Here is a 122,350-nt window from a genome sequence, read left to right on the forward strand (position 1 = left end):
GACCAGCATACATAAACTCCCATATCCACACACAGTGCTCAGCATAGACACAACTGCCACACCCACACAGTGCTCAGCATACACACAAACAATCCCCAAACCAAAGCAGTGCCCAGCATACGCACACACCCCATACTCAGACAGTGCCCAGCATACGCACACACCTCGTGTTATAGCGGTAGGGCTTCAACAAGGACACAGAGAAGCTGATCTTAAAAGTTGACGGGGAGCAGGAAGCACCGAATCCTGGGTACTGATGCCTCCCTACCCCTAACACTGCCTACAGCACTACCTGCACTTAACCCTCTATTTTCCCCCCAATACTGCCATAACTGCTATCTACCATGTGGGGTGGTCTAATGCTATGTGGGGAGGCATAAGGGGAGCTCAAAAGCATACGTTGCTATGGGACCCAGAAACTGAAGTAGGACCCACATTTTTAAAACTGAGGGGTCCCTGGGACCCACTTTTTTTTTGGCTCAGTGCGATCACTGTGTCTCCCTGCATGAGAGACAGAGACCTCCGCGTCCCGCCCGCCTCGTCCTGCCCATCCTTAGCTGTCAGCCGTCGCAGCTCCCCTCCTCTGTGAGCAGACTATAGGTCTGCTCATGATCTGATGAGACAGGAGGGCAGGGTTTGCCTCTCCCGCCGAGACAAACCCAGCCCTCCCTCATCTGTGTACATGGATCAGTGTGGTGGCCATTTTCAACCAGCTCCGCGGTGTGTGAGGGGGGACCCGCAGCATCAGCCCCCAGTATGTAAGATTGGCACAAAAAAAGCGGAGATCAAAAATGTGCCCTACCTGGGGCAGTGTGTCTTGTGCTCTTTACCTGGTGCAATGTTTCTCAGTGCTCTCTACCTGGTGCAATGTTTCTCAGTGCTCTCTACCTGGTGCAGTGTTTCTCAGTGCTCTCTATCTGGTGCAGTGTTTCTCAGTGCTCTCTACCTGGTGCAGTGTGTCTTGTGCTCTCTACCTGGTGCAATGTTTCTCAGTGCTCTCTACCTGGTGCAATGTTTCTCAGTGCTCTCTACCTGGTGCAATGTTTCTCAGTGCTCTCTATCTGGTGCAGTGTTTCTCAGTGCTCTCTACCTGGTGCAGTGTGTCTTGTGCTCTCTACCTGGTGCAATGTTTCTCAGTGCTCTCTACCTGGTGCAATGTTTCTGAGTGCTCTCTACCTGGTGCAGTGTTTCTCGGTGCTCTCTACCTGGTGCAGTGTTTCTCAGTGCTCTCTACCTGGTGCAATGTTTCTCGGTGCTCTCTACCTGGTGCAGTGTTTCTCGGTGCTCTCTACCTGGTGCAGTGTTTCTCAGTGCTCTCTACCTGGTGCAATGTTTCTCGGTGCTCTCTACCTGGTGCAGTGTTTCTCGGTGCTCTCTACCTGGTGCAATGTTTCTCAGTGCTCTCTACCTGGTGCATTGTGTAGAATGTGCTCTATCTGGCGCAATATGTATAACGTGCTCTGCCTGGTGCAGTGTGTATAGGAGGTTCTACCTGGTGCAGTGTGTATAGGAGGTTCTACCTGGTGCAGTGTGTATTAGCTGCACTACTGTGTGGTGTAATGTGAATTGCCACTATTATGTGGCCGTGCCCCTTCCCCACGAAAAACAACGCCCCGAAATTTTAGCTGCGCCCCACTGCCCATTCTTTACCATGTGGGAATGGGAGGACCAAGCATTATAGTATGTACCTAATTTTGCCCTTCTAACTGAAAAATGTGCCCTCCCGAACGAAAAATGTGCCCTCCCGAATGAAAAATGTGCCCTCCCGAATGAAAAATGTGCCCTACCCGTGATCAGCACCCTGCCCTAAAAAAATCCTAGAGTGAACACTAATATATATATATTAAAAATCCATGGAAGCCGCACACACATATCAATCTTCAATGTTGCAGGTGCAAGGTGACAACATTGCATATCAATGTCCACTACAAGAATTTACCCATAGGGCTCCGGCAGAGACAGAACCAGCACACTGCTAATTAATTGAGCACCTGTTTAATTCCAATACAAACGTTCCAGGTAGCACAGGAGCACGGCAGCACAAGTATTTACAAAATCCCAACAGCTGTTTCGAACCTTCATCAGGGGTCAGCCATCTAAAGTGACATAGGGGGTCATTCCGAGTTGATCGCTCGCTAGCAGTTTTTAGCAGCCGTGCAAACGCATTGTCGCTGCCCACTAGGGAGTGTATTTTAGCTTTGCAGAAGTGCGAACGCTTGTGCAGCAGAGCGCCTACAAAATGGTTTTGTGCAAAACAAGACCAGCCCTGTAGTTACTCTTCGTGTGCATTAACGATGGAGGGACGGCTTTTGATGTCACACACCCGCCCAACGAACGCCCAGCCACGCCTGCGTTTTTTCTGCCACGGCTGCATTTTCCTAAGCACTCCCTAAAAACGGTCAGTTGACACCCAGAAATACCCACTTTCTGTCAACCTATTTGCGGCCAGCTGTGCGATTGGAATCGTCGCTACAACCAGTGCAAAACCACAATGGACTTTGTACCCGTACTACACGCGTGCGCATTGCGGAGCATACGCATGCGCAGATTAGCCGTTTTTTTTCACTGATCGCTATGCAGCGAACAATGGCAGCTCGCGATCAACTCGGAATGACCCCATAAAACCTAGTGCTGACCTGCAGCTGTTTATGTATGTCTCCTATCCCACACTGGTGCCCAGGGCTGGATTAAGGTCTGTGGGGGCACCTGGGCAACAAATATGTGGAGCCCCCACACACTGTCCTCACAACTGCAAAAAAAATATTGGAGTACGAGTAGAGCATTTACCTGTCTCCTCTCCGTCCTACTAGGCAGCTGAGCTGTTCCTTCGCTGCATCGGCCGCCGAGGAGCTTCACTCACAGCAGTCTCGCGAGATAATGCCAAATCTCGCGAGACTTCACACTGCAGTGAGTGAAGCTCCTCGGCGGCCGCAGCTGTAATGGAACGTCTCAGCTGCCGAGGAGGACGGAGAGGAGACAGGTAAATGCTGTACTCCTACTCTAATGGTTTTTTTGCAGTTGTGAGGACAGTGTGTGGGGGCCCCGGGACGACCGCCCCGTCCGCCCCGTCGTTAATCCGGCTCTGCTGGTGCCATTGCCGCCCCCTGGTGTAATGAGTCATAATTGGCAGTGTCATGCGGGAAACGGCGCTTGTGACATCATCCTGGAAGTGATGCCAAGTGGTGAAGACTACTGATGACGCCGGACTGGAAGTTGCACTGGTCGGCGGAACCCTATAGCGGCTCCACGTTCCCAGGGAGACAAGCAAAGATCCCCAGTGCAGTCTACCAAAAATGGTGCACATAAAAACATTAAACTACAAATCAATACACAACAGTATATGCAGCATGCAGCAGGGCTCACCAGTTAAACACAAATTAATATACTATGGCGGGCTAAAACAGTAACCAACTGGGTCTATAAATGAGTGGTTGCCCTTAGCTACTGCACAATACAATTAAAAAATATATATGCAACTGATATACAACAATTAATGAGAACCATTAATGAGAATACATAAAAAACCCAACCATTATAGTGTGACCAATATGAGCACTGCTGCAACTGTTAGTACCACAACAACAAACAACTAATAAAGGTACTAAATATTTATAAATACATATTAATAAAAAACTGCTGGAAAGAGATGCCACACACAAAAAATATACATTAAACAAAAAAATAGTTATATAACCAAAGTCCACAAAAATAAATCAAAGAGATGGAGAGAAAGAAAAGTCTTCATTCAGTCCCTGGGGAACAAGCAAATTAAATCGATATATCCATCGACATTCCTGCAGCAAAAGAATTTTACATCTGTCACCCCCTCTTCTCAACGGAGGTGTTTAATCAATAGGCATAAACAAGAAGTCTTAATGCTGTGTCCAGGGCCGGTTCTACACCTTGTGGCGCCCAGTGCGAAGGTTTCCACTGGTGCCCCCCCCCCCCAGTGGTAAAACAGTTAGTACAAAAACTAGGGGCATGGCTTCATAGGGGAGGTGCGTGGCCACAGTTATGCCCCCAGTAGTTGTGTCACCAGTAGCTGTGCTCCCAGTAGATTTGCCCCAAGTAGTTGTACCCCTAGTAAATTTGTCCCCTGTAGCTATGACCTCAGTAGATTTGCCCCCTGTAGCTATGCCCCAGTAGATTTGTCCCCAGTAGTTGGGCCCTCTATAGCTATGCCCCCAGTAGATTTGCCCCTTTAGTTATGCCCCGTCGCTGTGCCCCCAGTAGTTGTGCCCCCTGTTGCTGTGCCCCTTACAAACACACAAAAAAAACCCAATACTTACCAGCCCCACTCCTGCTTCCCAACCGCTGCTGCTGCTCCGTCTGTCCGCCCGTGGCTACTCTCAATGGGAGAGATGCCATGACGTCTCTCCCATAGCAGCGCTGCACAGACACTAGAGGTCAATAATGACCTCTAGTGTCTGACAGGTGCGCCGGCTGCAGCGGACGCCCACACAGCCCACGGCGTCTGCTGCAGCCGGGGACCAGGTTGCGGGAAGGCGGTGGGCACCTATGGGGTGACTGCTTACCCGCACCAAGAACCGCTCCTGGCTGTTACCCTGGGTGGGGGAAATGGTTCTAAATTGCACACCCTCCAGTAATGAAAGGTGCTATGCTGCTGAGAATAAAGTAGTACACACAGACAAAAGGGGGTGCAGATGCACTAAGCGATCATTACAGTATAATTTGGTATATCATAAGAGGTTGTTAGTATATCGTTGGCCAATGATATTGGCCTACCCACCAATAGTCCAGGTCACCTCTTGTCGGGCAGGTTCCTAACACTATGGGGCCAACATCCGGAACGCAGGAAACCCCCAAACATGATCCAGCAAAGGACCCCCCCAGGGCATCACACTAAAAAATAGTGATAATAAAGGGATATAAAGTGTGAGTATATGGAGGTCCCTACTAGGAGTTTAAAGGTAGAGAGTATGTTTTTTTCACATACTTTGTTTTCTAACCATTAAAATTAACCACATTTTATTATGTGTGTCTGATTATTAGACCATACAGATTGGAAGTGATTCCTTTTAGAAGTTATGAACATACTACACTAGTTTGTGTTTCTGATTTCTTTTTTTCATGTATCATTCTTGATATTATACATCATTTTGTCATTGACAGTATATTTGGGTGTGAAGACTTTGGAAAATTGAAAGAAGCTCCGGGTCTGAGATAAGTGGAAATTTCCTTCTGTTTTAAACTAGAGAGAGCGCAGGAGAGAGGACACTCAGAAAATTTAGTGGTTGAGAGTGTTGTTATCATATAAGTCCTGGCAACCACATCACATCTGTTTTCACTACCAGATCTTGAGATGTAAAAAATGACTGCAACTAGAGTCCAGGTGAATGTTTGGCCTGGATTCCCTGGCCCCTAAAGGCTTAAATGTATAATTTGGCCTCAATAATTTTATTTAAATCAGGGCCAGGCTATATAATAAAGTATTTTTGAATTTAATAGGATTTTGCTGGCTGTATATGGCAGGGTTCAGATGTATACTGTAGTTTTAATTTCTAGCCACAAGATGGCAGCATTTACAGTACATTGGTATTAGTAATTGACAGTCTATTTCTTTTTATTTTCTACATACATTATATCTCTCTATATATTATTGTATATTGTTTCACTTGTGTATGTGCACATACATATTAGAATCAGGTTTGTAGATGTACACACACACACACACACACACACACACACACACACACACACACACACACATTTTACTCACACATTAGGCTATTAACCATACTACACCAATGTACATCTCTTCGCACATCTCAAAATAGCTCTCAACCAGACCTCTCCGCTCTTCACAAGATCTGCGTCTCTCATCCACACTCATTACTTGCTCTCATGCACGATTACAGGACTTTCTTCGGGCTGCACCCACTCTGTGGAATGCCCTCCCACGCACAATAAGACTCTCCCCTAGGGGCAAATTTACTAAGATGGGAGTTCTATTTAAGATGGGATGTTGCCCATAGCAACCAATCAGATTCCAGGTATTATCTTCTAGAAGGTGCTAGATAAATGAGAAGCAGAATCTGATTGGTTGCTATGGGCAACATCCCATCTTAAATAGAACTCCCATCTTAGTAAATTTACTCCCTAGTCTCCAAACATTCAAACGTTACCTGAAAACTCACCTCTTCAGGCTAGCTTATCACATTCCAGAACCGCTTACTCAACCTTCATAAGCTTTCCTATACAGTTATATCCCCACTGTACAGTCCGCACATATCCTCCACATATTTTCTCTTTCTTCACTTTCTTTTCTTTCTGACCATGGTTCATCATTGCTGTGATGTGATATCAGGCAGCTCACCTAGAACCTTTGCAATCCAGTGGACAAATATGCAATAGATACTGTAGTGCCTTTCCTTGTGTATCAATGCCTATTTCCCTATAGATTGTAAGCTTGCGAGCAGGGCCCTCCAACTCCTATGACTGTTTGTTTGTTAATTACTCAGTTTTGTTTTATCATTGTGTCCAATTGTAAAACGAAATGGAATTTGCTGCGCTATAACAGAAACTGTTAATAAATAAATTAATTAAAATGCCCTCCAGTTCATTTTATACCAGACTACAATGAGCAGATCCAGAGGCATACCTAGATATATTGCAGGCCCCAAGAAAAAAGTTTGAAAAGACCCCTATGTACCACTCAAAAATGTATATAACATATGTAACTGTGACAGGGAAAGTGGCCCCTCTCAGCTCTGGGCCCCATAGCAGCTGCCTGCGCCTATGATAGCTACGCCCTTGTGTGTATGTATGAGTATATATATATATATATATATATATATATACACACAGTACTGTAACTAGACATTTTAGCACTGTGTGCAAGAAATAGCATCGGTACCCCCCCACCCCCAAGCATATATAAAACAGGGTCAATGTGCGCTGCAGGCGCACACCAAAAATGAAGGGGTGTGGCTTCATGGAGAAGGGGCGTGGCTACAGAGCTCCCTTTTACGCAGTACGGCAGACAGTCCCCTTTTTACACAGTGCGGCAGGCAGAGTCCCATTTTACACAGTACGGAGGGCAGAATCCCCCTTTTTTACACATTACGGCAGCAGAGTCCCACTTTTTACACATCACGGCAGCAGAGTCCCCCTTGTTACACATCACGGCAGGCAGAGTCCCCCTTTTTTTACACATCAGGCAGGCAGTCCCCCTCTTTACACATTAGGCAGGCAGAGTCCCTATTTTTACACATTAGACAGGCAGAGTCCCTGTTTTTACACATTAGGCAGGCAGAGACCCCGTGTTTACACATTAGGCATGGTCCCCGTTCTTACACATTAGGCAGAGTCTCCGATTTTACACATTAGGCAGGCACAGTCCCCGTTTTATTACACACGTTAGGGGGGGGGAGGTCTCTCTCTCTCTCACCTTGGGGAAGGGGGGGTGATCCGGCATCCAGGGCCTCCACAAGGACAAACACTGTGAACTGCTGCCTGCAGCACCGCTCCCTGTCCCTTGCAGCGGCGGCAGCTGGAGACAGGCGGTGGGGGCAATGTGGCATCCAGGACTTCACACACAGACACTCATGTCCGGGAGCTGCCACCTGAGGTAGCGCTCCCACTTCCTGCTCAGGCGGCGGGTCTTAGTGATGGAATAACGGGACTGGGGGAGTGTGGGGGGGTGCTGCCACATACAGCCTGCAGCACCGCTCCCCATCCCTTGCAGAGGTGGCGGCTGGAGACAGGTGGTGGGAGCGATCTGGCATCCAGGGCTTCACACTCATAGACACTCATGTCCGGGATCTCCAGCTCCCACTCCCTTGCAGAGGTGGCCGCGGCGGCGGGTCTCAGTGATGGATAACGGGATGGGGGTGTGCTGCCACATAGCGCCTGCGGCACCACTCCCAGTCCCTTGCAACGGCAGCAGCGGGGATTTCAGTACTGACTCACTGGACATGACGGCCATACGGAGGGGTGTGCTGCCAGATGATGCGCCCTCAGTGCATTTGCGCTGTGGGCAAGACACCATCAGCACACACCTAGTTACGGTATATATATATATATATATATATATATATATATATATAGGTGAGAGAGGCGCCCTCTGGTGTAGTATGTCAGGAATAGTAAAAAAAGGTGTCCTCCACCATAAATTCACACCCCAAATAGTAGACGTGTACCATATTAAGTGGTTCTAAACCACTTGTCAGATTGCGTCCACTGCTTAAACATAATAGCAGTCTCCTGGATCAGGCCACATCACTCATTTCTCCGCTGACAGTTTCTCTTATACTGTAGATCCTTATGGTGCGATACATATAAAGAGGAAAGAGAGCACCCAATTGTGTAATACGATTTAAACAGTATTTATTTCACATAAACAATAAATTGCCTGTACATCAAATAATAAGAATAAAAAGCTTATCTGGTGATAGGAAGATTACTGGATACCTTTAACGCGTTTCGTCCTTTGTGCTTCTTGGCTGGACTTCCTCAGGAATGTAAGATCAGATCATTTAAATTTGGCGGAAACATCCGTCTCTTTGGAGAGAAGCTGCCGCCCAGGATTTTAAGGGAGTGAATTGGTGATTAGAAGTATCACTGGGTCACGTTTATTGATATATTGAATATCTCTCATTGGAAGGACATTGACAAACCTTACATATATTTCTGACAACCTTTACTGTGTGGGTGTAGCGCTAGATACCATCATCATATGCGCACTCAAGGGTGGTTTCTGAGTACCTAGAACCGCTCCCCCCCCCCCCCCCCCCCCCGATTCATCGTGTAGCAGCTGACGATCTAAATAAAGAAAAAAAAATACATTACATCTGCCGGAGTGTGACTTCCTGTGTGCTGCAGCAGCTGTCTCCAGTAACGTACTGCACAGTGAGAGTCTGATAGGCTGGCTGCTGACAAGTACGCCTTGGTGCGGCTTGAGAGATGAGAAGCGCATGGCAGTGGCGCTGTGTTGTGTTCACTCCCCGCCAGGGAACTGACTCAATATGCGTCCGGGGCTGGCAGACGCAATATTCCAGGGACAGAAGGGTGGGCTGTCCTTTACCAGCAGGAGTGCGTGGAGAGGGGGGAGAGGTTGGTGTGGAGAGGAGGAGGTGAGGAATAATCATGGTGACAGTGCTGTCCGTCAATGGTGCCTGAGCTGTACATGGAAGGGTGGAGTGATGCTGGGGGGTAGGGGGTGATCATGGTGCATGCGCTGTCTATGGAGGGGTGGGGGTGCTGCGTGTGACCATGGTGTTGAGAGGTGGGGGTGCTGCTGGGGGGTTGTGATCATGGTGTGTAGGGGTGGGGGTGCTGCGTGTGTGATCATGGCGTGGAGGGGTGAGGGTTCTGCGTGCGGGGGGTATGATCATGGTGCCTGAGCTGTCTATGTAGGGGTGGGGGTGCTGCGGGGGGGGTGATTATGGTGTGGAGGGGTGGGGGTGCTGCGTGTAAGGGAGGATGATCATGGTGCCTTAGCTGTCTATGTAGGGGTGGGGTGCTGTGTGTGATTATGGTGTGGGTGCTGCTTGGGAGGGGGTGTGATCATGGTGTGGAGGGGTGGCGGTGCTGCGTGTGAGGGGATGATCACGGTGCCTGAGCTGTCTATGGAGAGATGGGGGTGCTGCGTGTAATTATGGTGTGGCGGGGGTGCTGCGTGTGAGGTGTGTGTGATCATTGTGTGGAGGTTCTGCGTGTGTGGGGAAGGGAGATGATCATGGTGCCTGCGCTGTCCATGGAGGGGTGGGGGTGCTGCGTGTGGGGTGTGTGTGACCATGGTGTGGAGAAGTGGGGGTTCTGCGTGTGTGTGTGTGTGGGCGGGGGGTGATAATGGTGTGGAGGGGTGGGGTGTTGCGTGTGGGGGGGATGATTATGGTGCCTGAGCTGTCTATGGAGGGGTGGGGGTGCTGCTGGGGGTGTGTGTGTGATCATGGTGTGGAGGGGTGGGGGTGCTGCTGGGGGTGTGTGTGTGATAATGGTGTGGAGGGGTGGGGGTGCTGCATGTGGGGGGGGATGATTATGGTGCCTGAGCTGTCTATGGAGAGGTGGGGGTGCTGCTGGGGGGTGTGTGTGATCATGGTGTGGAGAGGTGGGGGTTCTGTGTGTGGGGGGGTGGGTAATCATGGTGCCTGCGTGGTTTATGGAGGGGTGGGAGTGCTGCTGGGGAATGCTCTGTGATCATGGTGTGGAGGGGTGGAGGTGCTGCGTGTGGGGAATGATCATAGTGCCTGAACTGTCTATGGAGGGGTGGGGGTGCTGCGTGGGGTGTGTATGTGATCATGGAGTGGAGGAGTGGGGGTTCTGCGTGTGGGGGAATGATCATGGTGCCTGAGCTGTCTATGGAGGGGTGGGGGTGCTGCGTGGGGTGTGTATGTGATCATGGAGTGGAGGAGTGGGGGTTCTGCGTGTGGGGGAATGATCATGGTGCCTGCGCTGTCTACGAAGGGATGGGGGTGCTGCGTGAGATCATGGTGTGGGGGGATGATCACGGTGCCTGCGCTGTCCATGGAGGGGTGGGGGTGCTGCTGGGGGGTGCTGCGTGTGATCATGGTGTGGAAGGGTGGGGGTGCTGCATGTGATCATGGCGTGGAGGGGTGGGGGTGCTGCGTGCGGGGGGTATGATCATGGTGCCTGAACTGTATATGGAGGAGTCGGGTGCTTCTGGGGGGTGCTGTGTGATCGTGGTGTGGGTGCTGCTTGGGAGGGAGTGTGATCATGGTGTGGAGGGATGGGAATGCTGCGTGTGGGGGATGATTATGGTGCCTGAGCTATCTATGGAGAGGTGGGGGTGCTGCGTGTGGGGTGTGTGTGTGATCATGGTGTGGAGAGGTGGGGGTTCTGCGTGTGGGGGGGTGGATAATCATGGTGCCTGCGCTGTTTATGGAGGGGTGGGAATGCTGCTGTGGAATGCTCTTTGATCATGGTGTGGAGGGGTGGGGGTGCTGCTGGGGGTGCTGCGTGTGATCATGGTATGTAGGGGTGGGGGTGCTGAGTGTGGGGGGATGATCACAGTGCCTGCGCTGTCCATGGAGGGGTGGGGGTGCTGCATGTGATCATGATGTGGAGGGGTGGGGTGCTGCGTGTGTAAGTATGATCATGGTGCCTGCGCTTTCTATGGAGGGGTGGCGGTGCTGCTGGGGTGTGTGTGTGATCATGATGTAGAGGGGTGGGATGCTGCGTGTGGGGGGGGATTATCATGGTGCCTGAGCTGGCTATGGAGGGGTGGGGGTGCTGCTGGGGGTATGTGTGTGATCATGGTGTGGAGGGGTGGGAGTGCTGCGTGTGGGGGGATGATCATGGTGCTGAGCTGTCTATGGAGAGGTGGGGGTGCTGCTGGGGGGGGGGGTGCTGTGTGTGATCATGGTGTGGAGAGGTGGGGGTTCCGTGTGTGTGGGGGGGGATAATCATGGTGCCTGCGCTGTCTATGGAGGGGTGAGGTGCTGTGGGGTGCTGTGTGTGATCGTGGTGTGGGTGCTGCTTGGGAGGGGGTGTGATCATGGTGTGGAGGGGTGGGGGTGCTGCGTGTGAGGGGATGATCACGGTGCCTGAGCTGTCTATGGAGAGATGGGGGTGCTGAGTGTGATCATGGTGTGGCGGGGGTGCTGCGTGTGAGGTGTGTGTGATCATTGTGTGGAGGTTCTGCGTGTGTGGGGAAGGGAGATGATCATGGTGCCTGCGCTGTCCATGGAGGAGTGGGGGTGCTGCGTGTGGGGTGTTTGTGACCATGGTGTGGAGAAGTGGGGGTTCTGCGTGTGTGTGTGTGTGTGTGTGTGTGGGCGGGGTGATTGTGTGTGTGTGTGGGCGGGTGATCATGGTGTGGAGGGGTGGGGTGTTGCATGTGGGGGGGATGATCATGGTGCCGGAGCTGTCTATGGAGGGGTGGGGGTGCTGCTGGGGGGGGGGGGGGGTGTGATAATGGTGTGGAGGGGTGGGGGTGCTGCATGTGGGGGGGGATGATCATGGTGCCTGAGCTGTCTATGGAGAGGGGGGGTGCTGCTGGGGGGTGTGTGTGATCATGGTGTGGAGGGGTGGGGGTTCTGCGTGTTGGGGGGGTGGATAATCATGGTGCCTGCGCTGTTTATGGAGGGGTGGGGGTACTGCTGGGGGATTATCTGTGATCATGGTGTGGAGGGTGGAGGTGCTGCGTGTGATCATAGTGTGGAGGGGTGGGGTGCTGCGTGTGGGGGGATTGATCCACAGTGCCTGCGCTGTCCATGGAGGGGTGGGGGTGCTGCGTGTGATCATGGCGTGGAGGGATGGGGTGTTGCGTGCGGGGGATATGATCATGGTGCCTGAGCCGTCTATGGAGGGGTGGGGTGCTGCTGGGGGGTGCTGTGTGATCGTGGTGTGGGTGCTGCTTGGGAGGGGGGTGTGATCATGGTGTGGAGGGGTGGGGGTGCTGCGTGTGGGGGGGATGATCACGGTTGCCTGAGCTGTCTATGGAGAGATGGGGGGTGCTGCGTGTGATCATGGTGTGGCGGGGGTGCTGCGTGTGAGGTGTGTGTGATCATTGTGTAGAGGTTCTGCGTGTGCGGGGGGAGATGATCATGGTGCCTGCGCTGTCCATGGAAGGGTGGGGGTGCTGCGTGTGTGGTGTGTGTGATCATGGTGTGGAGAAGTGGGGATTCTGCGTGTGGGGGGTGGATAATCATGGTGCCTGCGCTGTCTATGGAGGGGTGGGGGTGCTGCTGGGGATGCTCTGTGACCATGGTGTGGAGAAGTGGGGGTTCTGCGTGTGGGGGGTGGATAATCCATGGTGCCTGAACTGTCTATGGAGGGGTGGAGGTGCTGCGTGTGCTGTGTGTGTGATCATGGTGTGGAGGGGTGGGGGTGCTGGCGTGTGATCATGGTGTGGCGGGGGGTGCTGCGTGTGAGGTTTGTGTGATCATTGTGTGGAGAAGGGAAGGATGATCATGGTGCCTGCGCTGTCCATGGAGGGGTGGTGCTGAGTGTGGGGTGTTTGTGACCATGGTGTGGAGAAGTGGGGGTTCTGCGTGTGTGTGTGTGTGTGTGTGGTGTGGGCGGGGGGGGGTGATCATGGCGTGGAGGGGTGGGGTGTTGCGTGTGGAGGGATGATCATGGTGCCTGAGCTGTCTATGGAGGGGTGGGGGTGCTGCGTGTGATCATGGTGTGGAGGGGTGGGGGTGCTGCGTGTGGGGTGTGTGTGACCATGGTGTGGAGAAGTGGGGGTTCTGCGTGTGTGTGTGTGTGTGTGTGTGTGGGCGGGTGATCATGGCGTGGAGGGGTGGGGTGTTGCGTGTGGAGGGATGATCATGGTGCCTGAGCTGTCTATGGAGGGGTGGGGGTTCTGCGTGTGATCATGGTGTGGAGGGGTGGGGGTGCTGCGTGTGGGGTGTGTGTGACCATGGTGTGGAGAAGTGGGGGTTCTGCGTGTGTGTGTGTGTGTGTGTGTGTGGGCGGTGATCATGGCGTGGAGGGGTGGGGTGTTGCGTGTGGAGGGATGATCATGGTGCCTGAGCTGTCTATGGAGGGGTGGGGGTGCTGCGTGTGATCATGGTGTGGAGGGGTGGGGGTGCTGCGTGTGGGGTGTGTGTGACCATGGTGTGGAGAAGTGGGGGTTCTGCGTGTGTGTGTGTGTGTGTGTGGGGCGGGTGATCATGGCGTGGAGGGGTGGGGTGTTGCGTGTGGAGGGATGATCATGGTGCCTGAGCTGTCTATGGAGGGGTGGGGGTGCTGCGTGTGATCATGGTGTGGAGGGGTGGGGGTGCTGCGTGTGGGGTGTGTGTGACCATGGTGTGGAGAAGTGGGGGTTCTGCGTGTGTGTGTGTGTGGGCGGGGGGGGGGGGTGTGATCATGGCATGGAGGGGTGGGGTGTTGCGTGTGGAGGGATGATCATGGTGCCTGAGCTGTCTATGGAGGGGTGAGGGTGCTGCGTGTGATCATGGTGTGGAGGTGCTGTGTGTGGGGGGATGATCATGGTGCCTGAGCTGCCCATGGAGGGGTGGGGGTGCTGCCGGGGAGTATGTGTGATCATGGTGTGGAGGGGTGGGGGTGCTGGGTGTGGGGGGATGATCATGGTGTCTGAGCTGCCCATGGAGGAGTGGGGGTGCTGCTGGGGGTGTGTGTGTGATCATGGTGTGGAGGGATGGGGGTGCTGGCGTGTGATCATGGTGTGGCGGGGGGTGCTGCGTGTGAGGTTTGTGTGATCATTGTGTGGAGAAGGGATGGGGGTGCTGCTGGTGGGGGGGGGGTGATCATGGTGTGGAGGGGTGGGGGTGCTGCATGTGGTGTGTCTGACCATGGTGTGGAGGGGTGTGGGTTCTGCGTGGGGGGGGGGGGGGCATCATGGTGCCTGCGCTGTCTATGGAGGGGTAGGGGTGCTATGTGATCGTGGTGGTGGAGGGGTGGGGGTACTGCTGGGGGGTGCTGTGTGATCATGATGTGATGGGCTGTGGGTGCTGCATGTGATCATGGTGTTGAGGGGTGGGGGTGCTGCGTGTGGGGGGATGATCATGGTGCCTGAGCTGTCTATGGAGGGGTGGGGGTGCTGCGTGTGGGGTGTTTGTGATCATGGTGTGGAGGGGTGGGAGTGCTTCTGGGGGGTGCAGTGTGATCATGATGTGATGGGGTGAGGATGCTGCGTGTCACCATGGTGTGGAGGGGTGTGCTGCGTGTGGAGGGATGATCATGGTGCCTGAGCTGTCTATGGAGGGGTGGGGGTGCTGCTGGGGTGTGTGATCATGGTAAGGAGGGGAGGGGGTGCTGCGTGTGGGGGGATGATCATGGAGCCTGAGCTGTCTATAGAGGGGTGGGGGTGCTGCTGGGGGGTATGTGTGATCATGGTGTGGAGGGGTGGGGGTGCTGCATGTGGAGTCTGTGTGATCATGGTGTGGAGGGGTGGGGATTCTGCGTGTGGGGGGGATGATCATGGTGCCTGCACCGTCCATGGAGGGGGGGGGGGGTGTTGCCGCATGTGGGGTCTGAGTGACCATGGTGTGGAGGGGTGGGGGTTCTGCATGTGTGTGTGTGTGTGTGTGTGTGTGTGTGTGTGGGGGGGGTGATCATGGTGTCTGTCCTCTCTTTGGAGAGGTGGGGGGGGGGGGGGGGTGCATGAGCAACTTTAAGTACACAATAAAGTGAATGTTGCAGCTTAATCTAGTTACAATTTTCAATTTTTTTCATTGGTCTGTAATTAATTATTTGGAAACCCTCCTTTCAAAATCCTGCGTTTGCCACTGACCACTATCTATATATATATATTAGCACTTCTCACAGACGCTATTTGTCCTCTTCACAGGAGAACGTACTATTTTAAAAATGTACATATGTGTATTGTATTGTATTGGTGCATAGTGCAATGTTTATTTTATGTATATAATGTACATGTGCGATTGAGCTATGACACACTGTGTTATGTGCATAGGACAATCCACACATATAGGATGGCAAAGCTAATCATCACAACTCTGTTTCTGAAAAATAAATCAGACAAGGGCGCCCCGTAGTGCAGTAACAAGTGAAAACACCAATTGTGCAAAATATATAAAAATAAACCTGTTACGAAAATATGAGAAAATTGAGCTTCACTGATATCCAATAGGACTTCATAAATATTTCCAATAACAGGAATTTCTGCCTTTTTAGTTAACTCACAGTGTGATCCTGCTTACAAATATATCACTAAAATCATACAATATTGCACGTGCACTGAATAAAAGTTAGATACTTGATCTGAACTGACGACAGCTAACCAGCGGATAACATCCAATGCGTTTCACCACGATGGAGCTATGTCCTATCACTCAGACACATTTTGTTATGATCTGGAAGAAGCGCAGTTCCGCAGCTCCTGGTGAGGATAGTTCTAGCGGCTGTAATCAGTCTCCTGGCCACGGCCACAGGATTGATAAGCCAGGCTGCAGATAAGAAATAATATGGAAATTATTACATTATCAATTGGGGCCTATGGATTAGTATGTTGCACACTGAAGAGTAATGATTTGGAATTGAGAAGAATTTACCATGAGACATACCAGCCCACTGTCACTATTACATCCAAAAGTCCCAATCTGTGACCGCACAGGGGGTGGTGCTTATAGGGTAGTGGGTGGGGCTTCAGTGGAAAGTTTGTAGAAATATTGTGTAAGCTAGTCAGCAGCAAAATTCATGATGATACAGATACTCCGTACCTGGTTTTCTCCATGCCAGTAAGGAATATGGCCGACTGACTGCAGTGAGTGATGCGGGCACGTCGGCCATTTTGTCTATGGACAGGTATAAGAGCCCAGTGCACAGCAGCATCAGTGGCAGTTGACAGTTGAAGCTCTGGTGGCTGATACTATAGTCTTGCCTTGGAAGAGCGAGCTAGTGTGCTTTGGCATCTAGTGCTATACTTCCAGCGATTATCTTGTTGTTCAGCGCACAATAGTATCTGTGCTTTTCCTGAACATTTTTTTATTTAATTTTTTCTATTTGGTGGATTTATTGAACATCTGGAGATGAGCCGGAGGGAATTGCGGCGGCTCCAGGAGGACCAGCGAACATGGAGCCGCCAAGGAGATCATGGTAAGTGAGATATTTGGGGCAGTGATTCCAATCTAAGGGGCAGATTTATCAAAGATTGGAGAGAGATGAAGTACCAAGTGATCAGCTTTCAAACGGTTATTTAAATGACAGGAGCTGTCTGGCTGATACTTTATCTCTCACCACATTACCTTTCTACAAGCTGTGATAAATCTCCATTATGTCCTCTCACCCTGTGTGGCATGTGGGCGGTAGTTAGAGATGTGGCCCCCATACATCAGTAATAAATTAGGGCAATTTGTCATTTTGCAGATCATTGTGTAAACAAAATCTACAATATATGGGGTTCACAGATCGCAGATTCTGAGCAGTGATTGGTAAATCAGGTTTTTATACATGTTGAATTTCACAGATCAATTAATGCTGTAGATCGCTAGTGTATGGTAACAATCAGCAGATTTGCAGACCGTTACTAGTAACATGATGAGCCTTTCCAGATTCAGCAGATCTGTATTTGCTGAAAATGATCTGCAATCACTAAACAATATCTGTAATGTATGGGGGAAGATTGGTGGATTGGGGAATCTTTAACCATAATCATAACATTGTTTTTTTTACTTTTTTTATTAATATAGTTTAAAAATAAGAATTTACTTACCGATAATTCTATTTCTCGGAGTCCGTAGTGGATGCTGGGGTTCCTGAAAGGACCATGGGGAATAGCGGCTCCGCAGGAGACAGGGCACAAAAAGTAAAGCTTTAGGATCAGGTGGTGTGCACTGGCTCCTCCCCCTATGACCCTCCTCCAAGCCAGTTAGGTACTGTGCCCGGACGAGCGTACACAATAAGGGAGGAATTTTGAATCCCGGGTAAGACTCATACCAGCCACACCAATCACACCGTACAACTTGTGATCTAAACCCAGTTAACAGTATGATAACAGCGGAGCCTCTGAAAAGATGGCTCACAACAAAAATAACCCGATTTTTGTAACTATGTACAAGTATTGCAGATAATCCGCACTTGGGATGGGCGCCCAGCATCCACTACGGACTCCGAGAAATAGAATTATCGGTAAGTAAATTCTTATTTTCTCTATCGTCCTAGTGGATGCTGGGGTTCCTGAAAGGACCATGGGGATTATACCAAAGCTCCCAAACGGGCGGGAGAGTGCGGATGACTCTGCAGCACCGAATGAGAGAACTCCAGGTCCTCTTTTGCCAGGATATCAAATTTGTAGAATTTTACAAACGTGTTCTCCCCTGACCACGTAGCTGCTCGGCAGAGTTGTAATGCCGAGACCTCTCGGGCAGCCGCCCAAGATGAGCCCACCTTCCTTGTGGAGTGGGCATTTAAAGATTTTTGGCTGTGGCAGGCCTGCCACAGAATGTGCAAGCTGAATTGTACTACAAATCCAACGAGCAATAGTCTGCTTAGTAGCAGGAGCACCCAACTTGTTGGGTGCATACAGGATAAACAGCGAGTCAGATTTTCTGACTCCAGCCGTCCTGGAAACATATATTTTCAGGGCCCTGACAACGTCTAGCAACTTGGAGTCCTCCAAGTCCCTAGTAGCCGCAGGCACCACAATAGGTTGGTTCAGGTGAAAACGCTGAAACCACCTTAGGGAGAGAACTGGGGACGAGTCCGCAGCTCTGCCCTGTCCGAATGGACAAACAGATATGGGCTTTTTTGAGAAAAAACCACCAATTTGACACTCGCCTGGTCCAGACCAGGGCCAAGAGCATGGTCACTTTTTATGTGAGATGCTGCAAATCCACATATTTGACTGGTTTTAAACCAATGTGATTTGAGAAATCCCAGAACTACGTTGAGATCCCACAGTGCCACTGGAGGCACAAAAAAGGGGTTTGTATATGCAATACTCCCTTGACAAACTTCTGGACTTCAGGAACTGAAGCCAATTCTTTCTGGAAGAAAATTTACAGGGCCGAATTTGAACCTTAATGGACCCCAATTTGAGACCCATAGACACTCCTGTTTGCAGGAAATGCAGGAAACGACCGAGTTGAAATTTCTTTGTGGGGCCTTCCTGGCCTCACACCACGCAACATATTTTCGCCACACGTGGTGATAATGTTGTGCGGTCACCTCCTTTCTGGCTTTGACCAGGGTAGGAATGACCTCTTCCGGAATGCCTTTTTTCCCTTAGGATCCGGCTTTCCATCTCCATGCCGACAAACGCAGCTGCGGTAAGTCTTGGAACAGACATGGTACTTGCTGAAGCAAGTCCCTTCTTAGCGGCAGAGGCCATAAGACCTCTGTAAGCATCTCTTGAAGTTCCGGGTACCAAGTCCTCCTTGGCCAATCCGGAGCCATGAGTATAGTTCTTACTCCTCTACGTCTTATAATTCTCAGCACCTTAGGTATGAGAAGCAGAGGAGGGAACACATACACCGACTGGTACACCCACGGTGTTACCAGAACGTCCACATCTATTGCCTGAGGGTCTCTTGACCTGGCGCAATACCTGTCCCGTTTTTTTGTTCAGACGGGACGCCATCATGTCCACCTTTGGTATTTTCCAACGGTTTACAATCATGTGGAAAAAACTTCTCAATGAAGTTTCCACTCTCCCGGGTGGAGGTCGTGCTGAGGAAGTCTGCTTCCCAGTTTCCATTCCCGGGATGAAAAACTGCTGACAGTGTTATCACATGATTTTCCGCCCAGCGAAAAGTCCTTGCAGTTTCTGCCATTGCCCTCCTGCTTCTTGTGTCGCCCTGTCTGTTTACGTGGGCGACTGCCGTGATGTTTTTCCCACTGGATCAATACCGGCTGACCTTGAAGCAGAGGTCTTGCTAAGCTTAGAGCATTATAAATTTACCCTTAGCTCCAGTATATTTATGTGGAGAAAAGTCTCCATACTTGATCACACTCCCTGGAAATTTTTCCCTTGTGTGACTGCTCCCCAGCCTCTCAGGCTGGGCTCCGTGGTTACCAGCATCCAATCCTGAATGCCGAATCTGCGGCCCTCTAGAAGATGAGCACTCTGTAACCACCACAGGAGAGACACCCTTGTCCTTGGATATTGGGTTATCCGCTGATGCATCTGAAGATGCGATCCGGACCATTTGTCCAGCAGATCCCACTGAAAAGTTCTTACGTGAAATCTGCCGAATGGAATTGCTTCGTAGGAAGCCACCATTTTTACCAGGACCCTTGTGCAATGATGCACTGTTTTTAGGAGGTTCCTGACTTGCTCGGATAACTCCCTGGCTTTCTCTTCCGGGAGAAACACCTTTTTCTGGACTGTGTCCAGAATCATCCCTAGGCACAGCAGACGTGTCGTCGGGATCAGCTGCGATTTTGGAATATTTAGAATCCACCCGTGCTGATTGTAGCAGTATCCGAGATAGTGCTACTCCGACCTCCAACTGTTCCCTGGACTATGCCCCTATCAGGAGATCGTCCAAGTAAGGGATAATTTAGACGCCTTTTCTTCGAAGAAGAATCATCAATTCGGCCATTACCTTGGTAAAGACCCCGGGGTGCCGTGGACAATCCAAACGGCAGCGTCTGAAACTGATAGTGACAGTTCTGCACCACGAACCTGAGGTACCCTTAGTGAGAAGGGCAAATTTGGGACATAGAGGTAAGCATCCCTGATGTCCCGGGACACTATATAGTCCCCTTCTTCCTGGTTCGTTATCACTGCTCTGAGTGACTTCATCTTAATTTGAACCTTTGTAAGTGTTCAAAAAAAAATTTTTTAGAATAAGTCTCACCTAGCCTTCTGGCTTCAGTACCACAATATAGTGTGGAATAATACCCCTTTTCTGTAGTAGGAGGGGTAATTTAATTGTCACCTGCTGGGAATACAGCTTGTGAATTTTTTCCCATACTACCTCCTTGTCGGAGGGAGACTTGGTAAAGCAGACTTCAGGAGCCTGCGAAGGGGAAACGTCTCGACATTCCCATCTGTACCCCCGGGATACTACTTGTAGGATCCAGGGGTCCTGTACGGTCTCAGCGCCATGCTGAGAACTTGTCAGACGCGGTGAAACGCTTCTGTTCCTGGGAATAGGCTGCCTGCTGCAGTCTTCTTCCCTTTCCTCTATCCCTGGGCAGATATGATCTTATAGGGACGAGAGGACTGAGGCTGAAAAGACGGTGTCTTTTTCTGCAGAGATGTGACTTAGGGTAAAAAACGGTGGATTTTCCAGCAGTTGCCGTGACCACCAGGTCCGAAGGACCGACCCCAAACAAGTCCTCTTCCTTTATACGGCCATACTGTGCCGTTTGGAATCTGCATCACCTGACCACTGTCGTGTCCATAACATCTTCTGGCAGTTATGGACATCGTGTTTATTCATGATGCCAGAGTGCAAATATCCCTCTGTGCATCTCGCATATATAGAAATGCTCTATAGTCAATAAAATACTGTCCCTGTCAAGGGTATCAATATTTTTAGTCAGGGAATCCGACCAAGCCACCCTAGCTCTGCACATCCAGGCTGAGGCGATCGCTGGCCGCAGTATAACACCAGTATGTGTGTATATACTTTTTATTATATTTTCCAGCCTTGTCAGCTGGTCCTTGAGGACGGCCCTATCTATAGACGGTACCGCCACTTGTTTTGATAAGCGTGTGAGCGCCTTATCCACCTTAAGGGGTGTTTCCCAACGCGCCCTAACTTCTGGCGGGAAAGGGTATACCGCCCATAATTTTCTATCGGGGGGAACCCACGCATCATCACACACTTTATTTAATTTATCTGATTCAGGAAAAACTATGGTAGTTTTTTCACATCCCACATAATACCCTCTTTTGTGGTACTTGTAGTATCAGAAATACGTAACACCTCCTTCATTGCCTTTAACGTGTGGCCCTAATAAGGAATACGTTTGTTTATTCACCGTCGACACTGGATTCAGTGTCCCTGTCTGTGTCTGTGTCGACCGACTAAAGTAAACGGGCGTTTTAAAACCCTTGACGGTGTTTTTGAGACGTCTGGACCGTACTAATTGTTTGTCGGCCGTCTCATGTCGTCCACCGACCTTGCAGCGTGTTGACATTATCACGTAATTTCCTAAATAAGCCATCCATTCCGGTGTCGACTCCCTAGAGAGTGACATCACCATTACAGGCAATTGCTCCGCCTCCTCACCAACATCGTCCTCCTACCTGTCGACACACACGTACCGACACACAGCACACACACAGGGAATGCTCTGATAGAGGACAGGACCCACTAGCCCTTTGGAGAGACAGAGGGAGAGTTTGCCAGCACACACCAAAAACGCTATAATTATATAGGGACAACCTTATATAAGTGTTTTCCCTTATAGCATCTTAATATATATATAAGCATATCGCCAAATTAGTGCCCCCCCTCTCTGTTTTAACCCTGTTTCTGTAGTGCAGTGCAGGGGAGAGCCTGGGAGCCTTCCCTCCAGCCTTTCTGTGAGGGAAAATGGCGCTGTGTGCTGAGGAGATAGGCCCCGCCCCTTTTTCGGCGGCCTCGTCTCCCGCTCTTAACGGATTCTGGCAGGGGTTAAATATCTCCATATAGCCTCCGGAGGCTATATGTGAGGTATTTTTAGCCAAAATAGGTATTCATTTGCCTCCCAGGGCGCCCCCCTCCCAGCGCCCTGCACCCTCAGTGACTGCCGTGTGAAGTGTGCTGAGAGGAAAATGGCGCACAGCTGCAGTGCTGTGCGCTACCTTTAGAAGACTGAGGAGTCTTCTGCCGCCGATTCTGGACCTCTTCTTACTTCAGCATCTGCAAGGGGGCCGGCGGCAAGGCTCCGGTGACCATCCAGGCTGTACCTGTGATCGTCCCTCTGGAGCTGATGTCCAGTAGCCAAGAAGCCAATCCATCCTGCACGCAGGTGAGTTCACTTCTTCTCCCCTAAGTCCCTCGTTGCAGTGATCCTGTTGCCAGCAGGACTCACTGTAAAATAAAAAACCTAAGCTAAACTTTCCTAAGCAGCTCTTTAGGAGAGCCACCTAGATTGCACCCTTCTCGGCCGGGCACAAAATCTAACTGGCTTGGAGGAGGGTCATAGGGGGAGGAGCCAGTGCACACCACCTGATCCTAAAGCTTTACTTTTTGTGCCCTGTCTCCTGCGGAGCCGCTATTCCCCATGGTCCTTTCAGGAACCCCAGCATCCACTAGGACGATAGAGAAAAGTATTTCTGAAATATGATATTATGCTCATCTCCAGAACGGATCTCCTTGTCACAAACTGGGGGAGACAGTGGGGTGGTGCGGTCACATGTGATCTGACCATGCCAGTTAAGTGGTTAAATGGGGGGAACATTGAATCTGTGAATTATTTTTGTTAGTTTTGTGATTGCTGATGTACTGTATGGGGCCTTAGCTGCACATTATCTCTATGCCCTGCCTCACACTCTCTTATTCTCACATATACATATATATGCACTTATAGGTACTGCTCATAATAACACACTGGTGCTGAGGATCTGGGATCACACATAAAACAAGGCTAATGTAGGATCTATTGAGCTGACATCTCTCTTCAGTTGCTGGACCAATAGGGGGAGGTGACGCAGTCTGATGACAATGCAATGTGCTCCGAGTGCCAAAATGAACTGGCAATCTGGTGTGAGGGATTAAATAGATCATGGACGGGTGTGAGTGGTGCAGGATTAAACCCTATGGAGGCCCCTAGGCAGCTGAAATCTCTGAGTCCCCCTCGGAAATTATCTCAATACATTTTTAATTTTACCAACCAATTTTAACATCCAACAGTCTATGATCTGGAAACTGTAATGTGAATCTGAGGTCTATGGTTTATGTACTATACAGAGTATGGGAGATATGTGGGTCAGGTTGGAGGGATTACAAGCATGAGGTGGATGGAAAGTTTTGGGGTGGAAAGAGGAGTGTGAGTGGGGAGTGTACGGGGTCCAGGGTTGGGTGAGATGTCACCAGCAGCCATGAGAAGGTGCAGGGTGAGATAGAGGACATGCTCGGATGAATTGTGGGTGTGAGGTGTTTCTGCTTATGTAGGCCTGAGAGTGCGCTGGCGCAGTGAACAAAGCAGGTCATGGGTGCAGACTAGTGAGGAGGGACGCAGTGATGGGGAACTAATGCAGAGGGAGAAATAGGAGCTGACAGCTGAGCTCTGGGTCCAGCAGCTGAACAGAGATGGACACAGCCAGCTTGGCCTAAAGTAACATGGTGTCTCAGAGGTCACAAAATCACCAGGTCATTGTATGATGTAAGGGGTTTCTCATACTCAGCCCTCAGGACCGCTGACAGGTCACGTGCTGCAGACCCCCTAGCTGGGGCACAGGTGGGCTCATCACTCGCTGTATCTGTCACATTTCAAAAGTTGCAGCACATTCATTCCTGACTGACACAGTCTAGGGCAGGCATGTCCAAACTGCGGCCCTCCAGCTGTTGTGAAACTACATATCCCAGCATGCCCTGACACAGTTTTGCTGTCAGAGAATGCTAAAGCAGTGTCAGGGCATGCTGGGATGTGTAGTTTCTCAACAGCTGGAGGTCCGCAGTTTGGACATGCCTGGTCTAGGGAGACACAGGAGGTCTGGAAAACATGACCTGTTAGGGGTGCTGAGGATCAAGTATAAGAAACAAAGACCTGAAACCATTAAAGCTCAGTCCTCAGCATGTTTTAATTTAAAGACTAGTTCAGTTTTTAAAAAAGTGTTTTTCCTGTTCCGCTACCCACTTATATAGTTCCTTACAGGCTATTATTATTATTATTATTATTATTACATTTTATTTATAAGGCTCCACAAGTGTTTTGCAGCGCCGTACAAAGGACAGTACAGGGAAACAAAACTTAACATTACACTAAATAAATAACAAAAATAGAGTACAGGTAACAAAGAGCACCACAATTCTCATACATAATACAGCTCAGATGTAAGTAGTGAGTGAGTGATCAGCGCACTACTAGGAGCTGGTGGCCATAGATAGAGATGAGCCTTTACCAGCAGGAGAAAATGGGGGTAAAGATGGTCGTTGAGTAGGAGGGTTTTGACAACAAGAGGAAAGAGGGCCCTGCTCTGAGGAGCTAACAATCTAGTAGGAAGGGACGACAGACAGATGACATGAGGTGCAAACAAGCAGGAGGTAGACCACACTCTCCCACAGCCCTGACACCCTTATTCCCATCTCTTTATTACCCTCACACCTATTCTACCCCCACTAATGCACCCTCACATCTAGCCCAATCTCCACTCTGAGCCGCACTCGTTCCTCTGGTGCCTTCTCATTTATTCCCCCTCCGACCACTCATAGATATTATAGGAGCTCCTTGGGATACTTATGGTGGTTCTGCCTGAGAATCACAGGGTTCTGGTCAGCGACTGATCGTCTGAATGTTACAGTCACTGGTATTACCATACCCTACTCCGCAGCAGACACACACAGCAGTACTCACTCATGCAGCTAAATGCAGCTAATTGTACTGCTGCTGCTCATTAGAAACATCCAGCGCTGCCTCCCTTCTCTGCTCTACTCAACCTTATTTGGAAAATCTACACCTGGAATACATTTCTAGCGTCCTGCCTGAGCACCCCAGCCAGTTTGCATATATCTGGGCACCTTGGGTTTGTCACAACGAGGCCTCCTCCACTATATCCCATGCTTAGGTCTGATATTTTATCACTTTCTTAATGATTTGTGATGCCAGCTCTCCCCCTTCCTTCTCCCTTCCCACCTGTACCACTACCAACACTCTCTTCCAACTACAAAAAATTAAACAACTCTTATTCTGACAGCCTCTTACAGTGTAACACTACCAATGATATACCAAAATATTATTATATTTGTATTATTATTGTTGTAACTCAAGTTATTGATCAACAATTGATTGGTCCATGTTATCTATAGGTAATTATTATGGCTACTATATAAAGGTATATCTTTTCAGATGAGTCATCCCAGACAGTGTTTGAGGAGAGGCTGCGGTCTGAGCGACGCAGAGGTGCAACAAGAGCTGGTCAGAACACCCAGGAACATCCAACCAGCGGAGAAACATCTTCTCGGCTGCAGAGACCTCAGAGGGAGCACAGACACCGAAGCCGCTCTCCTCTTCCTACTCCTCCGGTAGCAACAACGGACAGACCAAGCTCAGATCCTCGCCCTGGTCCAAGCTCCCAGCAACCAGCTGAGAATGAGCAGAGTCTTCCAGACATGGTGATTGAGATCAACGTGCAGAATCTCCCGGCCATGATGATAGAGGTTGTCGAGGAGAATCTCCCGGCCATGATGATAGAGATTGACGAGGAGAATCTCCTGCCCATCTTGGAAGAGCTCTACGGAGTCCCAATGACCATTACTGCAGAGGAAGCAACACAATCGTGTGTTATCTGCCTGATGGAGTACGAAGAAGGGGAGCGAGTGATTGTCCTGCCCTGCAGCCACAGGTACCATCCAACCTGCATATCACAGTGGCTTGAAACAAATCTCAGCTGTCCTGTGTGCCGCAGAGAGTGCATCCCGAGGCCGATCGTGTTTTGGATCTCCTGAGTACGGCAGGAAGAGGAAGATCTAAATCACCATCTTCTCTCCACTCCATACCATCTCCTCCACTCTGTCCAGTTCCATCAGACAACTGCTATATCTCCTGTACTCCTACCACCCTCCTGCGGCCTAGGCTGGACATATCCACAGACTCCATCACCACACTGGGCCTGATTTAGGTCCCGACGCTGTAGCGGAGCATACAGTCAAGTACTGATGTTCGGTACCTTGCACATGTGCCGGACCCATGCATGTGCAGTACAGGTCTATGGCGTTGGTCATACTATGGTATTAGATTATCAGTGATTGACGGTCTGATGCCGCGTGAGGACGGGGAACGGGCGGTAACAGCCTCAGTTTCTCTAAATGGATTTGTGTCGCCGCCGTTGTTGGGGAGGGATGGGGTTAGGATCTCCGTCTGAGGTTGGAGATTTCCTGCCCCTTCGTAGTAGATAAGGTGGCTGACTTGCGTGACTCCTTGGGTCACACGGCCTGCTTCCATGTAAGCAGCGCGATAGCTCCGTCCACATATGAATCAGGCTCACTGTGCACCTACCGGCCAGTGGCCATCTTCTGTCTGGCACTGGGGGAATCCTATGCATAGCCCACAGCCATCCTGCTTTGGACAGGATAGTCCCACTTTTCGGGAACTGTCTGGCTGTCCCACCCACGGGGCACACTGTTCCGGGGTGGTGGGGAATTAGGGGGGGCACTCTCACCCCTGCTCTGCATAGCATAGATGCCATGCGCCCAGAATCCACCAGGGCCTGATTCAGAGATGGATGCAGATCATACAGTAGCTGCGTCTATGAAGGCAGCTGCTGAATGAAAATATATAATGGCCAAGGAGGCGTCTTGTACAATCAGACATCAGCTGATGTCTTCTCTGATCCGCTGCTGTTCTAAGCATTGTACCATCTGCATGAGCATCGGTCATCCGAGTAACCCTCAGGCCTCTTCACGCCAAAAAGATGGGTCCGACATCAGTGGCGGAACTTGAGAGTGGTGGGCCCAGGTGCAAAAATATGCTCTGGGCCCCCCTCCTCCACCTGACGGGAGATGCAGTGGGTGACAGCGGGGAGAGGCTGTGGGTGATGGGAAGATGTAGAGGGAGACATTGGAAATCAAAGGGTGACAGCGGAAGGCAGAGGGTGATGGGGAGCATACGGTGACAGAGGAAGGCAGAGGGAGACAAGGAGAGGTAGATGGTAACGGAGAGGCAGTGGGTTGGTTATAGCAGAAAGCAGAGGGTGACAGGGAGATATTGACATGGAGAGGGTGACAGGGAGATAGTGGGTGAGAAGAAGACAGTTGGTGACAGGGAGATAGTGAGAGACAGGGAAAGGGTGACAGTGAGTGGCAGGGAGAGGGTGACAGGGAGATAGTGGGTGAGAAGAAGACAGTTGGTGACAGGGAGATAGTGAGAGACAGGGAAAGGGTGACAGGGTGATAGTGAGTGGCAGGGAGAGGGTGACAGGGTGATAGTGACAGGGAAAAGGAGGCATTAAGATAATTGATGACAGGGAGAGGGTGGCATGGAGATAATTGGTGACAGAGAGAGGGTTACAGTGACAGGGTGATAGTGAGCGGCAGGGAGAGGGTGGCATTAAGATAGTGAGTGACAGTGACAGGGTGATAGTATCAGGAAGAGGGTACATGGTGATAGTGACAGGGAGAGGGTGGCATAGAGATAATTGGTGACAGGGAGAGGGTGATAAGATGACAGTGACAGGGTGATAGTGAGTGGCAGGGAGAGGGCAACAGGGTGATAATATCATGGAGAGGGTGACAGAGTGATAGTGACAGGGAGAGAATGGCATGGAGACAGTGGGTGACAGGGTGATAGTATCAGGGAGTGGGTGACAGGGTGATAGTGACAGGGAGAGAGAGGCATGGAGATAGTGGGTGACAGGATGAATGTGGGTAACAGGGTGATACTGAGTGGTAGGGGGTGGGTGGCATGGAGATAGTGGGTGTTTGGGGAGGCAACAGAGAAAAGCAATGAGGTGGCTGCAGACAACGTCATACACAAGTTTGCTTACATTACTTCTGTGTCCAGGTCCAGATAAGATCAGCATCACTTGGCTGTGAGATGGGCTGGGCTGTCTCTACATACAGTGGCAGGGATGGACTCCATCCAATCATCTTGGCCGCAATGCAGGGGTGGATCTAGACTTTACTTTTAGGAGGGGGAGGATTAATTTTCTATCCTGACTCCTCCCCTTTCTCATGCCAACTTCTCCCCTTAACAGTGTCTTTTACGGTGACCTGTGCCAAGCGCCCAGCATCACTCCTTATATGCGGCTCAGGCCTATGGGTCTGCCCACTTGTGGGCGCTAAAACTTATAGGGCCTAGCACCCCCTAACTGGCCGCAGGCCTAACTTTTAGCAATGGGCCTAGTGCCTGCCTACCATGGGGCAGGTTGGGTGACCTGGGCCTAATGCCCTGATTCGCCTTATACACCTACGGGGGCCACACTTAACTGATAGGGCCTAATGCCCTCTGTCATGCCCACAGGCTTAAGCCTGAACTGAGCCACAGGCCTAGTGCTCAATCTCTGTGCCCTGGGCCAAAGGGCCCGCATAGTGCGCCACATGCCTAGTGTCTGATTTGACCCCATGGGCCAAATGCCCGAAATCTGGTGGTCTAGTGGGGAAGGGGGTGACTTGTGTGCCTCACTGAGGGCCTACCTACCCCGTTGGAGAAGCACTTCCCGGTCCTCAACTTCTGTCTTTGGCCGCCGCCCCTTCTCTGCGTTCAGCCGGAGCTGGAAATCTTCTTTCTTGATGGCAGCGTATTCAGACCTCTTCTGCAGCCTCAGGAACTGCCAACTCCTCCCCTTTACAGTGTCTTTTACGGTGACCCGGGCCAAGCGCCCAGCGTCACTCCTTATACGCGTCTGAGGCATATGGGCCTGTCTACTTGTGGGCACTTAAACTAATCGGGCCTAGTATCCCCTAACTGGCCACAGGTCTATGGCCTGACTTTTAACTTTGGGCCTAGTGCCTGCCTATCATGGGGCAGGTTGGGTGACCTGGGTCTAATGCCCAGAGTCGCCTTATACACTTACGGGGGCCACACTTAACTGATAGGGCCTGGTGCCCTCTGACATGCCCACAGGCCTAAGCCTGAACTGAACCACAGGCCTAGTGCTCGATCTCTGTGCCCTGGGCCAAAGGGCCCGCCTAGTGCGCCACAGGCCTAGTGTCTGATTTGACCCCATGGGCCTAATGTTCAAAATCTGGTGGTCTAGCGAGGAAGGGGGTGACTTGCATGCTTCACAGAGGGCCTACCTACCCTGTTGGAGAAGCGCTTCCTGGTCCTCAACTTCTGTCTTTGGCTGCTGCCCCTTCTCTGCATTCAGCCGGAACTGGAGATCTTCTTTCTTGATGGCAGCATATTCAGGCCTCTTCTGTGGCCTCAGGAACTGCTCCCGCGGCTTCCTCTTTGCTCTCCGGCCACCGTGATCCCTTCTTCTTTCTTCTATGACGTCCGTCTTCTTCGGCTCCCAGCAGGGGCAGCCCAGCATCTCCAGAAATGCTGGGCACACCCCCAGAGTGTTGCCCCTACCCAAGCTCCTGCCAATCCTACAGGGGGTTTCTTAAAACAAACGTCTATCAGACATCAGTGCTTATAACACTGTTGTCATCTTGATAAAGACGCTACACAGCGTCGAAACTTGTAGAAACAGGGTTTGATATTGGCCTGACAAACAAAATCCATATTTCTGGACCCACTGTGTATTGATACCCAGGTTACATCCTCCAGTGGATTGTATATAACATCATTATGGTACAGTTGTCTTGTTCAATTGTATCTATTTATCACTTCTAATAAATACTTTTGGATTTTACGGTTGTTTCTGGTTCCATATATATGTTATGAGAGACATCAGTCCCTATCATTATCCAGCAATAGGGACTATAGAAGTCCAAAGAAACCTTTATGTGCTTTGCATCTATTTGTTGCAAGTAAGCATACATGTAAAAATCTGCTCAAGTTTGCATCTATCACCACTTTGGGTGTCGACGTAAAGGAATGCGAGACTTATAATTGGATTGGGACTATCCACACATTCTTCCCTTCCTTGTATCACCGACTGGTGGAGCTGTGTTTATTTACAGTGTTACACTATTGTGTGATTTTATTGTTTCTATGTGATTACCATCGAATATTACATAGTTTGACTTTCTATATGTTGTTATAGGTTGGTGACCTATTTTGTACTGTCTCGTGCTGCTTCATTGTGTAGCGCCTTAGGAGGAATTGTTTATTGTATTCTTCGGCTCCTGCCTGGCCTCTGACGTCAGATGGGGGCGGTGCCTAGGAAGCAAAGAGCGCCGATTGGCTACAGCAGAGTATACTAGGGCGCCTGCTGTGGTTTCTCCTCCCCTTTTGTCCGCCTCCTTGGCTTCAGCTTCGGGGGTGGCTTTAACTTCTTTATCAGAGAAGAGCTGAGAGGATGAAACTGTTTTCTCGGCGGAGGCGTCGGTGGCTGGTCAGCCTGAGACTACATGTTAGCCAGACTAAGGGAGGGCCCAAGGGATACGTTACCCTGGACCCCCTCGCCTCTCAGGGGCCTCCCTTGCTGGACCAATTTTGTTTTTCAGAGATGTAGTCTCCATCTCTGCAGCGGCCGAGGCCACCCCCAGGCACAATCAGAGTGCCTACCTAGCTGCTCCTTACAGAGAGATCTGATCGTCAGAGCTCTCTGCATTGGATACATTACACCCATACAGCTGAGGCTGGGAGCTACTGAGCATGTGCAGCAGCAGCTCAGCTCACATGGACTCCGGCAGTGACTCTCCTCCTCCTCCTCTTTTGGTTAATTTTGTAGTTTGTGTATGTGTCTTTGTAGGTGTGCGATGTATGTATGTATGTATGTATGTATGTATGTATGCTGTGTGTGTGTGTGTGTGTGTATGCTATGTATAGGTATGCTGTGTGTGTGTGTTTAGGTATGCTGTGTGTATGTGTGTGCATGCTATCTGTGTTTGTAGGTATGCTCTCTATGTATGTATGTATGTATGTATGTCTGTTGTGTGTATGTATGTATACATGAAACGTGTTTGTATGCTGTATGAGTATGTATGCTGTGTGTGTGTGTGTGTGTGTGTGTATGTATGTATGTATGTATGTATGTATGCTGTGTGTGTATGTATGTATGTATGTATGTATGTATGTATGTATGTATGTATGCTGTGTGTGTTTGGATGCATGCTATATATATATATATATATATATATATATATATATATATATATATGTGTGTGTGTGTGTGTGTGTAGGTATGCTGTGTGTATGTATGCCATGTGTGTGTGTATTCATGATATGTGTGTTTGCAGGTATGCTGTGCAAGTATGTATGTATGTATGTATGTATGCTGTGTGTGTTGTGTGTATGTATGTATGCTGTGTTTCTCACAGCAATTTCTGCTTGATTGCAAAAAATGGGGTAGCCTCCCGCTGGCAAGAGGCTCGCTGACATTTTTCTGATTGCAGCAGTTGTGAGTAACATGACGCAGCCGCCCTGATCACGCCCCCGTCACACACCCTATTTGCGCCACTGCATCCCTGCAACGCTCAATCTCCACCTAGGAAACATAGTGTTGCCGCCCAACGAACGCCTCTGTCTGATTGACAGGCAGCGGTGTTTACATTTTCTGCATTCTTGCCGTTGGATCGTGAATAGTGATCCAACCTGAATTAGGCCCATAGTCCTCAGGGCGCCCCCTTGACTTCCCCAGACCCCCGTAGCTTTAATCTGGCTCTGAGATGAGGCACCGGAGAAATCAGATGATGATGATAGATCTTCCTCCTCCTCTTCACTGTCACCTTCTGCTACTTGCGCGGTCAGGGCATAGAAGCGTTCTGCTAAGTATGCTAGACAAGAGGCGGTTAGGTGCGATTGGCTAAGCTCCGGCGGGTTTAGATAGTTTGCGCAGGGCTTAGCAGCGTTTAGGCGCATGCAGTACTTGTGTTGCGCTGTTGGTCTTGTACGTCTCCCCCTGTCCTCCCTACTCGGGGATTAGCTACTCGCCACTGTTGGCAGTGGGAGTTTAGAGGGATTTAACAATTTTTTACCTGGACTGACGGACTTAATTCGGCTTAATTATACTTGATTTGGCTAATTGGATTTTAATTATATGTCCCTCAGCAGGTTTTAAGTTTTACCTCTAGCCGAGTTTACTTGTGTGACCCCCCCCCACCCCACCCATTTATTTGTTTTACCTCCTATCCTATTGTATCTATATGTTGCTTCGATTGGCCTGAAGCTCGTTTACATGGAATTTCCATGCTATTTTTTTTCTTTTTGGCAGATCTTCATTTCATTATGTTTCCAACAGAACTGTTTCTATTTTCCATGTCAATCTGAGCTTTTTCTCTGGTTCTTTCCGTCCCTTATAGGTTTGCTGGGCGATAGGCGCAAGGATCGCGTAGCTGGCCGCTCATGTCTTCTGCTCGGCTAGGTTTATGGCTTTAAGTTTACGCCTTTAAAGCTCATTTAAATAAATAGATAACAGTTTCTGCCAAATTCATGTCTCCGTGTCGTTATTTTATGTAAGGTTTATGTTGGGTATCACTGATGCATACACGGGGCAATCCTCAGCCGTTAGGAGGGTGAGTATAACCCTTACTGCCCCCTGTGCTGTACCTGTGTGTATGTTATCAGGGGTAAGAGGGGATGTGTCTGAGGCCTGGGAGCCAGTAGGCAGCTTACTTATATAGCACGCCAGAGCTGCACAGCAATGTCCATAGGGGTTATACATGTAACATGGTTACAGACTAGCACATCTCGTTACTAATATACTAGATAATAGAAGGGGAGGAGAGAGCTCTACTACAGCAGCAACAGCTGACTTTCTGCGGGAGGAGAGGACACAAAGGGGGAGAAATCCTGAAGATGCCAGTGGCAAGAGCTGATCGGGGGAAGCAGTGGAGGGGTCATTGGCAGAGACAAGTGGGTGGGAGTGTAAGGTGAGCTGAGAAGGGATCTGTAGGGAGAAGAGTGGGTAAGGGCTTTGTAGGTGAGTATGAGGAGCTGCATTTTATTCTGTGGGGTATAGGGAGCCCATGGAGTACCTGACACAGGTGAGCAGCAGAGGCAGAGCGACGAGAGGAAAATGAGGTGGGCAGCACAGGTAAGGGTAGACTGAGTGGGTGAGATGGTAATTGGGAACACCAGAGAGGAAGAGATTACAGTAATCCAGGTGAGAGAGGAGGGGATGGTGAATGAGGGGTTATATTAGCATCAATGTAAGAAATGAGCTGATACTGGAGATAATACAGAGGTGGAAGCAGCAGGACTGGGCGAGGGATGAATGTGGGGGATAAGAGGGGATACAGATTATAGATTGCACCAATGGGTACCCTAAATGGCAGCATGAATGGGGGTCTCCTAACAACACCCCAGACTAGAGATCTGGAGATACAGAATATCTCCGGCGCTGTGTATGGTAATAATGAATGGGTTATGTCATACTCAGCTTACAGGGGATGTGTCTGACACACTTACTGAAGTCATGTACCAGGGTCCCTTCATTCAGCCCAATGCCCCCTTCTGCAGTTTAGTGTTCTCCCTCCCGCCCCATCTCACTAACCCCCCCCCCCCCCTTACCAAATCCATTCAGTAAAGGAGAAATTAGCAGAAATCAGGATTTTGGTACTTACCGATAAATCCCTTTCTCCGATTCCACAGGGGCCACTGGAGCGTAGTTACAATGGGGGAAATAGTAGGCAGTAATTGGGAGCTGGCACTTTAAAATTCTCACACTGAGGCTAGCTCCTCCCCTACTATCCCCCCTCCAAGCCAGTCTACGTAAGACTGTGCCCGAGGAGAGCTGTAATAAACAAACCTTAAGGTAGAGGAGGTTAACAACGCCTTGTAAACCAGGAGAACACAAACTAAACCTGGAACAGAACCTGACAAAAAACAGGCTAGCCCGAACTCAACAAAAAGTCATATAGTGATCTGCAAACCGTTAAGCAAAAAACAAGGAGGAACAGCGCTGGCGGGCATCCAGTGGCCCCTGTGGAATCGGAGAAAGGGATTTATCGGTAAGTACCAAAATCCTGATTTCTCCTTCATCCACTAGGGGCCACTGGAGCGTAGTTACAATGGGGACGTCCCAGAGCTCCCAAAAACGGGTGGGAAAGCGCTGAGAGTCCTGTAAAAACTGCTCGGCCAAACAGTGATGCAGAGGCCGCAAAAGTGTCAAACTTGTAGAATTTGACAAAACGAATGTCGGTTCGACCAAGTAGCCGCCCGACAAAATATTCATGGAGACCCCGCGGGCAGCCGCCCACGAAGGTCTTACAATGCGTGTAAAGTGCGCTGAAATGGAAAACGGAGGCTCCCTAGTAACCGCCAAGAAGACTGTCTGATGGTCAGATGTAACCAACAGCCCAGCGTATGCTGGGACCCCGGCTATTTAGTACGGGAGCATCGTACAGAACAAAGAAGAAAAACACTTCATCGAATAGCCTGAGACCTCTGTAGAGAGAGTTGGCGAGCCCTGACAACATTCAGAGAGGACTGAAAAACACTAGTGTCAGATTTATATGAAAAATGGACATCCCCTCTGGAAGAAACAACCGCTGAGGCCGAAGCACAGCCTGGGGAGTTGCCAATAGAGTACTCCCTGAAAAAGAGGCCGAACTTACGGCCGCTAGGCTAATTGATCCTAATGCGAAACATCCTGTAACCTAGAGGACAATTGTTCCCCAATCTACCTGCTCTGGACACGGAAGAACCGCGCTGCCGCATATGTCGATGGATCCCTGAGCAAGGTTGCCTCAGGAAAACGGCGGCTTGATGGACCGGCGATACACCGAGGTGTATACCCTAGAGAGGTTCTGATACCATCTCCTGCCTTCTGCGGGGAAAGGATAGGAAAACAAACATTGTTTGATACCTGATATTGTGTATTCGGGTGTCTGTCGGCCGCCTACCGGAGCCTGCCCAGCTCATCCGAAACCGGACCAGTCGGTCATTTCGTCATTGGCGTGGAACCCTGATGGACTTGACGTGTCCGCCTCCTTTACCTGCAGTATCAGATGAACTGCTGTATAATGCACCTGTATCTTCTGAGACACTGGTTCAGATCCACAGAAAACAGACATCATCAGTAATGTATGGAATGTTAGCAAGGTTCCTTTAGAAACCTGGAGAGGTGAAATGACGTACCAGGTCTCTGGTTAACAGTGACATTACCTGCATAATCTGAGCTGTTCAAACAGGGGTGTCCTGCAGGTGCGTGGAGGGCTAAGCAGATGGCTCCGCCGCATACTTCACACCTAAGAGGGAATTCTTTGACTATCCCAGGTGAGACAAACGAAAGGAGAAAAGGTGGGTTAAATAAACAGAGCCCTACGTAAGGTCTGCACTATAATGTGTGACCGACACGATTCAAATAAACTTTCTGGAGCAGCGGAGACCTGAACCAGTAGCGCTGCGCTGTGGGACAGGAGTCTTAGCCCTAGGCTATAGGAGCTCTCCTTAAAGTTTTGTTTGGATTCAAACCCCTGTTCAGATACCCGCTACTAGCGTACTGAGCCACAGCGCTATTTGTCTGATGCCTTACACACATTCCCCAATTACAAATAGCATTAGTAACTAGTGACACCCAGGAATAATAAAGGGAAGGCAACACCCCGCCCTGTATGTAGTGTACCGCTAATTAAGGTGCACCAGATGTTTCTCGGAGGTTCCGCTGGCTTTTCAAAATGGTGACCAGCCTGTGAGAAAAGATGGGGGAAAATGTTATATGGCAAGGTGGGGTATTCTGTTATTAGAAAACATTGCGGAAGTGTTTGTTTTATCCCCTATATCTAGTATTGTATGGATATATCTATATACATACCCACACACACTTAAAATAAGAATCTACTTACCGATAATTCTATTTCTCATAGTCCGTAGTGGATGCTGGGGACTCCGAAAGGACCATGGGGAATAGCGGCTCCGCAGGAGACTGGGCACAAAAGTAAAAAGCTTTAGGACTACCTGGTGTGCACTGGCTCCTCCCCCTATGACCCTCCTCCAAGCCTCAGTTAGGATACTGTGCCCGGACGAGCGTACACAATAAGGAAGGATTTTGAATCCCGGGTAAGACTCATACCAGCCACACCAATCACACCGTACAACTTGTGATCTGAACCCAGTTAACAGCATGATAACAGAAGGAGCCTCTGAAAAGATGGCTCACAACAACAATAACCCGATTTTTGTAACAATAACTATGTACAAGTAATGCAGACAATCCGCACTTGGGATGGGCGCCCAGCATCCACTACGGACTATGAGAAATAGAATTATCGGTAAGTAAATTCTTATTTTCTCTAACGTCCTAGTGGATGCTGGGGACTCCGAAAGGACCATGGGGATTATACCAAAGCTCCCAAACGGGCGGGAGAGTGCGGATGACTCTGCAGCACCGAATGAGAGAACTCCAGGTCCTCCTCAGCCAGGGTATCAAATTTGTAGAATTTAGCAAACGTGTTTGCCCCTGACCAAGTAGCTGCTCGGCAAAGTTGCAAAGCCGAGACCCCTCGGGCAGCCGCCCAAGATGAGCCCACTTTCCGTGTGGAATGGGCTTTTACAGATTTTGGCTGTGGCAGGCCTGCCACAGAATGTGCAAGCTGAATTGTACTACAAATCCAACGAGCAATCGTCTGCTTAGAAGCAGGAGCACCCAGCTTGTTGGGTGCATACAGGATAAACAGCGAGTCAGATTTTCTGACTCCAGCCGTCCTGGAAACATATATTTTCAGGGCCCTGACTACGTCCAGCAACTTGGAATCCTCCAAGTCCCTAGTAGCCGCAGGCACCACAATAGGCTGGTTTAAGTGAAAAGCTGAAACCACCTTAGGGAGAAATTGAGGACGAGTCCTCAATTCTGCCCTGTCCGTATGAAAAATTAGGTAAGGGCTTTTATAGGATAAAGCCGCCAATTCTGAAACACGCCTGGCTGAAGCCAGGGCTAACAGCATTACCACTTTCCATGTGAGATATTTTAAGTCCACAGTGGTGAGTGGTTCAAACCAATGTGATTTTAGGAATCCCAACACTACATTGAGATCCCAAGGTGCCACTGGAGGCACAAAAGGAGGCTGTATATGCAGTACTCCCTTGACAAACGTCTGAACTTCAGGAACAGAAGCTAGTTCTTTTTGGAAGAATATTGACAGGGCCGAAATTTTAACCTTAATGGACCCTAATTTGAGGCCCATAGACAGTCCTGTTTGCAGGAAATGCAGGAATCGACCCAGTTGAAATTCCTCTGTAGGGGCCTTCCTGGCCTCGCACCACGCAACATATTTTCGCCAAATACGGTGATAATGTTGTACGGTCACATCCTTCCTGGCTTTGATCAGGGTAGGGATGACTTCATCCGGAATGCCTTTTTCCTTCAGGATCCGGCGTTCAACCGCCATGCCGTCAAACGCAGCCGCGGTAAGTCTTGGAACAGACATGGTCCCTGCTGGAGCAGGTCCTTTCTTAGAGGTAGAGGCCACGGGTCTTCCGTGAGCATCTCTTGAATTTCCGGGTACCAAGTCCTTCTTGGCCAATCCGGAGCCACGAGTATAGTCTTTACTCCTCTCCTTCTTATGATTCTCAGTACTTTTGGTATGAGAGGAAGAGGAGGGAACACATACACTGTCTGGTACACCCACGGTGTTACCAGAGCGTCCACAGCTATTGCCTGAGGGTCCCTTGACCTGGCGCAATACCTGTCCAGTTTTTTGTTGAGGCGGGACGCCATCATGTCCACCTTTGGTTTTTCCCAACGGTTCACAATCATGTGGAAGACTTCTGGGTGAAGTCCCCACTCCCCCGGGTGAAGATCGTGTCTGCTGAGGAAGTCTGCTTCCCAGTTGTCCACTCCCGGAATGAACACTGCTGACAGTGCTATCACATGATTTTCCGCCCAGCGAAGAATCCTTGCCACTTCCGTCATTGCCCTCCTGCTTCTTGTGCCGCCCTGTCTGTTTACGTGGGCGACTGCCGTGATGTTGTCCGACTGGATCAACACCGGCTGACCCTGAAGCAGAGGTCTCGCCTGACTTAGGGCATTGTAAATGGCCCTTAGTTCCAGGATATTTATGTGAAGTGACGTTTCCATGCTTGACCACAAGCCCTGGAAATTTCTTCCCTGTGTGACTGCTCCCCAGCCTCTCAGGCTGGCATCCGTGGTCACCAGGACCCAATCCTGAATGCCGAATCTGCGGCCCTCTAGGAGATGAGCACTCTGTAACCACCACAGGAGAGACACCCTTGTCCTTGGAGACAGGGTTATCCGCTGATGCATTTGAAGATGCGATCCGGACCATTTGTCCAGCAGATCCCACTGAAAAGTTCTTGCGTGGAATCTGCCGAATGGAATCGCTTCGTAAGAAGCCACCATCTTTCCCAGGACCCTTGTGCATTGATGTACTGACACTTGGCCTGGTCTTAGGAGGTTCCTGACTAGGTCGGATAACTCCCTGGCTTTCTCTTCCGGGAGAAACACCTTTTTCTGTACTGTGTCCAGAATCATTCCTAGGAACAGCAGACGTGTCGTCGGAATCAGCTGCGATTTTGGAATATTTAGAATCCATCCGTGCTGTCGTAGTACTACTTGAGATAGTGCTACTCCGACCTCTAACTGTTCCCTGGACCTTGCCCTTATCAGGAGATCGTCCAAGTAAGGGATAATTAAGACGCCTTTTCTTCGAAGAAGAATCATCATTTCGGCCATTACCTTGGTAAAGACCCGGGGTGCCGTGGACAATCCAAACGGCAGCGTCTGAAACTGATAGTGACAGTTCTGTACCACAAACCTGAGGTACCCTTGGTGAGAAGGGCAAATTGGGACATGGAGGTAAGCATCCTTGATGTCCAGAGACACCATATAGTCCCCTTCTTCCAGGTTCGCTATCACTGCTCTGAGTGACTCCATCTTGAACTTGAACCTTTTTATGTAAGTGTTCAAGGATTTCAGATTTAAAATGGGTCTCACCGAGCCGTCCGGCTTCGGTACCACAAACAGCGTGGAATAATACCCCTTTCTCTGGTGAAGGAGGGGTACCTTGATTATCACTTGCTGGGAATACAGCTTGTGAATGGCTTCCAATACCGCCTCCCTGTCGGGGAGAGATGTTGGTAAAGCAGACTTCAGAAACCGGCGAGGGGGAGACGTCTCGAATTCCAATTTGTACCCCTGAGATACTACCTGCAGGATCCAGGGGTCCACTTGCGAGTGAGCCCACTGCGCGCTGAAATTCTTGAGACGGGCCCCCACCGTGCCTGAGTCCGCTTGTAAGGCCCCAGCGTCATGCTGAGGACTTGGCAGAAGCGGGGGAGGGCTTCTGTTCGTGGGAAGAGGCTGTCTGCTGCAGTCTTTTTCCCCTTCCTCTGCCCCGGGGCAGATATGAGTGGCCTTTTGCCCGCTTGCCCTTATGGGGACGAAAGGACTGAGCCTGAAAAGACGGTATCTTTTTCTGCTGCGAGGTGACTTGGGGTAAAAAGGTGGATTTCCCAGCCGTTGCCGTGGCCAGCAGGTCCGATAGACCGACCCCAAATAACTCCTCCCCTTTATACGGCAATACTTCCATATGCCGTTTGGAATCCGCATCACCTGACCACTGTCGCGTCCATAACCCTCTTCTGGCAGAAATGGACATCGCACTTACTCTTGATGCCAGAGTGCAAATATCCCTCTGTGCATCACGCATATATAGAAATGCATCCTTTAAATGCTCTATAGTCAATAATATATTGTCCCTGTCCAGGGTATCAATATTTTCAGTCAGGGAATCCGACCAAGCCACCCCAGCACTGCACATCCAGGCTGAGGCGATTGCTGGTCGCAGTATAATACCAGTATGTGTGTATATACTTTTTAGGATATTTTCCAGCTTCCTATCAGCTGGTTCCTTGAGGGCGGCCGTATCCGGAGACGGTAACGCCACTTGTTTTGATAAGCGTGTGAGCGCCTTATCCACTCTAGGGGGTGTTTCCCAACGCGCCCTAACCTCTGGCGGGAAAGGGTATAATGCCAATAATTTTTTAGAAATTAGCAGTTTTTTATCGGGGGAAACCCACGCTTCATCACACACCTCATTTAATTCATCTGATTCAGGAAAAACTACGGGTAGTTTTTTCACACCCCACATAATACCCTTTTTTGTGGTATTTGTAGTATCAGAAATGTTCAAAACCTCCTTCATTGCCGTGATCATGTAACATGTGGCCCTACTGGAAAATACGTTTGTTTCCTCACCGTCGACACTGGAGTCAGTGTCCGTGTCAGTGTCTGTATCGACCTGAGGTAACGGGCGTTTTATAGCCCCTGACGGTGTTTGAGACGCCTGTACAGGTATTAACTGATTTGCCGGCTGTCTCATGTCGTCAACAGTCTTTTGTAAAGTGCCGACACTATCACGTAATTCTTTCCATAAGACCATCCAGTCAGGAGTCGACTCCCTAGGGGGTGACATCACTAACACAGGCAATTGCTCCGCCTCCACATCATTTTCCTCCTCATACATGTCGACACAGCGTACCGACACACAGCACACACACAGGGAATGCTCTGATAGAGGACAGGACCCCACTAGCCCTTTGGGGAGACAGAGGGAGAGTTTGCCAGCACACACCAGAGCGCTATATATATACAGGGATAACCTTATATAAGTGTTTTTCCCTAATATAGCTGCTGTATATATTAATATGCCAATTTAGTGCCCCCCCTCTCTTGTTTTACCCTGTTTCTGTAGTGCAGGACTGCAGGGGAGAGTCAGGGAGCCTTCCTCCAACGGAGCTGTGAGGAAAAAATGGCGCCAGTGTGCTGAGGAGATAGGCTCCGCCCCCTTATCGGCGGCCTTTCTCCCGCTTTTTAATGGAAAAATTGGCAGGGGTTAAATGCATCCATATAGCCCAGGAGCTATATGTGATGTATTTTTTGCCAAACAAAGGTTTTTTATTGCGTCTCAGGGCGCCCCCCCCCAGCGCCCTGCACCCTCAGTGACCGGAGTGTGAAGTGTGCTGAGAGCAATGGCGCACAGCTGCGGTGCTGTGCGCTACCTTATTGAAGACAGGACGTCTTCTGCCGCCGATTTTCCGGACCTCTTCACTCTTCTGGCTCTGTAAGGGGGCCGGCGGCGCGGCTCCGGGACCCATCCATGGCTGGGCCTGTGATCGTCCCTCTGGAGCTAATGTCCAGTAGCCTAAGAAGCAAAATCCACTCTGCATGCAGGTGAGTTCGCTTCTTCTCCCCTTAGTCCCTCGGTGCAGTGAGCCTGTTGCCAGCAGGTCTCACTGAAAATAAAAAACCTACTTTAAACTTTTACACTAAGCAGCTCAGGAGAGCCCCTTAGCCTGCACCCGTCTCGTTCGGGCACAAAAATCTAACTGAGGCTTGGAGGAGGGTCATAGGGGGAGGAGCCAGTGCACACCAGGTAGTCCTAAAGCTTTTTACTTTTGTGCCCAGTCTCCTGCGGAGCCGCTATTCCCCATGGTCCTTTCGGAGTCCCCAGCATCCACTAGGACGTTACACAAACATAACTATATATGTATATATACACACACACCACCGTGAAACCAACCGGGTAGATAAATACTGTCTATGTGAACCCAATAGGGTAGATAAATACTGTGTATTTGTAGGTAAAGAAATACTGCACAGTAGATTTTTAAATTATTAATGAGCTGAGTCCCAGCTACTGTAATAGAGCAGGTTCCCTGATTTGCCTGTAGGAAATGCCGGGCAGAGGACTCTACTGCAGGGAGGAATGTAGCTATATTTCAGCAGCATGAAGTATGGAAAAGCTAAAAACCCCAGAGACAGGGTCTGTTGCCTAGCGACAGTGAGACCTGGGAGCCCGCTGAGTAAAGCGGGTTATAAGCCTTTACTCCCCCCTCCTACCTGCAAAGAAATCCTCCCTGCACAGCCAGGAGAGGAATGAGCCTTCAGTGTGAGACTGTGGAGCGGCGTGCTGCAGCGGCGCGGGGAGCGGAGAGAGCCCGCCGTACAGAGCGGGAGTTAGCTCCGCCCCCCCTGCCTCGGCGTGCCAATGTATCCCCCGGCCGCCTTGCTGCGGCCGGGGAGCGGGTAAATGTAACCCCCGGTGTTTGCTGCTGCCGGGGAGCGTGTAACCCCCCTGCCGCCTGTATGCTGCGGCCGGGGAGCGGTGTGTAACCCCCGGCCGCCTGTATATGCTGCGGCCGGGGAGCGGTGTGTAACCCCCCGGCCGCCTGTATGCTGCGGACGGGGAGCTGAGAGTCTGAGCCCGCCGGCCGGAGCGGGAGTTAGCTCCGCCCCTCTTTTTCGGCGCCACTTTTAATTTTAAAAACCCACTCTGTATTACCCGGCTGCCTGTAAGCTTGTATGCTGCGGCCGGGTAGTGTAAATGTATCACCCGGCTGCCTTCTGCTGCAGCCGGGGATTGAAGAGCGCTGAGCCCGCTTACAGAGCGGGCTGAAGCTCCGCCCCCCACATAATGGCGCCAAGTTCAAACTAGTAAGTGCGCCCTCTCCTCTGCTGATGCACTGCAGCGTTATAAGGGGGTTAGAGGTTATGCAGGACACAACGCAGGAAAGACCGTCACATCTAAGAGTCTCACTCTGTATGTAAAATCACACATCAGTCTGGAGGGGGGGAGATTGTACTCACCGCTGTCCTTCTTCTGATGGAGTGGCCCCGACACGCGCCGCACGCAGCGGTGTCCGGCCGGAATCTTCTGTGATGGAGTGGCCCCGACACGCGCCGCACGCAGCGGTGTCCGACCATTTTTGATACTCACCGCTGCCATAATCTTCTGCTGGATGGAGTGGCCCCTACACGCGCCGCACGCAGCGGTGTCCGCCAACTCAGGAGAGGTCAGTGTCTCCCTCAGCCGGGGGCCCATCCCGAGCCGCACGCAGCTGCGATGGGACCCCGCCGGCAGCCTCCCGCGGTGCAGACTGGCAGTGGCAGTGCCAGATATGCCCTCATGCTGTCAGATATGCCCCTCATGCTGCCACATATGCCCCTCATGCTGCCAGATATGCCCCTCATGCTGCCAGATATGCCCTCATGCTGCCACATATGCCCCTCATGCTGCCACATATGCCCCTCATGCTGCCACATATGCCCCTCATGCTGCCGCATATGCCACCTCCCCAAGTGCCAAACATGCTCCCCCAGTGCCTGTTACTTACCCCTCCGTCGATCCCGCGCTGTCTTCTGAAGGAGGGACACGAAGCGCACAGCGCGCGCCTCTCCTGTGTCCCTCCTGCATCTCTGGCGGCCGCGGCGGGTCTATTAAAGGAAGTGCCGGTTCGTGATCAGAGGTCACGAACGGGTACTTCCTTTAATAGACCAGCCGCTGCCGCCGGAGATGCAGGAGGGACACAGGTGAGGCGCGCGCTGTGCGCTCCGTGTCCCTCCTTCACACTGCACTGCCACTGACTCGAGTATAAGCCGAGGTGGCTTTTTCAGCACAAAAAAAAGTGCTGAAAAAGTCGGCTTATACTCGAGTATATACGGTACTGCTCCACATCCTGCATGCTGAGCGGAAGATAGAACGCCCTCTACCACCTGTGGGACATCACAACTGCCACTGATAACATCCCCAGCTCTGCCACGGGATAGATAGGGGCCCAGGGGCCTACAATGCTGTCAAGACAGCCCTGGAAACTGCCTGTGTGTGATGGTGGAGAAACACGTCAAGGACTTTTGGCAGACACTTCCAATGCTATTGGAGCCCTTACAAGCATTTCTTGGCCTGCAGTGGAGCGACAGCCATGTTCTCCCCCCACCGGATCTGCACTAATCACATATACCAAGCCAGAGACCAGACCGAGCACGCAGTGCATGGGGCGGATGAAATACATCTAGCGGTAAGATATTGTGTGCGGAGGTGGGGGAGGTCGGGCACAGCACTGGCTGAGCACTGCGGCCTGTGCTCCACTACAGCCATTCATATCCACATCCATTCATGCTATTAAGCTCATTTACAGAACCTGACTCTTTACATCATTTATTCATAAGCAAAATGGAGACGGAGCTCTAATACAAAGAGGAATCTGGACTATGGTTTCCAAGTGCACTATCAGTAATTATTAACCAGTGCGGACTATTGTTAGGTCTTAATAACCTAATAAACAAATAAAAACTCAAATAATAGCGCTCAGTATAGTTTCATATATGATAACTGGAAAAATACTTATAGTCCATATGAATATGTTTAAATACAGTCCAATCTCGAGGTGATTCCTCCTGTTGTTATCTGAGGACGATCAAATCTTCCACTCCATACGACGTATCAACAAGATATGTGAACAAAAGCAAAAATATGCATCATGGTGTAATACGTCTTTAAATGCTGGAAATGCACAGTGCAGCATGAAAAAACTAATTTTCAAAGAAGGTGGATGGCGTACCCCACTCACAATCAATAAGACTGATCTCCACACATAAAGGTATCTTTCATTTCACCAAAAAACTATAGGTCAGGCATATAGTACGGTGCGTACCATTACTCACTCGGAACAAGCCGCGAATCCTCACGTAGCGGTTTCTTTATATATGGCTCCAAAAATATTCAAAAAAGTGTAGTAATTAAAAACACTTTAATATAAATAAAACAAATATACATACAGTGGACCTTAACACAAAAATGGTTCAAGGGCGGACAGTGAGAGAGCTGATAAGGCCGCCGGCCGAAAACAGCACTAACCAGCAAGATAGTGAAACCACAAATCCAACCTCAAGAAACCAAATCATGCAGGAACCACCTGTAAGCACTCATCCAACGCGTTTCTCCCCGCAAATGGGGCTTTTTCAAGGATCAAGAGTGCTCTGCTGACAAAGATATTTATAAGAAGAAACCGGAAATTGGATAAAAAACAGCTGAATCCAACTGATTAATTGATAGTAACAGTTGCCATGGTAACACGTCTCCACGTGTACCCAGCATGCTGTGCATATCTAATTATCTACATCCTAAAACCTCATTTCGGACGGTCACTTCCGCCCTCAATGAGCTAACTTCCTGTCCGCGTCTCCATAGCTACCGCCAGTACTCGCGGACAGACGTGTATTCAAACGTGCCCTCAACATTAAAGTACGGACAGACATTTCCGCCCACACATGACTGCCCACACTATGATAGGCCTTTAACCCTGTCTCCAAAGTCATCGCCATGCTAACGGACAAAAATGAATAAATAAATATCCGTCCGATTCTCTATAAAGACCGCCAATGCTCATAAGCAATTAAGCCGTCTGACATATCCATAGCTAGAGTGCAAACGAACACTCCCGCACACATTGTAATGGGCCCCTGCCCATGTCTCCATGGTAATCGCCAGTGCTCCCGGACAAACATAACTACCTGTCTACGTCCCCATGGCAACCAATATTTATATTGACGTTGCCATAGCGCCTCCTCGGTAAAGAGGAGACAAAACAAGATGGTTAATATGTTAGTAGCAAATTCTACACATAACCTATATAATGCAAGCAAATATATAAACCCTTTAAAGGCCTGTATAGAGAAAAAAATATATATATGATCTCTTGAGGGCACACCTACATATAATTGTAACCAACACAAAAATTAATATAATAATAAAAAGGAGGTTGATTCAAAAAGGCACGCCTTGTTATCTTGAGGTTGAATTTAGGCAACTAAAAACAGTTATAAAAACCATCTGAGTTCAAATTCATGATTAAGACCTCCTGGTACCAGGGTTTGCAAGTTAAAAACCACTTCATTTCACTTTTTGCTAATCTAATATCATATATGGTCGGTAAGCCTTATATTAGTAAATAATTTACCGGTTTACTGCACTGAGAAAATTAACAGTATTTGCACTGTAACATTTACAAGATTATTATTATTATTATTTTTTGTTTATATTATGGATATTTATATCCTAGATCCTGAATAAATACTATGATTATTTCGCTACTACCTCTTTATAGGAACCAATGACATGCAATCTATGGGGAGACTGCACTTACTATGAAGTTTGAACACACACTAAACCATCATTGTTACTTATTTACTCTACGCCAGTAGCATTTATTACAAGAGACTGAAGTATTGTTGGTAAATCTATCTACAGTGTTTCTGTTTCCTGTGTTAGCCAACTATACCAGCCCACTATTTGTCTCCTTCTGTTAGGGGACTGTTAAGGCTAACTGTTGCAGGAACTAGTGTCAGTATTTATCATATTGGCCCTGACTGCGTCAGGCATATCTCCCCATGACGTGTTCATACCACACGCAAACCTAGGTGTGTGTTTTTTTGTCATTTTTTTGTTGTTTTCTATTGTTTTGTCATTTTTGTATTTATGTGTGTATGTTTTTGTCCCAGTCCTGGCTGGTGGCAACAGCTTTAAATGGTAATTAATAAAAGTTAGATTTTATGCAATATTTTTCAATGAGTGCCCCCCAAAAAAACGAGAGTCTTTTCCTCTTCTTTTTTGGTATACTAGTGTTCACTCTCAGGGGTGCACCTCCACATGAGTTACTGCTATAGTATCCTTCAATGAAGGATTAAATTCTAAACTACTGTGGTTTTTTTCCAATTCATTCAGTGTCATATCATATTTCACCACCTGTGCTCAAGTTTCCCATATCCCCTTTCTCCCTCTACATTAAAATTGTTTTCCCTATATATAATTTATTGCATGAACACTGTATCACATAAACAGCATATTTGCTGTTACACGTGATAAATTGTTGATTCTTGAACTCCTTATCATTCCATAGGAATGAATTCAATTTCCTATTTTTGGATGGGCAACTTCTACACATTATGCAGTCGCCACACCTATGAAAACCCTGATTTCTCACTATACCACCTAAGGGTTTATCAACATATGCACTGGATGTTAATTTATCCCTCAAATTGGGTGCTCTTTTGTATATAAATTTGGGTTTTTCAGGCAAAATAGAGGACAGAACTGGATCTTTTTTGAGAAGATACCAATTTTTTTGGAATACATTTTCTATATGTTTATGGTAACCATTATATTGTGTCACAAATGCTACATTGTGAACTGTTCCTATAGATGGTTCTTTTGCTTTGGTTACCAACAAGGTTTCTCTGTCTACAGCTGCTATTTTCTCTAAGGATTCTTGTAGACGCAGGGGTTTATATCCTTTCTGTATGAATTTTTTCTTCATAGTTTGTGCCTCTGCAGTATATTTCTCTTTTTCTGAACAATTCCGTCTAAGACGCGTGAATTGTCCATCAGGCACATTTTTTAACCATATAGGTAAATGATTACTTTGTGTGCTGATATAAGTATTTGAGTCTGTCGGTTTAATATAAACTGTAGACTCCACTTTATTATCTACAACATATAGACGGAGGTCCAAAAAATTCACCTCAGAAGTGCTCTGATTAAAGGTTAAGACAATCCCCAAGTCATTGGTATTTAAATAACGGCAAAAGTCCTCCAAAGAATTGAAGTCCCCTCTCCAAATAAAGAGGACATCATCTATGTACCGCCACCATTGGACCAGGTTCGACCCCCAGCCATGACCACCCCAAACTGAGGTGTCCTCCCATCTGGACATGAAGAGGTTCGCATAGCTGGGGGCGAACCTGGTCCCCATGGCGGTACCGACCTCCTGATTGTAATACTCTCCATTAAAATTGAAATAATTATTTTGCAAAATGAAAGAAATACCTTTAAGGGTGAATTCTTGATGGCTTTCTTGTAATTCTGTGGTCATTAAGGTGGTTTTGACCGCCTCTAAACCATCTGAGTGTTTGATAATCGTGTATAAAGAAGTGACGTCACCTGTCACCAACCACATATCACTTTCCCATTTCACATCCTTTAATCTATTCAACACATCACGTGTATCTTTTAAATATGAACGACCTTTAGTCACCAAAGGCTGTAACTGAAAATCGATGTAATGTGACATATTGGCAGTGATTGAGTTCGTACCTGCTACAATAGGGCGTCCTGGGGGGTGCTGTTCATCCTTGTGCACCTTCGGTAGAAGATATAGCACTGGAATTGTATATTCATTATTAATAAGAAACTCTGAAGTGGATGTGTCAAGTGTACCATTATCTGAGTATTCCTTTACTAACTCCTTCAGACTGTTTAACACTCTCACTGAAGGGTCGGCCCTTAATTTCCTGTAAGTGATGCCATCCTTCAATTGGCGCATAGCCTCTTTTTCATAAAAGGTCCTGCTCATAATGACAAACCCCCCCCCCCCCCCCTTGTCTGCCGGTTTAATTATGATAGACTCATTTTTCTGTAGTCTATCCAAAGCGTCTCTTTCACTTTTAGTGAGATTATGGGGTATATGCAATTGTGGTCGAATTCCCGAAATTGTCGAATTTCGGGTCATTTTCGACCCAAAAAAAAAATCGCCTATGCAATTCAGTGCTTTCCGACCAAAAAACGGACTTTCAAAATTCGACTTTTTGAAATTCGAATTTTTGCAAATTCGACTTTTCTGCAATGATATAAGTGCTGCAATTCGACCAAAGCATATTCAATTCAAGTTTGGAAATTCGACAGCAGTGCTTTTAGACAGCAAATTCGTCATTTTCAATCCGCCACACTTTGGAGGGTGAAAACAAATAAAAAAATTTTAAACATGTTTTTTTTTGTGTTTTTTTTGGGGGGAATAGCAGATCTATTTATATTAGAAGGGATTAGGTACTTTTTTTTTTTTTTTTGGAGGCACAAATATTATTTATATATTTTTTAAAATATTATTTTTTTTTTATTTTTTTTTAATGCTGGAACGGTGAAATCATAAAAAAAAATGGCGTGGGGTCCCCCCTCCAAAGCATAACCAGCCTCGGGCTCTTCGAGCTGGTCCTGGTTCTAAAAATGCGGGGAAAAAATTGACAGGGGTTCCCCCGTATTTTTAAAACCAGCACCGGGCTCTGCGCCTGGTGCTGGTGCCAAAAATACGGGGGACAAAAAGAGTAGGGGTCCCCCGTATTTTTAACACCAGCATCGGGCTCCACTAGCTGGACAGATAATGCCACAGCCGGGGGTCACTTTTATGCCGTGCCCTGCGGCCGTGGCATCAAATATCCAACTAGTCACCCCTGGCCGGGGTACCCTGGGGGAGTGGGGACCCCTTCAATCAAGGGGTCCCCCCCCCCAGCCACCCAAGGGCCAGGGGTGAAGCCCGAGGCTGTCCCCCCCCCATCCAATGGGCTGCGGATGGGGGGGCTGATAGCCTTTTGTGATAATAAAAAGATATTGTTTTTTCCAGTAGTACTACAAGTCCCAGCAAGCCTCCCCCGTAAGCTGGTACTTGGAGAACCACAAGTACCAGCATGCGGGAGAAAAACGGGCCCGCTGGTACCTGTAGTACTACTGGGAAAAAAATACCCAAATAAAAACAGGACACACACACCGTCGACAGTAAAACTTTATTACACACTACCGACACACACATACTTACCTATGTTCACACGCCGACATCGGTCCTCTTCTCCATGTAGAATCCACGGATACCTGAAAAAAAAGATCAATATACTCACCTCAGCCATGGTCCAGAGATAAATCCACGTACTTGTTAAAAATAAAAAAACGCAAATACCCGCTCCATAACGGACTGAAAGGGGTCCCATGCTGACAAATGGGACACCTTTCCACGAATGAGACCTGTCAGTGACAGCTGTCACAGAAAGGTCTCTAAGCCAATCAGGAAGCGCAACTTCGTTGCGCTCACCTGATTGGCTGAGCGCTGTCTGTACTGTGACAGCGCATCGCACAGCTCCCTCCATTATATTCAATGGTGGGAACTTAGCGGCTAGCGGTGAGGTCACCCGCCGGTCAGCGGCTGACCGGCGGGTGACCCCACCGCTACCCGCAAAGTTCCCACCATTGAAAGTAATGGAGCGGCTTTGCGATGCGCTGTCACAGTACAGACAGCGCACAGCCAATCAGGTGAGCGCCACGGAAGTAGCGCTTCCTGATTGGCTGAAGGGACGTCAGTGACAGGAGTCACGTGATGTCCCGGCATTCGGGAGAAAGGGGTCTGATGTGAAAGCATTGGACCCCTTTCTAGTCCGGTATGGAGCGGGTTTTTGCGTTTTTTTTTTTTAAAACAAGTACGTGGATTTTACTCTCTGGACGTGGATTTATCTCTGGACGCTGGAAGGTGAGTATAATTTTTTCACAGTTACCCTCGGATCGTCGGAGACCGTGGCAGTCGGCGTGTCAACATAGGTAAGTATGTGTGTGTCGGTAGTGTGTAATAAAGTTTTACTATCAAGGTGTGTGTGTCCTGTTTTTATTTGGGTATTTTTTCCCCAGTAGTACTACAGGTACCAGCGGACCCGTTTTTCTCCAGCATGCTGGTACTTGTGGTTCTCCAAGTACCAGCTTGCGGGGGAGGCTTGCTGGGACTTGTAGTACTGCTGGAAAAAACAATATCTTTTTATTATCACAAAAGGCTATCAGCCCCCCCATCCGCAGCCCATTGGATGGGGGGGGACAGCCTCGGGCTTCACCCCTGGCCCTTGGGTGGCTGGGGGGGGGGACCCCTTGATTGAAGGGGTCCCCACTCCCCCAGGGTACCCCGGCCAGGGGTGACTAGTTGGATATTTAATGCCACGGCCGCAGGGCACGGCATAAAAGTGACCCCCGGCTGTGGCATTATCTGTCCAGCTAGTGGAGCCCGATGCTGGTGTTAAAAATACGGGGGACCCCTACTCTTTTTGTCCCCCGTATTTTTGGCACCAGCACCAGGCGCAGAGCCCGGTGCTGGTTTTAAAAATACGGGGGATCCCTGGCCAATTTTTCCCCTGCATTTTTAGAACCAGGACCAGCTCGATGAGCCCGAGGCTGGTTATGCTTTGGAGGGGGGACCCCACGCCATTTTTTTTCCGGGTTTTTCACGTTTTTTTACCGTTTTTTAAAATCGCGGCAAAATCCGCCAAATCGGCCGATTTTCGCCCGCGACTCTGGCGAATCCGTTTTTCATTGAATATGGTGAATTCCGGAAGCCACCTTCCGGGATTCACCTGTCGAATTGAGTCGAATTAAAAAACGGCGAAAATTGCCGCGAATTCGACCGCAATTGCATATACCCCTATGTCTATGGGCAGGAAGATTGTTTTGTAAGGCACGTATCTCTTCATTTACTATTTTATGGAACGACTCCACAAAGCATCCCTTTACATGACTGGGGTTAAAATGTGAAGGTTTTTTAAACCTCATTTCATTCTGGACCTGTATTTGCTGATCATTTCTATCCCCCCAAATTTTTTTTAAAGAAAATTTACGTACAAATTTTTGAATATCAATAAATAAATTGAAAAAATTGATCTCATTAGAGGGACAGAATTTCAAACCTTTTTTTAAAACTGAAATTTCGTCATCATCTAAGACATATTCACTTAAATTAAAAATTTTAGTGATGACTTCTTCAGTTAATATTGCAGATTCCCTACGACCATATATGATATTAGATTAGCAAAAAGTGAAATGAAGTGGATTTTTAACTTGCAAACCCTGGTACCAGGAGGTCTTAATCATGAATTTGAACTCAGATGGTTTTTATAAATGTTTTTAGTTGCCTAAATTCAACCTCAAGATGACAAGGCGTGCCTTTTTGAATCAACCTCCTTTTTATTATTATATTAATTTTTGTGTTGGTTACAATTATATGTAGGTGTGCCCTCAAGAGATCATATATATATTTTTTTCTCTATACAGGCCTTTAAAGGGTTTATATATTTTCTTGCATTATATAGGTTATGTGTAGAATTTGCTACTAACATATTAACCATCTTGTTTTGTCTCCTCTTTGCCGAGGAGGCGCTATGGGCAACATCAATATAAATATTGGTTGCCATGGGGACGTAGACAGGTAGTTATGTTTGTCCGGGAGCACTGGCGATTACCATGGAGACATGGGCAGGGGCCCATTACAATGTGTGCGGGAGTGTTCGTTTGCACTCTAGCTATGGATATGTCAGACGGCTTAATTGCTTATGAGCATTGGCGGTCTTTATAGAGAATCGGACGGATATTTATTTATTCATTTTTGTCCGTTAGCATGGCGATGACTTTGGAGACAGGGTTAAAGGCCTATCATAGTGTGGGCAGTCATGTGTGGGCGGAAATGTCTGTCCGCACTTTAATGTTGAGGGCACGTTTGAATACACGTCTGTCCGCGAGTACTGGCGGTAGCTATGGAGACGCGGACAGGAAGTTAGCTCATTGAGGGCGGAAGTGACCGTCCGAAATGAGGTTTTAGGAAGTAGATATAGATAATTAGATATGCACAGCATGCTGGGTACACGTGGAGACGTGTTACCATGGCAACTGTTACTATCAATTAATCAGTTGGATTCAGCTGTTTTTTATCCAATTTCCGGTTTCTTCTTATAAATATCTTTGTCAGCAGAGCACTCTTGATCCTTGAAAAAGCCCCATTTGCGGGGAGAAACGCGTTGGATGAGTGCTTACAGGTGGTTCCTGCATGATTTGGTTTCTTGAGGTTGGATTTGTGGTTTCACTATCTTGCTGGTTAGTGCTGTTTTCGGCCGGCGGCCATATCAGCTCTTTCACTGTCCGCCCTTGAACCATTTTTGTGTTAAGGTCCACTGTATGTATATTTGTTTTATTTATATTAAAGTGTTTTTAATTACTAAACTTTTTTTGAATATTTTTGGAGCCGTATATAAAGAAACCGCTACGTGAGGATTCGCGGCTTGTTCTGAGTGAGTAATGGTACGCACCGTACTATATGCCTGACCTATAGTTTTTTGGTGGAATGAAAGATACCTTTATGTGTGGAGATCAGTCTTATTGATTGTGAGTGGGGTACGCCATCCACCTTCTTTGAAAATTAGTTTTTTCATGCTGCACTGTGCATTTCCAGCATTTAAAGACGTATTACACCATGATTCATATTTTTGCTTTTGTTCACATATCTTGTTGATACGTCGTATGGAGTGGAAGATTTGATCGTCCTCAGATAACAACAGGAGGAATCACCTCGAGATTGGACTCTATTTAAACATATTCATATGGACTATAATAAGAATTTACTTACCGATAATTCTATTTCTCGGAGTCCGTAGTGGATGCTGGGGTTCCTGAAAGGACCATGGGGAATAGCGGCTCCGCAGGAGACAGGGCACAAAAAGTAAAGCTTTAGGATCAGGTGGTGTGCACTGGCTCCTCCCCCTATGACCCTCCTCCAAGCCTCAGTTAGGATACTGTGCCCGGACGAGCGTACACAATAAGGAAGGATTTTGAATCCCGGGTAAGACTCATACCAGCCACACCAATCACACTGTACAACCTGTGATCTGAACCCAGTTAACAGTATGATAACAGCGGAGCATCTGAAAAGATGGCTCACAACAATAATAACCCGATTTTTGTAACTATGTACAAGTATTGCAGATAATCCGCACTTGGGATGGGCGCCCAGCATCCACTACGGACTCCGAGAAATAGAATTATCGGTAAGTAAATTCTTATTTTCTCTATCGTCCTAGTGGATGCTGGGGTTCCTGAAAGGACCATGGGGATAATACCAAAGCTCCCAAACGGGCGGGAGAGTGCGGATGACTCTGCAGCACCGAATGAGAGAACTCCAGGTCCTCCTTAGCCAGGGTATCAAATTTGTAGGATTTTACCAACGTGTTTGCCCCTGACTAAATAGCCGCTCGGCAAAGTTGTAAAGCCGAGACCCCTCGGGCAGCCGCCCAAGATAAGCCCACCTTCCTTGTGGAATGGGCATTTACATATTTTGGCTGTGGCAGGCCTGCCACAGAATGTGCAAGCTGAATTGTATTACACATCCAACTAGCAATAGTCTGCTTAGAAGCAAGAGCACCCAGTTTGTTGGGTGCATACAGGATAACAGCAAGTCAGTTTTCCTGACTCCAGCCGTCCTGGAACCTATGTTTACAGGGCCCTGACAACATCTAGCAACCTGGAGTCCTCCAAGTCCCTAGTAGGCGCAAGGCACCAAAATAAGCTGGTTCAGGTGAAACACTGACACCACCTTAGGGAGAGAACTGGGGACGAGTCCGCAGCTCTGCCCTGTCCAAATGGACAACCAGATATGGGCTTTTTTGAGAAAAAAACCACCAATTTGACACTCGCCTGGTCCAGGCCAGGGCCAAGAGCATGGTCACTTTTCATGTGAGATGCTTCAAATCCACAGATTTGACTGGTTTTAAACCAATGTGATTTGAGGAATCCCAGAACTACGTTGAGATCCCACAGTGCCACTGGAGGCACAAAAGGGGGTTGTATATGCAATACTCCCTTGACAAACTTCTGGACTTCAGGAACTGAAGCCACTTCTTTCTGGAAGAAAATCGACAGGGCCGAAATTTGAACCTTAATGGACCCTAATTTGAGGCCCATAGACACTCCTGTTTGCAGGAAATGCAGGAATCGACCGAGTTGAAATTTCTTCGTGGGGCCTTTCTGGCCTCACACCACGCAACATATTTTTGCCACATGTGGTGATAATGTTGTGCGGTCACCTCCTTTCTGGCTTTGACCAGGGTAGGAATGACCTCTTCCGGAATGCCTTTTTCCCTTAGGATCCGGCGTTCCACCGCCATGCCGTCAAACGCAGCTGCGGTAAGTCTTGGAACAGACATGGTACTTGCTGAAACAAGTCCCTTCTTAGCGGCAGAGGCCATAAGTCCTCTGTGAGCATCTCTTGAAGTTCCGGGTACCAAGTCCTTCTTGGCCAATCCGGAGCCATGAGTATAGTTCTTACTCCTCTACGTCTTATAAGTCTCAGTACCTTAGGTATGAGAAGCAGAGGATGGAACACATACACCGACTGGTACATCCATGGTGTTACCAGAACGTCCACAGCTATTGCCTGAGGGTCTCTTAACCTGGCGCAATACCTGTCCCGTTTTTTGTTCAGACGGGACGCCATCATGTCCACCTTTGGTATTTCCCAACGGTTTACAATCATGTGGAAAACTTCCCGATGAAGTTTCCACTCTGCCGGGTGGAGGTCGTGCCTGCTGAGGAAGTCTGCTTCCCAGTTTCCATTCCCGGAATGAAACACTGCTGACAGTGCTATCACATGATTTTCCGCCCAGCGAAAAGTCCTTGCAGTTTTTGCCATTGCCCTCCTGCTTCTTGTGCCGCCCTGTCTATTTACGTGGGCGACTGCCGTGATGTTTTTCCCACTGGATCAATACCGGCTGACCTTGAAGCAGAGGTCTTGCTAAGCTTAGAGTATTATAAATTTACCCTTAGCTCCAGTATATTTATGTGGAGAAAAGTCTCCAGACTTGATCACACTCCCTGGAAATTTTTTCCTTGTGTGACTGCTCCCCAGCCTCTCGGGCTGGCCTCCGTGGTCACCAGCATCCAATCCTGAATGCCGAATCTGCGGCCCTCTAGAAGATGAGCACTCTGTAACCACCACAGGAGAGACACCCTTGTCCTTGGATATAGGGTTATCCGCTGATGCATCTGAAGATGCGATCCGGACCATTTGTCCAGCAGATCCCACTGAAAAATTCTTGCGTGAAATTTGCCGAATGGAATTGCTTCGTAGGAAGTCACCATCTTTACCAGGACCCTTGTGCAATGATGCACTGATTTTAGGAGGTTCCTGACTAGCTCGGATAACTCCCTGGCTTTCTCTTCCGGGAGAAACACCTTTTTCTGGACTGTGTCCAGAATCATCCCTAGGCACAGCAGACTTGTCGTCGGGATCAGCTGCGATTTTGGAATATTTAGAATCCACCCGTGCTGTTGTAGCAGTATCCGAGATAGTGCTACTCCGACCTCCAACTGTTCCCTGGACTTTGCCCTTATCAGGAGATCGTCCAAGTAAGGGATAATTAAGACGCCTTTTCTTCGAAGAAGAATCATCATTTCGGCCATTACCTTGGTAAAGACCCGGGGTGCCGTGGACAATCCAAACGGCAGCGTCTGAAACTGATAGTGACAGTTCTGTACCACGAACCTGAGGTACCCTTAGTGAGAAGGGCAAATTTTGGACATGGAGGTAAGCATCCCTGATGTCTCGGGACACTATATAGTCCCCTTCTTCCTGGTTCGTTATCACTGCTCTGAGTGACTCCATCTTGATTTGAACCTTTGTAAGTGTTCAAATTTTTTTAGATTTAGAATAGGTCTCACCTAGCCTTCTGGCTTCAGTACCACAATATAATGTGGAATAATACCCCTTTTCTTGTTGTAGGAGGGGTAATTTGATTATCACCTGCTGGGAATACAGCTTGTGAATTGTTTCCCATACTGCCTCCTTGTCGGAGGGAGACCTTGGTAAACCAGACTTCAGAAGCCTGCGAAGGGGAAACGTCTCGACATTCCAATCTGTACCCCTGGGATACTACATGTAGGATCCAGGGGTCCTGTACGGTCCCAGCGTCATGCTGAGAGCTTGGCAGAAGCGGTGGAACGCTTCTGTTCCTGGGAATGGGCTGCCTGCTGCAGTCTTCTTCCCTTTCCTCTATCCCTGGGCAGATATGACTCTTATAGGGACGAAAGGACTGAGGCTGAAAAGACGGTGTCTTTTTCTGCAGAGATGTGACTTAGGGTAAAAACGGTGGATTTTCCAGCAGTTGCCGTGGCCACCAGGTCCGATGGACCGACCCCAAATAACTCCTCTTCCTTTATACGGCAATACACCTTTGTGCCGTTTGGAATCTGCATCACCTGACCACTGTCGTGTCCATAAACATCTTCTGGCAGATATGGACATCGCACTTACTCTTGATGCCAGAGTGCAAATATCCCTCTGTGCATCTCGCATATATAGAAAATGCATCCTATTAAATGCTCTATAGTCAATAAAATACTGTCCCTGTCAAGGGTATCAATATTTTTAGTCAGGGAATCCGACCAAGCCACCCCAGCTCTGCACATCCAGGCTGAGGCGATCGCTGGTCGCAGTATAACACCAGTATGTGTGTATATACTTATTATGATATTTTCCAGCCTCCTGTCAGCTGGCTCCTTGAGGACGGCCCTATCTATAGACGGTACCGCCACTTGTTTTGATAAGCGTGTGAGCGCCTTATCCACCCTAAGGGGTGTTTCCCAACGCGCCCTAACTTCTGGCGGGAAAGGGTATACCGCCCATAATTTTCTATCGGGGGGAACCCACGCATCATCACACACTTCATTTAATTTATCTGATTCAGGAAAAACTACGGTAGTTTTTTCACATCCCACATAATACCCTCTTTTGTGGTACTTGTAGTATCAGAAATATGTAACACCTCCTTCATTGCCCTTAACGTGTGGCCCTAATAAGGAATACGTTTGTTTATTCACCGTCGACACTGGATTCAGTGTCCGTGTCTGTGTCTGTGTCGACCGACTAAAGTAAACGGGCGTTTTAAAACTCCTGACGGTGTTTCTGAGACGTCTGGACCGGTACTAATTGTTTGTCGGCCGTCTCATGTCGTCAACCGACCTTGCAGCGTGTTGACATTATCACGTAATTCCCTAAATAAGCCATCCATTCCGGTGTCGACTCCCTAGAGAGTGACATCACCATTACAGGCAATTGCTCCGCCTCCTCGCCAACATCGTCCTCATACATGTCGACACACACGTACCGACACACAGCACACACACAGGGAATGCTCTGATAGAGGACAGGACCCACTAGCCCTTTGGAGAGACAGAGGGAGAGTTTGCCAGCACACACCAAAAACGCTATAATTATATAGGGACAACCTTATATAAGTGTTTTCCCTTATAGCATCTTTTATATATTTCTAACGCCAAATTAGTGCCCCCCCTCTCTGTTTTAACCCTGTTTCTGTAGTGCAGTGCAGGGGAGAGCCTGGGAGCCTTCCCTCCAGCCTTTCTGTGAGGGAAAATGGCGCTGTGTGCTGAGGAGATAGGCCCCGCCCCTTTTTCGGCGGGCTCGTCTCCCGCTCTTTAATGGATTCTGGCAGGGGTTAAATATCTCCATATAGCCCCCGGAGGCTATATGTGAGGTATTTTTAGCCAAAAAAGGTTTTCATTTGCCTCCCAGGGCGCCCCCCTCCCAGCGCCCTGCACCCTCAGTGACTGCCGTGTGAAGTGTGCTGAGAGGAAATGGCGCACAGCTGCAGTGCTGTGCGCTACCTTAAGAAGACTGAGGAGTCTTCTGCCGCCGATTCTGGACCTCTTCTCGTTTCAGCATCTGCAAGGGGGCCGGCGGCGAGGCTCCGGTGACCATCCAGGCTGTACCTGTGATCGTCCCTCTGGAGCTAATGTCCAGTAGCCAAAGAAGCCAATCCATCCTGCACGCAGGTGAGTTCACTTCTTCTCCCCTAAGTCCCTCGTTGCAGTGATCCTGTTGCCAGCAGGACTCACTGTAAAATAAAAAACCTAAGCTAAACTTTTCTAAGCAGCTCTTTAGGAGAGCCACCTAGATTGCACCCTTCTCGGCCGGGCACAAAAATCTAACTGAGGCTTGGAGGAGGGTCATAGGGGGAGGAGCCAGTGCACACCACCTGATCCTAAAGCTTTACTTTTTGTGCCCTGTCTCCTGCGGAGCCGCTATTCCCCATGGTCCTTTCAGGAACCCCAGCATCCACTAGGACGATAGAGAAAATAAGATTTTACTCACCGGTAAATCTATTTCTCGTAGTCCGTAGTGGATGCTGGGAACTCCGCAAGGACCATGGGGAATAGACGGGCTCCGCAGGAGACTGGGCACTCCAAAAGAAAGATTAGGTACTATCTGGTGTGCACTGGCTCCTCCCTCTATGCCCCTCCTCCAGACCTCAGTTAGGATACTGTGCCCGGAAGAGCTGACACAATAAGGAAGGATTTTGAATCCCGGGTAAGACTCATACCAGCCACACCAATCACACCGTATAACTCGTGATACTATACCCAGTTAACAGTATGAAATATAACTGAGCCTCTCAACAGATGGCTCAACAATAACCCTCTAGTTAGACAATAACTATATACAAGTATTGCAGACAATCCGCACTTGGGATGGGCGCCCAGCATCCACTACGGACTACGAGAAATAGATTTACCGGTGAGTAAAATCTTATTTTCTCTGACGTCCTAGTGGATGCTGGGAACTCCGTAAGGACCATGGGGATTATACCAAAGCTCCCAAACGGGCGGGAGAGTGCGGATGACTCTGCAGCACCGAATGAGAGAACTCAAGGTCCTCCTCAGCCAGGGTATCAAATTTCTAGAATTTAGCAAACGTGTTTGCCCCTGACCAAGTTGCAGCTCGGCAAAGTTGTAAAGCCGAGACCCCTCGGGCAGCCGCCCAAGATGAGCCCACTTTCCTCGTGGAATGGGCTGTTACTGATTTAGGATGCGGCAATCCAGCCGCAGAATGCTCCAGCTGAATTGTGCTACAAATTCAGCGAGCAATAGTCTGCTTAGAAGCAGGAGCACCTATTTTGTTGGGTGCCTACAGGATAAAAAACGAGTCAGTTTTCCTGACTCCAGCCGTCCTGGAAATATACATTTTTAAGGCCCTGACTACGTCCAGTAACTTGGAATCTTCCAAGTCCCTAGTAGCCGCAGGCACTACAATAGGTTGGTTCAAGTGAAAAGCTGATACCACCCTAGGGAGAAACTGGGGACGAGTCCTCAATTCTGCCCTATCCATATGGAAAATCAGATAAGGGCTTTTACATGCCGCCAATTCTGACACACGCCTGGCCGAAGCCAAGGCCAATAACATGACCACTTTCCACGTGAGATATTTCAAATCCACAGTTTTAAGTGGCTCAAACCAATGTGATTTTAAGAAACTCAACACCACGTTGAGATCCCAAGGTGCCACAGAAGGCACAAAAAAAGGGGCTGAATATGTAGCACTCCCTTTACAAATGTCTGAACTCCAGGCAGTGAAGCCAGTTCTTTCTGGAAGAAAATCGACAGAGCCGAAATCTGGACCTTAATGGAACCCAAATTTAGGCCCATAGTCACTCCTGACTGTAGGAAGTGCAGAAAACGACCCAGCTGAAATTCCTCTGTTGGGGCCTTCCTGGCCTCACACCACGCAACATATTTTCGCCAAATACGGTGATAATGGTTTGCGGTTACTTCTTTCCTGGCTTTTATCAGCGTAGGAATGACTTCCTCCGGAATGCCCTTTTGCTTTAGGATCCGGAATTCAACCGCCATGCCGTCCAACGCAGCCGCGGTAAGTCTTGGAACAGACAGGGCCCCTGCTGTAGCAGATCCCGTCTGAGCGGTAGAGGCCATGGGTCCTCTGATATTATTTCTTGAAGTTCTGGGTACCAAGCTCTTCTTGGCCCATCCGGAACCTTATTATTCTCAGTACCTTTGGTATGAGAGGCAGAGGAGGGAATACATAAACCGACTGATACACCCACGGTGTCACTAGAGCATCCACAGCTATTGCCTGAGGGTCCCTTGACCTGGCGCAATATCTAGTTTTTTTGTTTAGGCGGGACGCCATCATGTCCACCTGTGGCTTTTCCCAACGGTTTATCAACAGTTGGAAGACTTCTGGATGAAGTCCCCACTCTCCCGGGTGTCGGTCGTGTCTGTTGAGGAAGTCTGCTTCCCAGTTGTCCACTCCCGGAATGAACACTGCTGACAGTGCTAAGACGTGATTTTCCGCCCATCGGAGAATCCTTGTGGCTTCTGCCATCGCCATCCTGCTTCTTGTGCCGCCCTGTCGGTTTACATGGGCGACTGCCGTAATGTTGTCTGATTGGATCAGTACCGGCTGGTTTTGAAGCATAGGCCTTGCCAGACTTAGGGCATTGTAAATGGCCCTCAGTTCCAGAATATTTATGTGTAGGGACGACTCCTGACTTGACCAAAGTCCTTGGAAATTTCTTCCCTGTGTGACTGCCCCCCAGCCTCGAAGGCTGGCATCCGTGGTTACCAGGACCCAGTCCTGTATGCCGAATCTGCGGCCCTCTTGAAGATGAGCACTCTGCAGCCACCACAGTAGAGATACCCTGGTCCTTGGAGACAGGGTTATCAGCCGATGCATCTGAAGATGCGATTCTGACCACTTGTCCAAGAGGTCCCACTGAAAGGTTCTTGCATGGAACCTGCCGAATGGAATTTTGCTTCGTAAGAAGCTACCATTTTTCCCAGGACTCGTGTGCAGTGATGCACCGATACCTGTTTTGGTTTCAGGAGGTCTCTGACTAGAGATGACAGCTCCTTGGCTTTCTCCTGCGGGAGAAACACTTTTTTCTGTTCTGTGTCCAGAACCATCCCCAGGAACAGCAGGCGTGTGGTAGGAACCAGCTGTGACTTTGGAATGTATAGAATCCATCCGTGCTGTTGTAGCACTTCCCGAGATAGTGCTACTCCGACCAACAACTGCTCCATGGACCTCGCCTTTATAAGGAGATCGTCCAAGTACGGGATAATTAAAAACTCCCTTTTTTCGTAGGAGTATCATCAATTCTGCCATTACCTTGGTAAAGACCCTCGGTGCCGTGGACAGTCCAAACGGCAGTGTTTGGAATTGGTAATGGCAATCCTGTACCACAAATCTGAGGTACTCCTGGTGAAGATGGTAAATGGGGACATGTAGGTAAGCATCCTTGATGTCCAGGGATACCATGTAATCCCCCTCCTCCAGGCTTGCAATAACCGCCCTGAGCGATTCCATCTTGAACTTGAATTTTTTTTTTATGTATGTGTTCAAGGACTTCAAATTTAAAATGGGTCTCACCGAACCGTCCGGTTTGGGTACCACAAACAGTGTGGAATAGTAACCCCGTCCTTGTTGAAGTAGGGGCACCTTGACTATCACCTGCTGGGAATACAGCTTGTGAATTGCCTCTAGCACAGCCTCCCTGCCTGGGGGAGTTGTCGGCAAGGCAGATTTGAGGAAACGGCGGGGGGGAGACGCCTCGAATTCCAGCCTGTACCCCTGAGATACTACTTGAAGGATCCAGGGATCCACCTGTGAGCGAGCCCACTGATCGCTGAAATTTTTGAGGCGGCCCCCCACCGTACCTGGCTACGCCTGTGGGGCCCCCACGTCATGCGGTGGACTCAGAGGAAGCGGGGGAAGAATTTTGATTCTGGGAACTGGCTGACTGGTGCAGCTTTTTCCCTCTTCCCTCGTCTCTGTGCAGAAAGGAAGCGCCTTTGACCCGCTTGCTTTTCTGAAGCCAAAAGGACTGTACCTGATAATACAGTGCTTTCTTAGGCTGTGAGGAAACCTGAGGTAAAATTTTTTCTTCCCAGCTGTTGCTGTGGATACGAGGTCCCAGAGACCATCCCCAAACAATTCCTCACCCTTATAAGGCTCTATGTGCCTTTTAAAGTCAGCATCACCTGTCCAGTGTCGGGTCTCTAATACCCTCCTGACAGAATGGACATTGCATTAATTCAGGATGCCAGCCGGCAAAATATCCCTCTGTGCATCCCTCATATATAAGACGACGTCTTATGTTCGCAAAATAGTATCCCTGTTTGACAGGGTTACAGACCACGCTGCAGCAGCACTATCTGCAGGTCTCAGTCTAGTACCTGAGTGTGTAAATACAGACTTCAGGATAGCCTCCTGCTTTTTATCAGCAGGTACCTTCAAAGTGGCCGTATCCTAAGACGGCAGTGCCACCTTTTTTGACAAACGTGTGAGCGCCGTATCCACCCTAGGGGATATCTCCCAGCGTAACTTATCCTCTGGCGGGAAAAGGTACGCCATCAGTAACTTTTTAGAAATTACCAGTTTCTTATCGGGGGAACCCACGCTTTTTCACACTTCATTCACTCATTTGATGGGGGAATAAAACACTGCCTGCTTTTTCTCCCCAAGCATAAAACCCTTTTTTAGTGGTACTTGGGTTAATGTCAGAAATGTGTAACACATTTTTTATTGCCGGGATCATGTAACGGATGTTCCTAGTGGATTGTGTATATGTCTCAACCTCGTCGACACTGGAGTCAGACTCCGCGTCGACATCTGTGTCTGCCATCTGAGGGAGCGGGTGTTTTTGAGCCCCTGATGGCCTTTGAGACGCCTGGGCAGGCGCGGGCTGAGAAGCCGGCTGTCCCATAGCTGTTACGTCATCCAGCCTTTTATGTAAGGAGTTGACACTGTCGGTTAATACCTTCCACCTATCCATCCACTCTGGTGTCGGCCCACAGGGGGCGACATCCCATTTATCGGCATCTGCTCCGCCTCCACATAAGCCTCCTCATCAAACATGTCGACACAGCCGTACCGACACACCGCACACACACAGGGAATGCTCTGACTGAGGACAGGACCCCACACAGCCCTTTGGGGAGACAGAGAGAGAGTATGCCAGCACACACCAGAGCGCTATATAATGTAGGGATAAACACTATCACTGAGTGAATTTTCCCCAATAGCTGCTTGTATAAACAATATTGCGACTAAATTTAGTGCCCCCCCTCTCCTTTTAACCCTTTGAGCCTGAAAACTACAGGGGAGAGCCTGGGGAGCTGTCTTCCAGCTACACTGTGAAGAGAAAATGGCGCCAGTGTGCCGAGGGAGATAGCTCCGCCCCTTTTTCACAGACTTTTCTCCCGCTTTTTTATGGATTCTGGCAGGGGTAATTATCACATATATAGCCTCTGGGGCTATATATTGTGATTATTTTGTCAGCCAAGGTGTTTTTATTGCTGCTCAGGGCGCCCCCCCCCAGCGCCCTGCACCTTCAGTGACCGGAGTGTGAAGTGTGTATGAGGAGCAATGGCGCACAGCTGCAGTGCTGTGCGCTACCTTGGTGAAGACTGAAGTCTTCTGCCGCCGATTTTCCGGACCATCTTCATGCTTCTGGCTCTGTAAGGGGGACGGCGGCGCGGCTGCGGGAACGAACACCAAGGACGGGTCCTGCGGTCGATCCCTCTGGAGCTAATGGTGTCCAGTAGCCTAAGAAGCCCAAGCTAGCTGCAAGCAGGTAGGTTCGCTTCTTCTCCCCTTAGTCCCTCGTTGCAGTGAGCCTGTTGCCAGCAGGTCTCACTGTAAAATAAAAAACCTAACATATACTTTCTTTCTAGGAGCTCAGGAGAGCCCCTAGTGTGCATCCAGCTCGGCCGGGCACAGAAATCTAACTGAGGTCTGGAGGAGGGGCATAGAGGGAGGAGCCAGTGCACACCAGATAGTACCTAATCTTTCTTTTGGAGTGCCCAGTCTCCTGCGGAGCCCGTCTATTCCCCATGGTCCTTACGGAGTTCCCAGCATCCACTAGGACGTCAGAGAAAAGTATTTTTCCAGTTATCATATATGAAACTATACTGAGCGCTATTATTTGAGTTTTTATTTGTTTATTGTATTTCCATATGAGGGTAAGGTGGCCCTCACTTGCTCAATCAGCTGCATAAGTGAATTTGCGCCTTGGGTGTTGATTATTTTTGCTTTCTAGGTCTTAATAACCTGTTCAGTATTGTGTATATGTTTTCATTAAGCATTTATTTTTAGCCTTTAACTTATTAAATATACATCTTTGCGCTCTCTATATTAGTAATCACTATTGCTTTTATGTGTATCGTTAAGTAGTTTGACTCAATGTACACATGTATTCTAATGAGCAGGACTAATGGTACAATGGGACTGGTGCCAGTTACTCACTGTGCCTTCTGCTCTCTGCTCAGCTGCTGCCGATACTGATCCAGCCTCTTCCTTATCTCCCTGCTAAGCTCCTCCTCCTGCCGCTCCAATGTCATTGCAGCACGTCCAGCCAGGAGCCTCTGCCCGTCCCACTCAGTGTTCCGCTGCTTCTCCTCTTCCTTCTTCCTCTGAAAAAGAAACATGTGATCATGAGGAAATAATACTTAGGAATATTTTATTACCCACCCCTCACCTCTGACATGGGGCCACAGAGTAGTCCATGGTACATACCACATAATGCACAGCCGTCAGGTGATGCATGCATCAGTAGGGGGTGATGGAGAGGGATCCAGAGCGTTGGCTACTGGAGACAAGCTCTGGAATGCTTCACATGCTGGAACATGGTAAATCTGACAGTATAGCTCCCTGTATAGAAACCTATTGGGGGTGCTTTGTGGTTAGAAATGGAGTGGCCGTGGCAGATATTGGTGAAATCTGCTGCAGAAAATGGGTGTTTTGGGGGACAAATAGTGTTTAATAAATATGCCCCTTAGTGGTATCACACATGAGAGATCATCATTGTACAGAAAGAAATTTGGGCCCATTTGCGCTAGGACCCGCGCTCTGCACCGTGACTTACACCGGTGAATAGACATTGCAGCACATTACTTATCCGGGTTTCTGCCGTCCTTATACCTTACTGATAACATGTGTATGAGGCATTTACAATCGCAGTGTAATTACATACATTGACACACACTAAGATATCTGTCCCAGGCAGAGAATGTTGGGGGATAGTAAAATGATGGGAAGTAAATCATGAAATGCTCATTTATCTTCTTACTGTGAAAGTTTTATTTAGCGTACTATTTGTTTGATCTTATAGTAATGAAACTTCCATTGTGGGCAGGGACAGTGTACATTTTATATATATTTACGTGGGGTGGATTGTAGGGTGCCATGTTTTTGTAGCCTGCCCTACAGTCTTAAGTGATATATATTCAATCCCGTGAAAAGGGGAATCCCACAGTGGCTTGCAGACGTCTGCCATTAGAAGGTGCAAAGTAGACACTAATCTGATGTATTAGGGCCGGGGTGGGGAACCTTTTTTTCTACCAAGGGCCATTTGGATATTTATAAAATCCTTTGGGGGACATACAAAAAATAAGAATTTACTTACCGATAATTCTATTTCTCGTAGTCCGTAGTGGATGCTGGGGACTCCGTAATGACCATGGGGAATAGCGGCTCCGCAGGAGACAGGGCACAAAAGTAAAAGCTTTAGGATCAGGTGGTGTGCACTGGCTCCTCCCCCTATGACCCTCCTCCAAGCCTCAGTTAGGATACTGTGCCCGGACGAGCGTACACAATAAGGAAGGATTTTGAATCCCGGGTAAGACTCATACCAGCCACACCAATCACACTGTACAACCTGTGATCTGAACCCAGCACGATAACAGCGGAGCCTCTGAAAAGATGGCTCACAACAATAATAACCCGATTTTTGTTTAACAATAACTATGTACGAGTATTGCAGACAATCCGCACTTGGGATGGGCGCCCAGCATCCACTACGGACTACGAGAAATAGAATTATCGGTAAGTAAATTCTTATTTTCTCTGACGTCCTAAGTGGATGCTGGGGACTCCGTAAGGACCATGGGGATTATACCAAAGCTCCCAAACGGGCGGGAGAGTGCGGATGACTCTGCAGCACCGAATGAGAGAACTCCAGGTCCTCCTCAGCCAGGGTATCAAATTTGTAGAATTTTGCAAACGTGTTTGCCCCTGACCAAGTAGCAGCTCGGCCAAGTTGTAAAGCCGAGACCCCTCGGGCAGCCGCCCAAGATGAGCCCACCTTCCTTGTGGAATGGGCATTTACATATTTTGGCTGTGGCAGGCCTGCCACAGAATGTGCAAGCTGAATTGTACTACACATCCAACTAGCAATCGTCTGCTTAGAAGCAAGAGCACCCCGTTTGTTGGGTGCATACAGGATAACAGCAAGTCAGTTTTCCTGACTCCAGCCGTCCTGGAAACATATATTTTCAGGGCCCTGACAACATCTAGCAACTTGGAGTCCTCCAAGTCCCTAGTATCCGCAGGTACCACAATAAGCTGGTTCAGGTGAAACGCTGACACCACCTTAGGGAGAAACTGGGGACGAGTCCGCAGCTCTGCCCTGTCCGAATGGACAATCAGATATGGGCTTTTGTGAGACAAAGCCGCCAATTCTGACACTCGCCTGGCCGAGGCCAGGGCCAACAGCATGGTCACTTTCCATGTGAGATATTTCAAATCCACAGATTTGAGCGGTTTAAACCAATGTGATTTGAGGAATCCCAGAACTACGTTGAGATCCCACAGTGCCACTGGAGGCACAAAAGGGGGTTGTATATGCAGTACTCCCTTGACAAACTTCTGGACTTCAGGAACTGAAGCCAATTCTTTCTGGAAGAAAATCGACAGGGCCGAAATTTGAACCTTAATGGACCCCAATTTGAGGCACATAGACACTCCTGTTTGCAGGAAATGTAGGAATCGACCGAGTTGAAATTCCTCCGTGGGGGCCTTCCTGGCCTCACACCATGCAACATATTTTCGCCAAATGCGGTGATAATGTTGTGTGGTCACCTCCTTCCTGGCTCTGACCAGGGTAGGAATGACCTCTTCCGGAATGCCTTTTTCCCTTAGGATCCGGCGTTCAACCGCCATGCCGTTAAACGCAGCCGCGGTAAGTCTTGGAACAGACATGATCCTTGCTGAAGCAAGTCCCTTCTTAGTATCTCTTGAAGTTCCGGGTACCAAGTCCTTCTTGGCCAATCCGGAGCCACGAGTATAGTTCTTACTCCTCTCCTTCTTATAATTCTCAGTATGAGAGGCAGAGGAGGGAACACATACACCGACTGGTACACCCACGGTGTTACCAGAGCGTCCCAGCTATTGCCTGAGGGTCTCTTGACCTGGCGCAATACCTGTCCAGTTTTTTGTTCAGACGGGACGCCATCATGTCCACCTTTGGTCTTTCCCAACGGTTCACAATCATGTGGAAGACTTCCAGATGAAGTCTCCACTCTCCCGGGTGGAGGTCGTGCCTGCTGAGGAAGTCTGCTTCCCAGTTGTCCACTCCCGGAATGAACACCGCTAACAATGTTATCACATGATTTTTCGCCCAGCGAAGAATCCTTGCTGCCATTGCCCTCCTGCTTCTTGTGCCGCCCTGTCTGTTTACGTGGGCGACTGCCGTGATGTTGTCCGACTGGATCAGCACCGGTTGACTTTGAAGCAGAGGTCTTCCTAGGCTCAGAGCATTGTAAATTGCCCTTAGCTCCAGTATATTTATGTGGAGAGAAGTCTCCAGACTTGACCACACTCCTTGGAAATTTCTTCCCTGTGTGACTGCTCCCCAGCCTCTCAGGCTGGCATCCGTGGTCACCAGGACCCAGTCCTGAATGCCGAATCTGCTGCCCTCTAGTAGATGAGCACTCTGCAGCCACCACAGAAGAGACACCCTTGTCCTTGGAGACAGGATTATCCGCTGATGCATCTGAAGATGCGATCCGGACCATTCGTCCAGCAGATCCCACTGAAAAATTATTTCGTGAAATCTGCCGAATGGAATCGCTTCGTAAGAAACCACCATTTTTCCCAGGACTCTTGTGCATTGATGCACTGACACTTGGCCTGGTTCTAGGAGGTTCCTAACTAGCTCGGATAACTCCCAGGCTTTCTCCTCCGGGAGAAACACCTTTTTCTGGACTGTGTCCAGAATCATCCCTAGTAACAGCAGACGTGTCGTCGGAATCAGCTGCGATTTTGGAATATTTAGAATCCACCCGTGCTGTCGTAGAACTACTTGAGATAGTGCTACTCCGACCTCCAACTGTTCTCTGGACCTTGCCCTTATCAGGAGATCGTCCAAGTAAGGGATAATTAAGACGCCTTTTCTTTGAAGAAGAATCATCATTTCGGCCATTACCTTGGTAAAGACCCGGGGTGCCGTGGACAATCCAAACGGCAGCGTCTGAAACTGATAGTGACAGTTCTGTACCACGAACCTGAGGTACCCTTGGTGAGAAGGGCAATTTGGGACATGGAGGTAAGCATCCTTGATGTCCAGGGACACCATATAGTCCCCTTCTTCCTGGTTCGCTATCACTGCTCTGAGTGACTCCATCTTGATTTGAACCTTTGTATGTAAGTGTTCAAAGATTTCAGATTTAGAATAGATCTCACCGAGCAGTCTGGCTTCAGTACCACAAATAGTGTGGAATAATACCCCTTTCCTTGTTGTAGGAGGGGTACTTTGATTATCACCTGCTGGGAATACAGCCTGTGAATTGTTTCCAATAATGCCTCCCTGTCGGAGGGAGACGTTGGTAAAGCAGATTTCAGGAACCTGCGAGGGGGAGACGTCTCGAATTTCCAATCTGTACCCCTGGGATACTACTTGTAGGATCCAGGGGTCCACTTGCGAGTGAGCCCACTGCGCGCTGAAACTCTTGAGACGACCCCCCCCCCACCGCACCTGAGTCCGCTTGTACGGCCCCAGCGTCATGCTGAGGACTTGGCAGAAGCGGTGGAGGGCTTCTGTTCCTGGGAAGGGGCTGCCTGCTGCAGTCTTCTTCCGTTCCTCTACCCCTGGGCAGATATGACTGGCCTTTTGCCCGCTTGCCCTTATGGGGACGAAAGGACTGAGGCTGAAAAGACGGTGTCTTTTTCTGCTGAGATGTGACTTGGGGTAAAAAAAGGTGGATTTTCCAGCTGTTGCCGTGGCCACCAGGTCCGATGGACCGACCCCAAATAACTCCTCCCCTTTATACGGCAATACTTCCATGTGCCGTTTGGAATCTGCATCACCTGACCACTGTCGTGTCCATAAACATCTTCTGGCAGACATGGACATCGCACTTACTCTTGATGCCAGAGTGCAAATATCCCTCTGTGCATCTCGTATATATAGAAATGCATCCTTTAAATGCTCTATAGTCAATAAAATACTGTCCCTGTCAAGGGTATCAATATTTTCAGTCAGGGAATCCGACCAAGCCACCCCAGCGCTGCACATCCAGGCTGAGGCGATCGCTGGTCGCAGTATAACACCAGTATGTGTGTATATACTTTTTAGGATATTTTCCAGCCTCCTATTAGCTGGCTCCTTGAGGGCGGCCGTATCTGGAGACGGTAACGCCACTTGTTTTGATAAGCGTGTGAGCGCCTTTAATTTCTATCGGGGGAAACCCACGCATCATCACACACTTCATTTAATTTATCTGATTCAGGAAAAACTACAGGCAGTTTTTTCACACCCCACATAATACCCTTTTTTGTGGTACTTGTAGTATCAGAAATATGTAACACCTCCTTCATTGCCCTTAACATGTAACGTGTGGCCCTAATGGAAAATACGTTTGTTTCTTCACCGTCGACACTGGAGTCAGTGTCCGTGTCTGTGTCGACCGACTGAGGTAATGGGCGTTTTAAAGCCCCTGACGGTGTTTGAGACGCCTGGACAGGTACTAATTGGTTTGCCGGCCGTCTCATGTCGTCAACCGACCTTGCAGCTTGTTGACATTATCACGTAATTCCCTAAATAAGCCATCCATTCCGGTGTCGACTCCCTAGAGAGTGACATCACCATTACAGGCAATTGCTCCGCCTCCTCACCAACATCGTCCTCATACATGTCGACACACACGTACCGACACACAGCACACACACAGGGAATGCTCTGATAGAGGACAGGACCCCACTAGCCCTTTGGGGAGACAGAGGGAGAGTTTGCCAGCACACACCAAAACGCTATAATTTTACAGGGACAACCTTATATAAGTGTTTTCCCTTATAGCATCTTAATATGTAATAATATCGCCACAAAAATGCCCCCCCTCTCTGTTTTAACCCTGTTTCTGTAGTGCAGTGCAGGGGAGAGCCTGGGAGCCTTCCCACCAGCAGTTCTGTGAGGGAAAATGGCGCTGTGTGCTGAGGAGAATAGGCCCCGCCCCCTTTTCGGCGGGCTTCTTCTCCCGTTTTTCTGACAACCTGGCAGGGGTTAAATACATCCATATAGCCCCAGGGGCTATATGTGATGTATTTTTAGCCAGCATAGGTACTTTCATTGCTGCCCAGGGCGCCCCCCCAAGCGCCCTGCACCCTCAGTGACCGTTGGTGTGAAGTGTGCTGAGAGCAATGGCGCACAGCTGCAGTGCTGTGCGCTACCTTAAGAAGACTGGGGAGTCTTCAGCCGCCGATTTCTGGACCTCTTCTCTCTTCAGCATCTGCAAGGGGGTCGGCGGCGCGGCTCCGGTGACCCATCCAGGCTGTACCTGTGATCGTCCCTCTGGAGCTAGTGTCCAGTAGCCTAAGAAGCCAATCCATCCTGCACGCAGGTGAGTTCACTTCTTCTCCCCTAAGTCCCTCGATGCAGTGAGCCTGTTGCCAGCAGGACTCACTGAAAATAAAAAACCTAACAAAACTTTTACTCTAAGCAGCTCTTTAGGAGAGCCACCTAGATTGCACCCTTCTCGGCCGGGCACAAAGATCTAACTGAGGCTTGGAGGAGGGTCATAGGGGGAGGAGCCAGTGCACACCACCTGATCCTAAAGCTTTTACTTTTGTGCCCTGTCTCCTGCGGAGCCGCTATTCCCCATGGTCCTTACGGAGTCCCCAGCATCCACTTAGGACGTCAGAGAAATTATCAATTAAAAATGACCCTGCCCCACAGTAGTTATGCCCCTAGTAGTTATGCCCCTTAGAGGTACTGAGTGCGCGTGCCTTCTGACAAAAATGGGTTGGCCAATTAAAATGGGACGTGATACACATATGCCACCAATAGTGCAGTGCCAGATACACAAATGCCAGTGCAGTGCCAGATACACAAATGCCAGTGCAGTGCCAGATACACATATGCCAGTGCAGTGCCAGATACACATATGCCCCCACAGAGCCAGATACACAAATGCCCAATGCCCCCACAGTGCCACATACACAAATGCCCCCGCAGTGCCACATACACAAATGCCCCCGCAGTGCCACATATACAAATGCCCCCACAGTGCCACATATACAAATGCCCCCACAGTGCCACATATACAAATGCCCCCACACTGCCAGATACACAAACACCCCCACAGTGCCAGACCACTCACCGCTGCTGCAGCTCCGTTCGGCAGCTGCATGTCTCAGCTGTCTGGTCAGGGCAGGGCGGAGCGCGCGGCAATGTCAGGCGGCGGCGTGTAGGACCTCAAACCGGCCGCCGGTTCGTGAGCCAGTCAGAGCTCGCGGATCGGCAGCGGCGGCTCCTGATTGGCTCACGAACCGGCGGCTGGTTTGAGATCTTACCTGCCGCTGCACATAGTAGCTGAGCTCTCTCCCTGCCATGACAGCTGAGACACGCCACCACCGGACTGAGCGGCAGCGTATCTCAGCTGACAAAATAGCGGGTGGGCCGGAACAAACGGCTTTGCTGCCCTTATATGGCACGCGGGCCGGAGGTTCCCCACCCCTGTATTAGGGACTGGTGATTATATATGTTCTGGGAACTCAATAACAGGAAAACAAACATGTGGGGGCATATGTACCAAGCCTTGGAGAGTGATAGTTTATCTCTCTCCACTCTGTCAATCAGCTCCTGTAATTTTTCAAACACATCCTGTAACATGGCAGTTAGGAACTGATTGGCTGGTACTTTATCTCCGTCCACGTTATAAGGCTTATGCCGATATCCTATTAGCCCCGTAAGCCGGCACTTATTGGGGATTCTGCTTTGTGTGCCTCAGGCAGGCGAAGCAGAATCCTGATAACCAGCCCCCAGGAGACCCGCTATGGGACCCAAACAGATGGGTTTGCGATGTTATCATGGATCCCATGTGCTATCGGCCGTTAAGGTGGTAAAAAAGTCTGTTATTACCATGCAGTAACTCACTGCATGTAATAGGATAACGGCCTTAGTACACAGACCCCATAGAAATATAATGCTCTCCTGGAAACAGAACAGCGGAGTATTGTGATTGTGCAACCTGTTTTTCTTGGCATTGCTTCTCCTGGGTTTCTGAGATGGCTTTCAGCTGCTCTGGCCAAGGAAATAGCTCTACAGAGGCAACAAAAATGGCATACCATCAAAATACCTACAGTGGGGATCCCGATGGCCAGAATCCCGACACATCCCGGAGGTAAGTACCGGGATTAGGGATAGGCACTAGGTTGAGGGTTAGGCTGCGGGGGTGGGGGAGATTAGTGTTATACTGCGTTGGTAGGTTAGGAGCAGGACTGGGGTAGGGGGAAAATACTTAATGGTATGCGTCAGAATTCTGGCCATCGGGATCACGACTGACAGGATTTCATATCCAACAAAAATATTTAAAAAAAAAATACTCAAAAAAATAATAGTAGGACTTTAATTACCTACCGGTAAATCCTTTTCTCGTAGTCCGTAGAGGATACTGGGGTGCATTTTGTACCATGGGGTATAGACAGGTCCACTAGGAGCCATGGGCACTTTTAAGAATTTGATAGTATGGGCTGGCTCCTCCCTCAATGCCCCTCCTACCAGACTCAGTTTGGAAACTGTACCTGAGGAGACGGACATACTTTGAGAGAAGGATAGATAAGGAAAGTGTTGAGATTCCGAACCAGCACACACAACAAGAGGAAAGCCATGCTAACCAAACTTGAAACAGGAACAGCAGCGGCTGAACCAACATTACTTAACTAAATAACAGTGCAGGAAGAACGAAGCACTGGGCGGGCGCCCAGTACCCTCTATGGACTACGAGAAAAGGATTTACCAGTAGGTAATTAAAATCCTATTTTCTCTTACGTCCTAAAGGATACTTGGGTCCACTTAGTATCATGGTGATGTACCAAAGATCCCAAACCAGGTGAGAGAGTGCCGAGGGTCCTGCAGAACTGATTGACCGAACTGAAGGTCCTCAGCGGCCAAAGTATCGAACTTGGAGAACTTAGCAAACGTGTTCGAACCTGACCAAGTAGCTGCTCGGCAGAGCTGTAAAGCCGAGACACCCCGGGCAGCCGCCCAGGAAGAACCCACCAACCTAGTATAGTTGGCCTGTACAGATCTTGGACATGGCAAACTTGCTGTGGAATAAGCATACTGGATAGTAAGTTTAATCCAGTGTGCAATAGTCTGCTTGGAAGCAGGACACCCAATCTTTGGGATCATAAAAGGACAAACAGCGAGTCCGTCTTTCTGTGACGAGCTGTTCTTTTCACATACACCTTCAAAGCCTTTACAACATCCAAAGACATTGAAGTAGCAGAGGTGTCGGTGACAAACGGAACAACAATAGGTTGGTTGATGTGAAACGCAGACACTACCTTAGGAAGAAATTGCTGACGAGTTCAGCTGTCCTCATGGAAAATTAAATAGGGACATTTGTGAGACAAAGCCCCCAGCTCCGACACACGTCTTGCTGAAGCCAAGGCCAACAGTGTGACGGTCTTCCACGTAAGATATTTTACGTCCACCTCCAGTAACGGCTCAAACCAGTCCGATTGGAAGAAATGCAGCACGACATTGAGATCCTAAGGTGCAGTGAGAGGCACGAAGGGATGTTGGATGTGCAAAACACCTTTCAATAACGTCTGGACCTCATGGAGAGAAGCCAATTGTTTCTGGAAAAAAATGGACAAGGCCGAAATCTGGACTTTTATGGAGCCCAGACGTGGGCCCACATCCACTCCAGCTTGTAGAAAAAGCAGGAAACGTCCTAGATGGAATTCCACTGCAGAACATTTTCTGCTCTCACACCAACAGACGTATTTCTTCCAAATACGACGGTAATGCTTAGACGTTACCCCTTTCCTGGCTTGGATCATAGTCGGGATAACCATGTTAGGAATCCTTCTCCTGGCTAGAATCAGCCGTTCAACTTCCATGCCGTCAAACGTAGCCACAGTAAGTCCCGATAGACACACAGGCCCTGTTGCAGAAGATCCTCGCAAAGTGGTAGAGGCCACGGACCTTCGAGGACCATCTCCAGAAGGTCCGTGTACCAGGCCCTTCTTGGCCGGTCCGGAGCAATTAGAATTGCTTGAACCTTTTCCCTTTTTATTCTTTTTAGAATTCTAGGGATCAGAGGAAGTGGAGGAAACACGTACACCAAGTGATAGACCCATGGAGCCGTGAGGGCGTCTACCGCCACCGCCTATGGGTCTCTCGACCTGGAACAATACCGCATGAGCTTCTTGTTGAGACGAGAGGCCATCATGTCGATCTTTGGATAGCCCCATCGACTTGTCAAACACCTGAACACTTCCGGGTGAAGTCCCCGCTCCCCCGGGTACAGGTCGTGTCTGCTGAGGAAGTCTGCTTCCCAGTTGTCTACTCCCGGAATGAAGACAGCTGACAACGCCACAGCATTTCTCTCTGCCCAGAGGAGAATTCTTGACACCTCTGACATTGCTGCTCTGCTTTTCATTCCGCCCTGTCGGTTTATGTACGTTACTGCCGTCACATTGTCCAACTGGACCTGAATGGCCTGATCTTGAAGAAGATCTGAGGCCTGCAGAAGGGTGTTGTATACGGCCCTGAGTTCCAGAATGTCGAATGGAAGGACGACTTTCTGACTTGACCATCTTCCTTGAAACTGTACCCCCTGAGTGACTGCTCCCCAACCCCTGAGGCTTGCGTCTGTGGTATGCAGAATCTAGTTCTGAATTCCGAACCTACGACCCCCGACGAGGTGAGAAGTCAGTAGCCACCACAGAAGGGAGATCCTGGCTTTTGGCGACAGACGGATCCTCTGGTCCATGTGAAGATGCAATCCAGACCATTTGTCTAACAGATCAAGCTGGAAGAGTTTTGCGTGAATCCTTCCGTATTGAAGAGGCCACCATTTTTCCCAGAAGGTGAATGGATAGATGCACCGATTTCTGGGTTGGCTTCAGGACATCCTGAACCATCGACTGGATTACTAATGCATTTTCCAATGGCAGGAACACCTTCTGCAACTCCGTATCCAGTATCATTCCCAGGAATGGAAGCCTCCGTGTTGGCTCTAGGTGAGATTTCAGAAGGTTCAGAATCCACCCATGATCCTGGAGAAGTTTGGTTGAGAGAGCAATGCTGTCCAGCAACCCTTCCCTGCATGGTGCTTTTATCAGGAGATCGTCCAGGTACGGAATTATGTTCACTCCCTGTTTGCGGAGTAGAAACATCATCTCTGCTATCACCTTGGTGAACACCCTCGGTGCCATGGCGAGACCAAATGACAGGGCCTGGAACTGGTAGTGACAGTCCTGCTGTGCAAACCATAGATAAGCCTGATGAGGCGGCCAGATCAGAATATCAAGGTACGCATCCTTGATATCCAAAGACATAAGGAATTCCCCCTCCTCCAGACCTGAGATCACCGCTATCAGAGATTCCATCTTGAATTTGAACACTCGCAAGTACGGGTTCAACGACTTGAGGTTCAAAATCGGTCTTACAGAATCATCCGGTTTCGGCACTACAAACAAGTTGGAATAGTACCCCTTATTTAACTCATGAGGTGGAACTGGAACAATTACGTGAGTCTGTACCAGTTTTTGGATGGCATGTTGTAAAGTTATACTTGCCTCTTGTGAAACTGGCAAGCCTGATTTGAAGAATCTGTGAGGTGGGAGTTCTTGAAACTCCAGTCTGTAGCCCTGGGAAATAAGATTTATGACCCAGGGATCCTGGCACGAATTTGACCAGATCTGACTGAAGAATTGTAGGCGTGCTCCCACCTGAAGCCTTCCAGGCATTGCGGTCCACCATCATGCTGAAGTCTTTGAGGAAACAGAGCCTGAGCTCTGTTCCGGAGCACCTGCTGTTGCTGGTTTGCATGGTTTACCTCTTGCGCCGCTGGAGGACGCAGAAGCACCTCTGGATTTGCCCTTGGCCGTCCGAAAGGACTGTAACTTAGAAGCTGAAGGTCTTCTTGGTTGGGGGGGCTGAGGAAGGAAGATACGTAGACTTACCCGCAGTAGCTGTGGAGATCCATTTGTCTAATTCATCTCCGAACAAGGCCTCTCCTGTGAATAGTAGGCCTTCCACGCCTTTCCTGGAATCCGCGTCAGCAGTCCACTGGCGTAGCCACAAGCCCCTGCGTGCCAACACTGCCATAGCAGTGATGCGTGCGCTAAGCACTCCTATTTCCTTTATGGTTTCCACCATAAAGTTTGCAGAGTCCTGTATATGTTACAGGAGTAAAACAACATCCCACCTAGATAAGGAATCTAACCCCTCAATTAGGTTACCTGACCATTTAGCAATGGCTTTTGTGAACCATGCACATGCAATAGTGGGTCTCAGGGCCACCCCAGCAGCTGTATACAAGGATTTGAGTGTAATCTCAATTTTACGATCAGCCGTGTCTTTCAGGGAGGCTGCACCAGGAACAGGCAATACAATATTACGCGACAGCCTAGAGACTGATGCGTCCACTATCGGTGGATTTTCCCATTTTTTTCCTATCCTTAAACGGAAAAGGAAAAGATGAGAGCAACCTTTTAGGGATCTGAAGCTTCTTATCAGGATTAAGCCATGATTCTTCGAACAAGGTATTCAATTCCTTTGATGTAGGAAAAGTGACTGAGGACTTCTATTTTACATTAAAATAAGATTCCTCACACTCCTCTGACACCTTATCAGGAATATGCAGAACATCTCTGATAGCCTCTATAAGAGCCTCTATTCCCTGTGACAGAGCTGCATCCCCCCTTCCCCCTCCGAGTCCACCTCCCCCTCCCCCATGTCTGACCGTCAGAGTCAGACTGCAGGATATGAGTCAGAGATCTAAAATGGGAGGGGACCGAGACGCTGCTTTGGGGACTGAGGGGGTCATTCTGAGTTGATCGCTCTCTAGCAACTTTTTGCTGTGCTGCGATTAGATAGTCGCCGCCTATGGGGGAGTGTATTTTCGCTTTGCAAGTGTGCGAATGCTTTTGCAACCAACGGCGCAAAAAAGTTTTCTACAGTTTCTGAGTAGCTCTGGACTTACTCAGCCGCTGCAATCGCTTCAGTCTTTTTGGTCCCGGAATTAACGTCAGACACCCGCCCTGCAAACGCTTGGACACGCCTGCGTTTTTCCAAACACTCCCAAAAAACGGTCAGTTGACACCCATAAACGCCCTCTTTCTGTCAATCACCTTGCGATCGGCTATGTGAATGGATTTTTCCTTAAATCCATCGCCCAGCACCGACCCTCTTTGTACCCGTATGACGTGCCTGCGCATTGCGGTGCATATGCATGTGCAGTTTTGCAGAGTTTTAACCTGATCGCAGCCCTGCTAAAAGTTGCTAGCGAGCGATCAACTCAGAATGACCCCCTGAGTCTTTTGTTTAAAAAACTTATCCACAGTCTTTTTTAAGTCTCTTTCTCATTGCGGGACAATTTAGTAGAAAGAGTTGAAATCATTCCTTTAAGAGAATTAACCCATTCCGGTTCAGCCCCGCTAGCCTGTGAACCCTGAGTATCCAGTAGTAAGCCCCCTGGTGTAATGTGACAGCGCACACACACACACACACACACACACACACACACACACACACACACACACACACACACACACACACACACAAAAGGTTAAGCACAATGAACCCACAAAGAGCCCTTCAGGAAGACACAGAGTTGTTTGGAGCCAGACCCACCACGCCCTTATCGCTAATGCCAAGCTTTGCCGGGTCGCAGACTAAGTACCCTGATAGGGGACTTAGTACACTAATAGTCGCTCCCCCCCTGGTATGACCCCCTGGTACCGCTGAGGTAATTTGGAGTCACACTGGAGGATCTACGCGTCCCTGTCCTGTTAGCGTCTGTGTCCACTGCAGAGGGAAAATGGCGCTGGTGAGCTGCTGGATCCTCTCATAGTGAAGCCCCGCCCCTTCAATGGCGCACGGTCTTCCTGCTTGTTTTATACTGGCTGAGGAATCTGGCGCTTAAAATGGAGAAAACTGTTTTAAGGGTGTTGTGCCAGTATGGGTACTGTGTACAGTGTACAGGAATTCAGTCCCGCCCCCTGTAGAAGCTGTGTGTCTCCGTTCCCTCATGCCACCATACTCGCCACTCTTCATTCTTCTGGCTCTGTTAGGGGTGGCGGCGTGCTGCGGGACTGTGCGCTCGCCATCGTGGGCTTGCAAATAGGACACTGTGCTCCTGAGGGACCTGTCAGCAGGGAACAGGACCATAAATCCTTCAAGAGGTTGCCCTCCCCCCCCCAGCCCCCTCCCCACCCCCCTGAGTCCCACGAAGCAGGCAGGCTGGTGCCATCCAGCCCTGCCTGAAAATAACAAACATAAAAAATAAATGCAGAAAACTCTTCGGGAGCTTCCTTCAGCGTGACAGGCTCCTCCGGGCACATTTTCTAAACTGAGTCTGATAGGAGGGGCATAGAGGGAGGAGTCAGCCCACACTATCAAATTCTTAAAGTGCCCATGGCTCCTAGTGGACCCGTCTATCTATACCCCATGGTACTAAATGGACCCCAGTATCCTCTAGGACGTAAGAGAAAAGGAAGAAAACATTAGTGCAAACAAGAATAAGCAATATCTGCATATGTGGATCTAAATGGCTTTCCCACCTCCAGACAACTACTAATAATATGTCACCCTCCCACAACTTTTACTAAATACATTGCTCCAACTTCCTATGGGGATCAGTACTAAATGCCGCCGGTCGGAATCCCGGCGGTCGAAATACCGACGGTGGAATCCCGACCACACAATCCCGACAGGGGTGGCGAGCGGAACGCAGCCCCTTGCGGGCTCGCTTCGCTCGCCACGCTGCGGGCGCGGTGCCTCGCTACGCTCGGCACACTATTATATTCTCCCTCTATGGGTGTCGTGGACACCCACGGAGGGAGAATATGTCGGGATTGTGGCGGTCGGGATTCCGGCGTCGGTATTTCGACCGCCGGGATTCCGGCCGGCGGCATCTTGACCGCATCCCTTCCTATGATATACGATTGGTTAAAGTGGCGACAGACCACGGCTAGATCTGCCAGTGATTCACCTCCGTTATCAGTCCCCTAACAGAGATTCAGCTTTGCTGAATGGCTTAAATCAGGAGCGTATCTCTACCAATGGGGGCCTATAGCACAATTTCCATGTTCCATGTACCTTGTACTCATCCAAACACTGAGCACGAGGCAAGTGTAGAATAGGAGGGAACTGATGACCATAAGGGCTCCAGTTTCCATCTTTGTACAGATGTTTTACCAGCAGGGAGCTCACAAAGCTTTATCAGTGCCGCTCCAGCTAAGGAAAGATAACACAAGAGGCTTGCTGGGGTTGTCGGTCTCCACAAACTCTTTCATGGCCTTCACCACCAGCTCCCTTGCCAGGTGCTGCCCAAACACGTTAGTGGCAAGATCACAATCTACTGCTGTGAAGACAAAAAGAGGACAATATATGAGGCGACCACCATAAATGCAGGCAGGGCCGGTTCTAGACCTTGTGGCACCCAGGGCGAAAGCTTCCGTTGGCGCCCCCCCACCCCCCCCCACACACACACACAATTGGTTCTAGACCATGTGCCCCCAGTACATTACCCCTGCAGCTGTGCACCCAGTAGTTTTGCCCCCAGTATTAATGTCCCCTGTAGCTGTGCCCCCAGTATTAATGCCCCCTGTAGCCCCAGTATTAATGCCCCTAGTAGCGCCGCGTACACAAAAAAAAAACAACTCACCAGCCCCGCTCCTGCTTCCCGACCGCTGCTGTCCTCCGTCTCCAGCCGCCGGCGCCACTCCTCGGATCTATGGGAGAGACGTCATGACGTCTCTCCCATAGCACCGCACAGACACTTAGCGGTCAATTATGACCTCTAGTGTCTACAGATGCTCCCACAATGCCGTGCGGTGCGCAATGACGTCAGTGGCAAGAGCCGCTACTGAATGCAGGGGTGGTTACAACACAACCACTACTGACATAGGAAGATTCACATTAAGCATGAAGTACGGGAGGAGCCTGGTGGGATCAGCTAGTACAAAGCATTGCTTATTCTTACCCAAACCTCACAGAGGTGCAAGCGTAAAATAAGATTTTACTCACCGGTAAATCTATTTCTTGTAGTCCGTAGTGGATGCTGGGACTCCGTAAGGACCATGGGGAATAGCGGCTCCGCAGGAGACTGGGCACAACTAAAGAAAGCTTTAGGACTACCTGGTGTGCACTGGCTCCTCCCACTATGACCCTCCTCCAGACCTCAGTTAGGATACTGTGCCCGGAAGAGCTGACACAATAAGGAAGGATTTTGAATCCCGGGTAAGACTCATACCAGCCACACCAATCACACCGTATAACTCGTGATACTATACCCAGTTAACAGTATGAAATATAACTGAGCCTCTCAACAGATGGCTCAACAATAACCCTTTAGTTAGGCAATAACTATATACAAGTATTGCAGACAATCCGCACTTGGGATGGGCGCCCAGCATCCACTACGGACTACGAGAAATAGATTTACCGGTGAGTAAAATCTTATTTTCTCTGACGTCCTAAGTGGATGCTGGGACTCCGTAAGGACCATGGGGATTATACCAAAGCTCCCAAACGGGCGGGAGAGTGCGGATGACTCTGCAGCACCGAATGAGCAAACTCTAGGTCCTCCTCAGCCAGGGTATCAAACTTGTAGACTCTTGCAAAAGTGTTTGAACCCGACCAAGTAACAGCTCGGCAAATTTGTAAAGCCAAGACCCCTAGGGCAGCCGCCCAAGAAGAGCCCACTTTCCTCGTGGAATGGGCTTTTACAGATTTAGGGTGCGGCAGTCCAGCCGCAGAATGTGCAAGTTGAATCGTGCTACAGATCCAGCGAGCAATAGTCTGCTTAGAAGCAGGAGCACCCAGCTTGTCGGGTGCATACAGGATAAATAGCGAGTCAGTTTTCCTGACTCCAGCCGTCCTGGAAACATATATTTTTCAGGGCCCTGACTACGTCCAGTAACTTGGAATCCTCCAAGTCCCAAGTAGCCGCAGGCACCACAATAGGTTGGTTCACATGAAAAACTGATACCACCTTAGGAAGGAATTGGGAACGAGTCCTCAATTCCGCCCTATCCATATAAAAAAATTAAATAAGGGCTTTTGCATGATAAAGCCGCTAATTCTGATACACGCCTGGCCGACGCCAAGGCCAACAGCATGACCACTTTCCACGTGAGGTATTTTAGCTCCACGGATTTAAGTGGCTCAACCCAATGCGACTTCAGGAAATCCAACACCACGTTGAGATCCCACGGTGCCACTGGAGGCACAAACGGGGGCTGACTATGCAGCACTCTCTTAACAAAAGTCTGAACTTCAGGCAGTGAAGTCAGTTCTATTTTTGAAGAAAATCGATAGAGCCGAAATCTGGACCTTAATGGAACCCAATTTTAGGCCCATAGTCACCTCTGACTGTAGGAAGTGCAGAAATCGACCTAGCTGAAATTACTCCGTTGGGGCCTTCCTGGCCTCACAGCACGCAACATATTTCCGCCATATGCGGTGATAATGGTTTGCGTTCACTTCTTTCCTAGCTTTAATTAGCGTAGGAATAACTTCCTCCGGAATGCCCTTTTCCTTCAGGATCCGGCGTTCAACCGCCATGCCGTCAAACGCAGCCGCGGTACGTCTTGGAACAGACAGGCCCCCTGCTGCAGCGGGTCCTGTCTGAGCGGCAGAGGCCATGGGTCCTCTGAGATCATTTCTTGGAGTTCTGGGTACCAAGCTCTTCTTGGCCAATCCGGAACAATGAGTATAGTTCTTACTCCTCTCCTTCTTATTATTCTCATTACCCTGGATATGAGAGGCAGAGAAGGGAACACATACACCGACTGGTACCCCCACGGTGTTACCAGAGCGTCCACAGCTATCGCCTGAGGGTCCCTTGACCTGGCGCAAAATCTTTTTAGCTTTTTGTTGAGGCGGGACGCCATCATGTCCACCTGTGGCCTTTCCCAACGGTGTACAATCATTTGGAAGACTTCTGGATGAAGTCCCCACTCTCCCGGGTGGAGGTCGTGTTTGCTGAGAAAGTCTGCTTCCCAGTTATCCATTCCGGGAATGAACACTGCTGACAGTGCTAACACATGATTTTCCGCCCATCGGAGAATCCTTGTGGCTTCTGCCATCGCCATCCTGCTTCTTGTGCCGCCCTGTCGGTTTACATGAGCGACCGCCGTGATGTTGTCTGACTGGATCAGCACCGGCCGGTGTTGAAGCAGGGGTCTAGCCTGACCTAGGGCATTGTATTTTTGTGTAGGGAAGTCTCCTGACTTGTCCATAGTCCTTGGAAGTTTCTTCCCTGTGTGACTGCCCCCCCAGCCTCGAAGGCTGGCATCCGTGGTCACCAGGACCCAGTCCTGTATGCCTAATCTGCGGCCCTCTAGAAGATGAGCACTCTGCAGCCACCACAACAGCGACACCCTGGCCCTTGGAGACAGGGTTATCCGCCGATGCATCTGAAGATGCGACCCGGACCACTTGTCCAACAGATCCCACTGGAAGATCCTTGCATGGGACCTGGCGAATGGAATTTCTTCGTAAGAAGCTACCATCTTTCCCAGGGCTCGCGTGCATTGATGCACCGACACCTGTATTTGTATTAGGAGGTCTCTGTCTAGAGACGACAACTCCTTGGACTTCTCCTCCGGGAGAAACCCTTTTTTCTTGTTCTGTGTCCAGAACCATACCCAGGAACAGTAGACGCGTCGTAGGAACCAGCTGCGACTTTGGAATATTCAGAATCCAGCCGTGCTGTTGTAGCACTTCCCGAGATAGTGCTACTCTGATGAACAACTGCTCCCTGGACCTCGCCTTTATAAGGAGATCGTCCAAGTACGGGATAATTATTGGTAAATACCCTCGGTGCCGGGGACAGACCAACGGCAACGTCTGGAATTGGTAATGACAATCCTGGTGAGGAGGGTAAATAGGGACATGCAGGTAAGCATCCTTGATGTCCAGTGATACCATGAAATTCTCCAGGCTTGCAATAATCGCCCTGAGCGATTCCATTTTGAACTTGAACCTTCGTATATAAGTGTTCAAGGATTTCAATTTTAGAATGGGTCTCACCGAACCGTCTGGTTTCGGTACCACAAACATTTTGGAATAGTAACCCCGGCCTTGTTGAAGGAGGGGTACCTTAATTTCACCTGCTGGAAGTACAGCTTGTGAATTGCCGCCAGTACTACCTCCCTTTCTCAGAGGGCAGCAGGCAAGGCTGATGTGAGGTAACGGCGAGGGGGAGTCGCCTCGAACTCCAGCTTGTATCCCTGTGATACTACTTGCAGAACCTAGGGATCCACCTGTGGGCAAGCCCACTGGTCCCTGAAGTTCCCGAGACGCGCCCCCACCGCACCTGTCTCCACCTGTGGAGCCCCAGCGTCATGCGGTGGACTCAGAGGAAGCGGGGGAAGATTTTTGATCCTGGGAACTGGCTGTCTGGTGCAGCTTTTTCCTTCTTCCCTTGTCTCTGTGCAGAAAGGAAGCGCCTTAGACCCGCTTGCTTTTCTGAAGCCGAAAGGACTGTACCTGAAAATACGGTGCTTTCTTAGGCTGTGAGGAAACCTGAGGTAAAAAATTTTTTTCTTCCCAGCTGTTGCTGTGGATACGAGGTCCCAGAGACCATCCCCAAACAATTCCTCACCCTTATAAGGCAGAATCTCCATGTGCCTTTTAAAGTCAGCATCACCTGTCCACTGCCGGGTCTCTAATACCCTCCTGGCAGAATGGACATTGCATAAATTCTGGATGCCAGCCGGCAAATATCCCTCTGTGCAGGGGCGGATTGGGAACAAAAAGCGGCCCTGGAAAAATGTGTACTAGTGGCCCCACATGGGCAGCACCAGAGGTGTAAGGTCTAGCCATGGGCCATGGCAGCAGCTCCCTCCCACCAAGACTTTCCAGATAGTGGGCATGTCCAGCATCAAGGGGGGAAGTTAAAAAGAAATAAAATTACATATTATGAGCACATTATATGATACGCCTTCAGAATTTAGAAAACTATATAATTCTTTAGAAAGATATTTTCTTGCTTATTACACCAACCGTGTATCCTAATCACTATTCACTCAATCTTATATGTCAGCCAAGCAGGCAGACAGAGCATACACTAGATCATCTACAACCACAGGCTAAGTTGCAAAGTCATTTTCATATATGCAAATTATTTTCCATCTTATTCATTACTAGGTGCTTCATCGCGCCCTACGGGCGCTCTTCACACCGTCGCAAGGGGCTACGCCCCCTTAACCCTTGCATGCCTTTCTGGGGTTTAATATTTGTATTATATGGAGTATTACCTGCATTCCTTTGTTAGTGGTTAAATATTGCACAATGAAAGGGCGTGCGATGGTGAAGGAGGCGCAGCCCCTTGCGACGGCGTAAACAGCACCTGCAGGGCACGATGTACAGAATGTAGCGGGTGCGGGGGGGGACTGCGGATGGTGTCTGTAGATGCTGCGGGTGGAGGGGGGGCAGAAGTGGGGGTGGGGCCCGGATGCGGAAGGTTCGGGAGGTGCTGCGGGTGGGGGAGGGGCAGAGGAGTGGGGGATGCAGATGGGGGAGGTGTCCGGAGGCACTGCAGGTGGGGGAGGGGCAGGGGTGCCACGGGTGGGAGAGGGGCAGGTGTGGGGATGTTGTGGATGGGTGAAGGGTTCCGGAGGTGCTGTGGGATGGGAAGGGACGGGAGTGCCGGGGGTGGGGTAGGGGACCGCAGGCACCATGGGTAGGGTAGGGGCAGGTACGGGTGGTGCGGCGATGGGGAAGGAGGTCCGGAGGTGCTGCAGGTGGTGGAGGGGCAGGTGCGGGGGAGCCATTGGTGGGGGAGGGGTGGGGGAGGGGGGGACCGCGGATGGAGGAGGGTGTCTGCAGATGCTGCGGGTGGAGGGGGGCAGGTGTGGGGGGAGACATATAAGGGGGGTGAATGGTGGAGGGGGCCTGGAGGTGCTCTGGGTGGTGAAGGGGCGGAGGAGTGGGAGCCGCGGGTGGTGTAGGGGGTCTGGAGGCACAGCATGTGGGGGAGGGGTGGAGTGCCGCATGTGGTGGAGGGGAAGGTGCGGAGGTGTGGTGCATTGGGGAGAGGTCTGGAGGCGCTGCGGGTACTGTACCTGCCAAAAAGGTAGTTGGAGGGTATGCAGTAACAGAGCCAGGACAGGGGTGACAGGGTCAGAACAGGGTTGACGGGGCCAGGACAGGGGTGACGGGGTCAGAACAGGGGTGACGGGGCCAGGACAGGGGTGACGGGGCCAGGACAGGGGTGACGGGGCCAGGACAGGGGTGACGGGGCCACGACAGGGGCGACGGGGCCAGGACAGGGGCGACGGGGCCAGGACAGAAATGACAGGGACAGGATAGGGGTGACAGGGCCAGGGTAGGGGCGGCAGGACAGGGACAGGGGTGACGGGGCCAGTATAGGGTTGACAGGGCAAGCACAGGGGTGACAGGGCCAGGATAGGGGTAACAGGGCCAGCATAAGGGTGACAGGGCCAGGATAAGGGTGACAGGGCCAGGATAAGGGTGAAAGGGCCAGGATAAGGGTGGCAGGGCAAGGCCAGGGGTGACAGGGACATGACAGAACACAGGGCACGGGAGAGATTGGTATTAGGGACAAAACAGTGGTGACAGACAGATGTGTCTTACCGGAGTCACTGCTGCTGGCTGCTGCTGTTCCACTCCAACCTGTTGGGATCTGCTGCTGGTGGAGACCTGGCATGGCTGACTCTCTCAGGCTGGAGTCCTGCTTCCTCTGCCCGTCCGCATCCCTCCCCCCCTCCTCAGTCACACACCGCAGACCTCGCGCAGCTGCCGGGCACTGTGGTAAGGGGAGACTGGAAATGACTGGTTAGCCCCCAGGAGATGCTGCGGCTGGAGGGAGGAGGGGGTCATAGCATGCACGTGGCGCGGACCTCGCGGCTGCCGGGCACTGTGGTAAGGGGAGACTGGGAGTGACTGGTTAGCTCCCAGGAGACGCTGCGGCTGGAGGGAGGAGTGGGTCGGAGCCTGCAGGCAGCTCGGATTTCTGCAGCGCTATCCGCCAGCTAAAGTGTGTGAATGAGCTGGGCGCACCTCACTGCGGGTGGCAGTGCTGCAGCTAGCGGTGGGGTTGCCGGGGCTGGAGATAACAGAGGCAGTACGGAACCTGCACAGCGGCAAGTGCCCAACAAAACTGCAGCTAAGAAGCGTGGAGTGTGCCAGAAAGTGACGCTCCTCCGCACCAGAGAGACCCTGCTGAGTATGCCGATGTGGGGGGTCAAGCACACAGTGAGCCGGTGCCCGTCTGTCTGTATGACATACCCCTCACACACACCCATACCTCCCAAATGTCCCGATTTTCGCGGGACAGTACCATTTTTTGGGGTCCGTCCCGCTGTCCCACCCGCGGGTCGCAGTGTCCCGCGGTGGGGGGGGGGGGGGGGCAGTTGGAAAGCTCCTGTACTTGCTGTTCTGCTTAGCAGAGCAGTGGTGAATAGTGGAGACAGAGGGAGAGGGGGCATCAGGGGGTACGGATTAAGGGGGGGTTCCAGCAGCAGAGCCGGATTAAGGGGGGGGGCAGGGGGTACGTACCGTTGGCCCCACAGTTTTAGGGGGGCCCCCGGCTGGAGTAGCTCTGTCCCAGCTCAGAAGCTCCCCCCCCACCCCACCCTGCCAGCAACAACGGCAGCATTGTGCTAGTCAGCACACGCTGCTGCGTGTTGGCAGGTCTGTGGTGTTACAGGGAGGCAGCAGTCTCCCTGCTTTCTTCTACCTGTGCGGGTGTGTAGGGGGGAGCGACCACCTCCTCTGGATTTAGCCCTAGCTGAGGGGCCAAAATTCCATAAAAAAATAAAAATTCAGAATTTGCATAAGGGGGCGTGTCCGTGCGGGCGCAATTAGGCCACGCCCCCAACCCCACAGCAGGCACAGCAATGAGATAGGGCTCCCCTGTCTCAAGTGCCCTGGGCCCCCTGGACTCATAATCAGCCCCTGGGGGCATGCCAGCAGCTCACAGAGTGCTGGGCATGCCCCCTCACTGACGAAAACGGGGGCCCTCCCGTGAAGCCACGCCCCCTTTTTGCCAAGTGTGTGTCCCTCCTTCTGCCTGAAGAAAGCTCCTGCAGAAAGCTGGGAGGTATGCACCCCTGCATGTGCCATGCCCATACTATCTGCTTCTGCTCCTAGTCTCCTATAGATTTGGCCAGATCTGTGACTCATTTGACTAACTCCGCCCACTGTTTTGACTCCGCCCAGCGTTAGCAAATTAAGCACAAAGTCACAGATCTGGGCTATTATATAGGAGATGTCTATAAAAAGGACCACATGTCCTCAAACAAAACAGGCCCCAGGGGGGGCGTCGGCCCACCGGGACTCTTCCCTGTAGACCCTATGGCCAATCCGCCTCTGTGCATCCCTCATATATAAGACGACGTCTTTAAAATGCTCTATGTTAGCAAAATATTATCCCTGTCTAGGGTATTTTATCTGACAGGGTATCAGACCACGCTGCAGCAGCACTATTCATGCTGAGGCAATTGCTGGTCTCAGTATAGTACCTGAGTGTGTATATACAGACTTCAGGATAGCCTCCTGCTTTTTATCAGCAGGCTCCTTCAAAGTGGCCGTATACTAAGACGGCAGTGCCACCTTTTTTGACAAACGTGTGAGCGCCTTATCCACCCTAGGGGATATCTCCCAACGTGACCTATCCTCTGGCGGGAAAGGGTACGCCAGCAGTAACTTTTTAGAAATTACCAGGTTCTTATCGGGGGAACCCACGCTCTTTACACACTTCATTCACTCATCTGATGGGGGAACAAATCACTGGCTGCTTTTTCTCCCCAAACATAAAACCCCTTTTATGTGGTACTTGGGTTAATGTCAGAAATGTGTAACACATTTTTCATTGCCGAGATCATGCAACGGATGTTCCTAGTGGATTGTGTATATGTCTCAACCTCGTCGACACTGGAGTCAGACTCCGTGTCGACATCTGTGTCTGCCATCTGAGGTAACGGGCGTTTTTTGAGCCCCTGATGGCCTTTGAGACGCCTGGGCAGGCGCGGGCTGAGAAGCCGGCTGTCCCACAGCTGTTACGTCATCCAGCCTTAAATGTAAGGAGTTGACATTGTCGGTTAATACCTTCCACCTATCCATCCACTCTGGTGTCGACATCCCATTTATCGGCCTCTGCTCCGCCTCCACGTAACCTTCCTCATCCAACATGTCGACACAGCCGTACCGACACACCGCACACACACAGGGAATGCTCTGACTGAGGACAGGACCCCACAAAGTCCTTTGGGGAGACAGAGAGAGAGTATGCCAGCACACACCAGAGCGCTATATAATGCAGGGATTAACACTATATTGAGTGAATTTTTCCCAATAGCTGCTTGTATATACAATATTGCGCCTAAATTTTGTGCCCCCCCTCTCTTTTTAACCCTTTGAGCCTGAAAACTACAGGGGAGAGCCTGGGGAGCTGTCTTCCAGCTGCACTGTGAAGAAAAAATGGCGCCAGTGTGCTGAGGGAGATAGCCCCGCCCCTTTTTCGGCTGACTTTTCTCTCGCTTTTTTCATGGATTCTGGCAGGGGTAATTTATCACATATATAGCCCTGGGACTATATATTGTGATGATTTGCCAGCCAAGGTGTTTATATTGCCCTCAGGGCGCCCCCCCCCCCCCCCAGCACCCATCAGTGACCGGAGTGTGAGGTGTGCATGAGGAGCAATGGCGCACAGCTGCAGTGCTGTGCGCTACCTTGTTGAAGACAGAAGTCTTCTGCCGCCGATTTTCCGGAACACTTCTTGCTTCTGGCTCTGTAAGGGGGCCGGCGGCGCGGCTCCGGGACCGAACATCGAGGTCGGGTCCTGTGGTCGATCCCTCTGGAGCTAATGGTGTCCAGTAGCCTAAGAAGCCCAAGCTACCACCAGTTAGGTAGGTTCGCTTCTTCTCCCCTTAGTCCCTCGCTGCAGTGAGTCTGTTGCCAGCAGATCTCACTGTAAAATAAAAAAACCTAAAATATACTTTCTTTCTAGGAGCTCAGGAGAGCCCCTAGTGTGCATCCAGCTCAGCCGGGCACAAGATTCTAACTGAGGTCTGGAGGAGGGTCATAGTGGGAGGAGCCAGTGCACACCAGGTAGTCCTAAAGCTTTCTTTAGTTGTGCCCAGTCTCCTGCGGAGCCGCTATTCCCCATGGTCCTTACGAAGTCCCAGCATCCACTTAGGACGTCAGAGAAATAAGCAATGCTTTCTGTAGTGTAATACCCGTACACACAGTGGGCTTTTTACTTCATTTAATCACCCCCTGGAGAGGGTCATTTTGGGAGCAATGTCATCAACAGCAACTGGAGAGCCGCCATTTGTGCAGAGGGGCAGTAGTAAGAATCTGGACGTTATTCTAAAGGTGTTAATACCCGCATACCACTATAATGGATGATACAATGATATATAATATAATATAATAAATATATACACCTTCGTCCTTTCATTAGCCTATCCACTCACCACAGTCATTCGGGTATTGGTCATTAGGTCGTTCGGATTCCTCCAGCAAACAGCGCCCTCTGCTGGACATAGAGAGTAAATGACAGTCATCGCTCCGGCGCCCTCTGCTGGACGGAGAGTTTATATCACGCCCTCTGCTGGTCAGACCGGAGAAGGCCCAGCTACGCCCCCTCTCCCTGGAGTCGGGACATCTGTTCCTCGCAACTTCCGCTTCCGCTGCTAGCTAGTAGCCGAATGCTGCAGCAGGTGAGAGCTACTGGGACTGGGAGGGCACTGGGTAGCTGATAGGGACCCTTTTACCCTCTTCTGGGTTTGGAAGCACAAAGGTTAATAATGACTGTGAGACTATTCCCTATGCATGCTATCGCCATAAGGTGGGGGTAGTTATTCAGAGTGACGTCATGCCTCCACCTGTGATATGGTATGATGTCACTACACAGGGCTGCATTTGGGTCTGTGTAGTGTGTGTGTTCAGCCTCCCATATATAGTATATATAAAGAGTTGTAACCAGCCCATGCAGCAGAGGAATGCTACTTCCAGCTGTTGTAGAACTAGAAGTCCCAGCATAAAAACAAAATTGGAAGGATTCCCACTACACTAGTGCAGAGGAGCTCCCGTGATATCTCACCACATTGCCACAAACATAGCATCAGTCCTAGGCTGGCAGGGCTCAGTCACAGGGCGCTTATTACATAGCACCAATGATATACTGTACTAACATATACAATATATAAAGGAGTCGGTGCTGGTCACAATCCTTTTCTCCGCTTCTCTAGATGTTTGATTCCGGACCGTGGATCCGAGGGGCAGTTAAACAAATAACGGTATAGACGTGTAGAACAGTCTAAAGAGTTTCCATATACCATCAGAGCTTCACCCAGATCTGTGTATCTGTAAGGCAAAGGTGCTGTTAGTAGAAACGTACCCCGACTCTCACTCTGGAAAGAAATGGCATTCATAATCCAGTTTTTCCTTTAACACCTCAGGCAATCACCTCTTTATATGTGTGTACCTAAATAATCAGTGGATGTACCCCACTCACTATTGGTGCAGAACAAGATATGCATGTATAGGTTTCAGGATAATCACAGGGACAGATCAGCATATTCCAGATGGGTTCACATTCATTGATGCTGTGTGATGATCAAGCGCCCTGTGATTGATATAAGTCCCAGTATGGCAGATGCTAGATCCAAGTGGCCTTAGGGTTGATTCTATATCGGAGTGGGAGAAGGGACCTTCTGACGTACCTAGGGGAGGAGACATGTCACCAGGGGGAGGAGCTACGGCCGAACAGGGTACCCGAAAAGTACCCTCGCGGGCTCGCTTTGCTCGTCACGCTTCAGGAATATAGGGTCGACCTCAGAAAGGTCAACAGGCACTTGGTCAACATGACAAAAAGGTCGACATGTGAAAAGGTCGACATAAGTTGTATTTTCTTGGGGGGGTGTCCTTTACTCCGTAAAAAAAAGTGACCTGGAACCCCAGTTAGTGCTCCACGTCCCCTTGCAGGTTACTATTTCCAATCATAGTCCACATGGATGGTACAGTATGAAAAAAACAAACAAACCTCAAGTCGACCTTTTACCGTGTCAACCACTTATTAATGTCGGTCTAATGACTGTCAACCTTATTCATGTCGGCCTAGTATTCGGATACCGTTAGGATAGTAGCATTCATTTAATACTGACCATGTAACACTCACATGTTGCTGCTCAGCAATCCCTAGATGTGAAATCAGTGTTTGTGGCTTTGTGTTGTGTACTCACCATGTCCCACGCTGCCGCCCTACAGATTGGAGACGGAGCTCCCAGCATGCCTTTCCTCCACGGCTTTCGGAGGATAATATTTGAATACCAGCCTCTGGTAGATGAAATTCTGGGAGCAGTGGGCATACATGACCCAGAGCAAGGGGAGACGGCACACAGCACAGTCAGGTATTGTTACACACCGTCTATTAACCTTTATTTACAAGCTAAACGTTTTATTGAACTTCATTTGAATTCTTTGGGAATTGTATACAGAAACATTTTACCGGAAATCCAAGTGTGCTTCTATAAAACACTTTCTGTTATTGCTCAGAGATCTAGGTAAACATTATAGAACATTATCTATAAATATGTAATATATATGACACATTTTTACTGTACACCTCAGACTTCCTGTCCGCTTCTTCCTCAGCTTCCTGGCCAATGATAATGACAAGTTCCTAGCTCTGAATGAATTGCTGGAGAGACATTCCCAGACTGCGTTCTACAAGGAGGGGATAAGCTACTCCCTGTTAAAGGTGGCCGAGCTGGGGCTCGCTCCTGCTGCGGAAATCCTCCTGCAGTACGGGGCAGATCTTGGCTTTGAGGGTAAGTATGTGTTCTGTATAGGAGATGTATCTATGGGCTAGTGTACCTACTGCTGCAAATGATGAGGATATTGGGAGTTATAGCAACGTTTCCCGTGAAACACAGAAGTGATGACTTCACAATTCATTGTTTGACGTCAGCAGTCACCCTATATATATAAATATTATTACATCTGCATCATTTGTATCCTGGGTCCATGCTAAAAACCTAATTATAAAACATGCGAGACTCTGCAGCATTCCTAGGAATCGCTGAAGAACTGCCCAATTACACTTCACAGCGGGATATAGCTGACATTTTAGCTTATTTCAACTGTATTCAGGGAAGAAACGTTGGATCTATTATATTGTTAAATGGGGCTAAAGCTTGGTTTACGCCATAGATTCTCAAACTCTAGGACCCCACACAGTGCATGTTTTCCAGGTCTCCTCACAGAACCACATGTGAAATAATTATCTCCACCTGTGGGTCTTTTAGAATGTGTCGGTAAGTAATGACTACACCTGTGCACCTGCTGGGTGACCTGGAAAACATGACCTGTTTGAGGTCCTGAGGACCCAGTTAGAGAACCTCTGGATTACACAAACACATCATATGTACACACCGGCAACTCTCCATTTAACGATGGAAAGGTCTTTATTACAACATTTCAGTCTCAGTTGGGTCCTTTATTAAGGACATACAATCACAAATGTATTTATCTCGCTGATGTTATGACAAGCTGTTCAACTTATGCACTGGAGACTTGCTATGGCTCAGTAACAATGCTCTCTTCCCAGATCCTGTGACGTATTATACCCCGCTACACATCGCAGTCCTCCGAAACCAGCCTGACATGGTGGAGCTGCTGGTGCAGAATGGCGCTGATATAAACAGGAGAGACCGGGTGAGAAACGGATCTATACATAATGATGTTACAGATGAGCTGCACAGCCCCATCCCCAAATTACTAAGCTTATACTGTATCTGTAGTGCCCATGGTGGGGATTCCATTGCTAAGGCCTGCAAACGCCTAGACTCCTGCATGGAACCTGGTTGATTGAATGCCTGACCTGAGTTTCGGCATCCCTCTTGTTTCTCAAAACACGATCATGGGTTATGTCATTACACATTATAATGGCATGTGGCACATTATAGCATAATATGGTAGGAGATGATCTGCATAGAAAGTGCAGGTCTATAGAGGTTAGGTTCGTGTCCGCCGGTCACCATACCGACGGCGGGATTCCGGCTTTTAAATGGAGGGGGGGGGCAGCGCAACGAAGCCCCTTGCGGGCTATTCACCGTTTAGGATCCCGGCGTCGATATTCGCCGGTCACATAACCGCATTCTGCCTTTAGCCTTGTAAAATCAATACTGTACTTGATGGTGTCTGCATAGCGCCCAGTCGCTGCTGGAAACACTGGCTAAGTGAATATTAAATGTAAAAATATATCATAAAAGGGTGATTGCAATAACAGATGGGGTTTGGGTGATAATACATTTGAGTGGAAACACCTTTAAGCCTAGCGCTTCTTTGCTTTGCACCAGACACATCCTCACTGTACATTTTTTCTTTAGATTCATGAAAGTAGCCCCTTGGATTTGGCTAGCGAGGAATCTGAACGACTGCCCTGTCTGCAGCGACTTCTGGAGCTTGGAGCAGACGTGAACGCAGCGGACAGAAACGGTCAGTAACTAGTGCTGCTGCTTATGCGGAACCGGTCATCCGTATATCTGGAGACCCTTCCACAACCTCAACTGTAAAGTCCACGGAGATCAGTGGTTCAGTGGTCAGAGAAGGCAGGAGTGGCGACAGTGGAAGAAATTGTTGGGTACTCGTCCGGAGTAAATTAGGTCAGCGGAATAGGTATTCGTACTTTATATGGGCGACCGGGCAATGGTAAACTTTTCTCACCCAAGGTATATATTCCTGAAATATATGGGTCCAGTGTGTGTTCATCCCGTTCCATATACAATGCTTTGTACTCTGAGACTAGAATACGCAGAACAAATACTAGGGGTCACCCCACAGAAGATGCTTCGCTGTAAAGGGCCGTGTGGAAGAGGCCAAGTAGTAACGACCTAGTAGATATTCTCTAGTACATTTGGGGGGAAAAGGTATCAAATCTTCCAAAGAGTGGAGAAGTTGCCCTATAGCTACCAATCAGATTATCCCTATCACTTCATAGAGTGTATTAGATAAATGATAGCTAGAAGCTGGTTGCTATGGGCAACTTCTTCACACTAGAAGGTCTGATATATTTCCCCCTTGATGACTAATAGAAAGAAAAGGTTTTGCCAGACAAATGTATCTCCCAAATAGGATTCAACAAATGTCTCTGCTGGGTGTGAGTCCCTGCCCCTTCCAGTATGAGATAGAGAGACATATATATATACACACACACACACACACACACACACAGTAAAAACCACAGCACTCACCGCACCAGAAGCGGGGCACAGCTATGCACTTACCACTCACAGGGTGGGGTGCATGTAACACTGCACTCTCCACCACAGAAGCGGGGTACACAGCTGTACCTACCACTCACAGGGCGGGGTGCATGCAGCCCATGACCACATCGCTCTAATAAATACAAACAGAGAACCCAGCACTCACCAAAGTAAACTCACTTATCCTCAACAATTCAATAAATAAATGATGGGGGTTTAGTTGGTGGATTGGCCAATGCACGGAAGCCTGTATACCGATTCAAGGTACCCCACCTTCATACAGGTCCTACACTATCACAGAGTCTTAAAACCTGACTACCACACTGCTGCATCATCTGCCTGCTAGATGTAATGTGTACCTGCCACAGACTTTATGGCTTTTAAAGGCACACTAGTCACCTATTGCACTGGCTCAAAGATGATTGCTAAAAAACAGCTGAGACAGGTTCAGGATAATGAAGTCCACACAGGGGTGCATGAGAAAGCTAGTGGCCACGGTTAATAAGAGCTAACCATAGATTAACCCCTTCATATACACACAGAGTAAAAACCACAGCACTCACCGCACCAGAAGCGGGGCACAGCTATGCACTTACCACTCACAGGGTGGGGTGCATGTAACACTGCACTCTCCACCACAGAAGCGGGGTACACAGCTGTACCTACCACTCACAGGGCGGGGTGCATGCAGCCCATGACCACATCGCTCTAATAAATACAAACAGAGAACCCAGCACTCACCAAAGTAAACTCACTTATCCTCAACAATTCAATAAATAAATGATGGGGGTTTAGTTGGTGGATTGGCCAATGCACGGAAGCCTGTATACCGATTCAAGGTACCCCACCTTCATACAGGTCCTACACTATCACAGAGTCTTAAAACCTGACTACCACACTGCTGCATCATCTGCCTGCTAGATGTAATGTGTACCTGCCACAGACTTTATGGCTTTTAAAGGCACACTAGTCACCTATTGCACTGGCTCAAAGATGATTGCTAAAAAACAGCTGAGACAGGTTCAGGATAATGAAGTCCACACAGGGGTCTCATGCACCCCTGTGTGGACTTCATTATCCTGAACCTGTCTCAGCTGTTTTTTAGCAATCATCTTTGAGCCAGTGCAATAGGTGACTAGTGTGCCTTTAAAAGCCATAAAGTCTGTGGCAGGTACACATTACATCTAGCAGGCAGATGATGCAGCAGTGTGGTAGTCAGGTTTTAAGACTCTGTGATAGTGTAGGACCTGTATGAAGGTGGGGTACCTTGAATCGGTATACAGGCTTCCGTGCATTGGCCAATCCACCAACTAAACCCCCATCATTTATTTATTGAATTGTTGAGGATAAGTGAGTTTACTTTGGTGAGTGCTGGGTTCTCTGTTTGTATGTATATGTATGTATGTATATATGTATGTATGTATGTATATATATATATATATATATATATATATATATATATATATATATATATATATATATATATAATATAGTCATAAAGCTTAGTTGCAGCAGGAAACTGTCCCTCTGTGTCAGACCGTTCTGAGGGAAGCACAAGGCAGACAATTGTGATATACCCAACCGATTTACCTATTTGGTACAAAGTATACATGTCTAAGCGGTGTTTGTGGAAAGGAGGGATTTTCTGATTGCGATATGCACGACTAATATCGTCCGTTTGGTACGCATGAAATCTCTTTTTGTGGCATATATAACTGAATGAGAAATTACTTCACCATGAGGTGTTCTTTCTATTTATATTAATTGTAGATCACCGTATGAGAAGCACAAGACAGACAAATTGTGATACGCTCAAATTGATCTAATTATCTGATACCTATTTAAGTGTTGTCTGTGATTTTAAGTTGAGGGGAAATATTACACTATGAGGCGCTTGTTTCAACTCTGTTGATTATATATATATATATATATATATTACATACACACAGTATGCTTGTATTAAACGTCATGTCCCCTTCTTGGATTGTCGACATGAGAATGTCAACAGGGTTGAGCTGCATATACCATGTCAACATTGTACCCAGATGACTTGGTCCATTCCAGTGGGCCGTGTTTGGTATCCTGGCGGTCAGGATGGCGGCGGTAATGCGGCTGACGCCGGAATCCTGACACCGGAATCCTGACACCACTCAGGGCACCGGCGCTGAGACACCCGGCAACCAACATCACGAAGGTAGGTATCCATCTGTTTATTAGGATTAGGGCCTAGAGGGGTTAGGGTTAGACACTGGGAGGGGGGGGGGGGGTAAGCCCTAGCCACCCCCCACAAAATTTAGCCCTAGAAACCACCCCCCTAGATTTGGCCCTAGAGGGAGGGTTAGGGTACTTAACCCCCAAGCAGATCGACATTCTCGGATTCTGAATGCCGGGGTCGGTCATCTGATCACCGGCATCCAGAACGCCGGGATATCATACTACACCAATTCCAACGGTCCCTGGTGGTCTAGTGATCTCTTATCTTCTCCTGGTGTGTGTGTGTGTGTGTGTGTGTGTGTGTGTGTGTGTGTGTGTCTCTCCTATTTATTTTGCGGCTATGTCTAACTAAGCCAAGAGTCACAAACAGCCAGACACCCCAGTTTTACTGTCATGTAGATTGTGCTCTACAGGTTATCTACACAGGATGTTCTACAGGGTGGGCTCTGTGTATCTGTTTTGCACATCCTGGCCAGTCAATACTCCCAGCACCTTTCAAGAGCCCCCATGGGATTCTTTCTCTCAGTTACTGGGTACTTTGGTGGATTGTCTCACTCCACCCATGGGACCTCCTATGTTAGTACCGCCTAATATGTCCCTATTACAAATCCACCTTGGGTGGATACACTGAATACTACGGTTCAGAGCTCAGCCCAGACATCCCTAGCGTTACGAAAGATGTTACCTGGGACTAAACCATCCTGTAGGTCCACTACAAGGACACCTTCATCTCAGTCCACTGCTATATCAGACTCAAACGAAATCGTCTGCTGAGGAAGGGGACGATACACGGTCTGTCACTGATTCCTGCGTAATAGATGAGGAAGTTCCCAACACAATGGAGATGGCACCTTTAATTGAGACTATTAAACATATCCTCCAACTGACGAGGAGGAACCTGAGCCGGTTGCTAAGAAAACTGATGTTTTTAAGCGACAAAAAATAATGAACTCTGAATTTCGTCATTCAGATCATCTCATGGAAATCCGACAAGAACCCTGGAAAACGCTGGGTAAAAAGTTTCCTGGGTCTAAACGATTGGCTTCCCATGACCTTATTCCTGCAGAGGATTGATCTAAATGGGTTGATTTGGATATTGCACGTCTAGTGAAGATGTCCATTCTGCCTGTCACTACTCTCCTCACTGAAAGAGCCCACTGATAGAATTAAGGCAATTTTCAATTTGTCTATATTTTTTTTTCTCTCACAGGTGCTGTAAATAGACCTACCGTGGCTGCTTTCTGGGCCGCTGAAGCCATTGAATCATGGTTATAGGCCATGGAGGAAGAATTGCCCTCAGATATATCTGAGGACTGCATGTCATACTTGGCACTTGTTAGGCAGGCAGCTGCTTACATTCATGAGGCCCTATCTGATGCTGGAGAATTGGCAGCTAAGGCGTCAGCCACCTCTGTACTGGCACGACGCATTCTCTGGCTGCGCTCATGGAAAGCTGACCTTGATTTCAAGAAAACCTTGGAATATCTCCCTTTTAAAGGTGAGGTGTTATTTTGGGCCGAATTGGACAAAATTGTCACTGCTTTGGCTGCAGCTAAGACAGTTTTTCTTCCGTCCAAACCTACTCCACGTGTTAGGAGTTAAAGTTTTCGTTTTTCCAGACAAACATCTACCGCAAAGCCCAAGGCCAAGCAACCCTGGGCTGCACGTCAACCTTCAGCAAAACCTGACAAGCCCGCAGCCTGAAGGGGCGGGCCTCCTCCTGGGGAAACCCTAGCGTGGGAGGCCGACTTCTTCACTTTGCGCGTGTCTGGTCTCTGACCACTTCAGACGCCTGGGTGCAAGAAGTAGTCTCTCACGGGTACGCGTCTCATTCAGAAGACGCCTCCCTCCAAAGTTCTTTTGCATGGGCCTTCCCTTATACCACCAAAAGGCTCTCATTCTACAAGTTGTCCAGTCACTCCTGCAATCAGGTGTGATAATACCGGTTCCTCGGTCTCAACCCCACAAGGGCTATTATTCCTCTCAATTTCTAGTGCCCAAGCCAACGAGTCACACCGACCCATCCTTAACCTCAAATCTCTCAACAGATTTTTAAAGCTTCCCAACTTCCGAATGGAGATCCATAGTCCTTGCCATGGAGCCGGGGGACTTTATCCCTGGAAATACAGGATGCGTATCTGCATATTCCTATTGCTCCTTCGCATCAACAATGCCTGCGTTTTGCTATATGCAATCAACATTATCAATTCCAGGCACTGCTATTTGGGCTGTGTACGGCGGCCAGAATTTTTACTAATGTTATGGCAGTCATGGCAACACATCAGCATCACTAGGGAGTCACAATACTTGCCTACCTGGACAACTTACTGATTATCGCTACTTCACTAGAAGTCTTGCAACAACATCTTCAGATCACGATGACCTTCCTTCAAAATCATGGATGGCTCATCAATTGGAAAAAGTCCTCCCTCGCACCATCCCAGCAGATGTGACACCTGGGAGTCCTATTGGACTCGCAACATCTCTTCCTGCCAGCAGATAAAATCTCAATGCTGCAGGACCGAGATTGCAAGCTGCTCCAACCTCAGCCATGCAAGTCCTTGGAATGATGGTCTCGACCTTCGACATGGTAGAGTATGCTCAGTTTCATTTTCTCCCCCTACGACAGGGATGGGGAACATTAGGCCCTCCAGCTGTTGTTGAACTACACATTCCAGCATGCCCTGCAACAGTTTTAGCATGGCCAAATAGCAAAACCAAGGCATGCTGGTATGTGTAGTTCAACAACAGTTGGAGGGCCGAAGGTTCCCATCTCTGCTCTACAATGTCTGATCCTGGTCAAGTGGAACGGCCAGCCTCATGTAATCAGATCACAAATGATGACTGTCACTCCGGAAGTTTGCTTGTCTCTCACTTGGTGGCTCCACACAACCCACCTAGACAAAGGACAGCCCTTTTGGATTCCGGACTGGGTGCTCCTGGCCAAAGATGCCAGCCTTCACGGTTGGGGGGAAGTAACCAAACAGCACTTGTTTGAGGGGCGTTGGACGCAGTCCGAGTCACGTATTCCAATCAATGTACTGGAACTACAAGCTGTATACAAAGGCTTAATTCTGGTGCAAAACGTTCATGGTACGCCTGTTCAGGTTCAGTCCAACAATGCCACGGCAGTGGGTTATCTCAGTCACCATAGTCAGATGGCTATGCAGGAAGTGGCCCTAATTCTGAGGTGGGCCAAATATCGCCTTTCAGCCATCTTCATTCCAGGGACCCTCAAGTGGGAAGCAGACTTCCTCAGCCACCAGGATGCTCATGCAGGAGAATGGTCCCTCCATCCAGAAGTCATTCAACTTCTAGTGGACACATGGGGCATCCCAGATGTCGACCTTATGACTTTGCGACACAACCACAAGGTTCTGCTATACGGATCCCGGTCCCAGGATCCGCAAGCAGCGTTCATGGATGCCCTCTCAGTCAAGTGGACCTTCCATCTCATGAACGTCTTTCCTCCAGTATCTCTTCTACCAAGGGTTCTACGGAAATTCAAACAGGAAGGAGGCAACCCGATAGTAGTGGCCCCACTACGGCAGGACCTCTTGTCCCAGGAACCGTGTCTACACCCAGACCTAACATGACTGTTTGACGGTGTGGCACTTGAATCTTTCATATTAAGGTCAAAAGGTTTTTCTCACTCGGTTGTGGCATACTTACTACCAGTGGTGCGCTACCAAGCGCTATGACGCTGCTATCTTCCAGATATCCAGAATACTTGCCTTCCTTCAACGGGGATTGAGCCTTGGCCTTCGTCTGGCTTCTCTCAAAGTGCATATTTCTGCTTTATCTGTATGGTTTCAACGCAGGATTACTCCACTTTCGGATGTTCGTACCTTCCTCCACGGCGTTATCCAGGTTAAGTCTCCCTATGTCCCTCATGTGGCTCCGTGGGATCTATCTGTGGTTCTGGACACTCTTCAGCATTCTCCTTTTGAACCTCTGGAATTGGTTGATCTGAAATGGTTAACTGAAAAGACTTTATTCCTTCTGGCCAATACATCTGCCAGATGGGTGTCAAATTTGGGTGCTCTTTCCTGTCGCCCATTTTTCATCCGGACAGGGCTGTACTTCGTACTCGTCCGGGTTACCTACCTAAAGTGGTCTCCCGTTTCCACTTGAATGAGGAAATTGTTGTTCTGGCCTTCGTCTCCCTGGATCTCTTGGCTGCAGAAAGTTCTCTAGATGGGGCTCATGCTCTCCGTATCTATGTAGATCAAAACAGTTCGCTGTGGAGATCGGATTCCTTCTTCTTCCTTCTATGGTTTTCACAAATGTGGTTGGCCCGCTAATAGACAGACTCTGGGCAGATGGATTAGAATGGGTATCGCACAAGCTGATCTTCCAGTCCCAGCTTCTATCTCTGCCCATTCTACTCGATCTGTGGGAACGTCATGGGCGGTGCGCCATGACGCGTCCACTGCATAATTGTGCAAGGCAGCTATGTGCTCTTCTATCCACACCTTTCTTCTATGTCTTTGTAAATTCTCATCCCAGGATGCTTCATTTCGATGCCTGATTATACTATTCACTCGGGAGGGTCCCCGACCCTTGAAGTACTGCTTTAGGACATCCCCGGTGTTTCCGTGTGGAGCCCTATGGAACCTTAAGAAGAAAGCATTATTGTAGACTTACCTTTTAACTCTTTCTTTGAGGTCCATAGGGCGCCCACCCTGATGCACCTGGCCTGTATGGGTTTGCGGCTTTGGTCACTGGTTCCATTTTCCTGTCTGTGAGAGTGTGTTCTTTTGTGTACCATATTCTTCTTCTTCTCTCTTGATTCTCTTCCTGCTTTGGACTTGTTACCAAAACTGACCTGACTGAGCATGGAGACGAGTTATAGGAAGAGGGACCAAGGCATCCTGGGATATCTGAAAAGGCTTAACTGTTTGGTGCACAGGAGCTGATCCCACCACCTATAACCCCAGTGTTCCCCTATGGACCTCGAAGAAAGAGAGTCATCAAAGATAAGACTACCATAGCGCTCCTTATTTCAGTGGTTTCTTCTATTTGTTTAAGGTTTTGGTGCTGATTCCATGATAGTTCATATTTCATATTTGTTCCAGTGATCTACGTTAATGTTTATCAGTTTCCCCCCCATTTTTGGCAGGTAAGACTGCGCTTTTACATGCACTGGCCAGCAGCGACGGGGTCCAGATCCACAACACTGAAAATATCAGGTTGCTATTGGAGGGAGGTAAGTGATCATGTACCTAGTTTTTGCCAAACTAGCAATTATAACATTTTCCACGAGCAGTTGCATCATCCAAATTCTACAGACAGGTTGTAGTATCTGCTCTTAAGGTGCGTACACACTAGGTGATATTTTAAACAATATTGCACATTTTCACCCTTCTGAGCGACATCATTTGTACTGTCGTCCATTGTGTACACTACAAACGAAGAGCGCTCCCGTGGGTCGTTATTGACCCCCACTGTCGTCTGTACATGGAGCTCTATTTTGGACTTATCGTCCAAAACTGCATGTACTTTGGCGGCATGACATCAATAAATTATATCGTTAGCGATATCGTACAGTGCACGCACTATATCGCGCTCCCTGGAGGGTAGGGAAAACACTTTGGGGTATATTCAATTGAAGTCGAAAGCTGCCGTCTGTCGAAAAGATGGCAGTTTTCGACTTTTTAAGGTCGAATCGTGATTCGACCTATTCAATATATCCCAACATTTTTCGACAAGTCGATGAATTCGACTTGTCGAAAATAGCTGCCGATCCACGTGCTTGTCCTTTTCGACCATCTCAGTCCGACATAAAAAAATGTCGGACTGAGATGTGGGACCCAGAGGAGGAGATGGGGGAGAGCCGCAGGGAGACGGGGGACAGCCGCGGGCATATAGGAGCGATCAGCGCTGCAGCAGGATGTCACAGAGCCGCGCCGCTCGCGGCAGCATCCACCCGGCTCCAGCAAGTGAGGTCACGCTTGCTGGAGCCAGGTGGACACTGCCGTGAGGTTGGGCGGCTGTGTGACATCCTCCTGCAGCGCTGTTCTCCGCCGTCTGGCGGCGGCTGTCCCCACTGGTCTCCCTGCGGCTCCCCCCCCCCCTCCTCCTCTGGGTCCCTCATCTCAATTCGACTTGAAAAAGTCGAATTGAGATGAGATTTGAATAGGGGTTGTCGGATCCATTTCGACAAATGCATGTCGGAATGTATCCAGCGCTATTAGAATATACTCCTAAGTGATATCGCTCATGGAGGGTATCGCCTAGTGTGTATTCACCTTTAGCTGCTAATGATGGTAACATTTAATGTACGTGGGGCTGAGTACAGGAGAATTGTCTGTTTTCAAATTGCATGTTAAAATCTCTCTTGTATGTATAATTTTAGGGGGCGATTCAGTTAGCCAGGGTTTTGGTTTTAGCTCCTTAGTTAAGTGCTCTGTGCGCTTCAGTTATTTCTCACTTCTAGCCCCAGAAACGCAGTTTGCCCCTCAGGAGCGTGTGAGTAGAAATCCGCGTTAGAGTGCATCCTTGGGGCTTATCGCGGGCAGTAATTATTAGCTCCTGCCTCTTAACCCGCAGTTAATTGAATTTCCCACCTTTTATATGTATACTTTCACTACATTCTAAACGTTTTCTGTAAAGTGTTCTTGTCTGATTATTTTATTACTTGTCTATGTGACGACTTTTACTAAGCACTTAGCCGCTGTCACAAAGCTTTCTAAAAACGAATGCTTGTTTCCCACTGTTACGGAGATCCTGTGTTGCGCTCCTGCGAGGTTACGGGTGGCAAATACAGTTGCAGTAATAGAAGTTAGAACCGCTTTTACCTCCAGAATTGGACAATTTGCATGTGAGGAAAGTTGGAATACAAGATTTGTGGTGCTGATTTTTATTAATCTACCGTTATATGTAAATATTAAGATATACATGATTGGCGTAACAAACGTCCAGAAAGACAAAGCAATCTGTGTAGTAAAAGTTGCAAGCTGGCGTGTAACTAGCAATAACATATCCTGAATGTAGATGCTTCTTACCCTAGCACAAAGGTTCCCAAATGTGGTCCTCAAGGCACCCCATCGGTGCAGGATGTCAGTATATCCATGACTCGGCACAGATGGTTAAATCAAATTGACTGAGGTGCTAATTATGTCACCTGTGGCCAAGCATTGATAAACTTAAAATCTGGACCATTGGGGCTCCTTAAGAACCCCGTTTGGGAACCTGTGCCCTAGCAGAATGTCCTATGACAGTGATGGCTAACCTTGACACTCCAGCTGTTGTTGAACTACACATCCCAGCATGCCCTGCATCCGTTTTAGCATGGCCAAATAGCAAAAACTGTAGCAGGGCATGCTGGGATGTGTAGTTCAACAACAGCTGGAGAGTCAAGGTTAGCCATCACTGTCCTATGATAATGTGTCGATGATAAATGTTTATTAGTGAATGTCCAGCCTGCTGTTTACCTGCAGTGTTTGCCTGTCTAGGTGCGGACGTAAAGGCCATGACCAAGGACTGCGACACCGTGTTTTCCAGTATCATATTCCTGCTGGGAGAGACTGTGGGATCCGATAAAGAGGAAGCGAAGCTGATTAATCGCTTCTGCTTCCGCGTCAGCCAGTTGCTGATGGCCCACGGCGCAGACCCCAGCGAGTGCCCATCCCACGAGTCCCTCACACACACGTGCCTGAAGAGTTTCAAGCTCCACTTTCCCCTCCTGCGCTTCCTCCTGGAGTCCGGTGCTTCCTATAACTGCTCTCAGCACGGCCCTTCCTGCTGGTCTGGCTTCCATATAGTCTTTGACAGGCTATGCACGTACCTGGGCAGCTGCGAGGACTGTGACTCTGTGGAGCTGCTTAGAACGGCTGAAAGTGTCCTGGACCTCATGATCGCCCATTCGCCGAAAATCATTCTACCCAGAAACTTTGAAATAAAGGCAGCGAGCTGCAGTAGCCATGCAGACAAAGTGACCGCCTTACACCAGTCTCTGAAACAAATGGAGCAGTCGCCCCCTACCCTAAACCATTTGTGCAGGGTGTACATTCGCCAGAGGCTCAGGCCGTGGCCTGTAGATGTTAAAGTGAAATCCCTGCCCCTTCCAGACCGGCTGAAATGGTATCTTCTCATCAATCCCATTGCTTCCTGTGAGGATGATTTATAGTGGACTGGTCCACTGTGTCAGGAGAGAGGGTGGCTCTCGTAGACTTCACACACACTGCTCAAGACCTGTGGCGTTACCGCACACCAGTCTCTGCTTCTGCAGGGCAGAGGTGGCTCCCATCCCACCCGTATTCCTCGTGTTTGTGACGTCACAGTGCGTATACACCGGAGGTTTATCCGTATCACCAGAGACTAGAAGCAGTATTGTCCGCTTCTGCATGTGTCACATTCCCAGAACTCAGTATTTGTGCTAATAAACGGAGATGTTTGTGCAGGGCACTTTTTTTATTTTTATTTGCTTTTTTCAGGTTAAATATCACCTATTAGGATCAGTACAAGATCCCGTTGGACGAGATCCCGGCGGTCGGAATACAGACACCGGCATCCCAACAGTGGGAGAATATGACGGGATTGTGGCGGTCGGGATTCCGGTGTCGGTATTCCAACCGCCGGGATTCTGTCCAGCGGGATCTTGACTGCATCCCCACCTATTATGTAGGCGGACATATACTGATACCCCTTTTCCACTTGGTAGCATGGGTCGCAGCCGGGAGCCTGACACGGCTGCGACCCGTGCTAGAGCCCCTTTCTACACTTAGTGACGCTGCTGCTGACGCGGCAGGGGCAGCGCTGGGAGATCACATGATCTCCCAGCGCCACCCTTCCATACACTGTGAACGGGAGCCGTGTCGCATCGACACTGCTTCCGTTTACACTACACAGCTTACCGGGTTGAACACGTGTTCAACCCGGCAAGCTACCCGGGTAGGATTCCCAGATCACTTGATCCGGGAATTTGCAGGGGGGGGGGGGGGGGGGCGTTCCACTAGGACAAAACACGGGTAAATGCGCGCCCCCGTGCATTTACCCGTGTTTTTAGAGCTAGTGGAAAAGGGGTATAAGCAGTAATAAAAGTGGAGAAGTTGCCCATGGCAACCAATCAGCTACTCTGTATACTTTTATAGCAGGGATGGGGAACCTTCGGCCCTCCAGCTGTTGTTGACCTACACATCCCAGCATGCCTTGCAAAAGTTTTAGCATGGCCAAATGGCAAAACTGTAGCAAGACATGCTGTATTTGTAGTTTTAACAGCTGGAGGGCCAAAGGTTCTCCATCCCTGTTTCTCTATCGTCCTAAGTGGATGCTGGGGTTCCTGAAAGGACCATGGGGAATAGCGGCTCCGCAGGAGACAGGGCACAAAAGTAAAGCTTTTACAGGTCAGGTGGTGTGTACTGGCTCCTCCCCCTATGACCCCCCTCCAGACTCCAGTTAGATTTTTGTGCCCGGCCGAGAAGGGTGCAATTCTAGGTGGCTCTCATAAAGAGCTGCTTAGAGAGTTTAGCTTAGGTTTTTTATTTTACAGTGATTCCTGCTGGCAACAGGATCACTGCAACGAGGGACAGAGGGGAGAAGAAGTGAACTCACCTGCGTGCAGGATGGATTGGCTTCTTGGCTACTGGACATGAAGCTCCAGAGGGACGATCACAGGTACAGCCTGGATGGTCACCGGAGCCACGCCGCCGGCCCCCTCACAGATGCTGAAGCAAGAAGAGGTCCAGAATCGGCGGCTGAAGACTCCTGCAGTCTTCTTAAGGTAGCGCACAGCACTGCAGCTGTGCGCCATTTTCCTCTCAGCACACTTCACACGGCAGTCACTGAGGGTGCAGGGCGCTGGGGGGGGGCGCCCTGGGAGGCAAATGAAAACCTTTAAAAAGGCTAAAAATACCTCACATATAGCCCCAGAGGCTATATGGAGATATTTACCCCTGCCTAAATGTACTAAATAGCGGGAGACGAGCCCGCCGAAAAAGGGGCGGGGCCTATCTCCTCAGCACACGGCGCCATTTTCTGTCACAGCTCCGCTGGTCAGGAAGGCTCCCAGGTCTCTCCCCTGCACTGCACTACAGAAACAGGGTATAACAGAGAGGGGGGGCAGAATAAATGGCAATATATTAATATAAAAGCAGCTATAAGGGAGCACTTAATAATAAGGCTATCCCTGTCATATATAGCGCTTTTTGGTGTGTGCTGGCAGACTCTCCCTCTGTCTCCCCAAAGGGCTAGTGGGTCCTGTCTTCGTATAGAGCATTCCCTGTGTGTCTGCTGTGTGTCGGTACGTGTGTGTCGACATGTATGAGGACGTTATTGGTGTGGAGGCGGAGCAATTGCCAAATATGAGGATGTCACCTCCTAGGGGGTCGACACCAGAATGGATGCCTTTATTTGTGGAATTACGGGATAGCGTCAACTCGCTTAAGCAGTCGTTTGCCGACATGAGGCGGCCGGACACTCAATTAGTGTCTGTCCAGGCGCCTCAAACACCGTCAGGGGCTGTAAAACGTCCCTTGCCTCAGTCGGTCGACACAGACCCAGACACAGGCACTGATTCCGGTGGTGAAGGTGACGAATCAACCGTATTTTCCAGTAGGGCCACACGTTATATGATTTTGGCAATAAAGGAGATGTTACATTTAGCTGATACTACAGGTACCACTAAACAGGGTATTATGTGGGGTGTGAAAAAACTACCAGTAGTTTTTACCGAATCAGAAGAATTAAATGACGTGTGTGATGAAGCGTGGGGTGCCCCGATAAAAAACTGCTAATTTCAAAGAAGTTATTGGCTTTATACCCTTTCCCGCCAGAGGTTAGGGAGCGCTGGGAAACACCTCCTAGGGTGGACAAAGCGCTAACACGCTTATCAAAACAAGTGGCGTTACCCTCTCCTGAGACGGACGCACTTAAAGATCCATCAGATAGGAGGATGGAAAATATCCAAAAAGGTATATACACACATGCAGGTGTTATACTACGACCAGCTATTGCGACTGCCTGGATGTGCAGTGCTGGGGTAGTTTGGTCAGAGTCCCTGATCGAAAATATTGATACCCTGGACAGGGACAATATTTTACTGTCGTTAGAACAAATAAAGGATGCATTTCTTTATATGCGTGATGCACAGAGAGATATCTGCACACTGGCATCACGGGTAAGTGCTATGTCCATTTCGGCCAGAAGAGCTTTATGGACACGACAGTGGACAGGCGATGCGTAGAGGAGTTATTTGAGGTCGGTCTATCGGATTTGGTGGCCACGGCTACGGCCGGGAAATCCACCTTTCTACCTCAAGTCACTCCCCAACAGAAAAAGGCACCGACCTTTCAACCGCAGCCCTTTCGTTCCTTTAAAAATAAGAGAGCAAAGGGCTATTCATATCTGCCACGAGGCAGAGGACGAGGGAAGAGACAGCAACAGGCAGCTCCTTCCCAGGAACAGAAGCCCTCCCCGCCTTCTACAAAAGCCTCAGCATGACGCTGGGGCTTCGCAAGCGGACTCGGGGGCGGTAGGCGGTCGTCTCAAAAATTACAGCGCGCAGTGGGCTCACTCGCAGGTAAATCCCTGGATCCTGCAGATAATATCTCAGGGGTACAGGTTGAAATTAGAGACAGAGCCACCTCGCCGTTTCCTGAAGTCTGCTTTACCAACGTCCCCCTCAGAAAGGGAGACGGTTTTGGAAGCCATTCACAAGCTGTATTCTCAGCAGGTGATAGTCTAGGTACCTCTTCTACAACAAGGGAAGGGGTATTATTCCACTCTATTTGTGGTACCGAAGCCGGATGGCTCGGTAAGGCCTATTCTAAATCTGAAGTCCTTGAACCTATACATAAAGAAGTTCAAGTTCAAGATGGAGTCACTCAGAGCAGTGATAGCGAACCTGGAAGAAGGGGACTTTATGGTATCCTTGGACATCAAGGATGCGTATCTCCACGTTCCAATTACCCCTCACACCAGGGGTACCTCAGGTTCGTTGTACAAAACTGTCACTATCAGTTTCAGACGCTGCCGTTTGGTTTGTCCACGGCACCTCGGGTCTTTACAAAGGTAATGGCCGAGATAATATTTCTTCTTCGAAGAAAAGGCGTATTAATTATCCCATACTTGGACGATCTCCTAATAAGGGCAAGGTCCAGAGAACAGCTAGAGATGGGTTTAGCACTATCTCAAGAGGTGCTAAAGCAGCACGGATGGATTCTGAATATTCCAAAATCCCAATTAATGCCGACAACTCGTCTGCTGTTCCTGGGGATGATTCTGGACACAGTTCAGAAAAAGGTTTTTCTTCCCGAAGAAAAAGCCAAGGAGTTATCTGACCTGGTCAGGAACCTCCTAAAACCAGGAAAGGTGTCTGTACATCAATGCACAAGAGTCCTGGGAAAAAATGGTAGCTTCTTACGAAGCAATCCCTTTCGGCAGATTCCATGCAAAGGGATCTGTTGGACAAATGGTCAGGGTCGCATCTTCAGATGCACCTGCGGATAACCCTGTCGCCGAGGACGAGGGTATCCCTTCTGTGGTGGTTGCAGGAGGCTCATCTATTGGAGGGCCGCAGATTCGGCATGCAGGATTGGATCCTGGTGACCACGGATGCCAGCCTGAGAGGCTGGGGAGCAGTCACACAGGGAAGAAATTTCCAGGGAATGTGGTCGAGCCTGAAAAAGTCTCTTCACATAAGCATTCTGGAACTAAGAGCAATCTACAATGCTCTAAGCCAGGCGGAACCTCTGCTTCAAGGAAGACCGGTGTTGATCCAGTCGGACAACATCACGGCAGTCGCCCATGTAAACAGACAGGGCGGCACAAGAAGCAGGAGGGCAATGGCAGAAGCTGCCAGGATCCTTCGCTGGGCGGAGAATCACGTGATAGCACTGTCAGCAGTATTCATCCCGGGCGTGGACAACTGGGAAGCAGACTTCCTCAGCAGACACGACCTTCACCCGGGAGAGTGGGGACTTCATCCAGAAGTTTTCCACATGCTATTAAACCGTTGGGTAAAACCAATGGTGGACATGATGGCGTCTCGCCTCAACAAAACACTGGACAGGTATTGCGCCAGGTCAAGAGATCCGCAGGCAATAGCTGTGGACGCGCTGGTAACACGTTGGGTGTACCAGTCGGTATATGTGTTTCCTCCTCTGCCTCTCATACCAAAGGTATTGAGGATTATACGGCAAAGAGGAGTAAGACTAGTGGCTCCGGATTGGCCAAGAAGGACTTGGTACCCGGAACTTCAAGAGATGGTCACGGACGATCCGTGGCCTCTACTTCTGAGAAGGGGCCTGCTTCAGCAGGGTCCTTGTCTTTTTCAAGACTTACCGCGGCTGCGTTTGACGGCATGGCGTTGAATGCCAGATCCTAAAAGGAAAAGGCATTCCAGAAGAAGTCATTCCTACCTTGATAAAGGCAAGGAAGGAAGTCACCGCGAAGCATTATCGCCGTATTTGGCGAAAATATGTTGCGTGGTGCGAGCAGCGGAGTGCTCCGATGGAGGAATTTCAACTGGGTCGTTTTCCTACATTTCCTGCAATCAGGATTGTCTATGGGTCTCAAATTGGGATCTATTAAGGTTCAAATTTCGGCCCTATCAATATTCTTCCACAAAGAATTGGCCTCAGTCCCTGAGGTCCAGATTTTTATCAAAGGAGTACTGCATATACAGCCTCCTGTGGTGCCTAAGGTGGCACCGTGGGATCTAAATGTAGTTTTAGATTTCCTCAAATCCAATTGGTTTGAACCACTAAAGAATGTGGATTTGAAATATCTCACATGGAAAGTGACTATGTTACTGGCCCTGGCTTCGGCCGGGAGAGTATCTGAACTGGCGGCTTTGTCTTATAAAAGCCCTTATTTAATTTTCCATTCGACATAGGGCAGAGCTGCGGACGCGTCCGCATTTTCTCCCTAAGGTGGTATCAGCGTTTCACCTGAACCAGCCTATTGTAGTGCCTGCGGCTACAGACGACTTGAAGGACTCCAAGTTGTTGGACGTTGTCAGAGCCTTAAAAATATACATTTAAAGGACGGCTGGAGTCAGAAAATCTGACTCGCTGTTTATACTGTATGCACCCAACAAGTTGGGTGCACCTGCTTCTAAGCAGTCGATTGCTCGTTGGTTTTGTAACAAAATTCAACTTGTACATTCTGTGGCAGGCCTGCCACAGCCTAAATCTGTTAAGGCCCATTCCGCAAGGAAGGTGGGCTCATCTTGGGCGGCTGCCCGAGGGGTCTCGGCATTACAACTCTGCCGAGCAGCTACGTGGTCAGGGGAGAACACGTTTGTAAATTTTTACAAATTTGATACCCTGGCAAAGGAGGACCTGGAGTTCTCTCATTCGGTGCTGCAGAGTCATCCGCACTCTCCCGCCCGTTTGGGAGCTTTGGTATAATCCCCATGGTCCTTTCAGGAACCCCAGCATCCACTTAGGACGATAGAGAAAATAAGAATTTACTTACCGATAATTCTATTTCTCGGAGTCCGTAGTGGATGCTGGGCGCCCATCCCAAGTGCGGATTATCTGCAATACTTGTACATAGTTATTGTTAACTAATTCGGGTTATTGTTTAGGAAGCCATCTTTCAGAGGCTCCTCTGTTATCATACTGTTAACTGGGTTTAGATCACAAGTTGTACGGTGTGATTGGTGTGGCTGGTATGAGTCTTACCCGGGATTCAAAATCCTCCCTTATTGTGTACGCTCGTCCGGGCACAGTACCTAACTGGAGTCTGGAGGGGGGTCATAGGGGGAGGAGCCAGTACACACCACCTGACCTGTAAAAGCTTTACTTTTGTGCCCTGTCTCCTGCGGAGCCGCTATTCCCCATGGTCCTTTCAGGAACCCCAGCATCCACTACGGACTCCGAGAAATAGAATTATCGGTAAGTAAATTCTTATTTTTATAGTATGCAAATTATTATGGACAACTTCTCCACTTTTATCACTGTTTAGTACATGTTCCCCATAATCTCTTAAACTGGTGAAATTAGTCAATATAATCATTCCTTACTTTTTTTTTTTGCTTGGTAACATAATGAGTTTCCCCCGATTACGCAGAACATTATGTAAGGAAATATTGGTTCAAGGACAGTCTCTGTACTATGGAGGGTGGGGCTCCAGCTTCCCAGCATGCTCTGCTAGAGATGAAGGAAATGGTAGTACATGAATAGTCTCTGTACTATGAAGGGAGGGGGGTGTTGATGTAGCTTCAGCTTCCCACCATGCTCTGCCAGTGATGATGGACACTGGTAGGGATTGTGTGTTATCTGTCGATGGTACCATTGATGGATAAACTTGGTGGTGTAAAACCATACGTAATGAAACAATGGTTTTACACACCGGTGGCCGTACCTGCATTATTGTAAAATAAATTGCGGGCCAATCAGAGTCAGGGGGCGGGGCTAAGCTCTGTGCCCTGACACTTTGGGGGGGGGGGGGGGGGGGGGGGGAATTCGGTAGCACTGAACCATCGATGGCTGGAAACCATCTGGTTCTCCCCCAGTGATGGTAAAAGTATTCTACATCCGCCATAGATCATCAATGATTTTGGATCATCAATGGTCGATGGTCATCCCTAGACACTGGTAGCTTACCCTTTTTATTTTGTTTTCAAGTATTTACTAAAAGGGCCCGTACATCAGCAATCTATTGGGACTATCTGATGTCAATAAATCTGCAGTTATGGGGATCGCAGATTTTGGCCACAAATTGACTGGGATTGTTAAATCAGGTTTTTCAACATGTTTAATTTCACAGATCAATTGGGACTGTAGATTGTTACTCATACACTAGCAATCAGCAGATCTGCAGACCGTTTCTAGTAAACTGATGAGTCTTTCAAGATTGGCAGATCTGTTTAACTGAAAATGATCTGCAAATCACTGAAAAAATAAGAATTTACTTACCGATAATTCTATTTCTCATAGTCCGTAGTGGATGCTGGGGACTCCGAAAGGACCATGGGGAACAGCGGCTCCGCAGGAGACTGGGCACAAAGTAAAAGCTTTAGGACTAGCGGGTGTGCACTGGCTCCTCCCCCTATGACCCTCCTCCAAGCCTCAGTTAGGATACTGTGCCCGGACGAGCGTACACAATAAGGAAGGATTTTGAATCCCGGGTAAGACTCTTACCAGCCACACCAATCACACCGTACAACTTGTGATCTGAACCCAGTTAACAGCATGATAACAGAAGGAGCCTCTGAAAAGATGGCTCACAACAACAATAACCCGATTTTTGTAACAATAACTATGTACAAGTAATGCAGACAATCCGCACTTGGGATGGGCGCCCAGCATCCACTACGGACTATGAGAAATAGAATTATCGGTAAGTAAATTCTTATTTTCTCTAACGTCCTAGTGGATGCTGGGGACTCCGAAAGGACCATGGGGATTATACCAAAGCTCCCAAACGGGCGGGAGAGTGCGGATGACTCTGCAGCACCGAATGAGAGAACTCCAGGTCCTCCTCAGCCAGGGTATCAAATTTGTAGAATTTAGCAAACGTGTTTGCCCCTGACCAAGTAGCAGCTCGGCAAAGTTGTAAAGCCGAGACCCCTCGGGCAGCCGCCCAAGATGAGCCCACTTTCCGTGTGGAATGGGCTTTTATAGATTTTGGCAGTGGCAGGCCTGCCACAGAATGTGCAAGCTGAATTGTACTACAAATCCAACGAGCAATCGTCTGCTTAGAAGCAGGAGCACCCAGCTTGTTGGGTGCATACAGGATAAACAGCGAGTCAGATTTTCTGACTCCAGCCGTCCTGGAAACATATATTTTCAGGGCCCTGACTACGTCCAGCAACTTGGAATCCTCCAAGTCCCTAGTAGCCGCAGGCACCACAATAGGTTGGTTTAAGTGAAATGCTGAAACCACCTTAGGGAGAAATTGAGGACGAGTCCTCAATTCTGCCCTGTCCGTATGAAAAATTAGGTAAGGGCTTTTATAGGATAAAGCCGCCAATTCTGATACACGCCTGGCTGAAGCCATGGCTAACAGCATTACCACTTTCCATGTGAGATATTTCAAGTCCACAGTTGTGAGTGGTTCAAACCAATGTGATTTTAGGAATCCCAACACTACATTGAGATCCCAAGGTGCCACTGGAGGCACAAAAGGAGGCTGTATATGCAGTACTCCCTTGACAAACGTCTGAACTTCAGGAACAGAAGCTAGTTCTTTTTGGAAGAATATCGACAGGGCCGAAATTTGAACCTTAATGGACCCTAATTTGAGGCCCATAGACAGTCCTGTTTGCAGGAAATGCAGGAATCGACCCAGTTGAAATTCCTCCGTAGGGGCCTTCCTGGCCTCGCACCACGCAACATATTTACGCCAAATACGGTGATAATGTTGTACGGTTACATCCTTCCTGGCTTTGATCAGGGTAGGGATGACTTCATCCGGAATGCCTTTTTCCTTCAGGATCCGGCGTTCAACCGCCATGCCGTCAAACACAGCCGCGGTAAGTCTTGGAACAGACATGGTCCCTGCTGGAGCAGGTCCTGTCTTAGAGGTAGAGGCCACGGGTCTTCCGTGAGCATCTCTTGAATTTCCGGGTACCAAGTCCTTCTTGGCCAATCCGGAGCCACGAGTATAGTCTTTACTCCTCTCCTTCTTATGATTCTCAGTACTTTTGGTATGAGAGGAAGAGGAGGGAACACATACACTGACCGGTACACCCACGGTGTTACCAGAGCGTCCACAGCTATTGCCTGAGGGTCCCTTGACCTGGAGCAATATCTGTCCAGTTTTTTGTTGAGGCGAGACGCCATCATGTCCACCTTTGGTTTTTCCCAACGGTTTACAATCATGTGGAAGACTTCTGGGTGAAGTCCCCACTCCCCCGGGTGAAGATCGTGTCTGCTGAGGAAGTCTGCTTCCCAGTTGTCCACTCCCGGAATGAACACTGCTGACAGTGCTATCACATGATTTTCCGCCCAGCGAAGAATCCTTGTCACTTCCGTCATTGCCCTCCTGCTTCTTGTGCCGCCCTGTCTGTTTACGTGGGCGACTGCCGTGATGTTGTCCGACTGGATCAATACTGGCTGACCCTGAAGCAGAGGCCTTGCCTGACTTAGGGCATTGTAAATGGCCCTTAGTTCCAGGATATTTATGTGAAGTGACGTTTCCATGCTTGACCACAAGCCCTGGAAATTTTTTCCCTGTGTGACTGCTCCCCAGCCTCTCAGGCTGGCATCCGTGGTCACCAGGACCCAATCCTGAATGCCGAATCTGCGGCCCTCTAGGAGATGAGCACTCTGTAACCACCACAGGAGAGACACCCTTGTCCTTGGAGACAGGGTTATCCGCTGATGCATTTGAAGATGCGATCCGGACCATTTGTCTAGCAGATCCAACTGAAAAGTTCTTGCGTGGAATCTGCCGAATGGAATCGCTTCGTAAGAAGCCACCATCTTTCCCAGGACCCTTGTGCACTGATGCACTGACACCTGGCCTGGTCTTAGGAGTTTCCTGACTAGGTCGGATAACTCCCTGGCTTTCTCTTCCGGGAGAAACACCTTTTTCTGTACTGTGTCCAGAATCATCCCTAGGAACAGCAGACGTGTCGTCGGAATCAGCTGCGATTTTGGAATATTTAGAATCCATCCGTGCTGTCGTAGTACTATTTGAGATAGTGCTACTCCGACCTCTAACTGTTCTGTGGACCGTGCCCTTATCAGGAGATCGTCCAAGTAAGGGATAATTAAGACGCCTTTTCTTCGAAGAAGAATCATCATTTCGGCCATTACCTTGGTAAAGACCCGGGGTGCCGTGGACAATCCAAACGGCAGCGTCTGAAACTGATAGTGACAGTTCTGTACCACAAACCTGAGGTACCCTTGGTGAGAAGGGCAAATTGGGACATGGAGGTAAGCATCCTTGATGTCCAGAGACACCATGTAGTCCCCTTCTTCCAGATTCGCTATCACTGCTCTGAGTGACTCCATCTTGAACTTGAACCTTTTTATGTAAGTGTTCAAGGCTTTCAGATTTAAAATGGGTCTCACCGAGCCATCCGGCTTCGGTACCACAAACAGCGTGGAGTAATACCCCTTTCCCTGTTGTAGGAGGGGTACCTTGATTATCACTTGCTGGGAATACAGCTTGTGAATGGCTTCCAATACCGCCTCCCTGTCGGGGGTAGACGTTGGTAAAGCAGACTTCAGGAACCGGCGAGGGGGAGACGTCTCGAATTCCAATTTGTACCCCTGAGATACTACCTGCAGGATCCAGGGGTCCACCTGCGAGTGAGCCCACTGCGCGCTGAAATTCTTGAGACGGGCCCCCACCGTGCCTGAGTCCGCTTGTAAGGCCCCAGCGTCATGCTGAGGACTTGGCAGAAGCGGGGGAGGGCTTCTGGTCGTGGGAAGAAGCTGTCTGTTGCAGTCTTTTTCCCCTTCCTCTGCCCCGGGGCAGATATGAGTGGCCTTTTGCCCGCTTGCCCTTATGGGGACGAAAGGACTGAGCCTGAAAAGGCGGTATCTTTTTCTGCTGCGAGGTGACTTGGGGTAAAAAGGTGGATTTCCCAGCCGTTGCCGTGGCCACCAGGTCCGATAGACCGCCCCCAAATAACTCCTCCCCTTTATACGGCAATACTTCCATATGCCGTTTGGAATCCGCATCCCCTGACCACTGTCGCGTCCATAATCCTCTTCTGGCAGAAATGGACATCACACTTACTCTTGATGCCAGAGTGCAAATGTCTCTCTGTGCATCTCGCATATATAGGAATGCATCCTTTAAATGCTCTATAGTCAATAATATATTGTCCCTGTCCAGGGTATCAATATTTTCAGTCAGGGAATCCGACCAAGCCACCCCAGCACTGCACATCCAGGCTGAGGCTATTGCTGGTCGCAGTATAACACCAGTATGTGTGTATATACTTTTAAGGATATTTTCCAGCCTCCTATCTGCTGGCTCCTTAAGGGCGGCCGTTTCTGGAGACGGTAACGCCACTTGTTTTGATAAGCGTGTGAGCGCCTTATCCACCCTAGGGGGTGTTTCCCAACGAGCCCTAACCTCTGGTGGGAAGGCATATAGTGCCAATAATTTTTTAGAAATTAGCAGTTTTTTGTCGGGGGTAACCCACGCTTCATCACACACTTCATTCAATTCATCTGATTCAGGAAAAACTACGGGTAGTTTTTTCACACCCCACATAATACCCCTTTTTGTGGTACTTGCAGTATCAGAGATGTGCAAAACCTCCTTCATTGCCGTGATCATGTAACGTGTGGCCCTACTGGAAAATACGTTTGTTTCTTCACCGTCGACACTGGAGTCAGTGTATGTGTCTGGGTCCGTGTCGACCCATTGAGGTAACGGGCGTTTAATAGCCCCTGACGGTGTTTGAGACGCCTGGACAGGCACTAACTGAGCTGCCGGCTGTCTCATGTCATCAACAGTTTTCTGTAACGTGCCGACACTGTCACGTAATTCCTTAATTACGGCCATCCATTCAGGTGTCGACTCCCTAGGGGGTGACATCACCATTATAGGCAATTGCTCCGCCTCCACATCATTTTCCTCCTCATACATGTCGACACACACGTACCGACACCCAGCACACATACAGGGAATGCTCTGATAGAGGACAGGACCCACTTAGCCCCTTGGGGAGACAGAGGGAGAGTTTGCCAGCACACACCAGAGCGCTATATATGTATAGGGACAACCTTACAATAAGTGTCTATCCCTTATAGCTGCTTATATCTGTTATTTTGCCAAATAAGTGCCCCCCTCTCTTTTTTACCCTGTTTCTGTAGTTGCAGGATGCAGGGGAGATTCTGGGAGCCTTCCTACCAGCGGAGCTGTGTGGGAAAAATGGCGCTGTGTGCTGAGGAGATAGGCCCCGCCCCCTTCACGGCGGGTTCTTCTCCCGCTTTTTTCTGGAAAACTGTCAGGGGTTAAATACATCCATATAGCCCAGGAGCTATATGTGATGTATTTTTTGCCAAATAAGGTAAATTCATTGCTTCCCAGGGCGCCACCCCCCAGCGTCCTGCACCCTCAGTGACCGAAGTGTGCTGAGAGCAATGGCGCACAGCTGCAGTGCTGTGCGCTACCTTATGAAGACAGGAAAGTCTTCTGCCGCCGATTTATGGACCTCTTCTTGCTTCAGCATCTGTAAGTGGGCCGGCGGTGCGGCTCCGGGACCCATCCATGGCTGGGCCTGTGATCGTCCCTCTGGAGCTAATGTCCAGTAGCCTAAGAAGCCCAATCCACTCTGCACGCAGGTGAGTTCGCTCCTTCTCCCCTTAGTCCCTCGATGCAGTGATCCTGTTGCCAGCAGATCTCACTGAAAATAAAAAACCTATTTAAACTTTTACTCTAAGCAGCTCAGGAGAGCCACCTAGATTGCACCCTTCTCGTTCGGGCACAAAATCTTAACTGAGGCTTGGAGGAGGGTCATAGGGGGAGGAGCCAGTGCACACCAGCTAGTCCTAAAGCTTTTACTTTGTGCCCAGTCTCCTGCGGAGCCGCTGTTCCCCATGGTCCTTTCGGAGTCCCCAGCATCCACTAGGACGTTAGAGAAATGTCTCTAATGTGCGGGCAAATTTACATGGATTAAGGAAACAAGATATCGGGGGGGGGGGGGGAATCACAGGATCTGTGAAAAAGTAAATTGTGATGGGCCCCTTAGGCTGGGTACACACTTGCCGATGTCTGTGACATTGCGCAAGATCCCCCCGCAAACCATATCGTTCATACACACCGAACAATATCGTTTGCGTCTTGTCAGTGACTGCATGCTCCCACATCCAGGCAGGGACGGATCTAGACTTTTCTTAGGGGGGGGAGCGGTTTACTGTTTAATCTTGACTCCTCCCATCTGCAATCCTAACTCCTCCTCCTCTCAATTCCTGAAAAACTGAACTTTTTGAGTGAGACTGAGATAGTGCTTTGTGATTGTTCTATGTACATGTTACTGTGCTGTGGGGTAATTGTATTTATTAGCCCTAGTACCCACACACCTGCAACTGAGGGGCATATTGCTCTATAACCCTTGCTCTCCTGGCTCCTCTGTGCTGCTGTGGTATAGGCTGCAGGACAGCGTTCTGCCTCAGGCTCTCCCTGGAGAGCTCTCTTCAGCTCAAAAGTGGGTGTGGCTATGACTGTGTTAGGGGGGGCGGTCGCCCCCTTCGCCCCCGCTAAATCCGGCCCTGCATCCAGGTGCATGCCGTCTCATACAATATCTTTCGATTTCAAGTTGAAAACTAAAGATACTGTAACTCGGTAACGACCCGTGGGAGCGTGCATTGTTAACGATATAGGGTATACGCACTTGCCAATGTATTTGATATATCATCCGATCCGCCGGTTCGGACGATATATCGGGTGCACATTGGCAAACGTGTGTGCCCAACCTTAATTTAGGGTCTGCACTCATGCAGAGCTGAGTGCAGGCCGCCTTTAGATGCTATTGCATCCTGTGCATAAGAAGGAATGCCTATACAGGTCTATGCAGGTTTGGGGGGCACCTGCCACCTATCCGTGCACTTGGTTTGGGGAATTGGCTGCTGAATATATGGGGCCCTTAAAGCCACAAGTAGGACTTTCCTATATGTAAGGGGACGATCTATTCTAGTAATCATGGGGTAGATATTACTACAGTTTTTGTTTTCCAAACCAAGGGGTAGTCAGCCGGTGCCAAAACCTGGCCCGGAGCTTGCACAAGGCGGAATGGAGAGACTATTATTACTACAGGTGGGAGACAACAATGATGATTCTCTAGCATCCATAAGGGATATTGGGGAATCTAGTACGATGGGGGTATAAAGGGGTTCCAAAGGAGCCGGTGCACTTTAAATTTCTTCACTGGGTGTGCTGGCTCCTCCCCTCTATGCCCCCCACAGGCAGTTTAGAAAAAAGTGCCCTCAGGAGAGGATGCACATCTCTGCCGCTCCAGAGTTTTCTTCAATTTCTTTTTAATATTTTTTATTTTCGGTATGCTGTTTGTGCAACAGCATACCTGCACCATGGGAGTTTGGGGGGAAGGGGACGGTCACCGGCCTTGCGAGGTGTAGAGCCGCTTCCCCGGTGCAGGACCACCGTCCTGAGGGGTTGTTGTTTAGCGGGTCACTGCGCCTTGGCTGTCACAATCGCAGCACACCCCTAACACTGCCTGAAGGTGACATCTCTGGTAGTACAAACCGGTGGCCCCGCTAGGGGGTTCCCCCGGTTCAAAGTGTGGCTGAACGCGGGCGCGTCATACGGGACCCTCCTGGGGGGTTCCGGCTAGGGTCCCCCGTGTAGACTGGATGACAATCCCTTGAACTAGCACTTGTGTTACGTTTTTGAGCAAACGGGAGACATTGCCAGAATAAATAATCACTATAGCTACGGCGCCATTGGAGGGGGTGGAGCTACCTCAGAGCGGGACCAGCGGCATTTTGGCGCCTTCCTCTGCTTAATGCAGCCTTAAAAGCCACGCTAGAACAGTGGTACAGGGTGTTGCAAATGGGGAGAGCCGCTATTGCACACTATCTGGGTCCTCTACAGGACAGGCATTATTAGTGTTTACTGTGAGAAAGTTAGCTGACAGCCTCACTAGGACTGTACAGCTAGGGGTGTGCTGGTGACCTCTCTGTGTCTTTCCTCACATACAGTAAGGGCAGGCTTCAGATATATTACTGTCTATGTTATTGTGCTTACTGTGAAACATGGGTAAACACAAGCTTTGCAGGGTATGCCCCACCAGATTCTTTCCAGTATCATCTGATTATGTTTCTTGTGAACAATGCAGCCAGTCTTCACAAATCAGTGAAGGGGCTGGAGGAGAGGGTCCAGAGTCCGCATGGCTACGGTCTCTGAAAAATATGATGTCTGATATGTCATCCCAGCTCCCTGCTAATGTTCAAAAAACTCAGCTACTACAATAGGCTGTTGCAGATTTAGCTGCTAGGGCAGATGTTACACAGCCCTCCATCTCTCATGCAGGGCCACAGAAGCGTGGTTTGCCTACTCTACTATCTGACATAGATGAGGATATACAGGAGGATGGGGAGGACTTGGACTCCGTTAGTGGGGATACCGATTCTGCTGAGGGTATTGAACCCCTAATTCTGACAATACGAGATGTGTTAAAGCTCCCTCTAGAGGACGCTGCGTCACAGCAGTCGTTTTTCTTTACACAAAACAAGCCGAATGTCACTTTCCCTGATTCTGCAGAGTTAGATGACCTATTCAAGTTGGCCTGGAAGAATCCAGACAAAAAAATTCCAAGTGTCCAAAAAGTTATTTCGCACTTTCCCATTTGCTCCTGAAGGTAGGAAATTTTGGGAGGAACCCCCGGGGGTTGATGTATAAGTCTCTCGACTGTCCAAAAAGGCGGTGCTGCCTGCCCCAGGCTCCTTTACTATAAAGCATCCTGGGGATAGGAAAATAGAAGCTACACTCAAATCTATTTACATGGCAGCAGGTGTATCGCAACGGCCGGTCATTGCGGGTTGCTGGATGACCCATGCCATTCATTCATGGGCCACTCAAATTCAGGGGGGGCCTCTCTGGGGCTATGCCCCTGATCACTATGGTGACCCTCCTAAAGCACATTCAGGACACTACACGCGTCCTCTATGATTCCCTCAAGGAACATTAATGCTAGGACCTCTGCCATGGCAGTGTCTGCGCGCCCGGATTTGTGGTTGCGTCAGTGGATAGCGGACGCGGAATCCAAACGCAGTGTAGAATCCCTCCCCTTTTCAGGGGAATGGCTCTTTGGGGTTGAATTGGATACATGGATTTCCAAAGTTACAGCTGGGAAATCCCACGTTTATCCCCTCTGGGGCCCCGCCGGCGAGACGCTCCAACCCGGGGCCGTCTGTACAGTCCTTTTGGTCTCCGATTTCGATCTAAGGCCAGAGGTGCCTCCAATGCAACTAGAGGCACCAGAGGTAAGTCAAGAAAATCTGCAAGCACCAGCTCTCAGGAACTGACAACAAGTTCTGCTTCCACTAAGGACTCAGCATGATGATGCCCACCCACCCCAAGGGAATCTCGAGGTGGGAGCTTGACTGCGTCACTTCAGCCGCGTCTGTGAGGCTTCCTGCCAGGATACCTGGGTCAGGGATCTAGTTTCTCAAGACTACAAGCTGGAGTTCGACAGTGCTCCTCCCCAAAGATTTTTGAAATCAAGCTTACCAGCTATGGAAGGTTACGTTGCAACAGGCCATCCTAAAGTTGGTCCAGTCCCACGTCATTGTTCCAGTACCAATACCACAACGAGGCAAGGGTTATTGCTCCAACCTGTTTGTGGTACCGAAACCGGATGGCCCATTTTGAATCTAAAGTCTTTGAATCCTTACCTAAAGGTGTTCAGGTTCAAAATGGAAGCCTGGCGAGCAGTGATTGCGGGCCTGGAAGAACAAGAATTCATGGTTTCCTTGGATATCAAGGACGCCTACCTCCATATTCCGATTTGGCCACCTCATCAGGCGTACCTGAGGTTTGCCCTGCTGGACGATCA

General features: G+C 49.2%; 3 protein-coding genes across 7 annotated transcripts; 2 read left to right on the plus strand and 1 right to left on the minus strand.

Moving 5' to 3' along the window:
- Positions 1–15,553: 15,553 nt before the first annotated feature.
- Positions 15,554–90,113, minus strand: LOC134948477 (RIB43A-like with coiled-coils protein 2). 4 transcript variants are annotated; one of them, XR_010182963.1, is made up of 5 exons: positions 89,911–90,113; positions 79,559–79,823; positions 72,471–72,541; positions 64,474–64,640; positions 15,554–15,860 (listed from the first exon to the last, which is right to left on the minus strand). XR_010182963.1 is itself a non-coding variant. In XM_063936469.1 (3 exons), exons 1-3 carry the CDS (start codon positions 89,998–90,000, stop codon positions 15,809–15,811), a joined length of 309 nt encoding a protein of 102 aa, XP_063792539.1. In that variant the 5' UTR covers positions 90,001–90,113; the 3' UTR covers positions 15,554–15,808. The 4 variants fall into 4 exon arrangements, 2 of the variants coding, with proteins under 2 accessions (XP_063792539.1, XP_063792540.1); XR_010182964.1 differs by lacking the exon at positions 72,471–72,541; XM_063936469.1 differs by lacking the exons at positions 72,471–72,541; positions 79,559–79,823.
- On the plus strand, positions 16,267–32,487 carry LOC134948475 (RING finger protein 44-like). Its single transcript, XM_063936466.1, has 2 exons — positions 16,267–16,509; positions 25,360–32,487. Exons 1-2 carry the CDS (start codon positions 16,443–16,445, stop codon positions 25,956–25,958), a joined length of 666 nt encoding a protein of 221 aa, XP_063792536.1. The 5' UTR covers positions 16,267–16,442; the 3' UTR covers positions 25,959–32,487.
- On the plus strand, positions 90,050–105,327 carry ASB6 (ankyrin repeat and SOCS box containing 6). Of its 2 annotated transcripts, none has more exons than XM_063936467.1 (7): positions 90,050–90,156; positions 91,706–91,848; positions 92,093–92,268; positions 93,048–93,154; positions 93,829–93,937; positions 102,041–102,127; positions 104,376–105,327. In XM_063936467.1, the coding sequence occupies exons 1-7, from the start codon at positions 90,145–90,147 to the stop codon at positions 105,047–105,049; spliced, it is 1,308 nt and encodes a 435-aa protein (XP_063792537.1). In that variant the 5' UTR covers positions 90,050–90,144; the 3' UTR covers positions 105,050–105,327. The 2 variants fall into 2 exon arrangements, with proteins under 2 accessions (XP_063792537.1, XP_063792538.1); XM_063936468.1 differs by lacking the exon at positions 90,050–90,156 and adding an exon at positions 90,173–90,236.
- Positions 105,328–122,350: the final 17,023 nt, after the last annotated feature.

This window comes from Pseudophryne corroboree, chromosome 8 (genome assembly GCF_028390025.1).
Source record: "Pseudophryne corroboree isolate aPseCor3 chromosome 8, aPseCor3.hap2, whole genome shotgun sequence".
In the NCBI taxonomy this organism is placed as follows: domain Eukaryota; kingdom Metazoa; phylum Chordata; class Amphibia; order Anura; family Myobatrachidae; genus Pseudophryne; species Pseudophryne corroboree.

Coding starts and splice junctions, on each gene's coding strand:
- ASB6 (XM_063936467.1), top strand. Junction 92,269..93,047: donor GGCAGATCTTGGCTTTGAGG/GTAAGTATGTGT, acceptor CTCTCTTCCCAG/ATCCTGTGACGTATTATACC. Junction 93,938..102,040: donor GAACGCAGCGGACAGAAACG/GTCAGTAACTAG, acceptor CATTTTTGGCAG/GTAAGACTGCGCTTTTACAT.
- LOC134948477 (XM_063936469.1), bottom strand. CDS start 90,000: ATGACTGTCATTTACTCTCTATGTCCAGCAGAGGGCGCTGTTTGCTGG. Junction 64,641..89,910: donor CCAATACCCGAATGACTGTG/GTGAGTGGATAG, acceptor TTTCTTTTTCAG/AGGAAGAAGGAAGAGGAGAA. Junction 15,861..64,473: donor AGCAGAGAGCAGAAGGCACA/GTGAGTAACTGG, acceptor TCTTATCTGCAG/CCTGGCTTATCAATCCTGTG.
- LOC134948475 (XM_063936466.1), top strand. CDS start 16,443: ATGAGCCGGAGGGAATTGCGGCGGCTCCAGGAGGACCAGCGAACATGG. Junction 16,510..25,359: donor GAGCCGCCAAGGAGATCATG/GTAAGTGAGATA, acceptor ATATCTTTTCAG/ATGAGTCATCCCAGACAGTG.